The 142,174-nt window shown below is 37.4% G+C and overlaps 3 protein-coding genes across 4 annotated transcripts in view; 1 reads left to right on the top strand and 2 right to left on the bottom strand.

The window, feature by feature from the left end:
* CCDC146 (coiled-coil domain containing 146) overlaps positions 1-1,612 on the bottom strand; it is a 102,123-nt gene extending 100,511 nt beyond the window's left edge. The window contains exon 1 of the mRNA XM_021689711.1: positions 1,454-1,612. Coding sequence (XP_021545386.1) covers positions 1,454-1,612 — 159 coding nt within the window. The remainder of the gene's footprint in view (positions 1-1,453) is intronic.
* A 19,984-nt stretch (positions 1,613-21,596) lies between these two features.
* FAM185A (family with sequence similarity 185 member A) lies at positions 21,597-91,818 on the top strand. Of its 2 annotated transcripts, XM_021689667.1 has the most exons (8): positions 21,597-22,063; positions 24,706-24,815; positions 32,780-32,872; positions 38,314-38,452; positions 49,945-49,986; positions 71,390-71,485; positions 76,469-76,603; positions 91,479-91,818. In XM_021689667.1, exons 1-8 carry the CDS (start codon positions 21,628-21,630, stop codon positions 91,589-91,591), a joined length of 1,164 nt encoding a protein of 387 aa, XP_021545342.1. In that variant the 5' UTR covers positions 21,597-21,627; the 3' UTR covers positions 91,592-91,818. The 2 variants fall into 2 exon arrangements, with proteins under 2 accessions (XP_021545342.1, XP_044776005.1); XM_044920070.1 differs by lacking the exon at positions 49,945-49,986.
* Positions 91,819-97,591: 5,773 nt separating this feature from the next.
* Positions 97,592-142,174, bottom strand: part of FBXL13 (F-box and leucine rich repeat protein 13) — a 230,063-nt gene continuing 185,480 nt past the window's right edge. The window contains exons 18-21 of the mRNA XM_021689519.2: positions 129,604-129,687; positions 112,262-112,396; positions 106,058-106,221; positions 97,592-97,778 (exon numbers count right to left, since the gene is read on the bottom strand). Of these exons, the coding sequence (XP_021545194.2) occupies positions 97,592-97,778; positions 106,058-106,221; positions 112,262-112,396; positions 129,604-129,687 (570 nt within the window). The remainder of the gene's footprint in view (positions 97,779-106,057; positions 106,222-112,261; positions 112,397-129,603; positions 129,688-142,174) is intronic.

Here is a 142,174-nt window from a genome sequence, read left to right as displayed (position 1 = left end):
GATAGATAGATAGATAGATAGATAGATAGATAGATAGATAGATAGATGATAGATAGGTAGATAGGAAAAAGGTAGATAGAAATAAAGAAAAGAAGGTTCTTCCTTACAGCAGGAAGCCAACTAATAAATGTAGAAGGAATAATGGAATTAGACAATCATCATTTGGCAACCATCATAATAAGAACTGATTTGGGCAAGTATCCTCAAGAATGTAAAACTAGTAGGTGAAAATTTTAGGAGGAATAGGATACTTAAATCTCAGTCTCAGAGTATCTCCCCATAGGTGTTTATTAATTTCAAACAGAAAAATAACAACCGTACAGAGGAGGAAACTGTGGAAGTCACTGCCTTGACCGAGTGATCAAAATTCACACCACCAGTAACAGGACAGGTTGATATCTTGTGTTCCTGACATGATGTTTGTATATATAAAATAAACACTCAACAGCAGTGGCAGCAACTGTTTCAAATATTTACACCAGTAAAATATTTGGGTGGGGATTTGGCTTTGCTTCTTGGTTTTGAATGAACTCTGATTTTGTTCTAAGACTTTTTAAGCTTATTCTAATTTTTATATTTTTAAAGATTTATTTATTTCAGAGACAGAGAGCAGGGGAGGGGCAGGGGGAGAGGCAGAGAATCCCAAGCAGACTCTCCACTGAGTGTGACCCAAGGCGGGGCTCGATCCCATGACCCTGGGATCATGACTAGAGCCAAAACCAAGAGTTGGACGCTCAGCTGAGTGAGCTAAGGCGCCGCTAAGCTTATTTTTATTATGACTATCAACTTACTTAGAGGTTTTATTCAGTTACATTCAGTTATATTTGCATAAAGTTAATAGTCCAGTAGAGTTCTCAAGCATGACAAGGTAACAGTTGCATTATGTAGTCAGTTATTATTTAAAAAAGAAACTCTCCTCATATATGGGCATTTCCTAAATGTTCATCTTGGTTTTTTTTTTTTTAATTAGACAATAAGACAAAAATCAGACAAAAATCATATTTCCTTTTTTTGCTTCTCTGCTAATACAATGTATTTCAAAGCTCTACTCCTCTAGAGACATTTAGTTAGGTAAATATTGATTTTTCTATCATTGTATATCAAGATCTTTTATCTTTGTTTTATGGAAGTAAATGTAGTATATTCAAGAATGAAAGAAATTTGCTCTTTTATTTCATTTAGGCACCTATGGAATGTACTTAAATGACCACATATATGCAAATATTTATGCTATGAAAGTGTCAGAACTTACAGTACTATGTTAGTGCAGGATTGTATGATAGGACTTTGGAAGAGAAGGTGGGGACTATTTTATTTTAAAGTGCTCCAAACTGTGTATATTGCCTACAGGTTACATGTGATAAGTCACTTTGATAATAATATTAGCTTCATCTGATTTTTCAGTTGATGATGATTCAGGTCTGAGTATAGTAATACGTAGAGAGAAACCTACCTCTTGCAGACAAATGAAAGCTGGAGTTGTAGATAAATCAACACATCGCTCATCTTGGATATATATTGTGGGCGCTACAGCATAAATGGGGTCTTCCTGATCTTTTTCGTCTTTCTCCTCTTCCTCTTCTTGTTCTGTGTCTGTGGTACTGTCTTCCATTTTTCACAGTTCTAAAATAAAATCATTCCAGATTCAGCTATTTAGGGATATCTTCACACATAAAGTAAAATTAGTGGAAAATAATGAAAGCAAGCAAAGGTCAACTGGGGTAAGCTATTCTCCAATGAAGTTATAGGTCAGTACACTTAGCTATAGATAAATTATAGATAAAGACTGCTTTGTTACAAAGATATTCTCCACCGCTACACTCAAATCAATAATTCTAATTTTAAAAAGTAGGCTATTGTGGCATTAATTGGGGAAAAAAGTTATCTAAGCTCCACGAGAGCAGAAACCCCATTTTGTTTATTGAGCATTATAGTTAACACTCAATTACTATTCATTGACTGGGTAAATAAACATAATATTCACCCTTAAAATATAACACAAAGATAATTCAAATCACCATTATGTGTCAAATAGAACACAAAATAATTCGAATTATTTTTGGGAAACTAAAAACCAACACCCTGCTATGGCCAACACCGCCCATGGCACACACCTGTGCACCAGTCCAACAGTTTACTTGCTCGATACCTGTATTTTTGCTGTGGCCACAGCTCAGGCTGATGCTTGTATGTTCTGCCTTGCCACCTCACCTGTATCTGCTGGCCACGTGCATGCTTAATTGTCCCGTCAGACCTCACTTACAAAACGTCAGCTCAAGAATAAAATCCAGGATACCAGGATGGTGACCCTAGAGCATTAAACCAAGCTCAGGCCTTTCTGAGAGTGGGTCCTTATATGACTACACAAGTCACGTAGCCAGCCTATGTGCTGCCCATTGATTTGCTCACATATTCAAGTGGACCCAGAGCAACTTCTAAAAGGACCTGTCTTGGCCTGCAAGGTCTCTCCTGGCCCATTTTGGTGGCATTGGGATCGTTGCTCTTCTAAGAGATCTGGTAAGAAGACTCAATTGCATTAAAAAAAAACAAAAAAAAGCCAATCTAATCTTTTGCTCTTTTGATCTCTGGCACATGTGAATCTGCACTTAACAGAAAGGTGAACATGCACTTTTCTCTTGCCAGAGAAGATAACTCCAACTGTCATAAATTAAAGGTCCGGATCTTCTGTTGAACATCTATCATCTCTCATGTCTATCTTATCAGATTAGCTGCTCCCTGATGATGGGATCCCCATTCTTTTAATATGGAAAGCATGTTCTGTAATATGAATCTGGAAGGCATGCTAGGCTCTGGCTCCTAAATTTATTCATCAAGTGGCCATAGGCATGCCATTTATTCATTAAGTTTCCTTTCCTCCTCTCTAAAATGGGAGTCACAGTAACTAATTTCTCTGTTTCATACAGACACAAGTTAAGTGGGATCACACCTGTGGACTTATAGCTTCCATTCTGCTATCTCTAATTTTCAACCACAGACATAAATTACACGTACGCTTGTTTTCCTCTTCCTGCTGCAAAAATACTTCATAGGTGGTAGCATGTACTTCCATCAGGAGGCACGAAATGTCTGGTTGTCTTTTGTTTTGTTTTTTGTTTTGGCTTCATTTGGTTGTCTTTCTTCATGTGATATTGATAGCCACTGATATCATTTGGACTCCCACTCCCTTAATACCCGCATATTTTGGGCGCCTGGGTGGCTCAGTTGGTTAAGCGTCTGCCTTCGGCTCAGGTCATGATCCTGGAGCCCCGGGATTGAGTCCCGCATCGGGCTCCCTGCTCAGCAGGGAGTCTGCTTCTCCCTCTGACCCTCTCCCCTCTCATGCTCTCTCTCTCTATCTCATTCTCTCTCTCAAATAAATAAATAAAATCTTTAAAAAAAAAATACCCGCACGTTTTTTTTCAGTGCCATAAAGCAGTGTTTTAAAAGAACCTGTTGTTATTAAGGCAGCACAACACTTCGATCTTGGCAATTGATCACAGTTTATCATTTAAATCTTCAAGGAGCTGAAAAGGTGTGATTACATATGTAGATTTGTTTGTGTTTATAAGCTAAAATATGTCGGTTCAACCATTTCATGGGTGAAAACCTGTTAATGACTATCCCAGAAAAACATTTCCCTCAGAACATTAGACCATACCTGTTAACGTTAGCGTTTCCTTAAAGAAATATTTCAAATATAAACAAAAATAACAGAATGGCATAATGAATCCTCAAGTATCCATTCACCGGTTTTAATAAATAACAATTCATGGACAATTCTGTTTTATCGGAACCCTTCCACCCACCCCTCCACTCTCCATATAATTTTGAAGAAAACCCACGCACGTAGACTTAATAATATACCCCGAGGAACTCCGTACAGGATAACCCTCACGCCGTTGCACACTTGCACGCCCCTCCTTTGCGTGGATGTGCCATAACTTAGTCAAACAACCCCCGAATTATAAACACATGGAATGTTGCCAGTTTTCTGCTATCACAGCCTTGCAAAGTATAGTACACATATTTATTTAAAAATATATTTTAAAGGCTCTTGGGATTTAGATAATGGAGATGGCATTAGCTTTCAAAACTTAATTTCAGGCCATCTTGCGAAAGCACTGCTTCGCTAGGCAACGAAAGAAGGGCACTGTGCTGAATTTGTACAGATTCCTCGATCTGCTGAGGTTTTTCAGTCTCTAGGACCTTGAAAACATTCCAAATATTTTCAATCGGGTAAAACATTATACACAGGGAAGCAACGAAAAGACACTATAACAGAGTTCTGATAGACATTACCAGACAAACTTTGACCTTCAGAAAAGAAAGGGAGAGTGAGTAGGAAAGTAAGAAAATACAATAGAGACAAATGCAAAAGTCTCATGTGAACTTAAACCTAAGACACTAATTAATCTAATTAAATAACAGTTTGGAAAGAGCTTCAGGAGATAGCAAAGTTTAACAGATTAAACAAATATTCAAGGGTTCATTAATGTAGGATTGCAAAGCCCATTATGTCAGGATCTCCGTGTTGCAGGCAATAGGATTGACAGCTATTAATAAAAAAATAGAATAAGATATATTGTCAGTCTACATGATATAAACAAGAGAATATTTATAAAATATCTAAATTTCTGGTATAGGAAGAACACAGCTATCAAGTATAGTAATTCTAGAGACGCGTATCTCCATAATACTAAGTCAGTTGTTTTACGAGGAGCAACAATTTACAAAGAGGCAAGCAATTTACAATATAAAGAGAAATGAAGACAGGGAATAACTAGCTCTATATCATACAAGGTAAGGTAAAATAAACCTAAATATAAAGCAGTGTTGTCATACCAACATTGAGATAAGCCTTTAAAAGCAGCCTGTAGCCTGGAATTTAGATTTTTTTTTTTTTGGCATTGAGTTATCTGAGCTTGTAAAGGTGTTGGTGATAATGAGAGGAATGTTTTGGAAGGGGTGTGAATTTGAAGGCAAGGAGACAATTTAGTGGCTGTGAGTCAGCTCCCTCTGCTATGGGCAGGAGATAGATTCATTGGTGAGCAAAACCAGACCAGGTGTCTGGCCTCAGGGGCGCTCACAGGCTGGTGCGCAAGATAGAAATTAATCAGAGAATCACAGAGATAAAATGTAAAAATAAATATAACTGGAACAGGTGCTATGAAAGTGTGGACCACAGAAGCAGGGTTACCATGCACGACACATTTCCAGCAGGCAGGATTCCCATAGCAAATGCCACAGTGAAGCAGCCCTATTGGAAGGTTAGATGCTAAGGACCTGCGCCAAGGCCACACCATGCTATGCTGTAGGGGTCCGAAGAAGAGAGGACACGCTTTTATGAGGCTTTCTAGAAGGGAGAGGACATGTACGGAGCTTTCACACAGAAAAGCAAAAGGCTAGTGAAGGAGAAAGGGAGGTAAATAAAAGCTTTAGTCCTATTCCATATGACCACTGAGCTTCTCTATTATTTACACTTTGTTTCAGGGTTAAAAGATAAAGCCAAAATAGGAAGCTTCACACAGAATAATTAAGCAATAAACATTGCAGGGTATGCCTTATGTTGTAAGACAAACCACCACTTCCTCTTCTCAAAAGCCAAAGAAGTGATCATCATTTTGTGTTTTGATTTTGAACTCTTAAGGAAATTTTTCTTGACAGTTACAAGGAGCGCATGCAAAAACTAAATGGTCCGTGCACCAGGGAATAGGACAGGATACACAAATGATGGTGACCTTTTGAAGATAAAGGGCAACGCTTGCTTCAAGAAAGATGTAGCAGGAAACCACACTTTCAATATTATTTGCCACTGAACCAGCACAAGTTTTGCTCATTTGAGAATAGCAGGGTATCATGTAAAGTCAAAAATGATATGGTCCCACACCATTCTTTTTCATAAGTTAGCTCTTCTATCTGCCCTGGACACATGACCACATGCTCCCTCCCCCAGCACCCCATTGCTATGGGTGAGTTACGGGACTATTTCTACAGTAACTCAGAGCTGGACCTGTTGGAGGAAGGGAGACGTCTGGGACAACTATTTTGTTTGTTTCAGTTTCCTATACTTATTTAAAAACATAGAAATGTCAAAATGAGTTTTCAGCAATTGTAGTATATTTAAAGTTATATGACAAGTGCCTCTCAGTCCTGTCAGTGTATCTCTGTGATTATATGCATATTCTCTTTTAAAGATAAGATTAAAAGTCAGCATTGAAGGCCTTTTCTGAAAGGCCTCTGGTCCACTTATCACAGGCTCAGAATGTTCGGTAGCAGATCCACTTAATCCAACAACAACATCATCACCAGATACTACTAGTTCGGGAGTCCTAAATGCAACAATCATTGCATTTATTCATGTGTAGATCTTTTATTCACATACAATTACATAATACCCATTATTATTATACAAAGACATGATTAGACTTGAAACATTTTTTTTTAAAGATATAGATACAGACTTCAGGTCCTGTTTTCAAGAAGGGGGGAAGAAAAGCTTTGTCATTCAAAACAAACCTAACAAATCAAACCACAACTTCTTTCTGTTCCTAAAAAAATGAAAAGAAAAAATAAAAAAACCTCCCTCTCTCAAAAAACCAAACCAAACCAAACAAAAAACCCTGTAAAAAAAAACTCCAATCTGGGACAGAAAATACTGCAGTTCAGTATGTACAGATAAAATTTGCCTCAAAACTGAAGGGTTAAAGTAACAATGTGAGTTAAAAACATACATACGTACATACATAGACATAAAAGAAAACTCTTGAGAGGAAGCTCCAAGTGCATATCTAGCCTTAAAGTAAATGTTCACAGTATTAGTTAAATCTTAAATTATGCGCATGCGTAACCAATGAGGAGCCTGTTCACTGCCCACGAGCGCAGAGAACCAAAGACTGTCGTAAGATAAGCTCCCTCCTTGGGAGGGAAGGAAGCTGAGAGAGCTCTAGGCCTTCTCCCAACTCATTTCACTGTCCTTTTGCCTCCTGCTGCATACTGCCCTCCAGCATCAAACACAGAGCCAAGAAAAGTTATTCTCTTTCTCTTTAAAACTTACTATTTTTTTGTTTTCTCAGAAACCCACACAGTCGAAATGAGCTCCATATTACTCACTTCTGAATGGGTATAACATATAGGGTCATGATGGGAAGACCACCCACGTGGAAGACTGTCCTAGAAACAGACGTGATTCTTGTCTCTAACATAGGCTCCTGGTTGCCCTCATCAGCAGGCGGGCACTCCTGCCCAGTGGTCGGTCGTTCACCCTCTGCACTTAGTAATAGCATTTATATAGCCCTTCACAGTTTAAATGAAGCTTTCCTTCATAATATTTCACTTTATTCTTACAACAACCATGTCCATAACTATTATTATCTCCATTTTACAGACAAGGAAATTGAAGGTCAGAGAATATAAGTGATGTGCCCAAGATCACACAGCAATAAGTGGCAGGATTTATTCAAACTCATGTCCACTGGCTCCAAATCCCTTACCCTTTATACCATATAGGACTCTTGCCGTGGCCTTGATAAAGCCCTTTCCTCTTAGCCTCCAATAATGGAAAGCAGGATCAAGGATACAGCAGGTTAAAGGAATTTGACTTCTGTCACTGCAAAGGTATAAAGCTAAGACCCCTTTAGCAAAGAGCAGGCCAATACGATGTAAGTCAATTAAAGACAATTCTATGTAGAACAGTGATAATTAGGCGGTCCGTGAGGTGGTAAGACTGAGCTGTGCAAAACAATGGGCTATAGAACTTGTTGCTATAGTTACAAACCAACGGAAACTTTCACAAACGCAAAGTGTGGCAAGAAGCACTGGTCTTATATCTGCAATAATTTACAATCATTCTACAAGTCCAGTCAGGCTTCAGAAATTCAAAGGATGCCTGAGAGGCCCTGTCTGTTCCCTTACTGGTTACCAAATAATTTGGTAGTGAGCAGAAACAGTTCCAAATCCTGTGGGAGGTTTGGAATGCTCAAGTAGGTCTGAAGCTGACAGTCTTCCAGAAGGTCTGCGAAGCAGAGATTCTATATGTTTGCGTGCAATCTAGAATCTTCACATTGCAGTCCATTCCTTACTTTTGCTACAAAAATGTGCATGTTTTTCAAATTCTTCTGTCACCTTTGCTTAAATTTTTAAAAACATACCTGAAAGCATATTCATAGCATTACTAGTCTGTGTGTCCTGTCTAATTAGGTCATTGCCTTGCAAACCTGCTCTTTAATTTACACCTTTCCTCTTCCCCATACGCTAGTCAGTAGGAATTGTGAGTCTAGATGCGTCTGTTTCCTTGGCAAGGAGCTTCATGTAGATGGGCTATCGCTGCTGCTTCCCAAATGCAACAGCCCTGGCTCCTCCCTTATTCATCATCGTGGTGGTCGTCCTCCTCCTCCTCTTCTTCCTGTTATTTCATCTAAGACTAGGATTAGTGGCTTTAACTTAGTCTCCCAGGATGACAGCATGGGGTAATGGAAATGAATGCTTTGAAGTTCATCAGTTCAGGCTTGAATCTCATTTCTCCCCTTCCTGTGTGACCTTGGGCAAGATATGCAACCTCTAAGTGGAGATTTCCTCAACTGCAAGATGATTTAAGGGTTGTTGGGAAGATTAAATGGAACAAAATCTCAGCCCAGACCCAGCATGTAGTCCTCAATAAATGTTAGCTCCTTCCCACCACTGTCTGTTTTTTTTTGTTTTCATGTGAAATACGCCTTAAATGATTTTGACAGGGATCAAATAAACAGAGGTCAGCCTGGGACTGGATCAAATGGTTTAGGAAACTATAGGTTGGGTCTCCTCTAGCATGAATTTGTCCCAGAATACATCCTTAGGATCTGGTGTGAGAGTCCTGGTAAGCCTAACCTTCTAATCCCACTATGAGATGTTTTCTTCTAGGGAAAGAAAGACTATGTAGGATATTGGGTACTGCGGAATATTTGTATTTGCAAAGTATTTGGGTCCTTGAAAGAATATGTGTCAACTCTTAGGGCAGGGCCAGCTTTAGACAATAAGTAGGCAGAGTTCCCTCTCCCATGTCTAGAAATTTCATAGCCTCCTCTTTTCATTGCCTAAGTACTTCCTGTTCTCAGGCTTCCCCTGACCCTAAGCAGATCTCCACTTCAGTCTTCCTTCCCTTGGGCAGCATCCCTTACTCAATTTCTTTCCTTCCTCTAAAAGCAAAGGTTCTTACATTCATTATAGGGTTAGAAGAATATTTACCAAGCCAATTTTTCCTACTTTACATCGGAAGAGGAAGTTAAAAATAAAAATAAACAACAACCAAAAAAAAAAAAAAAAACCCTCTCTGAGCTGGGGAGCCAGGAGAGTTGGCATGGGCCCCTGAGGCATCCTGTCTGCCCAGGACAAGACTCAGGAAATGAAATAGTGGAACTCGGACATTCAAGAACATCGGAGAGATAATGTGCCCCTTCTCACAGGTGAGAGGTGAGGGAAGTGGCAAGCCTCCCCACCATCACTGATCCTACCCCTGCATGTGCTGAAGCAGTAGGCAGAGAATGCCCAAGACAGTACACAAAGTGGCATGGGAGAGATACTGAGGGCTGGCTGAGTGTGCTACCTCCCATGCGCCCTTGACTTTGTGATGAAAGACACGGCTTCAGAAAGCTTTGTGGCCCATACAACTGAGAACCAGATGGGGATGCAGAATTCTCAGGAGATGCTAGCAAGGAGACCCAAGTGTGAGACCCAGGTGGATGCACATCTCAAGAGGAGTCAGCATGGTCAGACACAAACCACTGACCAGACAACCATCCTGAAGCCATAATGCTACCTAATAACACTGAACTTGGGTCTCACACCTAAGAGGAAGAGAGAAAAAAATGAATTAAGTGGGGTTCTTTTAGTCAGCTTTATGGAGATACGATTTATGTGCAATAAACCTCACAATTTTAAGAGTACAGTTTGATGAGTTTTTACAAATATTGACAGTTGGGTAGTTACTGCCACAAACATGCCCATTTGTAGAGAGCAAAGTGCAGTCTCTCCTGTCAAGCAGGAGACTGGGTCAGGCAATGACGCAAGCAGTTAAGGTACTACAACTAGGAGATATCGCCGGGACCAATGTCAGCTGACGACACCCCAGAACTGATAACACGCAGAGCCGGAGGAGGTGTGCAGAGACCCAAAACTGATGAAATCCCAGGAAGGATTTTGGCAGCAAACTGTCAGACTCTGCAGACACGACCCCTCTACGTCTGACCGCTTAAAAAAGGCAATTGCCGCGGACGGATTTCCAAACAGAACCGAGACCCTTCCCTGCTGGAACATCAGAAGCAGTGAGTGCCAAGAGCTGACCCGGACCAGACCAGACGGAGGCCTCAGCTCAGCTGCACCCCCCAGACTGACATCGTGTTTGGTTTGTTCACTTCCGGCCCTCTTCTGTTATCTTGTTTGTTGTGTGGCATGTCTTCTGTCCTGCTTTGTGTGCCGTGTTAAGGACCCAAGTTTAATCACGTGGGGAAATGTCATTGAGTTTGGAATCTTGAGCCTGCTTTATAATTGTGATTTAACTTTGCTTGATGATTGAATATAGCTGACATTGTGGAAAGACACAGCTCGTGTGTGCGCCTTCCTAGCGTGCCCATGACACCATTGCTCCAGAAGTTTCCTTTGTGTGCCTTTACAATCTGTGCCCCCTCCTATCCCCATGCCTGCCATCCCAGGCACCTTGTAACATCTAGTTTTGCCTTTTCCATATTTTAGGTAAATAGAATCATAGATTTTTCTGGCTTCTATAATTTAGCATAAGGTTTTTGAGGTTCATCTACATTGCTGTGGACATCAATATTTCATTCCTTTTACTGCCGAGTAGTATCACACTGTACAAATACACCACAATTTATTTGCCGATTCACCAGCTGATAGACATTTGACTTGTTACTCGTGTTTGGCTATTATGAATAAAGTTGCTATAAACATTTGAATGTAAGTATGTATGAATGTATGTTTTCATTTTTTGTGGGTAAATATCTAGGAATGGAATTACTGGGCCATATGGTAAGTATATGTTTAATTCTATACAAAACTGTCAAATTGTTTTCCAAAGTGGCTGTACCATTTTGTACTCACACCAGGAACAAGTGGACACCAAGTTTCCCACTGATCCATGTCCTTATACACTTGATACTGTCAGTATTTTTAGTTTTAGCCATTCTGCTAGCTGTGTAGTGGCATCTAATTTTAATTTTTAATATGTGGTTTTAATTTGCATTTCCATAATGACTTATTGATGTGGAACATCTTTTTATGGGCTTAAATGCCATTTGCATATATCTTCTTAGATGAAGTGTCTATTTACTATGTTTTTGCCCAGTAAAAAATCAGGTTCTTTTGTTCCCTATTAATGTTGTAAGCATTCTTTGTATCTTCAGGATACAAGCCCTTTATTAATATGTTTTGTAGATATTTTCTCTCAGTCTCTCCCAATCTCTTCATTTTCTTAGCATTGTCTTTTTGAAGAGCGAAATTTTTTAATTTTGAGGAAATCCGATGTATCATTTTTTTCTTTTATGGTTCACGTTCTGTATCTTAAGAAATCTTTGCCAAATTCAAGGTCACAAGATTTTCCCCTATATTTTCTTTTGGAACTTTGAGAATTTTAGCTTTCCTACTTACATCTTTTATCGTTTTCAAGTTTTTGTGTATGGTGTGAAGTAAGGGTTGATATTCTTTGGGGGGGAGGGGCATATGGATATCTTGTTGTTCAGCATGATTTGTTAGGAAAAATATCCTCTTCCCATTGAATTATCATGGCACCTTTTTCAAAAATCAATTAGCCAAATTTGTCTATTTCTATGTTCTCTATTCTGTTCCATTGATTTATGTCTATTTTTATACCAATACAACATTATATTGATTATTGTAGCCCTGCAGTTAAGTCTTAAAATGAGGTAGTATAAACCCTCACACTTAGTTCTTTTCTCAAAATTGTTTTGGCTCAACTATGTACTTTTATTTCCATATATATTTTAGAAGCAACTTGTCAATTTCTATTTTTAAAAAAGCCTGTTGCCATTTTGCCTGAGCAATGAATCAATACGTTAGTGTGGGGTGATACGCCACTTAATGCTGAGTCTTATTTTCCTTGAATATGGTTTTGTAAATGATATTATTTTTAAATTTCAATTTCCAAATGCCATTGTTAGTCCTTAGAAATAAAATTGTTTTTTGTCATTGACCTTGTATCCTGTAACCTTGTGAAACATTTTTATTACTTCAGTAGCTTTGTACAATATTCCTTAGAATTTTCTATTTACATGATCATGCTGTCTACAAATGAACACAATTTTACTTCTTTCTTTCCAATGTAAATTCCTCTTATTTCTTTTTATCGTCTTGTTACACTATATAGGACCTCCAGTACAATGCAGAACAAAAGTAGTGAGAGTGAACATTCTCACGTTGTTCCACATCTTAATAGGGAAAGCATTCAGTCTTTTATAGTTAAGTATGGTATCACGTGTAGTTTCCATAGATGCCTGTACCAGGTGGAGGAAGTTTCCTTCTATTCCAAGTTTATGGAGAATTTATAATAGGAATGGGTATTGAATTTTGCTACTTTTTTTTAATCTATTGAGATGATCATGTTTTTCAACAAATGATGCTGGACAACTGGACATCTTTATGTAAAAGAATGCACCTCAAACCATACCTTGCATCATTTACAAAAAGTAACTTGAAATGAGGGATATACCTGAATGTAAAATTTAAAAGTAAAAGATGTTCAGAAGAAAACATAGGAGAAAATATTCACAACCTTGGTTTGGAGAAAGTTTTTTTGTTTTTGTTTTTGTTTTGTTTTGTTTTAGATTGGACACAAAACCACAAATCATAAAAGAAGAAAAATAGATAAACTGGACTTTTTCAGAATCTACAAGATCTGCTCTTTGGAAGACAGTATTGGAAAACTGAAAACAAAAGTCACAGATGGGAAGAAAATACATGCAAACAATGTATCTGCCACAAGACTGGTATTGAGAATACATAAAGAAATCTTATAGCTTAATAATAGGAAATCAAAGAGACCAATTTAAAAAATGGGCAAAAGGGACACATGGGTGGCTCAGTTGGTTAAGTGTCTGCCTTCGGCTCAGGTCATGATCCCAGGGTCCTGGGATCGAGCCCCGCATCAGGCTCCCTGCTTCGCGGGAAGCCTGCTTCTCCCTCTCCCACTCCCCCTGCTTGTGTTCCTTCTCTCACTATGTCTCTCTCTGTCAAATAAATAAATAAAATCTAAAAAAAAAAAAAGTGACAATACCAAGTGTTGGTGAGGATGTGGAGTAACTGGAATTCTCACATATTGCTAGTGAGAATGCAAAAATTGTATATAACTCCTTTGGAAAACAGTTTACTTATATCTTCTAAAGTTAAACATACATTTGCCAAATGACCCAGCCATTCATTCATATGTATTTAGTCAAGGAAAATGAGGATATATATCTATTAAAAAACTGTACACAAATGTTTATATTGGTTTTATTAATATTCACCCCAAACTGGAAACAACCCAAATATCAACGTAAGGATGTAAAAACAGATTGTGGTACATTCATATAATGGAATGCAACTCAGAAATAAAAACAAATAAACTACTGACACATACAACAATGTGGGTGAATCTCAAATACATTATATTAAGTCAAAAGGCTATGTACTATATGATTCCATTTATAGGAGTTCCTGGAAAGGCAAAAGTGTTGGGACAGCTAACAGATCAATTATTTGCCAGGGGCTGGGTGCTGGGGGAGAAGGAGTGACTACAAAATGGTATGAGGGAACTTTTGTCAATGATGGAAAAGTTCTACATCTTGATTGTCATGATGGCTACATCACTGTATACATTTGCCAAAATTCATAGAACTGTCCACCCAAAAAGGGTGAATTTGGGTGTAAAATATACCTCATAACTTTAAAACAAAGCAAAGCAAACAAAAAGAACTAACCTTACACCAAGTGTGAAAACTGTAGACTATCAAAACAAAGAAAAAAAAATTCTAAAAAAAAACAGAAAGAAAAGGCAGTTTCTCTACAAAGGCACTAAATTAGACAGATAGAAGACTTAGACTTCTCATTAGCAAAAACTGTACTCCTTTAAAGTACTGAGAGACAGTAACTGTCAACTAGTTATTTAAGGGTAAGGACAAAATACAGACGTGTACCTCTGAAACAAATAATACATTATATGTTTAAAAAAAAGATAGTAGGAAGGGAGAAATGAAGGGGGAAAAATCGAAGGGGGAGATGAACCATGAGAGACTATGGACTCTGAGAAACAAACTGAGGGTTCTAGAGGGGAGGGGAATGGGGGGGATGAGTGAGCCTGGTGATGGGTATTAAAGAGGGCACGTACTGAATGGAGCACTGGGTGTTATATGCAAACAATGAATCATGGAACACTACATCAAAAACTAATGATGTAATGTATGGTGATTAACATAATAAAATAAAAAAATTTTTAAAAAAGAGTAAGGGCAAAATAAAGACATTTACAGACAAAGTCTGAAGAAATAACTCAGAGACTCATTGAATATATATAAAGATATACTTCAGTAAAAACAAAACCAAATCTAGAAGGAAAGAGGTGAGCAAATAAGTTGGTAAATTTGCTAAATCTAAATGAGCACAAAATATAAAAAACAATAATAGGGGCGCAAGCGTGGCTTAGATGGTTAAGTGATTGACTCTTGATTTTGGCTCAGGTCATGATCTCAAGGTTATGAGATCAAGCCCCATGCCAGGCTCTGTGCTGAGCATGGAGCCTGCTTATGATTCTCTCTCTCCCTCTGCCCCTGTCCCCCACTCACACTCTCTCTCTCTCTAAAAAAATAAAATAAAATAATAATAATAATAATAACAACTACTTGTGTGGCTTCAAAAACAAGGTGGAACTAAAATATACAAGACAATAAATGACATGGAAGACTGAAGGGAGAAGACTGATGTTAAAGAATTTCATTGTTCAAGAGGAGGAGGAAGATACTGATTGATTAGGCTTCGGCTAAGTCAAGTGAGTATGCCAAAAATTCAAGGATAATGATTAGAAGAAAAGAAATAGCCTTCCAAATTATATTGAGGAAAAGGTGAATAAAGAAAAACATATAGACTAAATTAATGGAGAAAAAAGAGAACCCCTCCCCAAAAAAGCAAAAAGGCAAGATTAATAGAAAACACAAAATAGAATACATATAAATGTAAAAGTAATTACAAAAAATGTAAGTGGATTAATTTACCTGTTGAGACAGATTCTCAAATTGGTTTTAAAGTATCCTGCTGTATTCTCAGACACGTGGGTGGCTCAGTCATTAAGTGTCTGCCTTTGGCTCAGGTCATGATCCCAGGGTTCTGGGATCGAGCCCTGCATTGGGCTCCCTGCTCAGCGGGGAGCCTGCTTCTCCCTCTCCCTCTCCCCCTGCTTGTGTTCCCTCTCTCGCTGTGTCTCTATCAAATAAATAAAATCTTAAAAAAAAAGTGATCCTTTAAAAAATAAATAAATAAAAATAAAGTATCCTACTGTATTCTGTTTATAAGACACAAGTCCCAAATATGTCACAGGCTTGAAGTAAAAGGATGAAAATATTATTATATAAAAATATATATCAAGTCAGAAAGCAATACTAGAGATAAAGAGGGTCATTATTTAACGACAAAAAGGAAATTTATCAGGAAGCAATATTAATCTTGAACCTATACATAACTAACAGCATAGCCTCAAAATATATAAATGTAAATGGAATTTCCATTCAATGCTACTACTGTGTGAATGGTTGAAACACAATTGCTACCTTGTAGAAATGGAATTAAGCATTAGCATATATAAGAACGCTTGTCTAAAGTTAGCTTTTAAAATTTTTCTATCATGGGGCGCCTGGGTGGCTCAGTTGGTTAAGCAACTGCCTTCGGCTCAGGTCATGATCCTGGAGTCCCGGGATCGAGTCCCACATCGGGCTCCCTGCTTGGTGGGGAGTCTACTTCTGCCTCTGACCCTCCCTACTCTCATGTGATCTCTCTCATTCTCTCTCTCTCAAATAAATAAATAAAATCTTAAAAAAAATAAAAAATAAATAAAATTTTTCTATCATGAATAAACTCTGGTTGCTCTGTGTATCTAAACACTCAAATACATATTGCTTTAACATACAAAGTACTCGAGAATATGTGTAACATAGGCAACTTCTCAAAGTGCTTAGAATGGAGAAATTTGACTGCATTAAGTCACAAATACTTTCCTGTACATCATGGGCATGGAAACAAATAATCAAATCTGTCCACATGTCGATGATTTCAAAGGAAGCTACCTACATATTCATTAAATACTACTTAGTACTGCCAGTTATTAGATTATTGAGTTTATTAACATTTCATAACAAGAATAAAAGTCATAAGATATATTTATTGTAAAAGTTTATAATTGAGAAAGTTGGCAAATTCCTTGGGCTTCCCTCACCTAAGTTGAATTTCAGAATTCTGTTTGTTACATTTTGCTGAAAACTCTCTCATGCCCTCTGCTGTCCATTTATTGAATATCAATTATTAAATAAAGTAAAATCTTCATGGGTATTTACATTTAGATAGTAAGAAATCCTCCACCTGTTTCATTATTTGAGTTAGTTTTAGGAAACAGTATATTTTAAGAAGTGCTTTTAAAACTTTTAAATTATAAATATGTGTTTATTATTGAAAACACACAAAAAATGAAATAATTCATTATCTCACTACTTGGAGATAACCATTGTTACCAAGTAGGAATTGTTTCTATGGAATATACTTTAAAATACAATTTTAGGGCGCCTGGGTGGCTCAGTTGGTTAAGCGTCTGCCTTCAGCTCAGGTCATGATCCCAGGGTCCTGGGATCAAGTCCTGCATCGGGCTCCCTGCTCAGCCCGTTCCCCCTCTACCCTTTCCCCCCAGCTTGTGCTCTCTCTCTCTCAAATAAATAAATAAAATCTTAAATACAATTTTATTTTAAAATTATTATTGTTATTACTATTATTATAGAATTGGGATCATACTAAACATACAATTTGGCATTCTACTCTTTTCACTTCATATTACTGTGAGATAATAGAGAAAAAAAAATATTGATCTCTCCTTGGCTCCTGGCACAGGGCTCCTGAAACACTTGTGATTTCTGGGTGTGATAGGAATGTCTTTTGTTCTAATGAGGTGACTTTGGGCGGGCTCTTAGATGGTTCCTGGATGAGGGCTGGTCACTGGAGAGTACAAACCGTGATAAGAAGGTTGGAATTTTCAGCCCTGCCCCCATTGTCCTAAGAAGAAAGAAGGGCTGAAAATGGAATTAATGATCCATCATGCCTACATGATGAAGCCTCCATAAAAATCCCAATAGTATGGGGTTTGTAGAGCTTCCACGTAGGCAAATAAATCCACACAAGGAGGGAGACACACCCCAACTCCAGGGAGACTCCTGTTCTCAGGACTCTCCCAGACCTCACCCTGTATCTCTCTTCATTTGGCTATTCATCTGTATCCTTCAACTTATCTTTTAATAAACTGGTAAACATGTTTCCCTGAGTTCTGAGAACCACTTTGGCAAGTTCATCAAAACTGTGAAGGGGGTTGTGGGAACCTCTGATTTGTAGCCAAACCAGAAAGAAGTTGTGGGTAACCTAGGGACCTATTACTTGTAATTGGCATCTCAAGTGGGTGGGAGAAGTCTTGTGGAGCTGAGCTCTTAAGCTGTGGGATCTGACACTATTTGCAGGTATGTAGTGTCAGAATTGAGTTAAACTGTAGAACACCCTGCTGGTGTCTTGGAAAATTGCTTGTTGTGGGGAAAACCCCCAGACATGTGGTAGCCAGAAGTGTCAGAAGAAGTGTTGTGAGTGTGGTAATAGTGTGAGAGTAAAGGAAAAACACACAGAAGGAGAATTGGACGATTTTCCTTTACAATTATATTATGGAAGTGCTCCCACATCACTGAATAGTCTTCAAAATATAATTTTTGAATTGCTGCATAATATTCCAGATGTATACTGATTTATGTAACATCCTACTCTTTTGAACATTTAAGTTGCTTCATTACTTTAGTATCATAAGTAACTCTATAAAACAAAATTCCTTGAAGTTTTTTTGAATGTCCCTAATTTATGCTTACATTAAATCCCCCAAAATACAATTTCCAAGTCATGGATACACATATTTTTAAAGTGCTGTATGCATACTGCTGAAATGAACTCTGGAAAGTTTGTAATAACCTACACTCCCACTAGCAGTATATGTTCATGACCATAGGAATGTTGTCGTTTTTTTTTTCAACTGAAGATGTAAAAATACCTTACAAGTAAACTCTAAGGGGGAAAAGTTGTATATGATTCTCCATTCATTTGATGAATAATTATTTTTCTTCAAAGGTTATCAGGAGGATAGAGGACCTTTTAGTAGAGTGGGAAGAGGGCCAGACCCTCTAATTGTTTAATTTTAATCTTTCTGAATTTGTTTCCTCATCTATAATGTGAGGATAATACTTGCTCTGCTAAATTGAGTGTTTTATGAGGATACTATAAGATGACACATGTGAACATGCTTTGAAAACTAATGTCATACAGATGGGAGGCAGTATTTTTATTAGTCATCATTGACATGTGGACAGATTTGATACATAAGTCGTATCAATAAAAGAGTATTTTTAAAGTATCAATAACTTTTTAATATCCTATATTAATCTTATATCAATCATTTCCTCCATTTTCAAATTCATGTAATCAGAAAAGTAGTATTTTAGTCAATTTTTTTTAGTTTTGTTTGAAAATAATCAAACAATGATTTTGCCACAGAGATAATTATGGTTCACTTGCCAATTCCATGAACTTGGTTTGTCTCAAAAAAGGAAATATTACCACAGAAACAAAATAATCTGCTAGGTATTCCTATTTAATCTAAAAATATTTGGCATGTGTACAACAAATGTGAGTGCATTCTCAACTTGCATAAACCAATGTCTTTTTCAGATTTTTTCAACATTATCCTTGTGGGTTTTCATTAAAAAGACACTTTCAAGATCAGTCTGAATAATTATGACCAAATGAAACACAAAGTCAAGGACAGAGCTAATGTTCAGTGGGAATTTGGTGAACCTAAAAGCTAGCACTTACCATGAGCCTTCACTAGGAGGGAGAATAAGGAGAGAGAAAGAACTAGGAGGACAGAAAAGAGGAAAGGATAACTTATGAAAACACTGAATTTTAAAAAAGATAATGGCTAGGGGAGAACCCTGTGGCTTGGGCCCACGAGGACTTTAGCCCAGTTCATTAGGATTTTAGTCCATCTCTCTATCACTATACCTCCCAGTAATTCCAGTTATTGCACTTTTGCCAAAGGCTTCAGTTTTTTTCCCCAAGATTTATATATTTGTATGAGAGAGAGAGAGAGCAGGGGGGGGAGCAGAGGGAGAGAATCTTTAAGCAGACTCCCTGCTGATCAGGGAGCCCAAGGCGGGCTGGATCCCAAGGCCCAGGAGATCATGACCTAAGCAAAACCATCAGACACTCAACCGACTGACCGCCCCCCTGGGCACACCAACAAGGGCTTCAGTTTTTTAAGACACTCAGTTTCAGCACTTGCATTTTATTTAATGCCATTGTTTGCAGTCTCTACTAAAGAACTTAGGGAGTAATGGGTAGGAAGAGGAAGGGGCACAGAAAGGGAGAGATATACAGGGAAGCAGGAAATAATTTTTAAATTGCCTGCAGAATAATAAAAGGTAAAAAAGACCTTAAAGAGTCAGTGCAATCCTTCTTCATCTTAAAGCTGAAGAAACAGATTCAGGTGACCCAAAGAGCCAGGAAAATAATCAGCCTCATGCTCTTCTCATTGCACTGTGTTGACTCTTTTTTCCTTATTTTAGCCCTAAAACTGGGGATCATTTGTAGTCAAAGAGGTCAATGCTGCTGTCAACACAAGTCCTGATTTCTCAGATATTTCTTGGTGACTAAGAATCAGGGCTATCCCTAAAATAAAAATACAGTAATTTACACTACAATTTTGTAGCCTCTGCATCATGTTCACATCCATTACCTCATTTGATCCTTGCAAACTCTTTAAGGCAAAAGAAGGAAAGTATTATTGACCTCATTTTAAGGGAAAGCAATTAAAACCCTGAGTCGTTCAATGACTGGCTTAAGATCACTTAGGATCAGGAGTGAGGCAGGACTCTAATGCTATTCCTATACTTGGTATCAAAGAGGGAGTTCCACCAAAAAACACCAGCCTGGGTGGCTCAGTTGGTTAAGCGTCTGCCTTGGGCTCAGGTAATGATCCCAGAGTGCTGGAATCGAGCCCCACTTAGGGAATCTCTGCTCAGAAGGGAGCCTGCTTCTCCTTCTCCCTCTGCCTGCTGCTCCCCCTGCTTGTGCTCCCTCCCTCTCTCTCAAACAAATAAATAAAATCTTTTTAAAAAGAATTAAACCCCCCCCCCCACCCACCCACCCAATCTGGCTCTTTATTTTCTTGCTGAGGGATTTTCCATACCAGGGTACCTGCACTAGTTTAATGAAGTTTGTATCTAACCACCCACTTTAATTTGGATCTAACCACAAACTCTAGTTTGCATCTAGTTCTCACCTTTTTTTAAATAAAGATTTTATTTAGGGCGCCTGGGTGGCTCAGATGGTTAAGCGTCTGCCTTCGGCTCAGGTCATGATCCCAGGGTCCTGGGACCGAGTCCCGCATCGGGCTCCCTGCTCCTTGGGAGCCTGCTTCTCTCTCTCTCTCTCTGTCTCTCATGAATAAATAAATAAAATCTTTTTAAAAAGATTTTATTTATTTATTTAGAGAGAGAGAGAGCAGAAGCCGGAGCAGGAGCAGAAGGAGAAGCAGATTCCCCTCTGAGCAGGGAGCCCGAGGTAGGACTCGATTCCAGGACCCTGGGATCATGACCTAAGTCGAAGGCATACGCTTAACCTACTGAGCCACCCAGGCACCCCTAGTTCTCACCTTTTTAAAAGCCCAGTTTCTTACCCCTTAACTTGGTCCTGATCCTTATTTAGGTTCGTATTTTTCTCGGTAGATTAGGACCTCCAGGGTCTCACTCCAAAGCTCCACCTTCTCCAAAGAAGTCGCGTCCTCAGTATCCAAGGAAACCACGCAGTCCTGCCCACCTTACTCCTTCCGCGCTCTCCATTGGCCAGTTGGATTCCCAAGTAGGTTCCACCCCCCCTCCCCAATTCCTCCAATGGCTAATGGGTTTCAGGCAACGAGCGCGCGTCTTCTGAGTTCGGGTAACACTTGTTCTTACTACCCTTTCTACCCTGCGCATTGCCTCTTGGGATATGTAGTTTCCAAACTTCCCGGAGCCCCACGACCTCTCGTCCCCGTTAGAACTACCTATCCCATGCGCCTTTGCGAAAGGGGGCGGGCACGGACGAGGAGTCCAGGTCGGAGTGGATACTTACAGCTGTGAAATTCCAACTTGCCGCGGAGGCGTGTGCGGCTGAGGCTTAAATTGCCGAAGAAAGTGAGCGGTTTGGGTTCAGCAAATCTTTGCAAACGTCTCCCCTTTGACTTGAGCCTGTGCAGTGGTCAAATAGACTGGCCGTGGCGAGACTGGCCTACGGCTGAGGTGATTTGTGGGAGCGCGAGAGGGGCGCGCCATGTTCGCCCCCCGCTCGGGCTGGGGGTTCGGCTGCCTCCGCCTCAGCCAGCTCCGAGCTGCCCGGCCCTGGGCGTGTCGGGCTGGCCCGGCCCGGCGGTACCGCTCTGGTGGGGGCGAGCGCCAGCCGGGATCCGAGCCCGCGGTCTCTCCGCCAGGCCTCGCGCACCAGACTCTGAAGGAGTGGGCGCTGCTGGTGAGCCCCTTCGGTCGGCTGCGGGCGCGGCTTCCGTGTCATTTGGCCGTAAGGCCCCTGGACCCCCTCATCTACCGAGATGGCGACCGCGTGCTGGTCACGGTGAGAGCAGCGGAGGGCGGGGCGCGGGACCTGGCGGGCCTGCAGGTGAAGTACGACGAGGCGCTGGAGGAGGTAGCCATCGTGTCTGACACCATCGACCCCCAGGCATCCGTGGAGGTGAACGCGCCCCTGAAGTTTGGCAAGTGAAGTGAAAACGGGTTTGGGTCCCAGGGCACAGCCAGACAACTTCTGAGATTAAGCTGATGTGCACTTTTAATTGGTCCCTTTGGATCTGACTTTCTAACCTAATTTAGTTGCCCCCCGCCTCGGAACCTGCCTCTTTTTTTTTTTTTCTGTTCTACTTTGAGCTTCCTAATGAAAGTTAGACATCAGGTTCCCAATGATAGAAATTTTATAAATCCAGTGGAACATCATTTGGAATAATCTAAGTCAACTATTACTTGTGGAACCCTTATGTTCTCCTTTGGCACGTAGTTCCTATTTTTCTGTCACTGCACTTTGTCAATAGAAAAGTGGTTTGTTTTTCAGGGTTGAAGCTTCTTGATAATCCATTCAGTGGTATGGCAGTCTATTCACATTTCCCCTTGCCTATACACAGCTTGGGGTCTGTTCCAAAACAGTTCTGTCTGTAGGATGTACCATATCTAACCTGGACCAAGTGTTCGGTTTCAGATAGGCACCCGGCTTCTTACTTATATATCTCCCTTGTAAATTTTCCGTGAGTAGCAGTCTTTGAAAAAACACAAACACAAACACATAATAAAACTGCCCCGGGGGGACCAGTTGACAACGCCTGCAGTGTTCTAGGTATTTGGGTTCCATAATAATTATCAAATGCAAGCCAGTGTGTACACAGCAGTCTCCCCAGGAAAGTCTCCCCAGGCTCTCCTTCCTGGGACTGAAGGATGATACTAATGATGATCGTCATAGCAGCTAACACTTCTTTTCTTTTTTTTTTTTTTAAAGGTTTTATTTATTTGTCAGAGAGACAGAACACAAGCAGGGGAAGCGGCAGGCAGAGGGAGAGCAAAGAGCCCTATCCGGGGCTGGATGCTAGGAGCCTGATGGTCTGAGCTGGCTTAAACCAGTGAGCCACCTAGGCATCCCAGCAGCTAATACTTATAATCTTTTCGAATCCTTACAATCTACCATCAAGTAGATATTGTTATTGGCACTGTTTCACATAAGGAAATTGAGATACAGCAAGTTTCATGAAATAAGTATTTATTGTGGGTGAACAAATCCATGCCTTCATGAAACTTACATTCTAATGGGGAGTAGATCAAAAAATAGGCCTATTCTCTCTCAGATATAAAGCGGTGGAGCTGAAATTTGAACTGACTGGAGTCTGCTCAGCCACTATGGTTTACTGCTTCTCAACTTCTTTAAACTAGCCTAGATGAATAAGAGACCCTGACCTCAAAATGTAACAGTCTGGGGTGGGGAGGAAGATTTGCCAATATATTATCATAATAAAAAAATGGACTGAGTATTGAAATAGAGTAAGCAAAATTTTATGGTAACACAGATGAAAATGGAACTATCTGTGCTGGTGATCTCAAACCTCATTTGTAGATTCCTCTTCTTAGAGCCAGAATCCCATTTCCAATTTACCATTTCTAGGTGTCTATTCCATGAGCTCCTCAAATCAACATAATTCAGTTTTCTTCATATCTACTTGTTCCTCCAGTTCTGTGAGTGGGTAAGAGTAGCATACTGCCACTCAGTGCTGGGCTTTTCTACCTGTCTAGTGGGGGTAGAGGATATTTATAATATATTTCCTTCTCTACATGTCTATCACTGCTGCCTTAGATCAAGGCTATGTTGTAACACTACTCAGCTCGGGTAAAAATTGATTAATTACATTTGCATCCATGTAATTCTGGGATAAAATTATTGGTTTATATATTTTAGATTATTATGACCAAAGTATTGCTGTTTTTATTTTATTTTTATTTTTATTTTTTTTTAAAGATTTTTTATTTATTTATTTGAGACAGAGAGAATGAGATACAGAGAGCATGAGAGGGAGGAGGGTCAGAGGGAGAAGCAGACTCCCCGCCGAGCAGGGAGCCCGATGCGGGACTCGATCCCGGGACTCCAGGATCATGACCTGAGCCGAAGGCAGTCGCTTAACCAACTGAGCCACCCAGGCGCCCAGTATTGCTGTTTTTAAAACCTTTATAGAGACTGCCATATACAAAACTGTAGAAATTTATTTTTATGCCGTAACTATTAAATTGTTGTGTTAAGGCCCAGTAGTTTGTGTGGGGTCAACAAACACAGATCTACTACTCCTACAATATGCTTTTAATTTATACGAGGTTTGGAAACCTTTAAATCTTCGTGAATATAAGGGAGAAGAGGCTAACTGGCTTATTCAGTTTACCATAATGACTTTTTAACTTCCTGTAGTCTTACTTGAACCTGTGTGTATGTGTGTGTGGTGTGGTGTGTGGGGGGTGTGTGTGTGTTTGTGTGTTTGTTTTCTCAGTGGGGAAGATGCTTCTATGATCTTTCCCAGGAATGTGTATTAATTGGAGTCTCTGCCCTCTTTTACTTTTCTCCTATATTACTTTCTCTCTTTAGATGATATAGGTCAATAGAAATAACTGCTTTATTTCTAAAAGCTAGCAGAAGAGGGCACTACATTTGTCCTGTTGCTGTGGTGGAGACCCCTTAGATGCTGACAACTATGCTCTCTCCGGAGTTCAGTAATATTATGAATGTAACTGAGGAGCTGGATTTCTGGGGGGTACTAAAATGCTTTGGAGCTCATTAGCCATAGTACTAATTTGCTTTTTCTTTTTTCATTTCTAGATTTGAATATCAAGTCATCAGGTTCTGGCTGTGTAAAAATCCAAAATATTGAGTGTGATAATTGTAAAATTGAAACTGAGCAGGGGACTGTCATCTTACAGTCTGTTAAGGTATAAACATTTTCCTAATTGTGTTTAAATCTTGTTGTTTGAAAAAACTGTAAACTTTGAGGTGCAGTGTCAAACTAACACTATTATTCTGAGTATCACATGTTGAGAATATTGAGTATTATTTATTCATCTCTCAGACATTTCTGGCAAAAATTTTGTCTTGAAATCAGTTCCGTTTTTAAAGTATAGAGGTTTGTAGCAACTTTGAAGGTTTTCCTCATTTTTATTTTTCCTTAAGATTTCATTTCAAAGTGTACAGTGAAACTAATAATACATTCTTAGTATTCTAAGATCTTAAGTTAAATTTTAGTGGTTTTTTTTTTTTAAGATTTTATTTATTTGACAGAGAGCGCACAAGGAGGCAGAGCAGCAGGCAGCGGGAGGGGGAGGCAGAGGGAGAAGGAGGCAGAGGGAGAGGGAGAAGCAGGCTCCCCGCTGAGGAGTCCGATTTGATTCGGGGCTTGATCCCAGGACCCCGGGATCATGACCTGGGCTGAAAACAGATGCTTAACTGACTAAGCCACCCAGGTACTCCAAAGAAATTTTAGGTTTAACAAATGGCTTTCTTCCATTTATTAGAGTAAGGAAAAGTCTTTAAGCACTACAAATATGCTTAAAATATTCGTCACATTTTTAACGTACTAGGTAGCTCATTACTTAAGGATTAAGTAGGTATTTGTGCTAAACAACAAATGATTCATCTTGTTTTGTAATAACACTTTTATATTCAATTTTCTTAAAATTAGATTGATCTCAGCTCTAAATGATTTCAAATACATCTCTGATAACAGCTGGTTTGTCATTACTATTGGTACTTCTTACATTTGCATATTCAAAACGCTTCTTATATTTGCATATTCAAAACACAAAGCTTGTGAACTTTGATGGCATATAACTTTGTTGAAGAGAAGTCAGTCACCTATGCTTCATAATTTTAAAACATTTTCATTTTTATCATAAGCACTAATTAGAATGATTTATGCATTTAAAAATTTTTATGTCATTTGTTTCAGTCACTTTTATTTGCACCCTGTCTTTAGTATCTGTTCACATGTGAACCATTTCAAATAAATGTAATTGCACAAATATCACAAAAGCTTAAAGAATACTATTATATGCCCTTTTAGAAAAATAAGATGGTTCAGGTTCTTGTAAAAGATACACAATGAAGCCTTCATGTTGAATGACTAACTGGATAAGAATATTCATAGTTCCTTTTTGCCTTTAGAAATATATTGTTCACTCATCTATGCTTGACCTTCAGAAAATTCATCTAGAATATTGTCTTCTGAAAACTCAGTATCTTATATTTTTAGTTTCATAATCAAAATTAGAAGCTAGATGATACAAACAAATGGAAAGATATATTTGGGATTGGAAGAATTAATATTGTTAAAATATCCTTATTACCCAAAGCAATCTACAGATTCAGTGCAATCCCTATCAAAATGCCAATAGCATTTGTCACAGAACCAGAACAAATAATCCTAAAATTTGTATGGAACCACAAAAGATCTTGAATAGCCAAAGTAATTTTGAGAAAGAAGAACAAAGCTAGAGGTGTCACAATCCCAGATTTCAAGATATACTGCAAAGCTATAATAATCAAAACAGGCACAAAACTGGCACAAAAATAAACACATAGATCAATGGAACAGGATAGAGAACCCAGAAATAAACCCACATCTATATGGTCAATTAATCTATGACAAAGGAGGCAAGAATATACAATGGAGAAAAGATAATTTTGTCAATAAGTGGTGCTGGGAAAATTGGACAGCTACTTGTAAAAATAAAACTGGAGTACTTTCTCTCATCATACACAAAAATAAACTCAAAATGGATTAAAGACCTAAATGTGAGACCTGAAACCATAAAACTCCTAGAAGAAAACATAGGAAGTAATCTCTTGGACATCAGCATTAGCAACATATTTATGGATATGTCTCCTCAGACAAGGGAGACAAAAGCAAAAACAAAACAAAGAAAAACAAAAAACTATTGGGACTACACAAAATAAAAAGGTTTTGCACAGCAAAGGAAACCATGAATAAAACACCTTTTTTTTTAGAATGCAAAGTATATTATTTTTAAACTTCTAAATTTGAAAACAAAACAGCCTAGGTTAAATAAAGCTGAATGTGCTCATTTGGAGCTCAGTTTTCCTGCTTACAGTGCAAAAACAACTTTCTAAAACTCAGGCAGGAACACTACTGTTGTCATGGTCTCTGATTGGATGAAGTGATCAATCTCAGTTGGTAACATCCCTTTTTTCTTTCTTGGTAAGAGTTTAAAAAAATTTTAGAATAGATGCATTTTTCTAGTCTTACAGAGACAATTTCATTCCAGATGTCTCCTGAGAGGCATATACCATATACAGGAATCCATTTTCATCCTTCTCACTTTCATACACTTCAGAAATCGGCGTGGACACACTCTCCATGCTGTCTGTTCACTAACAGGAAGAAGGCTTGATTAGTATTGAAATGTAAGCACCTTCTAATTATCTTAATGAGCTCACTCATGTTGACATGATCAGGTACAAGGAACTTGGTTTTGTCCAGGACTGGAAGTTGCTTCTCATCCTTGTACTGTTCTAGTGAATGGGAGAAGATATTTGTGAATGATATATTTGCTAAGGGGTTAATATCCAAAATATATAAAGAACTTACACAACTCAACACCTAAAAACCAAAAAATCCAATGGAAAAATGGACAGAGGACCCGAAAGGACATTTTTCCAAAGAAAACACACTGCTGACAGATACATGAAAAGATGCTCAACATCACTAACTATCAGGGAAATGCAAATCAAAACCATAATGAGATATCACTGGACACTAGTCAGAATGGCTAATATCAAAAAGACAAGAAATAGTAAGTGTTGGTGAGGATATGGAAAATAGGAAACCCTTGGGCACTAGGGAATGTGAATTGGTGCAACCACTGTGAAAAACAGTATGGACATTCCTCAGAAGATTAAGAATAGAAATACCATATGGTCCAGTAATTGCTTTACTAGGTATTTACCCAAAGAAAGCAAAAACACTAATTCAGAAAGATATATAGACCACTATGTTTATTGCAGCATTATTTACAATAGCCAAGCTATGGAAGCAACCCAATGGATAAATAAGATGTGGTATGTATACACACACACACTGGAATATTACTCAGACATAAAAAAGAATGAGATCCTGCCATTTGTGATAACATGGATGGACCTAGACTCGAGGGTATTCTAAGCAAAATAAGTCAGAGAAAGACAGATACCATATGATTTCACTCATGTGGAATTTAAGAAACAAAACAAACGAGCAAAGGGAAACAAAAAGAAATCAAGAAACAGACACTTAACTAAAGAGAACAAACTGATGGTTACCAGTGGGGAGGTAGGTGGGGTGGGGGGTTGGGTGGAATAGGTGATGGGGATTAGAGTACATTTACCCTAATGAGCACTGAGTAATGCACAGAATTGTTGACTCACTGCACTATACACCTGAAACTAATACACTATATGTTAACTATACTGGAATTAAAATTAAAAATTTAATAAAAAATATATTACCATTAAAAAATTGATAGTTCAATGGGTACTGTTCAAATATAAATGTACTCAAAATCACAAAAGAGTCTGCAGATTAAAAAATTTTTTTTAAATCAGAAGCTACTATCCTACTGTTCATCTCTTTGCTTTTTTCTTTTGATTCATGTGATAATTCTGAGAGATCTTTTTTGGTCATTTTTTTTCCTCCTGCCATTATAGGCATAAAAGAAAAAATGGTTTCTCAACTTTGGTACTATTGATATTTTCAACCAGATAATTCTTTGTTGTCACAGGTTTTTTAGAAGCATCTGTGGCCTCTACCTACTAAATTCAAGTAGCACACTCCTTGGTTATGACAATGAAAAACACCTTCACATTGCCAAATGTTCTCTGGGGGGCAAAATCACCTTTAGTTGAGAACTACCATTCTAGGCAAGTCCTTCAATTCTTCTGTTGTCTTACCATTTTTTTTAAGCATGGTTGACAGTAACTGATGAATTATGATGAAATAATTCCTAGGATAATGAAATAGCAGAATATTATAAGATGTGAAAAGTAAGAACACTAAGAGCCAATAATGTATTTTAGATTTACAGAAGAGTCCAGTAGATGGATATAGTAATTTTAAGATAGAATGTGTTTTATTCTATTTTTTAAAAGTGAGTAAATTTTCTATATGTTCTTTGGAAGACCTCTAAGAAAATAAAAATCATGAAATATCAGTCCTTACAAATAGAATAGTTTAAAAAAAATTCAAGAGCTAAAATTGGGTCCAATGGATCCTAATGGTATACCAGATCAAGAGAATTATTCTTAAGATCTTAGGATATAACTTAAATTCATAAATAGGAGCACTTGGTGAAAGATCTTGTTTAATTTTTAAATGTACAATATTATTATCTTGAATTAATGATTGTCTATTAATATAAGTTTCTTTTCCACTCATTTTAAGGGCATAAATATATTTGATCTGTTTGATAAAATGTTTATAGCAATAATAATAGCTATTGTTTACTGGGTCTTTTTTGTACCAGGAAACTTGGCTAAGCCTTCATTTAATCTTTGAGTTATAATATCTCCCCTTAACCAAGGATGAAACTCAGGCACCAAGAGATTGAGGAGCTCATTTAGGTTCAAATAGCTAATAAATTAAGCTGAGATTTGAACTTGGGTCTTTCTTAATTTCCAAGCTCATGTTCTTTCCACCTTTCTTTTCTTTCTTTCTTCCTTTTTTTTTTAAAAACACTCATAAGTGGCTTTATTTACTACACACCAGAGACCTTGCTAAGAGTTTTGCATATATCATCTCATTTAATCAGCAGAGCAGCCCTGGGAGCTACGTGCTTCCTTATTTTTTTATTTTAAAGATTTTATTTATTTATCTGAGAGAGAGAATGAGAGAGAGAACACGAGAGGAGAGAGGTTCAGAGGCAGAAGCAGACTCCCCGCTGAGCGGGGAGCCTGATGCGGAACTCGATCCTGGGACTTCAGGATCATGACCTGAGCCGAAGGCAGTCGCTTAACCAACTGAGCCACCCAGGTGCCCCTCGTGCTTCCTTATTTGACAGATGAGGAAGGTGAGGCCAGGAGATGTTTCTTGCTGAGGTCACATAGTTGATGAATGACAGAGCCAAGACTTGAACCTAAGTCTGTCTAGAGCTCATGTGCTAAAACCACAAGGCTGCGTTGCTTGAGTGACCTGCCGACCATCTGGAAACACAGCCTCTGTTCATATTTTTATAATCATTTATGTATGTACTTGTTCATATGTAAAATATATGTATCTTTTTATTTTATTTTTTTCGTGGATAATTTTTAAATTTTAATTCAATTAATATAATGTATTACTGGTTTCAGAGGTATAGGTCTTTGATTCATCAGTCTTATATAATACCCAGTGCTCATTACATCACATAACCTCCTTAATGTCCATCACCCAGTTATCTCATGTCTCCACCCCGCCCCCCATTCCCACATCCACCTCCCCTCCAGCTACCCTCAGTTTGTTTCCCATGATGGAGTCTCTTATGATTTGTCTCCCTCTCTGGTTTCGTCTTGTTTTGTTTTTTTCTCTCTTCCCCTCTGATCCTCTGTTTTGATTCTTAAATTCCATATCAGTGAGATCATATGATAATTGTCTTTCTCTGATTGACTTATTTCACTTAACATAATACCCTCTAGTTCTATCCATGTCATTTCTTTACTGTTGAGCAAAATATATGGCAATACTACATTTATTCTGCACTCTTAGAGAATAAGTAAAGAAATTTTTTAGGCAACATACATAACTCATGGAAGGCCACACATTTGCATTTTTAAAAAATGCAATACAGTAGTTTATACTGTATTGGTTCTGATTTATTTATTTTGTTTTATATATTTTTTAAAAACCTTATAATCTAATTTTTTGGAATTAGTTTTAAGTTATAATAGTAACTCTTGATATCTTTGAGCCTTAGCCCTCTTTGAAAATGATGATTGTCTCCTTAGAAAAAAAATTCACACATATGTGAAATTTTGTTTTCAATTTCATTAAGTTTCATAGACTCTCTAGAAATTCATGTAAGCTTGATTTAAAGTAACATTTGTTTTGGAGGTACTCTTTTCAAAAGTTTATCAATTGCTTGATAAATACTATGTTTAAAATGCAGTTTGACTTCAGACTCATGTCTCTGTGGGCATAAAGTAGTCTACCACTGTAATATAGGTAAACTTTTTAAGAATGATTCATTTTGTCCCTTTCACTAAATTTTTTGCAATTCCTTCCTGGGCTTTTTTTGCCTAAGGTTTTTCTATTTTTTCCCTTGAGTAAAGCAACCAGAAGGTATATGGTTGTTTTGAATTTAATTTTTCCCTACGATTTAGACACTTCTATGCTGTTGCTGGTTATGATGTTTGTGACTGTGTTTTTGCTATTTTTCTTCCTTTGCTATTTTCCTTTTTTTTTTTTTTTAATGATTATGGCAAAACTGAAGATGTATGTAATGGTTAAGGTAAAGCGAGCTACTCTAAAAAATAGATCAAACATCTAATGGCTCATGTACAACTATAATGTATTTCTCTCTTTTGTTCAAGTGTGTGGGTGGCTCTTCTATTTAGTGATTCTAGGTTCTTTCCATCTTCCGGCTTTGCCATCTCTTAAAATCTTACTGTAATCTGCACTCATCTGGTGGAAGGGGCAGAGCATAAAGAAGGCACACCAACTCTTCTTTTTTTTTTTTAAAGATTTTATTTATTTTTTAGAGAGCGAGCAAGAGAGAAACAGCATGAGAGGGGAGAGGGTCAGAGGGAGAAGCAGGCTCCCCGCCGAGCCGGGAGCCCGATGTGGGACTCAATCCCAGGACTCCGGGACCATGACCTGAGCCGAAGGCAGACGCTTAATCATCTGAGCCACCCAGGCGCCCGGCACACCAACTCTTCTTAAAAGCAATAGCCTTGAAATTGCACAGAGCATTTCCATTTAAATTCTGTTGGCAAGAACTTAGCAACCCCTCAGAGGTAACAGAAGCTGGAAAATATCATCTCTTCATGGTTCCAGCTATATTGCTATTACTTTGGGGGAAAAAACTGATTTTTTATAGACCTATGGTAGTTTTTCCACAGTTGCCAAGTGTGAAATCAAATCTTTCTCTCCCCTCACCCCCCCAGGACCCCTCACCACTCCACACACTTTTTTTTTGAACAGAGGAGGATAACGGTGACTGCTGTTTTATTTGTGCTTGAGACATTTTCACCCAAGTTCCATTTTCTGGGGTGTGATATGCTAGAAAGTTTAATATAATCAGTGGGCTGTACCTTAAGTATGACTATATCCTTCAGAAGACTCCAGCCACAGATGTGGATTTTGAAATCATATAGACCTTGATTTTGTTAGTTTATATTTTGTTGTTTTCTGTCATCTGATAAAGTTATTTTACTTTTCTGATTCTTGAATTTCTTCCTCTAAAAATTGGAAAAATATAACACTTATTTCTGAGTTGTTGTGAAGATTAAGTAAGTCATGTAATGTAGCGAACACTGTATTTGGTACAAAGAAAATGTCAAGTAATGGTGACTATTATTGTTATTAATAATGATAATTATTAATAACGATGAACGGTAATAGTAATTATTATCATATTCCTCAACATTTATGTTTAGTTAGCCAGTCACAGTGATCTTATATTCCCAGACCCTTCTTCAGTGAAGCTACTCTTTTTCTCTAATGAGTACGGATGGCTTATTTAATCCCTTTAACAGCAGTTGATGTTCTTTCCCAGTTGATGTTATTATCCAAAGAGTGCATTTCTGTTTTATTCCTGGCTCCTTTTGCTGCTTTATTATTATTTAAAAAGAAATTTATAAAATGTTGGAATTTTTTTTATTACTCTACATCAAATTTATTCTTTTTCTCTATATTTTTGTATTTGTCTTTCAGAGTCAAAAATTACATGTTCAAACAAAAGGAGGCAAAGTGATCTGTCTGGGAACAGTTTATGGAAATATAGATATTCATGCATCAGATAAAAGTGTAAGATTGAAACTTTTTTTTTTATTAGCAATTATAATTTTGCTTCAAGGTGGCTCACATAGTTTGTAGGTAGGTTCTACAAAATTTGTAGCATAACATTCTCACCTTTTTAAGGCACTTTAGTTCATTAGTAAATTCAGATTTGAAATTGAAGTGATTAAGTATTACACAACTTAAATTTTACTTTGTGATTTAATACTTTTGACAGGTATTGATTTATTTGGAATTGATAACATCTTTAAATATTAAATATTTAATTCAAGTTCAGAAGGGATGTTTATGATCATGGATTAAACCTGATCATTGAGTATTACTGCCACGGTTAGGATTAAATTTTTTTTATGTGTTAGATTTATTTGAGCATCTTTCCAAGACCTGTTTACTTTTCCTTTCGACAGTTGAAGGTTGAGTTTCAAAACTCAACTTTCTTCAGTATTTTCCACAAGGTGGCACCATTAGATAGCATCGCTACTCTCCAAAAGCTTTTATTATCCATAGAGATTTTGGTTGCTATGAGATAGTTTGTATTTTTTATTTTATTTATTTTATTTTATTTTATTTTTTAAAGATTTTATTTATTTATTTCACAGAGAGAGACAGCGAGAGAGGGAACACAAGCAGGGGGAGTGGGAGAGGGAGAAGCAGGCTTCCCGCCGAGCAGGGAGCCCGATGTGGGGCTCGATCCCAGGACCCTGGGATCATGACCTGAGCCTAAGGCAGATGCCTAATGACTGAGCCACCCAGACGCCCCAAGATAGTTTGTATTTTTTAATTAACTTTTGTTGCTTTCTGTGATTTAGCATAGTATTAGGAATATAGTTATAATTTTGAAGTATAAATTGTCAGTTTTTTTTAACATTATGGATAATGTTTTAAATCTTTGAGAAAGATCTAGTTCACCTTTTATTTTACACTTACACAATTTGCAAGAATCTTTCATTATAAATTTAGATTCTCTACTGAGCTTTATTCTCAGGTAATTGGTGAGGATGAGTTATATCTTGTAGGTAGATTATTATTATTACTATTTTTTAAGATTTTAATTATTTATTTGAGAGAGAGAATGAGAGAGAGAGAGCACAAGAAGGGGGAGGGTCAGAGGGAGAAGCAGACTCCCCGCTGAGCAGGGAGCCCGTGCGGGACTCCAGGATCATGACCTGAGCCGCAGGCAGTCGCTCAACCAACTGAGCCACCCAGGCGCCCTTGTAGGTAGATTATTGTTGGCATAATTAAACAAGGTAGATTATAACAGTAATTGTTTCTACTATTGTCACTTCTATTTTCCATCACCTTTGTCTTAGAACCTGTGGGAGATTTTTAAGCCCAAACATTTAAATTCATCCTTTACATTAGACTAGGAAAGTATTGAAAGATACTGCATGGCCTAACTGGCAGCTCTTTTAAGATGGCATTTAGTTTCACCCCTTGGATTGCTGTGGGCTTAGAAGTGCAAAAGGGAAATTGGATAACTTTGCAGCTCCTTCAAACTGTCCTTTAAATGATGGCTTATGTTAATTGAAATGATCTAAGTTATCAGAATATTACATATTGACATTCAAATAAACATTTCAAAGGAAAATTTAAATCATCTCTTCATTATTTGCTATTTTGAACATTTTGGCCACCTTTTCCACTCATTAAGTTATTTATTTGTTCCAACTTACATGGTTTATTGAATATTCATTTATTCCTGCTTTCTATTATACTATTTTGTTTCTTTCCTGATTGAGTTTTGTGTTTTATTAAAGAATTAATCTGGATATTTATTTCTATTTATATTATATGTAGTGTTAATATTTAAAATTTATTTCTAAGCTTTTGGGGTTTTATATAAAATAAATGCTTATGATATGTTAACTCTAAATATACAGCTTTCACAGAGGTGTGCTATGGATACTTGAGAGGTAGTGTAATGAATTGGTAAAGAGCACAGAACTGAGAAGCAGACTACCTGGGTTCAAATCGGGCTCAGCCACTTAAGCTTTTTATTTATTTATTCACTCATTCATTCATTCATTTATTATTTTAATCTTTTAATTTTTTTTAAAGATTTTATTTATTATTTCTTTGAGAGAGAGAGAGCACACAAGCAGGGAGAAGGTGAAGCAGGCTCTCCACTGAGCAGGGAGCCCGAAGCTGGGCTCCATCCCAGGGTCCTGGGATCATGATCTGAGCCAAAGGCAAAGGCAGATGCTTAACCAGATGAGCCACCCAGGCACCCCTCACTTAAGCTTTTTAACTTCAGACAAGTTACTTAACCTCTGTGTGCCTTGGTTTTCTGGGAAATGGAATAATAGTAATGGACTTAACTCAGAGGGTTATGAGGATTAAATCACTTAATACAGATTAAGTACTTAAAACAATGTCTGGCACATAGTTAACTCTAATACAGTGTTTACTATAATGATGATGATAAAGGTAAATGAAACACAGGAAAGATGACTAGTCCTAGATCTGCCAGTTAACTTTACTGAGATTCGTTCCATTATTCATAAAATAAAGTTGATATTGTTTCTTTTTCCTACTCAGCAAGATTGTGAGAAACAAATGAGTACTGTAAACATTTAACAGCATTTTTAATATGTCATTTTAAATGGAGTGGCTGTTTTAAATAGTATCATTAATTTTAGTATCCTAAGTTTGGTACAGAGAAGATAGAAATCCATTTCCTTTGATGTTTGGATGAAGTGGTGACATAGTTGTCAGTTGATCTCTCTTAGTTTGGGCTACAAAGCCACAGTGCTTCCTTAAAGTGTGATTTTCATTAGATATAATGTTGATTTATAATAACTAACCTTATGAAAAATTTTCCTTCTTGTGTAGAAAGGAAAATTAATTTATAGTAATATCTCTATCAAAAACGTATTAATTTTTGGATCTACTTTTTGATCTTTCTTTAAATAGCTACTTCTGTTAATAAGCAAGCTATACAGTTTAATCCAAAGAGTCTGTTTATGACTATTTGCTCCATTAGCATTAGTAACTATAAGCAAGAGCCTCAGCATTTTGCTATAAACTATGGTGTCCTAGCTTTAATTTTTCTAGTTAGTATCTGATATAGTGCATTATATGTGGTACTCAGTGAATTTTGAATTTCTTTGAAATTAATTTTATGGAATGATTGGCTAAAATAACTATATTATTGTAGTGGGGAAGGTGTACTTTCACTTGCTTTTATTTGCTTTGGTGCAGCGGGGGAGGATATTTTTCTAGTTTTCTACAAGGTAAAATATTTAGTATTTAATGAAAAAAAGTAAATCCTTGACCGTTTCCAGATACTCATACAAAGTCTCTTAAAGGCTTTATTTGGTTTTGGGGAGAATCTAATCAAAAGTGCCCCTTTGCCAATTTAATCAACTTTCAAATATTTTTTCAATATGTATCTTTTTTTATCCCCTAAACCAGCCTCGTTATCTGTAAAAACCTAGAGTTGTTGTCTGCTTAATGGAAGTGCTTGGTGAAACCATGCATAAAGCAACTTTTCATGAAGAAACTTTGTAGGTAAAGGACAAAGTTTTTCAGGAATTTTACATCTGTACTATAACACCGAGGAATGCAGAACATTTGTATTCTCACAAATCTGAATGAATGTAGGTAAAATATCTTTTTTTGACTGATTTATTGAAACTAAATTTAAAGTAAAAATTCCTATGAATCCATAATCAGCTTAAACGAAACTAGATAAGAAGCAACTAGGTGTATATTATGTGCTTAATAAAAGTTAAAAAAGTTACATACTTCAAATCTGGAGGGTGAAGTCATTCTGATTTGCTCCCCAGTGGGACCTGTGCGTGCTTTTCTTTCTCTTTTTTTGTACTTCTAAATTTTAGTATTCTTGAAATTCAGTTCTTATTAAATAGTATTTTGAATTTTTAACAGTTTTTGAAGCACATATTAGGAATGAATGACACTGGTGTTGTGCTGATGATGTGTTGAAAAACAATGATCTTTCTTTAAACCTGGGCAATGATCTTTCTTTATCCTGGGCAAAACTGTAACATGCCTTCCTGGTGATTCAGTTTTTGTCAACAATTTTATATAAACACTCACTTGATGCTTATAAAACACGTTTAAAATTTGATAGAGATGATTTGGAATCCTTAAGTAGGTATCTTCATTTTACATTGTGCTCAATATTTGAAACAAATTCATGCTAAATTATGATAGGGAAGCTTAGGAATAAATACAAAATTCTTTTCGTTTTGTTCAATAGAAACCTATTTTATTATTAGATTTAATGTGGAAAAATTGTAGAAATAATAGTGCATTCACTATATTAACAGATGACAGGAGAAAATCTGATAATCCAAAAAAAAAAAAAAACCCAGATAAAATTAAAAACCTATTTGTAATTTTAGTTGTAAAAACAAAACAAATTTGAAATAGAAGGGATATGATACAAAGGATCTAAAGAATATCTATAGCAAACATCTTAATGATGATGTTATACTGTAAGTTTTCCCTCTGAGAACAGGAATAAGATTAGGTTGCTTACTATCTCATTGCTTTTGTTCACTGTTGAATTGGAGGCCTGAGTCAGATAGTTAGGCGGGACAGAGCAGGAAAAACAGTATTAATATAAGGATTGGGAAGGAAATAATAAAACTATCACTTGCAGGCAATACAAGTTATGCATGTAGAAAAGCTTCCTTAAATTCAGGTAAATTATTAGAGTTAGTAAGTGAGTTTAGTGAAGTTGTTGGATTTAAGAGCAAATACAAAAGCCAATTAAGATAAAATTAAGTTTAAAAAAAAGAGTTCTTTTATAATAGCATTTAGAAAATACCAAATAGGAATAAATGTAACAAAAGCTGAAGAATTCTATATAGAAAATATAAAACATTATTAAGAGAAATTAAAGAAGCTCTAAATAAACGAAGGAATTTAATGGGTCTATTCCATATTCCACAGACAATACACTGTTGCTCACAGGGAGCCAGGGAATTAAAGTCAGTAAAGTGATTGTGTACTGGGTAGTAACTTTTTAGGTAGTTGCCCACTAAATCTGTAGGTACCAGTTTGGCTTTTTACCAGTCTTTGTTTTATAATGAACTGATTTTTTTTTTATTATGTTAATCACCATACATTACATCATTAGTTTTTGATGTAGTGTTGCATGATTCATTGTTTGCGTATAACACCCAGTGCTCCATTCAGTACGTGCCCTCTTTAATACCCATCACCGGGCTAACCCATCCCCCCACCCCCATCCCCTCTAGAACCCTGTTTGTTTCTCAGAGTCCATAGTCTGTCATGGTTCGTCTCCCCTTCCGATTTCCCCCCCTTCATTTTTCCCTTCCTGCTATCTTCTTTTTTTTTTTTTAACATATAATGTATTATGTGTTTCAGAGGTACAGGTCTGTGATTCAACAGTCTTACACAATTCACAGCGCTCACCATAGCACATATAATGAACTGATTTTGAGTTTTTCTCTTAATAGACTGTGACCATAGATAAACTGCAAGGAAGTACTGTTAATATATCTGCTGAACATGGTTTGCTGGAAGCCAAGTATCTTTATACAGAATTGTCATTTCTATCTTCTGCTGCTGGAGATATTACATTAGGAAGTGTTCATGGTAAGATGACAGAAGCCTAATACATCTCCATTCCATATAACATAAATTTCTAATTTCTCTGTAGTCGAAGAAGGATCTGCCCTCTAAATAATTAATGGCAGACTAATCATCTTTTTAAAAAAACATAAAGTGACTCATAAGCTATTTAATTTTACTTTGGCGAGAAATTAAATATGCTGTTATATTTGAAGGTAGTAGTAATTGTGATTTTTAATGCATTTCCTTTTGTTATTTATTTATTTATTTATTGCTCAGCTAGGCCTTGAATAGTTCTGGTAATTTGTAACTCTTCATATTTTAATAATGACTTTTATTTAGCATTGCATTTCTGTTAATGACAGTGAAAAGTACTGTACTTAATATATTGAGTAGCTTTTAGTAGAAAAGCAATTCCTTACCAAGTCAGATGTTGATTAACACCTATGATAAGAATAGCACTATTCTTGGGCTCCTGGGTGGCTGAGTTGGTTGGGCGACTGCCTGAGGCTCAGGTCATGATCCTGGAGTCCCGGGATCGAGTCCTGCATTGGGCTCCCTGCTCAGCAGGGAATCTGCTTCTCCCTCTCCTGCTCCCCGCTCTTGTGCTCTCTCTCTCTCTCTCTCTCTCTCAAATAAATAAATAAAATCTTAAAAAAAAAAAAGAATAGCACTGTTCTTTGCAGTGTTTTATACCATATTTACACTAAATCCATTAATGTTTAATTTCTTTTGCTTTCTTTTAAGTTAGATAAGAATTGAATTTGGTACAGTTTTCCATTAATAGCTTACATGATAGTAAACAGATGCACCTTTTTGAAGTATCCTTAACAAAACTCTAGGTCTCTTGATTTTGATTACTTAAAGTGCTGAAATGGAAAACAAATTGCTAGGGATAAAAGAATTCATTCCTTAGCCTTTGTAAAGCCTTTTGTATTTACTGACCTTTAATATGAAGTCAGATACCTTTCCTTGGGCGGTTTAAATTTGGGTCAGACCTAGATCCTCTTTGGGCTGTAGTCTCAGGTTGGGTTTCTTGAAAGCAGACTCTAAAATGGAAACTAGAGTGCAGCACATTTACTAAGGAGGTGTCTTGGGACCAACGCCATGCAAAGGAAGGAGGCCCAACTTCCACTGGAGAAGTTGGACTGTGATGCAGCCTCAGTAACCCCAAGGGGAGAGTTCTGAAGCTGGGATCATCCTTAGAATTGTCTCGAGTCAAGGTGAGGAAAGCTGGACCTTTATATCCCCAATCATTAGATGCAGGATGCCCCAGAAAGGAGTATGATCTTAGGCCAAGATGACTCTTTTCAGCTGAGGCAATTCCCTAAGAGGGCTGACAGCTGAGGGCTGTCTGCAGGCAGTACTCCCATGAGCTAGGAAAATAAGCCCTGAGGTATGGAGAAGTTCTAGATGATGAATTACAGAACTCACTGCAGTTATAGTTATTGATTCATTCAACACATATATTGACCACCTACTGTGTGCCAGATTTTCAGACACCAAGGATACATAGTTGGGCAGGAGTTGATCCCTATCCTTAAAGAACTCATGGTCTTCATTATTTGTAATACTGGTACAGCAATGAAAAGAAGTAAGGGAAGGGAAAATTTGATCCAGTTGCCACTGTTGAAAAGCTTCCCTGTTGTTCAACCCTGCTTTCCCCATCTGGTCTTTGGCCCACACTCTGCTTTAATTTTTCAGTAGTAGTAAGTTTGTAAAAGAGAGGTACATAAGAAACCCTCCTCATTTCTTAGTCACACCAGTGCCTGCCTACTTTTTAATAACCCTTCAGACAAGCCTAAGTTTCTTGCCTCTACCATGCACCCCTATTTCCATCCTTGTCCTAAGGGTGTCCTGATGGCATCCTTATCATTATATGAACATGCTACTGGAGTTTGGAGGTGGGATGGGTACAGAAGAATAGGTAATGTTCTAGCCCTACAGCCTAGTAGGTGAGAAGATCAGAGTCAGGGCTGGTGAAAGAAAGGAAGTCCCTATGTTCTAGCTATAGGGATTTTAGTAAGGAGAGGTATCTTCCAGGGATCATCCCAAGCTGGAACTTTATATATATATTGCAGTGAATTCTTTGTTCTAAATGGTGATGGTCATCTAACATAAATTATATTTTGGCTATATTTAAACAAGCTGGCTTGGGAATCTTAAAACTTGTTTTACGGGGAAATATGTCACTATCTCTAAACATCTGACTTATAGAAAACAGATTTGGGAAATATATGCATTCTAAGACCTGCCTGTTCAGGATTTATTTAGTTTGGCTTCCTTTTTCTTAAGCAAGGCTTAAGCTGATTTTTTTTTCAAGTAGATTTTTTTTAACCCAACATACAGATGTTGTAAAAAGCCTTTTTTTTTTTTTAACCACAAATATGATGGCAATACCTGTCTTTTGATAGATTTCCCAAGTATATGAGTTTGGGGGTTTTGGTACTGGTAGGTGGATGGTTTGAAAGCAAGTTGAAAGCAGACATGTATTGAGGGCCTCAGTGGGCTAGCCCCTTTCACTTAATGGACAATTAGCTGTTTACAAAAGAAGAAAACAAAACTTAAAAATGTCTAATTGTTTGCTCTCAATTACAAGCTAATTAGTGGAAGAGCAAGGATTTGGTCCAGATTTCTTGACCTTCCAGGAGATGTTTAATGTGTTCAAACAAATCTGTGTAATGGCCAGGGTGAACCCAAATACCATCATTGCTTTGAGGGCTTCCTGGCATGCTCTAGAGATGTTTTCTCTAGGCAGACAGTGCTACAGCACAGATGGACTACTTCAGCAATGTTCTATATTGTAAACTCCAGTTTCAGTAATACTTGTTATGCCTTATGACATCTGGCAAAAAATGTGGATGTTCTGTATAGTGGTCAGGTTCAGCTTAGCTCCATGGAGATATTTAGACATTCCATAAAAGTGCTGCTGCTATCTTCAGTGTATGGTTTCTAAGGTTTCTATGAAAGGAAGAGAGAGCATGAAGTTTATATCTTGTTTATATTTTCTCTTTGTTTATATACCCTGATGGCAAACCAATACCCAACATAATGCTAAGTACTTAGAGGATGCCCAGTAAAAGGGATAATGAAAGCGGTAGTATGTCTTTTCTGACCTTCCAAATTGACCGTATGTGTAGAAAGGAAAAAATCTATCATAAATGTTTTTCCAAATGGAATTTTTAAGCATAGTTAACTATATTTTCTAGGTAAGAAAATGTGTAAAGCTAATTGACTGGTAATAAGGTTGGTTGAATCATACCTATTAAGTATGTGTGCCTTCTAATGTAAAAGAAACTAGTTTATTCATGATCCAACAAATGCTCTCTACTGTTCTGGCACTGGCAATCTAATAGGAGAATAGGTGGTTGGATAGTTTGTGTTTAGGTATAAAATTTTGTAACAGTTTATTCTCTTGATTTTTTTCTAAATTATCAAAAATTAGATTCTATGTGAATTACATTTTATTATATTCTATTTGAATATTTATTTTAAAAGAATTCTATACATGTATATGTAAGATATACATATACATATATGTATTCTACTAAATATGTTTTTAAAATATAAATATATGTAGTCTCCTAACTCTTTAGAGAGAAACAGAAGCTTCCTTGAAATGGTTTGCTGGGGTTGGTTTTTATTTATAATATAATTAAACAATTAATGAGTTTTTAGTATGTAGGCATACTCATGACCATTGTTTCAGCATTTTATATTTAACTTATGTTATTATTTGGAATAAGTGATTAATAAAAGTGCACTTTATTGCTTTTTTTTTTTTTAAAGATTTTATTTATTTGACAGAGAGAGACACAGTGAGAGAGGGAATATAATCAGGAGGGGTGGGAGAGGGAGAAGCAGGCTTCCCGCCGAGCAGGGAGCCTGATGTGGGACTCGATCCCAGGACTCTGAGATCATGACCTGAGCCAAAGGCAGACGCTTAACGACTGAGCCACCCAGGCGCCCAAAAGTGCACTTTAAATGTTTAGATTCCCCATGTAACTTAGGGTCTTATGCTAGGTTCTTTGGGAATATACGTTGATAAATAAATTGCTGAGTATTCTCTCATTTTCTCTGTGCTTAACTACTTTGGATTTAGAAACTCACAGAAATAAAAGTTCCATTAGCTATACAAGCACAGTTGATAACTTTGATATCAGAATTTCATAAATAAATTCCCATTTTGCTTTAAGAAATGACATGTAGTCACTGGTGAATTTGTACATCTGCCATGTGAATTTAGGAAGTCAGAAATAATATAAAATTTCAAAAGAAAAGCTTTTATTGGATTAAATAGAACTTTTCATGAAGTTCTTGAAAATGCTTTGTTTAAATTCTAGGATTTATTGTTAAGTCTGTTGTAAAGTTTTGCTTTGATTATCATTTTGACATATGATGTTATGTTAATGTTGACTCTGGACACTCCAAACTTTTTTATATAAATACTAGAAAGGAATTACTGCTTGCTTTGTGGTACAGACAGCATAAATTTTTTTTTCAGGATTTAGACATGTGATACATGCAGTATTTGGACTCAGCTCCTTAGATGGACTTGGCTCTCTCTGTAAAGGTGATGGTGCCATTTTCATTGTGTGGCTTCCAAGCTTCCACCAAAGGAAGAGAGATCAGAGGTTGATGGGAAAAATTTCAGAAACTAAGCTGATTCTGCCATATATTTTTAGCCAGAATATTTTATTTTATTTTATTTTAGATTTATTTATTCAAGAGAGAGAGAAAGCATGTGTGTACGCACAGGGTTGAGGGGCGAGGGGCAGAGGGAGAGGGAAAGAGAGTCTCAAGCAGACACCCCACTGAGCACGGAGCCTGAGGCAGGGTCAGTCTCACAACCCTGAGATCACCACCTGAGCCGAAACCAAGAGTTGGATGCCCAACCACCTGTGCCACCCAGGTGTCCCTAGCCAGAATATTTTAAATGACTCTATCAAATTGCAAGAGGCTGAGATTGAGAATTTAGCAGTATTCTAAGGCAGGAAAAAAGCACACAAATATTAGTGGGCACTGGCAGTATTTTTCATGTTTTATATTTGTAATTGATCTTTCTCAAATTTCTATGAGTTCCTCCTTTTTTCCACCCCTTGGGGTATTCTCCAGGATTTCATCCTGTTTTGTTGTTCCTTTGCTTCTTTCTTTTTCTTGGGCAGCTTATATACTTTTGAATCTTAACTACTGTTACATTCTGATAATTCAAATTTATATCTCTAGCTCTGACTTCTGACTTACACATCCATCTGCTTGATAGATGTAGCTAATTGGATCTTTACAGGCATTTCAAACCCAACATTTCCAACTTCTTTTCTCTTACTTTTCCCCCTCCCTCAAACCTCATCCCTAATGTGTTTCTCCTCCTTTATTTACATTTGCAGTTCTGATATTACCATGTAACAAACTCCCCAAGCTAGAAATCTCGAAGTAATCCTAGATTCCTCTCTCTCTCACCTCCCACTCATCTAATTAATCACCAAGTTTAAGTAGGTTTTATCACCTAAATATTTCTTCAATCTATCCCATCTTTTTCTTTCTAATTTCTACTATTCTATTTCAGATTCTTGTCATCTCTTGCTTCAACTCTGACAATAACTTTACTTCCAGTCTTGCTTTCTTCAAATCCATCCTCCTTACTGTAGCCTGTGGTGGTTTATGAGAAACGCACATTGAACATGGCATTCTCTTATTCAAACCTTTCCGATTGCCTGAATGATGTACCTAACTTTCCATTTCCCTCTTTGGACCCTATGCTTTCCCTTCCAGAATTACATAATCTCTTACTTTCCCATATATATCCTTACCTGTTTTATACTTTGGAGTCCTTGATCAGAGCCTTTGACTATACTGATCATTCTGTTGATAGTTTTCTTAAAATGCTTTTCCCACCTTTCTTTACCTCATTGACTTTTAGTAATTTTTCAATACTCAACTAAAGCATATTCTCCTCATCTCTGGCCTTCCATTGACCCATACATTTTTGCCTAATTATAAACTCCTCAAGAGCAAGGATCATGTTTTATTCATCTTTATATTAGCATTTAGCATGTGGCTTACAAATAGCAAGTGCCTCCCTTCCTGCTCCCTGCCACCCCCCCCAAATACAAAAAGAATTTAACCTTTAAGGATATTTGATTGCTCTGTTTGGATTGTTAGAGTATATGTGCTTTTAAAACCATAATCAGATTTCTTTTAGTGAAGAAAAATAAATTAATGTTCATCTGTAATTGATAGCTTATTTTTTCTTCTGACCATACTAGAATGAAGAATTACTAGCTAAGAAAAGGAGTATATTTTCTCAAACACTAGGGTTTCTGGAGAAGTTGCATAACTTGAGAGTAGAGTAAGCACACATAGTTATTACAGACCACATGGCATGTGCTTTATTACCGAGAAGGCTTTTACGAAGATCCACTCCTCTCAAAGAGTTGATTTGCTTATTGTTTTTAGTGATTGGAGATGAAATAGGTAGAACCAAAATGTAGAAAACTGTGTCAGTAATGCCTATTTGGTTGAGTTGAGTCCTTTTAAATATTCTGCCTTATTCCACAAAGTATTTAAAGTAAGAGGTCCATTTTGTATATTCTAACAACTTCGGAATATTTCTGTTTAGAGTAGAGTTTTCTAAATATTTTGATATCAGTTGAAACTATATTTTTTGTATATTCCTTTAAAAGTTTAGCACTGGGGTGCCTGGGTGGCTCAGTCAGTTAGGCGTCTGCCTTCAGCTCAGGTCATGATCCTGGGGTCCTGGGATCGAGCCCCGCATCAGGCTCCCTGCTCAGCGGGAAGCCTGCTTCTCCCTCTCCCATTCCCCCCACTTGTGTTCCCTCTCTCGCTGTGTCTCTCTCTGTCAAATAAATAAATAAAATCTTTGAAAAAATAAAATAAAATGGAAGTTTAGCATTGACAAAAATCTTTTGAAATATTTTTTATAAATATTCCTCATTTTCATAGTTTTTCTTGTTCCACTCTGCTTTTACTATATAGAATTCTTAACATTCAAAAGAGATGTAGTCTGAGACTGTAGGTGCCACTATAATATGAACTAGTCCTCATTCTTTAATAGATCTAAAACTTCTATCTTACGGCTGTAGGAACCGTAACTTTCTTTGAGATCACTTTACTTTCATGATGAGCACTAATGAATGGCTTTTGAGAAAGACCATGTTTTCATTTAAAAAAATAGCAAATTTTTAGAGAATTCATTGAGACGAGTATAAGATAATAAAGCTCTTTTGCCTTGCTAGTGAGTGACTGGACTCACTAGCTAAATGACTGACTATAAAACTGTCATAGTTCTTTACTAATAGTTAAAAATCATAAAAATCAGTGGTCTACTTCATCTTATTTTTGAAATGTTCAGGAGGTAGAAGCAATAAAGAGAATTCTGAGTGGAAGTCCTGTTTTACACTAAACTCCCTAAAGCATGGTTTTCTTTCTTTCTTTCTTTCTTTTTTAAGATTTTATTTATTTATTTGTCAGAGAGAGAGAGAGGGAGAGAGAGCACAAGCAGGGAGAGTGGCAGGCAGAGGGAGAAGCAGGCTCCCCGCTGAGCAAGGAGCTCGATGCAGGACTCGATCCCAGGACCCCGGGATCATGACCTGAGCCGAAGGCAGATGCTTAACTCACTGAGCCACCCAGGTGCTCCTGAAGCATGGTTTTCTTATTGTTATCCATCTTAAAATTCTTCACTGACTCTTTCAATTTAGGATGATAAAGTCAGTAGACTAGCACCCCATGGTTCTTCTACAGGTTGCTCTTCACTTGTTTTTCCAAACTCAATTTGAACATTTAAAAATCATTCAAATCAATAAAAAAAAAATCATTTAAAAAATAATGTTGACTATGTACTGGGTACTGTACTACACTTTTAGGATATAATGCTAAATAAGAAACCATGATCCCCATCCTCATAGACTTGTCTAATTGCTTCAGTTTAACTGATTTGTATGATTTAAACCTAGCATGTGTAGTTCTGCCTTTTTACCTTTGTTTATGTAATTCTTTTTCCCAGAAAATCCTTCCCCCTCAACATATTCAAATTTTATCCATATTTCAAATCTCAGCTCTGGTGATATCTCTACTATGACTATTCTCCTTGTTCATATCAGGTCATTTTAGTCTCTTCTGAATGGCCGTGGTGACTAATACATATTGTTTGCTTATGACTTTCACTTATAATTATTTACAAATACTAAATTTTAACTTTTCATGTGTGTATTTCCCCAGATATCCTATAAGGCTTTGGATGGCCAGGCTGTCTTCTGGCCCCTCCCCCAAATGATTCATGTCCCTCCCACATGCAGAATACACTCCCTTCCTTCCAAGTTTCCTAAAAGTCTCATCCCATTATGCACCACATCACAGTCCAGAATCTCTTCATCAAAATCAGATCAAGGTGTATGTGAGGCTCTTCAAGTATAGTTGCTTAAGTACAGTTCCTCAAGAACAATTTCTCTGAATTTGAAGACCTGTGACCTAAAGAGACAAGTTATCTAGCCCCCCTCCCACCCCCATGCATACCACCTATACACCCAACATACACTGATGGGACAGGTATAGGGCAATTGCTATAGACTTTCCTGTTCAAAAGTGGGAAAATGAGAGGCACAAAGGGGTCACCGGTCCATAGTGATTTTGAAATTTGGGTGGGCAAACATTGGAGTTTCCTTGATTATATCAAAAGGCCTGGGAATAATTCTTTAGGGTTTCAGGCTTTGCCCTCTGAGTTTTTGTCCTCCCTTTGAGTCATTCTTCCTTTTTCATGAAATATATCATGTGTTTGCATCTGAGTGGTTTTCTCAGTCTGCTTCCTGACAGTAGAATTTTGGAAGCCCAGTGGTCTCTTTACTTTGTACTGTAACTGTTCCTTTCAGTTCAGTTTAGCAGTGTTTGCTGTTGTTATTCTCTCAAAAATTTTGTCCGCCTCCTCTGAATCATGTTGGGGTTTATTCCATAAGATAAAAGCCACATCTAAGAATCTCTTTAAAAAATGTGGACTTCTACAGAGAAATTGAGGTAAAATGTACTCAAGCTTTCTAGAGTGTCTATTGTTTGAGAGGATCTATGAAAGACACCTTTAATCTTTTTAAAGGACTTTTTGTATAATTGATTAGTGCTGTGAAGTACCACTCTTGATCTTTCTGGGGTCTTAAAAAGAGGTTTTGCAGTCACCCCTCAGCTTCATTTTTAGACCATGTACTGCCAATGCCCTGGATTCAAACTTTGTTGGGAAGCTAGTCCTGACTTTAACATCTTTTGCCATCTTGAGAAGCTGAGAATTTTCAAAACTATGTGTGTCTTGGTTTTGTTTGTTTGTTTGTTTAACAGTCCTTTCTTTAGTTTATCTCTCTTCTTTTGCATTTTGCAGTAAGTGGCAAAAAAAAAAAAATAGGTAGCACTCACAACACTTTAACTTTGCTTAGAAATCTTAGTTAAATCACTTAAATGTTCGTTAAGGTACATTTCCTAGTTTCCACATTATTGAAGATAATGGCATTGTTAAGTTTCTACAACTACTTAACAAGAATCCTCCTTTCTCCAATTTCCAAAAACATTTTCCTCACTTCCTCTTGAGCCCTTGTGGGAAGAATACTCAAAGTCCAGCTTTCTCCTAACAGTCTTTTCAAGGCAATTTAAGCTTTCCGTAACATGTTCCTCAAAATCTCTCTAACCTCTACCCACTGCCAAGTTCCAAAGCTACTCCTACATTTTTAGGTATTTATTATGGCAGTACCCCACTTTCATCTTTCAACATCTATACTAGTTACTTCTTCCTGTGTAACAAATTACCTCAAAACTTAGCAGCTGAAAGCAACAAACATTTATTGTCTTATAGTTCGAATGGGTCAGGAATCTTGGTGTGGCTTAACTGGCTCCTCTGCCTCAAGACCTCTTATGAGGTTGTTATGAAAGTGTCAGCTGAGGCTGTGGGGTCCATTTGAAGGTTCCACCAAAGGACAGTCGGCTTCCTAGCTCATTCCTGTGGTTATTGGCAGAATTCATGTCAGATCCTGTTGGCTAGAGGCCTTTTTTAGTTCCTTCCTAGTGGGCTTCTTTCATAGGGCAGTTGACAACATGGCTGGCTGGCTTCCCTCAGAGCAGAAGAGGGCTAGCAAGACAGAAACCAGAATCTTTTTGTAACCTAATTTTGGAAGCAACATCCCATCACTTTTGCCTTATTTTCTGTGTTAAAAGCAAATTATTAGGTACAGCCTATACATAATGGGAGGAAATTATACAAGACATGAATACCAGGAGGCAGGGATCATTGAAAGCCATCTTAGAAGCTATGTGATCTTTGGCCACTAATTGCATGTGATGGTGAATCTGCATTTACTGGATTTGAAAATTGGAAGAGAGTGTCTAGAGCACACCAGTGAAATAATATTTACATAACACATTTAAAAGAATCTTTACAACCTTGTAACTTACTGAGACTTGAAAATAATTTTAGGAGCTTAATTTCTCCATACAAACCAAGTTTTATTCCTACACAAATGTACCCCTTGTTCATATCCTCAAATGAAGTATGATGGAATATAAGACTTTTAGAGGGATTTTTGCAATCAAAGTACATCTAACTGTTGAACAAATGAATCAAGTGTTTTGTTTGCTTTTGCTCAGGTACTTATACATGTCAGTATTTATAGGGATGCAAGAAATTAAGTAAATGAGTCCACTTACCCTAGATTATTTCTGAGATAAAAGCTATTCCTTTACTTTTTAATGTAGTTTTGGAATGATGGTAGAAGAGGCAACATTGCTTACATTTTCAGTGCAGTAAACATAGGTAGTATGGGTCTAGGAGTAATTCTACAAACAAATACACATATGAAGAAAAATCCTACTAATTTTGGTATTAGAGGAAACGGGGCTGGGGAGAATGGTTGCAATATCCTATTCTTGTCCTGGAAAAGTATATTTTCATCAAAAGGCAGGAACCTCTGAAGCCTTTTTCTTTGCTAGTCATACTTCAATGTGTTCATTATTCCTGCCCCAAACTCTGTAACTCTTGGCACAGAAACTACTTTAATAGACATGACAGAGTGACCTGAAAAACAACAGTAATAACTTTTTTCCATAGATTATTTTAGTGTTAGTTGGTTCAAAATTTGGTTTTGAGTGATCTGATAAATACAGTGATGTTTATGTTGAAAATACATTTAAGTAAGTACATTTAAGTAACTTTTTCATTTATGGGTTATAGAAGTATCATTTTTCTTTCATGTTTCACAGAAAGTATGGTGGTTTGTTTTGTAGTTATGCTAGAGAAGCTTAAGGTGGAATAGAGGAAGAGAGTTTGTATAGATGACTAAAGCTAGTTATTTCAGAGTTGCAGCTAAATCTCTTACTAGATTTGTAATACTGAGAAAATTTGCCAACAACAATAACAATGTTATTAAATAATATTATTATCCAACCGTGTTTTAGAATACTATATAACAGTTTCTTTCTAAATTATCCCTAATATATAAAACTGTCTTTTTTTTTTTTTTCTTTTACAGGTAATATAACATTACAAAGCAAGATGGGTAATATCACAGTAGGTATGTACTAAGCTGCTGGTTGGTAAATTTTGCATCCTTTAAAAAATAGCTATATTTGTGATATTTTATTAGGGTAAATAAAATCTGAAGTTTAGCTGATGAACCTGATAGGATTCTGATATGCAAGTCAAATATAGGTAGACCCAATGTATGAATGCATAAAATTATTTCTGGAAATTCATTGACTCATCATCCTATAAATGTCTAATTATAGATTTGGTATCAATAAAGTTTGAATTCTGATTTCATCACTTTCTATACATGGGCTAATTACATAACTTCCCTGTGCTTCAATTTCCACATCTGAAAGAAATAGTAGTTAAGTACCTATCATATAGGGTTATTGGAAGAAGTGAGATCATATATATAAAATACTTTAGCACAGTGTCTGACATACGGTAAAGATTCAATAAATAATAGTCATTTTTATTATTGTTCTAATCCTAAGCCAGAACTAATAGTGGCTAATGGTACCTTAGACCTCATCACTACGTGTGATGCTGTGCCTGTGGGAGAAAAAGTTCAGATTTCCAAATAGTTTAGATAGAGTTTTTCTCTGTCCCAAGTAGCACCTGCTTACCTATTAGGCAAAGGCGCACTCTAAACCTAAGAGTGGTGGTGGTTTTTAGGCCTTAGAGGGTTGGGGGTGGAGATGGGAAACTAAGATCTTTGTGGGGAAGCTGTGGCTTATTGCCAGTACAAATGCCCAGGGCCTCCTTGCTTTGTCCTTTTGACGTTTTACATTTTTCCTTTCTTTGTACTGATTGAAACAGTGAACATGTTCAATAGTCCTTTTCACCATCACTCCTGAATTTTCTGGCTTAAAGTAATATCTTTTTAAAAATTTTCAAGAGATTGAAACTTTTTTGTTCAGTGAGAGATTAAGTTGAAAATAAAGGCTTCTTAAGTGATAGTTTTAAATCATATTAACTAAGACATGACAGAAGGATTTACCTGTTTCTGGTGGAAAATCAAGCTTACTGTTGACTGTTCAGGCCATTTCATCAGAGGACACATCTAGGGATGGTAAGGGAAATTTCTAGTGTGAACAAAAAGGTACAGTGGTGAGAAGCTGAGCTCTCTGGGGAGAGAAAATGCTAGACATGGGCAGAGTTTGTAGCAATAAGGCAAGGGAGGAAAAGGAGGAGAATGTTGCAAATTGGGAGGCACAGGGAATTTCACTACCAACTAGAAGGCCCTTTAGGCAGATATGAATTTGAGGAATACTTGTAATATGATATAATACAATAATGCTAGTGTTATTCTTGGATGTAAATATGGGAACATAAATGGAAAACCATTCTCTCTAAAATTGGAAATAAATGGTTATTTATCCATACTGGAAAAGAATCGTAATAGCAGTAGTGTATATATTTGAAGATGGTTTCAAATTCTGTATGAATGATTAACATTATGAATTCTTTTTAATTTTCTATATGAACTTTTTCTTTTTCCCACTATTAAGTACTAGAGGGATTTTCAGACAAAATGTTTTTTTTTTCTTAGATAAATCTCTGTCCACTCAAAGAAAATGACCTGAGTCCACTGTTAAGAAAATTATAAGGGTGCCTGGGTGGCTCAGTCGATTGAACGTCCAACTCTTGGTTTTGGCTCGGGTGGTGATCCTTAGGGTCGTAGGATAGAGCCCTGTGTTGGGCTCCGTGGTTGGCAGGGAGTCTGCTTGGAGAGTCTTTCCCTCTGCCTCTCCCCTCACTTACATGTGTGCATGCTCTCTCTCTCTCTTGCTCGCTCTCTCTCAAATGAATAAATAAATCTTAAAAAAAAAAGAAAGAAATATAATTGACCACAATTATAGAAGTAGTTAATGATCTTTATAATTTTCTTTAGCAAAACATAAATTGTGTCAGTAGTTTTAGGTTCTTAAAAATCCACAAATATGTGAAGGTAAATAAAGGTTGAATTCTTATTTTATAAACATGGTTGATAAATTTGGGGTATTATTTTGGAAGAATCTCTTAAAATAAGAGAAAATGTATACATTTGTTAAGTTACCATATTTTGATCTGTTGTAGTATGGAAAAACATGGACTTTAGAAGTAGATTTGATTGTGAATTTTGGTCCTACCACCTATTAGCTGTGTGACTCTGATCAAATTAGCCTCTCTGAGTTTGCATTTTACACATAAAATGGATGCCACTTATATACACAAGGTTGTGAAGATATTAAATAACGTAGTACTAATAGCCTACTGTTGACCAGAGGCCTTAACCAATAATACAAGCTGTCAATTAACACATATTTTCTATGTTATATATATTAAATACTGTATTATTATAATAAAGTAAGCAAGAGAAAAGAAATGTTAAGAAAATCATAAGAGAAAATAGATGTATAGTACGGTACTGTATATTTGTGCAAAAAAATCCACTTATGAGTGGACTCAACAGTTCAAACCTGTGTTGTTCAAGGGTCAGCGGTCTAAAGTACAGCCCAATGAATGATAGTTATTCAATAAACTATCCTTCTCTTTCCTCTTCCGGTTTATTATCTATAATATAAAACTAGTAAGCCACTATGTTTTAACCTTAATTGTGAAGGAAATATTCATTTCATATATTCCTTTATTTCTTTCAATATCTCTATTAAGACTTTGGAAGAAAGATAGAAATTACATCTCTACTGCTCTCAACATTGTGTTAATGTTTGAAAACAATCTTGAGTATAGCAGTAACTAGTCAACATCTGTTTATTGAGTACCTACTCTCTATCAGGAACTCTTTTAGGTACTAGGGAATATTATGATCAACAAGACATAGTCTCCATGCTCACCTTTGGCCTGAGAGGAAAGACAATAAGCATGTAAATAACCAAAGATAACTTCAGATTGTGCAATGAATAAGTAAGAGAGGGAAATGGGATAGAGAGTAGGGAAAAGAAAGCTACTGCATTTAGCAATCAGGGAGGGTCTGAAGAAGGGATATTTGAACTAAAGCCAGAATAATGGGAAAGAGGCTCATAAAATTCTGGATGCAAAGCTCCCCAGATAGAGGAAAAGCCAGTGTAAGCCCTGAAAATGGAATGAATCTACATTTTCAAGGTATAGAAGGAGAACTTGGGGAGAGTCGTGGGAGATGAGCTAAGTGAGGGCTAGATCATAGGACTTTATAGACATTGTAAGAATAGGGACTTAATTCCAACTACAACAGGTGTTAGCAGGGGAGTAATATATAATTTACATTTTAAAAGAGCAACCAAGATGTTGTTCTGTAATGTACCAAAGGGTGTAGAAGTTGAAGCAGGCAAATAGAAAGCTTAATTTGTTTATTCTGTTGATGGATACCTGGGCTGTGTCTAGTTTTTGGCAATTGTAAACAAATTTTCTATGAACGTTCTTAGACAAATCATTTTATGGAGAGCTATATGGATTATATATATATGTATATAAAATATACATATGTATATATAAAAATACATACACATTTATATGTATGTATTTTTCTCCTCTAGGGTAAATGTCTAGGAATAGAATTGCTGATTTGAGTATGCATGATAAACTACCAGTCTTTTCCCCAAAGTTATATTTCACACTTCATTCTATAGTGTATGAGAATTCTAATTGTTCCACATCCTCACCAACATTTTTATTATCAGTCTTTTAATTTTACCCATTCTGGTGTGTGTACAGTGGTTTTCCTATGGTATAATTTACATTTCCCTGGTGACTAATGATGTTCAGTACTTTTTCATGTGCTTATTGATTATTAGTATATCTTTCTTTTTGAAGTTTTGTTCAGATCTTTTGCCCATTTATTTTTCAATTGGATTATTTGTCTTTTTATTATTGAATTGGAGGAGTTGTTTATATATTCTGGGAACAACCCTTTGTCAGATATTGTGTTTCCATATTTCTGCTCAGTCTGTGGCTTGCCTGTTCATTTTCTTAATAGTGTATTTTGATGGGAAGATTTCTATTTTGATGAAGTCTGATTCTATTTTGATGAAGTCTGATTTACCGATTATTTTTATGGTTATTGATTTCTGTGTCCTGAGAAATCTTTGTTCTGCCTTCAATCGTAAAGCTGTTCTCTTGTTTTCCTCTAGCACCTTTACAATTTTTGCTTTCACCTTTGATCTGTCTCTAATTTTTTGTGTTTAGTGTGAGTTAGGAATCAAGATTTTTTTCCCCATATGGATGTTCTAGTTATTACATCACCATTTGTTGAAAAATCTTTCATTCTCCAATGTATTATTTCAGCATCTTTGTCTAGAATCAAGTGACTATATAAGTTAATAGATATTTTATTATTGTATTAATACTTTCTGTTTTATCTGGTTTTACATTTGGTAAGTAGTATTTTCAAGAAATTTGTCTATTTTATCAAATTGTCAAATTTGTTCACATAATGTTGTGCAAAGTATTCCTTTATACTCCTTTTTATGCCTATAGGTTGTATAGGGATTTCTTTTTTTTTTTTTAAGGTTTTATTTATTTATTTGACAGAGAGAGACACAGCGAGAGAGGGAACACAAGCAGAGGGAGTGGGAGAGGGAGAAGCAGGTTTCCCGCCGAGCAGGGAGCCCGATGCGGGGCTCGATCCCAGGACCCTGGGACCATGACCTGAGCTGAAGGCAGACGCTTAACGACTGAGCCACCCAGGCGCCCTGTATAGGGATACTTCTTTCCTCTTCATTCCTGATACTGATACTTGTATTCTCTTTTTCTTGATTAATACAGCTAGACTTTATAATTTTGCTAATCGTTTCAAAGAACCAACTTTTCACTTAGTATCTCTATTGTTCTAATGTATTGATTGATTTCTTCTCTTTATTATGTTCTTTTATTTACTTTGAGTTTCCTTGCTCTTCTTTTTCTAGCTTCTTCAGGTAAAACATTAGGTCATTGATTGTAGACTTTTTTTTGGGGGGGGGGATTTTCTTTGTTAATATTAGCATTTAAATTACAAGTCTGTTAAATATTAGCATTTAAATTACAAGTCTGTTAAAAAACAGACTTGTAATACACTGTAAAGCAGTGTATTCCCCACATTTTGAAATGTTGCAATTTTTTTTTCTTCTATAATTTGGCTATTGTAAATAATGCTTCAGTAAACATAGGGGTGCATATATACCTTTTAATTAGTGTTTTTTAATTAAGTTTTTATTCTAATTCCAGTGTAGTTAACATGTAGTGTTAAATTAGTTTCACCTGTACAATATAGTGATTTAACAATTTCACATCACCCAGTACTCATCATGACAAGGGCCCTCCTTAATTTCCATGACCTATTTCACCCATTTCTCCACAGACCTCCCCTCTGGTAACCATCAGTTTGTTCTCTATAATGAAGAGTCTATTTCTTGGTTTGTCTCTTTTTTTTTTTTTTTTCTTTACATAGGTCCATGTATGGATCCAACATAGATCCATCCTTGTTGCAAGTGGCAAGATTTCTTTAATAAGTTTTATGTGTACAATATAGTGATTCAGTAATTCCATATATTACTAAGTGCTCATCATGGCAAGTGTACTCTTAATTACCTTCACCTATTTCACCCATCCCTCCACCTATCTCCCCTCTTGTTAGCATCAGTTTGTTCTGTATAGTTAAGAGTCTGTTTTTACATGTCTTTTTTCTTTGTTTCATTTTTTTTTTTGTCTAAATTCCACATATGAGTGAAATCATCTGCTATTTGTCTCTCTGACTGACTTATCTCACTTAGCATAATACTCTCTAGCTCCAACCATGTTGTTGCAAATGGTAAGATTTCATTCTTTTTTATGGTTGGATAATATTCTATTGTATACCATATCTTCTTTATCCATCCGTCGATGGACATTTGGGTTGCTTCCATAATTTAGCTACTGTAAATAATGCTGCACTAAACACGGGGATGTGTAGTGTGTATATATCCCTTAGAATTAGTGTTTTCATATTCTTTGGGTAAATACCTACTAGTGTGATTGATGGATCATATAGTAGCTCTATTTTTAATTTTTTGAGGAACCTCTGCACTGTCTTCCACAGTGCCTGCACACGTTTGCATTCCCACTGACAGTGCAAGAGAGTTCCTTTTTCTCTATATCCTCACCATTACTTGTTGTTTCTTGTGTTTTTTATTTTAGCCATTCTGACAGGTATGAGGTGATCATCTCATTGTGCTTTTGATTTGCATTTTCCTGATAATGATGTTGAGCGTCTTTTCATGTGTCCGGTGGCCATCTGGATGTCTTGTTTGAAGAAGTGTCTGTTCATGTCTTCTGCCCATTTTTAATGGACAGAAGAATGGATTATTTGTGTTTTTGGTGTTGAATTGTAGAAGTTCTCTATATATTTTGGATACTAACTCTTTATTGGGTAAGTCATTTGCAATTATCTTCTCCCATTCAGTAGGTTGCCATTTAGTTTTATTGGTTGTTTCCTTTGCTGTGCAGAAGCTTTTTATTTTGATGTAGTCCCAATAGTTTAATTTTTTATTATTTCCCTTGCCTCAGGAGACATATCTACAAAAATGTTGCTACAGCTGACGTGAGAGAAATTACTGCCTGTGCTCCCTTCTAGGATTTTCATGGTTTCAGGTCTTATATTTAGGTCTTTCATTCATTTGGAATTTGTTTTTGTGTTTGGTGTAAGAAAGTGGTCCGATTTCATTCTTTTGCATGTAGCTGTCCTGTTTTCTCAACACCATTTACTGAAGAGACTGTATTTTTCCCGTCGGATATTCTTTCTAGTTTTGTTGAAGATTAATTGGCCGTATAATTGTGGGTTTATTTCTGGGCTTTCTATTCTGTTCCATTGATCTATGTGTCTGTTTTTGTGCCAGTACCATACTATTTGATTACTGCTGATTTGTAATATAACTTAAAGTCTAGAATTGTGATACCTGAAGTTTTGCTTTTCTTTTTAAAGACTGTTTGGCTTTACTAGGGGTCTTTTGTGGTTCCATACATATTTTAGGATTGTTTGTTCTAGTTCTATGAAATGTTGCGTTTTTAAAAATCATCCTTTAGAGGATTTTTTAATTTTACTTTTCATTTCTTCTTTGATCCATAGAAGTCTGTTATTGAATTTTCATATATTTAAGATTTTTATAGATCTCTTATTTTATTGATTTCTAATTAAATTCCATTCTGGTCAGAGAAAATACTTTGTGTGATTTCAGGGTTGTTGTTGTTGTTTTTACATTTATTGCAATTTATTTTATCACCCAGCATATGGTTTTATCTTGTAAATTTTCATATCACATGCCTTTGAAATGAGTGTATAATATAATAAATTATTTTTGTTGTTTAGTTCTATCAGTTGCTGAGAGAGAAGTGTCAAATTTTTCAATGAATTCTGTCAGCTTTCATTTAGCTTTTGAATCCCTGTTATTTATGATATTCATATTCATGATTGTTATGGTTTCCTGATGAATTAGCCCTTTTGTCATTATAAAATGCCCTGCTTTATCTCAAGTAATACTCTCTGTCCTGAATTAACTTCATCTAATGATAAAAACACTCTTCCCTTCTTATGCCTAATATTAGTAATAATAAAAGCACTCTTGCCTTCTTATGCTTAATGTTAGCATGGTATATTTTTCTATTCTATTCTATTTACTCTCAATCTATCTTTATGTTTAAAAAGCATCTTTTGTAAACAACATGGTTGGCACTTACTTTTTAAAGTTCATTTTGCAAAATCTTTGTCTTTTAATTGGAGGGTGTAGTCCATTAACATTTAATATAATTATTGATATGGTTGGATATGGATATACCACTTTATTTTATTTTGTCTCTTCTATTTTTTGTTTTTTTTTCTTTTTGCATTAATTCAATGTATTTCAGAATTCATTTTAATTTTCCTTTTGACTTTTTAGCTATACCTTTTTGCATTACTTTTTAGCAGTTTCTAGTGATTTCAGTATAGAAACTTAACTTTTCATAGTCTATTTAGAATTAATATTATGCCACTTCATATTATGTCAAATAGATTCATTTACCTACTCCTGTCCTTTGTAGTATAGGTTGTCTTAACACCAACATAAATTATAAATCCTTTAATATACTGATATGATTTTTGCTTTATATTATCACGTATAATATCATGTATTTTTTTTAAAGATTTTATTTATCTATTTGTCAGAGAGACAGCACAGCAGGGGGAGCAGCAGGCAGAGGAAGAAGGAGACTCCCTGTTGAGCAAGGAGCCCAATGCAGGACTTTTTTTTTTTTTTAAGATTTTATTTATTTGACAGACAGAGGCACAGTGAGAGGGGGACACAAGCAGGGGGAGTGGTAAAGGGAGAAGCAGGCTTCCCTCTGAGCAGAGAGCCCAATGTGGGGCTCGATCCCAGGACCCTGGGATCATGACCTGAGCCAAAGGCAGACACTTAATGACTGAGCCTCCCAGGCGTGGCCCCCCCCCCCCCGCCCAATGCAGGACTTTATTCCAGGACCCTGAGATCATGACCTGAGTTGAAGGCAGATACTTAACCAACTGAGCCACCCAGGCGTCCCTATCACATGTATCTTAAAGAATTTAAGAGGGAAAATAATTTTTTTCCTAGTATTCTATTTCCTAGATATATTTACCATTTCCAGTATTCTTCATTTCTTCCTGAAGATAAGAGTTTACTACTGGTATCATTTCCTTAGCATTTGTTATAGTCTAGGTCTGCTAACAATGAATTCTCTTAGTTTTCTTTAATCTAAAAATGTCTTTATTTTTGCCTTCTTGGGTTTGTTTGTTTGTTGTTTGTTTTTCTTAGAGAGGGAGGGGCTGAAGGAGAAGGAGAGAGAGAATCTTAAGAGGCTCCATGGCTAGCATGGAGCTCAACGCAGAGCTTGATCTCACAACGCTGAGATCATGACCTGATTCAAAGTCAAGAGTCAGGGGGCACCCAGGTGGCTCAGTCGGTTAAGCGTCTGCCTTCAGCTGGAATCATGATCCCAGGGTCCTGGGATCGAGCCCCGCGTCGGGCTCCCTGCTCAGCGGGAAGCCTGCTTCTCCCTCTCCTGCTCCCCCTGCTTGTGTTCCCTCTCTCGCTGTGTCTCTCTGTCAAATAAATAAATAAATAAAAATTAAAAAAAAAAAACAACAAAGTCAAGAGTCAGAGGCTTAACCAACTGAGCCACCCAAGTGCCCTATTTTGTCTTCTTTTTGAAGGATATTATCACTGGGTACATAATTCTCAGTTGGCTGATTTTTTTTTTTAAGTATAAATAAAATATAAATCCAGATAAAAGACAAGTAACAAACTAGAAAGTTATCTGATATATATCCATACACACACATAGGGGTGTGTGTGTATGCGTTTATGACAAATGAAAATAAAAGGAACACTCAGTGACAACATGGACAAACATGAACAAGCAGTTCGCAAGAGAAATAACCAGTACACATATATAATATTGTTCCTTTTTTTTTTTTTTAAGATTTTATTTATTTATTTGACAGCAGCAGAGGGAGAGGGAGAGGAAGAAGCAGACTCCCTGCTGAGCAGGGAGCCCAATGCGGGGCTCAATCCCAGGGTCCTGGGATCATGACCTGAGCCAAAGACAGACACTTGACCGACGGAGCCACCTAGGCACCCCTTGACATTTTATTAAACGAAAAAAACAAAATAAAACATTGTACTGTTATTTCATATGTGTACACTTATAGTGAGTATTAAATCAGAAAAGGTAAGGAGGGAAAAGAGGAGAGGGCAGAGCACAGCAAAAATTATCCAAAACTTAAATTGAATTCAAAGTTGTTTGGGTCCTGTTATAGGTTTTTAACTTTGAATATATCTGGACCTAAAAGTTACTGATATGTGGAAATACATCCCATTTCTGCTGACACCCGGAGCAGGAGATATCATACAATTTTTCAAGAACCCACTTGTGCTCCTTTATAAGCAAACAAACACTGCTAATTTTTTGTTTAATAGGAACATACAGCTTAGGAGGTTAAACAAACAAAAATGTGGTGACATAATCTAAGCAAGTCCGCAAAGTCCTAGTTATATACTTGATAATGTGCTATTTCTCACTTTAATAAATGTGGTGGAAGCATCTCCATTACCCCTAGAAAATAGTGAGCAGTCAGGGTCAGTGAAAAGTTAGAACTGCCCTAAGACAACTTTTTTCATTTCTATAAGCAAGAATTTAATATCTATCTGTATACTACTAAGGCCTTAGGAAAAGAACTAATTTCAGTAAATTGGTAAATCTCTTTGTCTTAAACAGAATTAAATTTTACTTTTTGGAGAGGGGAGAGCTTATTTCCTCAAAACAAGATGTTTTGCTCTAGGAGTCTGCAGACTTTGTCTGTAAAGAGCCAGATATTAAGTATTTTTGTCTCTGGGCCACACAGTCTGTCTCTACTATGCAACTCTCTCATTTTAACACTAAGCAGTCATTGACAGTACACAAACAAATGGATGTGTCTATGTTTCAGTAAAACTTCATTAATAAAAATAGGAGGGTGGCTGTAGTTTGCCATCCCTGCTATAGAGCCTAAAAACCATTGTTGTCATGAGTCTGGTGAAATTTTGGATATGATGCCTTAATCCCAAAGGCGATAAGCATAATGTTTATTTGAAGTTTCTTAATGCTTGGCTTGTGTTTTTCATAAAAGGTTTGCCGGAGAAAGTTGAAGGCTACTCTGCCATGATAACCTAATTAAAGTCTACTGAGTAACTTGGATTTTGAGGAATTGAGATTAGCAAAAGCAAATTAGTTATAAAGAAATAAAAAGTGATTTGTAGGAATTTGAGAGGAAATTTATTAGAATAGCAGAGGCTTCAAAATATTGGAATGGGTGTTGAGAAAAAGTTATATAATATTATCAAGTTTAGAATATTAGAATCATCACTTGAGATGATTTAGGTATTATTCTATCTGATTTCAAGAAAATTTTTCCCATGATTCTTTTATTAAGAAGAATATTTATAATTCAGGTAAAAGGAGTTTAGATAATATAATTGATCAGGTTCTTAAGTAATCTCATCAGTCATTTGGATGTTGTATACACATTATAATCTACCTCCCCAAACCCTGTTCTTCCTAATTTCCATAACACTCTCTCTCAGAAGCTGAGTGCTATAAAAAATTTGATTGTGTATATCAAAACCATGATTTTCCTTGGACTCATATTTTAAAAAATAATGTCTTTTTTCTGGAATTACCAGATCATCCATTTAAAATGAGTCAACAGGGGCACCTGGGTAGCTCAGTCAGTTGGGCACCTGACTCTTGGTTCTGGCTCAGGTCATGATCTCATGGGTCATGCAATAGAGGCCCCCATTGGATCTGACCTCAGTGTGGAGTCTGCTTGAAGATTCTCAACCTCTGCCTCTCCCACTGCTCATGAGTGTGCTCTCTCTCTCTCTCTCAAATAAAATAAATCTTTAAAAATAAAATCAAATGAGACAACAGTAGAAAGCAAAGCTTGGTAATAGATAACAGTAGGATTGGATTACTAATAGAGTTGCTTACCTAGCTTTACTTTCTCTGCCCTATGTTGCCTCTTCTGGAAGGCACTGCCAGAAGCTATGTACTGCTAATTTTATCTTTAAAAAAAGAATATCTTCATGTTTGGAGCAGAAGGTGGGGTGGCTTGCCTTGTGTGTCCCTCGTAAGCCCAGCCTCCTAATATTCCCTCCCTAATACAGAATACCTAGGCAGGATACTTAGAAAACTTTACTTAAAATGACCTTACAGTTCTGCATTTGCAAATCCTTTATGTCCTGTTTGTGAAATCGGTTCCTTGTTCTTGTAATTAGTGTAGTTTTGGAAGTGTAGGAACTAAGTTGCAGAAATGAAGAAATATCTTTCGTGTTGCTGTTCCTTACTATCTACATGTTGAAACGAAGTAAAATGGTAAAAATTCAGAAGAACTTTCTGAACATGTTTGACTGATTTAAAAGAATTCTCCCTTTATCTGAAAGTTTAGAATTCTAACCTTTCAAGTAGTTGTTATTCTCTGCTGTTAGCTAAATGTATATTACAAATATCTCAGTTTTTCATTGTATGTAGTGATTAGCTAGTAGTTAACATCAGTTTTTTCTCTATTGTATGTATGATTTTCGAGGATAACTCAGTGGTCTCTATGAGACCAACCAGATCCTTGTCCAAAATTGATTTTTTTTTATTTTATTATGTTAATCACCATACATTACATCATTAGTTTTTGATGTAGTATTCCATGATTCACTGTTTGCGTATAACACCCAGTGCTCCATTCAGTACGTGCCCTCTTTAATACCCATCACCAGGCTAACCCATCCCCCCACCCCCTTCCCCTCTAGAACCCTCAGTTTGTTTTTCAGAGTCCATAGTCTCTCATGGTTCGTCTCCCTCTCCAATTTCCCCCCTTCATGTTTCCCTTCCTACTGTCTTCTTTTTTTTTAAAATATAATATATTATTTGTTTCAGAGGTACAGGTCTGTGATTCAACAGTCTTACACAATTAACAGCACTCACCATAGCACATACCCTCCCCAATGTGCATCACCCAGCCACCCCATCCCTCCCACCCCCCACCACTCCAGCAACCCTGTTTGTTTCCTGAGATTAAGAATTCCTCATATCAGTAAGATCATATGATACACATATTTCTCTGATTGACTTATTTTGCTCAGCATAATACCCTCCAGTTCCATCCACGTCGTTGCAAATGGCAAGATTTCATTCCTTTTGATGGCTGCATAATATTCCATTGTATATAGATATACCACTTCTTCTTTATCCATTCATCTGTAGATGGACGTCTTGGCTCTTTCTATAGTTTGGCTATTGTGGACATTGCTGCTATAAACATTGGGGTGCACGTACCCCTTTAGGTCCCTACATTTGTATCTTTGGGGTAAATACCCAGTAGTGCTGGTTCGTACGGTAGCTCTATTTTCAACTTTTTGAGGAACCTCCATACTGTTTTCCAGAGTGGCTGCAACAGCTTGCATTCCCACCAACGGTGTAGGAGGGTTCCCCTTTCTCTGCATCCCTGCCAACATCTGTCGTTTCCTGACTTGTTAATTTTAGCCATTCTGACTGGTGTGAGGTGGTATCTCGTTGAGGTTTTGATTTGGATTTCCCTGATGCTGAGCGATGTTGAGCACTTTTTCATGTGTCTTTTGGCCATTTGGATGTCTTCTTTGGAAAAATGTCTGTTCATGTCTTCTGCCCATTTCTTGATTGGATTATTTGTTCTTTGGGTGTTGAGTTTGATGAGTTCTTTATAGATTTTGGATACTAGCCCTTTATCTGATATGTCATTTGCAAATATCTTCTCCCATTCTGTAGGTTGTCTTTTGGTTTTGTCAACTGTATCTTTTGCTATGCAAAAGCTTTTTATCTTGATGAAGTCCCAATAGTTCATTTTTGCCCTTGCTTCCCTTGCCTTTGGCAATGTTTCTAGGAAGAAGTTGCTGCAGCTGAGGTCGAAGAGGTTGCTGCCTGTGTTCTCCTCTAGGATTTTGATGGACTTCTGTCTCACATTGAGGTCTTTCAACCATTTTGAGTCTATTTTTGTGTGTGGTGTAAGGAAATGGTCCAGTTTCATTCTTCTGCATGTGGCTGTCCAATTTTCCCAATACCATTTGTTGAAGAGACTGTCTTTTTTCCATTGGACATTCTTTCCTGCTGTGTCGAAGATTAGTTGACCATAGAGTTGAGGGTCCATTTCTGGGCTCTCTATTCTGTTCCATTGATCTATGTGTCTGTTTTTGTGCCAGTACCATACTGTCTTGATGATGACAGCTTTCTAATAGAGCTGGAAGTCCGGAATTGTGATGCCGCCGGCTTTGCTTTTCTTTTTCAACATTCCTCTGGCTATTTGGGGTCTTTTCTGGTTCCATACAAATTTTAGGATTATTTGTTCCATTTCTTTGAAAAAAGTGGATGGTATTTTGATAGGGATTGCATTAAATGTGTAGATTGCTCTAGGTAGCTTTGACATGTTCACAATATTTGTTCTTCCAATCCATGAGCATGGAACGTTTTTCCATTTCTTTGTGTCTTCCTCAGTTTCTTTCATGAGTATTTTATAGTTTTCTGAGTACAGATTCTTTGCCTCTTTGGTTAGATTTATTCTTAGGTATCTTATGGTTTTGAGTGCAATTGTAAATGGGATCGACTGCTTAATTTCTCGTTCTTCTGTCTTGTTGTTGGTGTATAGAAATGCCACTGATGTCTGTGCATTGATTTTATATCCTGCCACTTTACTGAATTCCTGTATGAGTTCTAGCAGTTTTGGGGTGGAGTCTTTTGGGTTTTCCACATGAAGTATCATATCATCTGCAAAGAGTGAAAGTTTGACGACTTCTTTACCGATTTGGATGCCTTTATTTATTTAGTTATTTATTTTTAAGATTTTATTTATTTATTTGACAGAGAGGGACACAGTGAGAGAAGGAACACAAGCAGGGGGAGTGGGAGAGGGAGAAGCAGGCCTCCTGTGGAGCAGGGAGCCCGATGCAGGGCTCAATCCCAGGACCCTGGGATCATGACCTGAGCTGAAGACAGACGCTTAACGACTGAGCCACCCAGGCGCCCCTGCCTTTATTTCTTTTTGTTGTCTGATTGCTGTGGCTAGGACTTCTAGTCTCATGTTGAATAGCAATGGTGATAGTGGACATCCCTGCCGTGTTCCTGACCTTAGGAGGAAAGCTCTCAGGTTTTCCCCATTGCGAATGATATTCTCTGTGGGTTTTTCATAGATGGCTTTTGTGATATTGAGGTATGTACCCTCTATCCCTATACTCTGAAGAGTTTTAATCAAGAGAGGATGCTGTACTTTGTCAAATGTTTTTTCTGCATCTATTGAGAGGATCATATGGGTCTTGTTCTTTCTTTTGTTAATGTATTGTATTACATTGATTGATTTGCGGATGTTGAACCAACCTTGCAGCCCAGGAATAAATCCCACTTCGTCCTGGTGAATAATCCTTTTAATGTACTGTTGGATCCTATTGCCTAGTATTTTGGTGAGAATTTTTGCATCCATCTTCATCAGGGATATTGGTCTGTAATTCTCCTTTTTGATGGGGTCTTTGTCTGGTTTTGGGATCAAGGTAATGGTGGCCTCATAAAACGAGTTTGGAAGTTTTCCTTCCATTTCTATTTTTTGGAACAGTTTCAGAAGAATAGGTATTAATTCTTCTTGAAATGTTTGGTAGAATTCCCCTGGGAAGCCATCTGGCCCTGGACTTTTGTTTGTTGGGAGATTTTTGATGACTGCTTCAATTTCCTTAGTGGTTACAGGTCTGTTCAGGTTTTCTATTTCTTCCTGGTTCAGTTTGTGTAGTTACACATCTCTAGGAATGCATCCATTTCTTCCAGATTATCTAATTTGCTGGCATATAGTTGCTCGTAATATGTTCTTATAATTGTTTGTATTTCTTTGGTGTTGGTTGTGATCTCTCCTCTTTCATTCATGATTTTATTTATTTGGGTCATTTCTCTTTTCTTTTTGATAAGTCTGGCCAGGGGTTTGTCAATCTTATTAATTCTTTCAAAGAACCAGCTCCTAGTTTCGTTGATCTGTTCTACTGTTCTTTTAGTTTCTATTTCATTGATTTCTGCTCTGATCTTTACTATTTCTCTTCTCCTGCTGGGTTTAGGCTTTATTTGCTGTTCTCTCCCCAGCTCCTTTAGGTGTAGGGTTAGGTTGTGTATTTGAGACCTTTCTTGTTTCTTGAGAAAGACTTATATTGCTCTGTACTTTCCTCTTAGGACTGCCTTTGCTTCATCCCAAAGATTTTGAACAGTTGTGTTTTCATTTTCATTTGTTTCCATGAATTCTTTAAATTATTCTTTAATTTCCTGGTTGACCCATTCATTCTTTAGTAGGATGCTCTGTAGCCTCCATGTATTTGAGTTCTTTCCGACTTTCCTCTTGTGATTGAGTTCTAGTTTCAAAGCATTGTGGTCTGAAAATAGGCAGGGAATGATCCCATTCTTTTGGTACCGGTTGAAACCTGATTTGTGACCTAGGATGTGATCTATTCTGGAGAATGTTCCATGGGCACTAGAGAAGAATGTGTATTCCGTTGCTTTGGGATGGAATGTTCTGAATATATCTGTGAAGTCCATTTGGTCCAGTGTGTCATTTAGAGTCTTTATTTCCTTGTTGATCTTTTGCTTAGATGATCTGTCCATTTCAGTGAGGGGGGTGTTAAAGTCCCCTCCTATTATTGTATTGTTGTCAATGTGTTTCTTTGCTTTTGTTATTAATTGACTTATATAATTGGCTGCTCCCACGTTAGGGGCATACATATTTACAATTGTTAGATCTTCTTGTTGGATAGACCCTTTAGTATGATATAGTATCCTTCCTCATCTCTTATTATAGCCTTTGGTTTAAAATCTAATTTGTCTGATATAAGGATTGACACCCCAGCTATCTTTTGGTGTCCATTAGCATGGTAAATGGTTTTCCACCCCCTCACTTTCAATCTGGTGGTGTCTTTGCGTCTAAAATGAGTCTCTTGCAGAGCGCATATCGATGGGTATTGTTTTTTTATCCAATCTGATACCCTGTGTCTTTTGATTGGGGCATTTAACCCATTTGCATTCAGGGTAACTATTGAAAGAGATTAATTTAGTGCCATTGTATTGCCTGTAAGATGACTGTTAGTGTATATTGTCTCTGTTCCTTTCTGGTCTATGTTGCTTTTAGGCTCTCTCTTTGCTTAGAGGACCCCGTTCAAGATTTCTTGTAGGGCTGGTTTCGTGTTTGCAAATTCCTTTAGTTTTTGTTTGTCCTGGAAGCTTTTTCTCTCTCCTTCTATTTTCGATGACAGCCTAGCTGGATAGAGTATTCTTGGCTGCATATTTTTCTCATTTAGTGCTCTGAATATATTCTGCCAGTCCTTTCTGGCCTGCCAGGTCTCTGTGGATAGGTCTGTTGCCAAACTAATGTTTCTACCATTGTAGATTACAGACCTCTTCTCCCGAGCTGCTTTCAGGATTTTCTCTTTGTTTCTGAGACTCGTAAGTTTTACTATTAGATGTCAGGGTGTTGACCTATTTTTATTGATTTTTGAGGGGCGTTCTCTGTGCCTCCTGGATTTTGATGCCTGTTTCCTTCCCCAAATTAGGGAAGTTCTCTGCTGTAATTTGCTCCAATATACCTTCTGCCCGTCTCTCTCTTTCTTCTTCTTCTGGGATCCCAATTATTCTAATATTGTTTCATCTTATGGTATCACTTATCTCTCAAATTCTGCCCTCGTGATCCAGTAGTTTATCTCTCATTTTCTCAGCTTCTTTGTTCCCCGTCATTTGGTCTTCTGTATCACTGATTCTGTCTTCTGCCTCATTTTCCTAGCAGTTAAACCCTCCATTTTTTATTATACCTCATTAATAGCATTTTTTATTTCGACTTGGTTAGATTTTAGTTCTTTTATTTCTCCAGAAAGGGTTTCTCTAGTATCTTCCGTGCTTTTTTCAAGCCCAGCTAGTATCTGTATAATCGTCATTCTGAACTCTAGTTCCGACGTCTTACTAATGTCTGTATTGATTAGGTCCCTGGCAGTCGGTACTGCCTCTTGTTCTTTTTTTTGAGGTGATTTTTTCTGTCTTGTCATTTTGTCCAGAGGAGAATAGATGAATGAGAGAACAAAATGCTAACACGGTAAAAACGACCCCAGAAAAATATACACTAAACAAATCAGAAGAGACCCGAAACCAGGGGGGAAGAAAGGGAAAGAAAGAAAAAAGAAAAAGAAAGAGATTTAAAAAAAAAAGAATATGATCAAATATGATCAGGCTGGTGCATAGATCAGTGCCACACACTAGATTTTGGGTGTATTTTGGTCTGTTAGAAGAAAGTGCCTCCCAAAATTTTAAAGAAAGAAAAGCTTTTATATGTGCAAAAATAAGGGTAAATACAATGAAGGGATGGAATATGACTGTAAAGATGAAAATTATAAAAGATTTTATAAAAGGAATTGATAAGTTGGTTGAAAAAAGAAAGAAGAGAAATTAAAAAAAAAAAGGGAGAAAATGTGATCAGGCAGGAGACTAGAACAAAGCCATACACTAGAGATTTAGGGTATATTTTGGTCTGTTAGAAGAAACTGTATCTCAAAAGTTTAAAGAGAGAACAACTTATATATATACCAACAATAATGTTAACTACTATAAAGGGATAGAATATGACTCTAAAAATGAAAAATAAAAAAGATTTAAAGAAAAGGGATTGATAAGATGTTGGTTGAAAAGGGGGAAAAGAAAAATTCAAAAAAGAAAAAGGAAAAAAGAAAATTAAAAAAATTAACTTTGAAAGCCTAAAGAATCAGGGGGAAAAAAGCCATGAATTCTATGTGCTGTATTCCCCTAGTGCTGGAGTTCTGCCGTTCTCATTGATCGGTAAACTTGGTCTTGGCTGGCTGTTCTTGCTGATCTTCTGGGGGAGGGGCCTGTTGTCATGGTTCCCAAATGTCTTTGCCGGAGGCGGAATTACTCCGCCCTTGCCGGGTCTGGGCTAAGTAATCTCCTCAGGTTTGCTTTCGGGAGCTTTTGTTCCCTGCAAGCTTTCCATAGAGCTTTGGAGGACGAGAATGAAAATAGCGGCCTCCCAATCTCCCCCTGGAGGAGCCAAGGACTCAGGGCCCCACTCCTCAGTGAGCCCCCAGAGAAAAGCAGTCAATCACTCCCGTCTCCCGTGTCTACAGCAACACTCCGTGCTCACCCAGCCTGTGACCAAGTGTTTCTATCTCTGACACACGACCCTGGGTGGATTCTCCAAACCCAGCAGATTCCTGCGGTGTGCTCCCGTGCCACTCCTCCCGGGGGAGGAAGGGGTGTCTGCCACTTGTTGGGTCCCTGCTGGAAGAGCAGTGGCCTGACTGTGCCGTAGATCATGGTTTATGGCAACCCCGAGCTGAGAGCCCACTCCTCGGCTCCGTCTTTGTAGCTGGCTTCCCTACTCTGATACCTGGGAGCTCTGCCGCACTCAGGCAGCCCCGGTCTTTCTGTGACCCCGAGGGTCCTGAGACCACACTGTCACACCGAGGGTTCCACCCCCCCACCCCCCTCACCCAACCCCCGCTTAGCCACTGTGTGACGTCCCTCAGCGGAACAGACTTCTAAAAATTCCGATTTTGTTCTCCACTGCTCTATCTCTTGCCAGTAGCCGCTGACAGAGCCCTCCTCCCCCCACCGTCTGTCCTCCTGAATATCGCCTCGGATTCACTTCTCCGCACGTCCTACCTTCCAGAAAGTGGTTGCTCTTCTTTTCAGAGAGTTGTTGCTATTCTTTTCTTTGATCTCCTTTTGAGTTCGTAGGTGTTCAGAATGGTTTGATCCCTATCTAGCTGAATTCCTGGGACCAGACAAAATTTAGGTCTCTTCCTCCTCCGCCATCTTGCCAAAATTGTGATGTTAGAAAGCTCTCTGTGAGTCCACTTATTCCAAACACTAGCTGGACTGATAATTCCTGTTCACTTCTTAATCGCCCTCTAATGCATATTTCCCTTAAGGCTTTTTCTGAGAGCTATAGAATTTCTCCATTATGTGAATTTCCAAAAAATGAAATTTTGTAGAGGAAGTCTTAATTTGACTCTTGATAATTAATTTTTAGTTCCAGTCATTTGCTACATAGCTTTTCAAATATCACTTTTGCTTTCTCTTTTGAAAACATACTGAGTTTTATTTTATTTTATTTTTTTGACAGTCTCCAAGGGATGGGCCATTATCAGAGCTCAAGACTGATAACATGAGGATGTAATTACTCAGTGGCTTGTGATAAAATTATTTAGCTATTATTTCCCATTGGCTTGGGGGGGAGAAGTGAAAAGTAGTGTTTATTAGCCTCATGAAAATCTTGTGGTTTTTTTTCCCCCTAGAGAAAGCAAGAAATCAAACTAATGTTTCAAATATTTTACTTTGTTCGACCTGGGATAATATGCACATTGTGTAGTCCACATTTTTTTTAATCATAATATATTTTTACTTGGCTTCTTTTAGGTTGCATTAAGAGGTTATTTATGAGGAGTTTCTGTTGATAATTGAGGAGAGAGAGATTCATCTTTGCCCAACTATTCTATGTCATTTATCACTAATGGCTTAATTCCCCAGCATCAGTGTTTACTTTTGAACTTAAGAATTAAATAAAGTGGGTCCAATAAAGGCAATTTTCAGTATAGATTACAGATAAATATTATAAATTATCTTGGGGCCAGATTTTAATCAGTTTATTCAAGTTGCCTTGTTTAGGGTCATGTAAAAATTTGAAGAAAAATGTCTAGTATACAAATGTTTTCTCTTCACATTTTATTAAAAGTTTAATATAATTTTTGGCATTGTTTTCACCACACTCCCTAATTTGTTTCACTTTGAAGTAGTAAAGTTCCTGATAAAATATGCTTTTTAAGAGACCTTTCTAAAAAAATATGCTTTGGCCTTCCCAGGGCAGTCAGACAGAATATTAAATTAAATATTCAGTTGCCATGGTTGAGGAGGAAGAAGCTACTTAGTGCTGACTCTTCAACATCATTCTCTTCTTTATCTCTGACTTGGTCAGTTTTCCCTTGAACTTGAACTGTTGGCTTTTTGAAAACTGGGGTCAATGATGACAGAGATTTGAGTTTCAAATCAGCACCACTTTAATTAATTATGATTTTCTTCTCTTGACTGAAAGATATCTGTTCAATTCCAGAAATTTGAAAAGAAATATTTAGATACAGGGCGCCTGGGTGGCTCAGTTGGTTAGGCGACTGCCTTTGGCTCAGGTCATGATCCTGGAGTCCCGGGATCGAGTCCCACATCAGGCTCCCTGCTCAGAAGCAGGGAGTCTGCTTCTCCCTCTGACCCTCCTCCCTCTCATGCTCTCTGTCTCTCATTCTCTCTCTCGCAAATGGATAAAATCTTAAAAAAAAAAAAAAAGAAATATTTAGATATAAACAAGCTTCACCCACTCTTTAAGTGACTCCCTTTTTCTCCATTTCTGTTTGAGAAATGCAACAAAATCTTATCTGGAGTAAGTTTTCACTATTAGCAGTAATTTTTTAGTACTACCAAATATGCTAAAAGGAGAAAATATAAGAAGTTTTGATTTTTGTTAACTTTGCTACTACTTCTATGTGTCTGTACATGAGATAAAATTCTTTAGTAAATATTGAAATTTGATAATAAACTAAGTATATCAATGGTGCTTAATAGTCTTGGCTGTCAAAGGTCCACTGTTTGTGTACTGTCCTTCCTATATATTAGGTTGCAGAGTAAGCATGTTTATCAATAAGTTATGCATGTTACTGTAGACATAGGAATATTTCATTATCTAGGTATGGATTTGTAGATTTCTGATTCTGTTTTCATTTTAAAGTGAAAGATGGCATAACTATGGGGAAAATACAAAACCTTGCAAGACCCTTAGTGCTTTATTCTATTGCTGAAGTAGAGTCTTTTATTTCAAGTTTATCATTTCAGTTACTACAATAAGAATGATTATATTTATGGTTTTTCTTTTTTCCTAGATTCATCCTCTGGATGTCTAAAGGCCTCAACTCATCAGGGTGCAATAGATGTTTATGTCAGCCAACTAGGGAAAGTGGAGTTGAAATCCCATGCAGGTTAGCCACGTAGAATGTTTTATTTTGATATATGGTGTACGGAAGGTTTATGTAACATCCAGGAAAGAGATGGTCAGATTATTTTATCTATACTGACATCATGAGTCAAGAAAATTTCTTCTGATAGAATTTGATTTAAAGACTGATGGCGGGGAGGCACCTGGGTGGCTCAGTCGGTTAAGTAACTGCCTTTAGCTCAGGTCATGATCTCGGGGACAGAGCCCTGCTTTGGGCTCCCTGCTCAGTGGGGAATCTCTTTCTCCCTCTCCCTCTACCCCTCCCTCCCCACCTCATGTTCTCTCTCTCTCTCTCAAATGAATAAATAAAACCTTTTAAAAAATAAAATAAAGTAAAAAATAAAATAGACTGGCCAGAGGGGCACTTGCCTGGCTCAGTTGGTGGAGCATGCAACTCTTGATCTTGGGGTTGTGAGTTTGAGCCCCACACTGGGTATAGAGATTGCTTAAAAATAAATTCTTTAAAAAGAGAAAAAGAAAAGAATAATAAAGACTGACTGGAATACTGGCCTTCTAGACCAATGATTTTTGAAACTTTTGGAACAGATGGCCATAAAGACTCTTGTTCCCTTTGTAGTGCAAACAAAAATGTTAAAATATATTGACTGTTACTGTGGAATTATTTAGTGTTAGTGTTTGGGTTTTTCAGTTTGGTTTTATGTCTGAAATAGAATATTCTTTGGAGGGAAAATGCTCCCGTACATTCTTTTGGGAGCTTTTCTACAATCCTGTAATATGACCTTCTCGAGCCATCACTCTATGGTAATTCTTTGCAATGTGTGATCCTGAAATAAAGGTATCATCAGGAAGGCCCTCTAAAGTGATTGTTGACTTAATCTCTTGAAGTATTAAGTCTTATTATGACGTGTCTCTTTATATAATCTTATTTCTGTTACAAATAACTTATTCTAAGAATTCAAGTATTTCATTAAAACTAATACGCTTGGGTGCCTGGGTGGCTCAGTTGGTTAAGCGACTGCCTTCGGCTCAGGTCATGATCCTGGAGTCCCTGGATCGAGTCCCGCATCGGGCTCCCTGCTCGGCGGGGAGTCTCCTTCTCCCTCTGACCCTCCCCCCTCTCATGTGCTCTCTCATTCTCTCTCTCTCAAATAAATAAATAAAATCTTTAAAAATAAATAAATAAAAATAAAACTAATAGGCTTTTTAGTCATATGAAGACTGAATATATGTCTGTGTGTACATGGTGGCAAGTGGCTTGGACACTTGGAGTAGCTTGGCCATAGGGGCTGAAGTGACCTGGGTGCAGAAAGTTAAGAATACGTAGCTCTGTTTAAAAATTTTTTTGAATAAAATCTAGAAGATCTTGCATATTGGCCAGAACAGGGCTATATATGTATAACAAGGAAAATACTTCCTTACAGAAACCAGTTATTCCTGCTGTTAGCAATTTCTTGGTCATGTTGGCTTAATAGTTTTTGTTCAACAAGGGTCTCTTGTCAGAGTGTCAAAATAAAATTACAAACACAGAGACCTAAAACAGAAGTTTTTTTGTTGACACACAGATGTGATTTGATTTCTCAAGATTACATTTTTTTCTTTTAAAATAGGATAATGTTGTGTTCTCACTGAATTCCTGAGAGCTTCAGTAATGCCATTCAGGATATTTTATAAGTGCCATAAAAGTCATATAATGCATTCTCTTATTATGAAGGCCCTAAGAGAAAAAATGTAAACCATTACTAATTTACTATAACTAGTAACAGAGTACAAAGTTTTCAATAAGTAGCTCTTATATGAAAGTTATTTCCTGTTTTGTGTGGATGGACAAAAAAGTAAAATAAAACAAAAAACATTGTTAATTTTCATCCGCATAAAATATTTTTGAGCATTATTTGGGATGTTGTTCCAGTAACTTATTGAAATAGCATATGATGCAAGATTTGATTAAGTTTATAATTTTGTGGGTTTTCCTATTGGGACTGGCATAAAGCTTAAAAATAACTGGAAACAAAAATTTCTGTCTTACTTTAGGTCTTTTAATTCTAACTACACTTAGGAACAGTAACTTTTTAAAAAGAGTAATGGAGGGGCGCCTGGGTGGCTCAGTCGTTGGGTGTCTGCCTTCGGCTTAGGTCATGATCCCGGGGTGCTGGGATCGAGCCCCACATCAGGCTCCCTGCCCTGCCAGAAGCCTGCTTCCCCCTCTCCCACTCCCCCTGCTTGCGTTCCCTCTCTCAATGTGTCTCTCTCTCTCTGTCAAATAAATAAATGAAAATCTTTTAAAAAAAGAACAAGAATGACCCATTTAAAAAAAAGAGAGAGAGTAATGGAAAATTATTCAGGATTCTGTTGCTTAATGGTTAGTATAGACATGTAGAATCCTTTCCAGCTCTGCCCCTGTCTTGCTGTAGGATTTGGGAGCCAACCACTTGAGTCTCTTAGATGTTCTCCATTTTGCCATGTGAAAAAGAATGTTGCATGCTTGTTTTCTCTCTTCCTATGAGTTAACCTTATTAATTCTTTCAAAAAGGCTTTATTTAGGCTTAAGAGTCAGACCTGCATCTGAGTACTGACTCTTCCATTTAAAATTTGTCCTTGATGAAACCAATGATCTTAATATAGTATGTCTTCAGTAAATGGTATAGTTAGTATCAGTTCACATTTTAATGTAAAAAAATGGTATTGATGTCAGTAACCATGAAAACAGTTTATGAAGTGAAAGAGGTTGAAGATGTAGCAAGAGCCCTTCTTTCTAAAAAAGATAGTTAAGGATGGGACCTTTGGGAAAGTTTTCAAGTCATGAGAATTCTTTCACAGACAGTAATGGAGTTTCAGTAGTGACAACTTGTTTTTTAAGGATATGGAGAGAGATGAGGATAGAAGTAGTTGCATTGCTTAACATTTTTAAAGCTCTTACAGATTTAACATCTCTTTCTCATTTAAGAACTGAAAAAAAGGGGCGCCTGGGTGGCTCAGTTGGTTAAGCAACTGCCTTCGGCTCAGGTCATGATCCTGGAGTCCCAGGATCGAGTGCCGCATCAGGCTCCCTGCTCGGTGGGGAGTCTGCTTCTCCCTCTGACCCTCCCCCCCTCATGTGCGCTCTCTCTCTCATTCTCTCTCTCAAATAAATAAATAAAATCTTAAAAAAAAAAAAAGAACAGAAAAAAAGTATTCATAAAATTACCACATTTGATGTATTTGGAGATAAAACGTCCTACAGAAAAGTTTTAAAAATCTGTTTTTTTCTTCTTTTTAAAGTATGTTTGGTAGAGGGGCGCCTGGGTGGCTCAGTCGTTAAGCGTCTGCCTTCGGCTCAGGTAATGATCCCAGGGTCCTGGGATTGAGCCCTGCATCAGGCTCCCTGCTCCGTGGGAAGCCTGCTTCTCCCTCTTCCACTCCCCTGCTTGTGTTCCCTCTCTCACTGTCTCTGTCAAATAAATCTTTAAAAAAAGAAAAAAGAAAGTATGTTTGGTAGAAAAACATGCATCTTCTATTCATTCTGAAATTTTCCAGGTTTTTTTTTTCCCCCAGAATCCCTCATATCTGTTGTTATAGGGAATCTCCTGTCAGTAGTTTACATTTAAAACCTGAAAAGCAGTTTGTTTTATAAATAAAATAACCCAGTTGTAGTGATAAGCTTCGTTCTCCCCCACCCTTTTTGAGGGGTAATTATGAGAGTTTATCAGTTTTACCCAGACTTTCTAGCTCCAGGTAGGAAGGCGGAGAAGATAAGAAATTAGGGGAGCTTGGGCTGATGTTAACCAAACTAAAAGACAAACAATGACCCATAAATACGTGCATTTTAAAAGGAATCTTTACAACGTTCACAATGAAAGTCCTCCTGACCACCTTTCTCCACAGAGGAAATCCGCTTAACTTCTATGGCCAGGGCCTCTTACTTTATTTGATATATGAGAAACAAAGAAAGAAAAACTTCTGAAACAGGAGTGTGTTGGTGAGTTTGCACTGCAACCTACGTAGTTGTTTTGGAAAATTATTTGTTAGCTAACAGAGTACTTTTTCTTATTTCCTCCTTTAGAAGCTTAAATTACTATAAGATTGTAGTGGAAATAAACCTGAATGTCTTGTTTCAGGTACACAAAAGACTGTAATCCATTGAAATTAGTTACTTGAAATTCATATGTTCCCCTTTTTTAATTATTATTTCTCACAACCACCCCTCCCTCCCCAGCACACATGCACAAGGTACAACTAAAAGCCAAGAGCTTAGGATTCCAGTTGTGTCATAGTGATCAGTGAAATCACAAGTCCTATAATATGATGAGGGAGCAGTGTGTGAAATACCACAGTGGTTAAGAACATGGGCTCTGTTGTCATTGAAGTGAAGCTAGATTCCAACACTAGTGCTAGTGGGAACTTGAGCAAGTTCTCATTTTAAAATTGGGATTATAATAATACCTCATAAAGTCAATACATAGATTAAAAGAGATAATCTAATTAAGCTGTCCTACTCTCAGTAAATGCTCAATTAATGGTAAATATTATCTACAAGCCACATGTGTAGTAAACTTCTCACTTTTCTGATATTGGATAAGCTGACTAGGGCTACTGGCAAAAGATGTTCATAATATTCTAATGACTCATGCCTTGACAGAAGTTACTGTGAATGCCTTGGAAGTAAGGAGAAGACAGTGCCATTTATAAATATTTTTTTAAAGATTTTTTATTTATTCATTTGAGAGAGAGAGAGAAAGCGAGTACAGTCAGGGGGTTAGGGTTGGAGAGAGAGGGAGAAGCAGACTCCTGGCTGAGCAGGGAACCTGATGTGGGGCTCAATCCCAGGACCCCGGGATCATGACCTGAACTAAAGGCAGATGCTTAACCGACTGAGCCACCCAGGTGCCCTGCACCGCTGGGTAAATAAAGTGTGCTAAGGAGTAAAGACAGTGTTCTAGGAGCAATCCTACCCTTTCAATCATCTTTCAAGTAGCCCCTGGTACTTTTGATTTCCTTGCATTAATAAACTTTTTAAAATTTATTATAGGCTCTATTCTTGTCAAGGTCACATCTTCTCTTCAAGCTCATTTACAGCTATCAGGGAAAGAGGTTGATGTGAACTCAGAAGTCCATGTTCAAGAAATGACTGAAGTTCACAAAGATGATGGTGTAATAATTACTGGTAAGGGTGCTGCATTTTGCTATGTAAGATAAATAGTCATCATCCATATGTAAGTAGAAATATGGTATACTTAACTGCAGTTTTACTCTTTTATTCTTTTCCATTGTCACATTTTGGTGTTTGACACTCTTTTCTTCTGACTGCTTAGCACAATGCAGACATTTCGTTTGAAACACTCACCAAGATGGCATTGGATAAAATCAATTTAAAAATTTTTCTATCTCTAGGAGATGTTTGCACACCCATGTTCACAACAGCATTCCTCACAGTAGCTAAAAGGTAAAAGCAACCCAGATGTCTATTGATGGATGACTGGATAAGTGAAATGTGGTATAGACATACAGTGGAATATTATTTAGCCTTAAAAAGGAAGGAAATCTTGTCACATGATGCAACATGGATGAACCTTGAGGACATCATGCTAAGTAAAATAAGCCAGTCACAAAAAGACAAATACTGTATGATTCCTCTTATATGTGATATCTAAAGTAGTCAGATTCATAGAAACAAAAGTAGGGGAAGGGGAAAATGGGGAGTTGATCAATGAGTATAGCGTTTCAGTTTTGCAAGATGAAAGAGTTCTGGAGATCGGTTGTACAACGATGTGAGTATACTTCACACTATTGAACTGTAAACTTAAAAATGATTGGGATGGTAAGTTTTATGCATTTTTTACCGTAATTAAAAATTTTTTAAGACCATGATTTTTTTTTTTCTGGTACACCTGCTTTCTAACTCTTGGCCTTAAAAATCATATATATATAGTACAAGACTCAAAGTTAACTTTCTATGATTGGAATAAACACAAATGTGGTTTGGTATTATGCACATTGTAAACTTACTCTTTTAAAACAACAAATTCTCAGTCCCAGAAATGTGAATGGCTTTTGCACATTTTTTCTGATTACCTCTGGCTGCACTGATGGTTGATACTATTTTCTAAAATATTTATTGTATACATACAGTAAATACATGTACACAGTAGAAAAAAAGGGGGAATTAATGCTGGTGAAGTTTTCTTTCAAATCTTACCAGAATGGCATTGAAAAGGACATTGAAAAAGTGTGTGGTGGTGGTGGTGGTAGCAGTGGAGTGTCTTCAGGAGATCAGTTTCAGTTTTAAATACAGGCATACCTCAGAGATCTTGTGTGTTCAGTTCCACACCACTGCATATTTTCAGTTTCCCAGTGCATATAAAAGCTATGTTTATACTATACTGTAGTCTGTTAAAGTGTACATTAGCACTGTGTCTAAAAAAACAATGCAAATACCTTAATTAAAAATGCTTTATTGCTAAAAAAAAGAAATGCTAACCATCATCTGAGCCTTCAGTGAGTCATAATCTTTTTGCCTTGATGTTGGTGGCTGGTGACTGATAAGGGTAGTGGCTGCTGAAGGTTGAAGGTTGGGGTGGCTGCGGCAATTTCTTAAAACAGTAGTGAAGGGGCTCCTGGGTGGCTCAGTTGATTAAGCGACTGCCTTCGGCTCAGGTCATGATCCTGGAGTCCCGGGATCGAGTCCCGCATCGGGCTCCCTGCTCGGCAGGGAGTCTGCTTCTCCCTCCGACCTTACCCCCTCTCATGTGCTCTCTCTCTCTCTCTCTCTCATTCTCTCTCTCAAATAAATAAATAAAATCTTTAAAAAAAAAAAACAGTAGTGAATTTTGCAGCATTGGTTCTTTTACAAATGATTTCTCTGTAACGCATGATGCTGTTTGATAGTATTTTACACATAGGAGAACTTTCAGAATTAGAATGATTCCTCTCAGATTCTGCTGCTGCTTTATCAAGTAAGTTTATGTAATATTCTAAATTCTTTGTTGTCATTCCAACAGTCTTCACAGCATCTTCACCAGGAATGGATTCCATCTCGAGAAACCACTTTATTTATTTATCCATAAAAAGCAACTCTTCATCCATTAAAATTTTATCTTGAGATTGCAGCAATTCAGTCACAGCTTCAGACTCTACTTCTGCTTCTAGTTCTTTTCCTCTTTCCACCACATTTGCATTTACTTCCTCCACTGAAGTCTTGAACCCCTCAAAGTCATCCACGAATCAACTTCTTCCTGCTAATGTTGATATTTTAATTCTTTCCATGAATTGTGAATGTTCTTAATGGCCGCTAGGATGATTAATCCTTTTCAGAAGGTTTTTAATTTACTTTGCCCAGATCCATCAGAGAAATCACTTTCTATGGCAGCTATAGCTTTATGAAATGTATTTCTTAAACAATAAGACTAGAAAGTTGAAGTGACTCCTTGATCCATATGCTGCAGAATGGATGTTGTATTAGCAGGCATGAGAACATTAATCTCATTGTACATTTCCATCAAAGCTCTTGGGTGACCAGTGCATTGTCAGTGAGCGGTCATATTTTGAAAGGAATCTTTTTTTTTTTTGAACAATAGGTCTCAACAGTGGACTTAATATTTAGTAAACCATGTGGTAAACAGATGGGCTGTCATCCAAGTTTTGTTGTTCCATGATTGAGCACAGACAGAGTAGATTTAGCATAATTTTTAAGAGCCCTAGGATTTTCAGAATGGTAAATGAGCATTGGCTTCAACTTCAAATCACCAGCTGCATTGGCCTCTACCAGGAGAGTCAGCCTGTCCTTTGAAGTTTTGAAGCCAAGCATTGACTTCTCCCTTCTAGCTATGAAATTCATAGGTGGCATCTTCCTTCAATATAAGGCTGTTTGTATACATTGAAAATCGGTTGTTTAGTGTAATCGGTTGTTTAGTGTAGCTACTTTCATTAATGATCTTAGCTAGATATTCTGGATAATTTGCTGCAGCTTCTGCATTAGCCCCTTGTGCTTCACCCTGCACTCTTATGTTACAGAGACAGCTTCTTTCCTTAAACCTCATGAACCAGCCTCTGCTAGCTTCAAACCTTTTTCTTTCAGCTTTCTCACATCAGCCTTCATAGAATTGAAGAGTTTTAGGGCCTTGCTCTGGATTAGGCTTTGGCTTAAGGGAATGTTGTGGCTGGTTTGATCTTCTATCCAGACCTTTAAAACTTTCTCCATGTCAGTAATAAGGCTGTTTCACTTTCTTATCATTCATGTATTCACTGGAGTCATAACTTTCAATTTTCCTTCAAGAAGTTTTCTTTTGCATTCACAACTTAGCTAACCATTTGGCACAAGACGCCTAGCTTTCATCCTGTCTTGACTTGGGACAAGGCTTCCTCACTAAACTTAATCATCTTTAGCTTTTGATTTAAAGTGAGAGATGTGTGGCTCTTCCTTTCACTTACACACTTAGAGTCTATTGTAGGATTATTAACTGGCCTAATGTTGGCGCAAGATTGTTGTGTCTCAGGAAATAGGGAGGCCTAAGAGGAGAGAGAGATGGGGGACTGGCCAGTCCATGGGGCAGTCAGAACACACACATTTATCAGTTAAGTTTGCAATCTTGTATGGGAGCCATTTGTGGTGCTTCAAAACCGTCACATTAGTAACATCAAAGACCACTGATCACAGATCTCCATAACGTGTAATAATAATGAAAAAGTTTAAAATATTGTGAGAATTACCAAAATATGACACATAGACACAAAGTGAGCAAATGCTATTGGAAAGAAGGTACCAATAGACTTGCTTCGTGCAGGGTTGCCACAGACCTTCAATTTGTGAAAAATGCAATGTCTACAAAGCACAATAAAGCAAAGTGCAATAAAGCAAGGTATGCCTTTATTCATTTTATATGTCATAAAAGTTTAAAAAGTAATTTGTTGAAAATCATAGAATCTTAACAAAAAGCATAACAGGTAATAAAAATAAGACCTGTACACCCACCCTCATCTAGCTCAGTGCCCCATGGGCAGACTCTTAGTGACATAGTGAAAAAAAATTTATTTTATTTTTTTAAATTTTATTTTTTATTTTATTTATTTATTTATTTTTAAAGGTTTTCATTTATTTGACAGAGAGAGACACAGCGAGAGAGGGAACACAAGCAGGGGGAGTGGGAGAGGGAGAAGCAGGCTTCCTGCGGAGCAGGGAGCCCGATGCGGGGCTCGATCCCGGGACCCTGGGATCATGACCCAAGCTGAAGGCAGATGCTTAATGACTGAGCCACCCAGGCGCCCCGACATAGTGAAAATTTGATGAAAATTAACTGTATTAAATATAGTAAGAATCGGGCGCCTGGGTGGCTCAGTTGGTTAAGCGACTGCCTTCAGCTCAGGTCATGATCCTGGAGTCCCGGGATCGAGTTCCGCATTGGGCTCCCTGCTCGGCGGGGAGTCTGCTTCTCCCTCTGACCCTCCTCCCTCTCATGCTGTCTCTCATTCTCGCTCTCAAATAAATAAAATCTTTAAAAAAAAAAAATTGTTTAAAAAAAATATAGTAAGAATCAACTTCTTGTGATCTAATCTCCTGATTTTAATAAGGGGACAGTAGAGTTACCTTTTTTAGTCCCAGTAATCTAAAGCAATAATATAAATTTGTTTAATAATGTTCTGAATGATAGCATAATCAAATTATTTTACATATATTAAGAATTTTTGAATTAGAAGTTAAAGTTACTTTGTCATTTTTTAATGTTACTCACAGAATCATGTGCCTTCCTGTAAATTTAGATTTAGTTTTAATTCAGTTTTAAAACCCTATTTTCACCACTTCAGCCATTAAAAAAAAACACCTCATTAAATCATTTAAGAACACTTACTAGTCTGTCACTGGATAATATCAGTATCTGCAGACCTGATCTCTTTTCTCTTGCCCATTCTTATTCCACTAAACCAGTACCACCTCAAGCATAATATATTTAAAAACAAACATCAGGGCGCCTGGGTGGCTCAGTCGTTAAGTGTCTGCCTTCAGCTCAGGTCATGATCCCAGGGTCCTGGGATCGAGTCCCTGGTCGGGCTCCCTGCTTAGCGGGAAGCCTGCTTCTCCCTCTTCTACTCCTCCTGCTTGTGTTCCTGCTCTTGCTGTCTCTCTCTCTCTCTGTCAAATAAATAAATAAAATCCTTAAAAAAATAAAATAAAAACAAACATCATCTTTCCTTTGCCTAGCTCCTCCTCCTGTCTTCTGTATTTTCCTTTATTTGGTCAGTCAGGCACTCAACAAACTTTTATTGATTATTGAGCCAGACACTGCTAGAAACTAGGAACGAAAGGTCTCTCTGTCATCTGAGAAGCTTACATCCTAGTAAAGCAAGAGAAATCAGTGAACATAATAAAGTGGAATAAATGTATTAAATGTTTGTATGGGATAATGAAAGCATGTATGTGACACATTTAAATTAGACTAGCATTGTGAGTTTGAAGAAGTGAGAGAAGTGCAGTATAGCTAGACTACAGAGAGTAGGGGAAAGTGGCATAAAGGAAGGCTGGAGACTTTGGGAGGGGTCAGATCATATAGGGCTGATTTGAATTTTATACTAAGTGCATTGCAAAGGCACCAAAAGGTTTTCATCAGGGTTTACACAACCAAATCTATGCATTACAAATATCACTGAATGTTGAGTGGAGAAAGATTGGAAAGGACAATGGTGAGTGAAGGAAAAGCTAATTAGCATGTTACTGCAGTAATTCACAAGAAAGAGGTCAGTGGCCTGGACTCCACAGTAATCTATCTTAAACTCAACAGACACATAAGCCTTCAACAAATTTTGGTTGAAGAAATAGATAAATGGATGCTATGAGGAAGATAAATGCTTACTTCATTTGTTATTATGAGGTTCCTCAAGAGTATTTGTTTTTGTGTGTTATATGTTATTATGTCTTATACTCTAGCCCCTCCCTCCTTCCTAAACCAGGAAGGCCCAAGTTGCAGAATGAAGTTTATTTCCTGCCCACAGCATAAGAATCTAGGTACTGATCAGCAGAACTTTTTTTGTAGAGTACTATTAGCCCCAGATGTATCTATAGATTGTCTCTCATATTAGGTTAAATCCATTAGAGTAATTGTGCAGAGGAAACTCAGATAAAAACAGAGCAGTTTTTCTCTTTGGAGAGAGCTGTATGAGCAAGTGGCTGAGTTTATAGAAACTTTCATATTTCATTTTAATTCTAAAACTGTTTGGTGCCCAGATCAAATGGATGGGATAATTTAAGAGGCCTAGAAAATCAGGGCAGATTGCTTTTTCTGTGGAGATTTCCAACATGAAACCCAGTTGTGGAAATAATGAGCAGCTTTATTTGTGAGTTGTTATTATAGGCAGCTGAGCTCAGCTCATCTGGGCCTTCCTTACAGAGCCTATGAGGCATAGAAACAGAAATACCCTCACTGCTAAGAAGTCTGGATTGTATCTGTACTGCATGATTTCTGCAAAAAAACCATGCCAGTAAAAATTAGTCCCTAGGGCTCAGGCTTCCCACAGGGTTTGATGTGCCAGCCTTGTAATTTTATTTGATTTCCTGCTTCATGGTTTCCTTCGCTGTTGCTGTCACTAATAACTGTATATAGTACAATTCTTAGAGTGATTCACAAGTATTATATGCTATTCTGAGGTCAAAAGAAAGCCCAGGACTCTGAGGCTGAAACATTTATGTACTTTAAAAGCTCTGCATAGCGTGTATTCTTTGGAGAGCATTTTTTAATCTTTATAAGATCCTTGATTCCAAGTTTCGTGCTCTACCCATTTATGGCGAATTTAATGAGTGATGAGTGGCTTAGGTAACGTATTTCTTGGAAGAAATTGACTTCTCTATTAGGTTTTTTAGTCTTGATTCATCAACTTAGATATGAAACCTCACTGTGGTATATCAAGACATTATGTGAGCCCAAAACTGCATGCAGTACAAAATCCTTTTGTCTTAAAGCCCCCAGTTTAAATGTTTAGAGCGTATTAGAGATAAAGCTTGTTGCCAGCCAAATGATGTTTGTCCTTGTCTGCTTAGTAGAGAATGTGATACTACTAGGTTCTCTTTATTTTAGTCAAACTGGAAATGTAAAGCATATAAAAAATTAATTTATTTGGGATTAGACCACCAAGTCAAAAGAGAGTTCTCAGCGTGTTTTTAGGCCAGAGAGTTATACATTTAATGGTGTTGTGATTTATAATGGAAAACTGGTGCATGGGTTGGAAAAGAGATTCAAATGGGACTAAGCCCACAGAATGCCACTTTTAAGATCTAGTGACAGTGTTTTCCCTCCAAATGGGTAAAAAACCTGATTTTTGATATGACTCATAGAAATAATTCTTTTTTTAGAGCACACTGAAGTTTGAGTTTTCTCCAAGCTTATAGCACATGGATCTGTCGGTTTTGTAAATGTGCTTTAAGATGACATGGAAAAAATTCAGTAAGAGAATGAAGAATACTATAGGTTTATGGCTGTCTGCTTAAAAATACTTTGACAGGGAGCTAATGTGGAAAAACTGCTTTCAGATTGTGCTTTTAATGTGTTTTTGTTTCCCCATAATTTTTTAAAGTATAAGATACTGGGAATGTCATAGAAATTAGACATCAACTTCATTTGTTAATGTTTACCAAAAAAGACCAGGTTTTGGGGCACCTGCGTGGCTCAGTTGGTTAAGGACTGCCTTCAGCTCAGGTCATGATCCTAGAGTCCCTGGATCGAGTCCCGCATCGGGCTCCCTGCTCGGCAGGGAGTCTGCTTCTCCCTCTGACCCTCCCCCCTCTCATGTGCTCTCTCTCTCATTCTCTCTCTCTCAAATAAATAAATAAAATCTTTAAAAAAAAAAAAAAGACCAGGTTTTGTTTCTTTTCATCTGCAATCATTCTCTAAGGCTAAATAGTAAATATGTTAGATTTTGCAGGCTACATTTTGTTTCTGTTGCATATTCTTTTTTGGTTTTGTTTTTTTTTATAACCCTTTAAAAATGTAAAAGTCATTCTTAGCTCTTAGGCCATAAAAGCAGGCCTCAGGCCAGATTTGGCCAGCGGGCTATAATTTGCTGACTCCCTGGACTGGAGATCAAAGTGCAGGCCCTAATCTTAGAGCATATGAATTCTGTTTGTAATGCCTGGGGATTTTGTTTGTTTTTGTTTTTGTATTTATTTTGGTCACTTAAGAAATACTGAACCACAGCCAAATCTTACCCTGAATGACCTCTTCCCAGTAATGAGGAAAAAATGATTTGTGCCCATAAAAGTGTGATTATGTAAGATTTAAGAAACAATGCAGCCATAGAAGATATATACAGTGGCAAATAAAAACACAAAAATGTTCAACATCACTAGCCATTAGTGAAGTGTAAATTAAAACCAGAATGAAATACTACCTATTAGAATGGATAAAATAAAAAATACTGATAATGAGAGATTGGATCTCTCCTACATTGCTTTTAGAATGTAAAGTGATACAGCCACTCTAAACTTCAGTCTGGCAGTTTGTTAAAAAATTAAACATAAAACTACTATATGGCCCAGCAGTTATACTCCTGGGCATTTATCCTGGAGAAATGAAACTTTAAGTTCACATAAAAACCTATACACAAATATTTATAGCTTTATTTGTAATTCCCAAAGCTGGAAATGATGAAAATACCCTTCTATCAGTAAATGGTTACACAGACTATAGTATGTCTATATAATGGAATACTATTCAGCAATAAAAAGGAATGATCTGGGTGTGCCTGGGTGGCTCAGTCAGTTAAGCGTCTGCCTTTGGCTCAGGTCATGATCACAGGGTCCTGGGATGGAGCCCCATGTCGAGCCCTCCGCTCTGTGGGGAGCCTGCTTCTCCCTATCCCTCTGCCTGGCACTCCCCCTGCTTGTGCTCTCTCTCTGTGTCAAATAAATAAATAAGATCTTAAAAAAAAAAAAAAGGAATGATCTATTGATATATACAACTTGGATGGAACTAAAGGGCAGCATGCTGAGTGAAAAAAAGCCAGTCTCAAAATGATATACACTGTATGATTCCACTTATATAACATTTTTGGAGTGACAGTATTATAGAAATTGAGAATAGACAAGTGGTTGCCAAAGGTTAGGGAAGGAGAGGGAGGATGAGACTCTTTATAAAGAGACGTCACAAAGGACTTGCTTTGTGGTGATAGAACAGTTCTATATCTTGATTATAATGTTATAAATGTGATAAAATGTCATGACAGTATACACAAAAAAGTGAGTGTATGCAAAAAATGATGAAATGTGAGTAAGGTCTGTAGTCTAATTAATTGTACTTTGCCAGTCAATTACCTGGTTTTGATAATGCACTATGATTATGTGACCATTGAGAGAACTGGGTTCATGGGTACACAGGACCTCTGTGTACTATTTTTGCAACTTATTATGAGTCTTTATTATTTCAAAATAAGTTAGCATAATAGAGGGAATGAGAGGGGGAAAATAAAGGGGAGAGGGAGAAAGAGAAAGAAACAATGGAAGCTTCCAGTCAAGAAGTGGAATAAAACAGACTGATAAACCCTTTTATCTAAATTAACAACAACAAAATTTTGTAAACAGAAAAAATACATGAATAAACAGCTTCTAAGACATTATACATCAGACAGTGGGAGAAAGTGATCACTGAGAGATGGTAAATAAACAAAATGAGCCCCTACTTACTGCCTGGAGAGAGTCTCCAGGCTGTAGTACACAGGGAGAAGGAACCATTGTGGAACCCAGCAGACTCCTGGAGTTGAGGAGACCATGATGAGGGTCCAGACAGACCAAGACAGAGTTTATAGGACAAAGTACCAGAGGGAAAAGAACCTTGTGTTCACACCAGTGTAAGAACAATGTCTGTGCCACCTGCCAGACTGGAAAAAACTAACTTATGGGGCATTGGGTAGAACACTTAGTTGTTGGAAACAATTATCCCTAGACTGAACATTCCTCTAGAACTGCCTAACAAATCACAAAAGCAAAGAGATAAAAGGCGTTAGCTGTTTCCAAGTAACTTAACTGCATCCCTGAACCAGGTCCTGGGATTGAACCCCACGCAGAGCCCTCTGCTCTGCGGGGAGACTGCTTCTCCCTCTCCCTCTGCCTGCTGCTCAAGATTTACAAAATTATCCAGCACCCAGGGCGCCTGGGTGGCTCAGTTGGTTAAGCGACTGCCTTCGGCTCAGGTCATGATCCTGGAGTCCTGGGATCGAGTCCCGCATCGGGCTCCCGGCTCGGCGGGGAGCCTGCTTCTCCCTCTGACCCTATCCCCTCTCATGCTGTTTCTCTCTCTCTCTCTCAAATAAATAAATAAATAAAATCTTAAAAAAAAAAAAATTATCCAGCACCCAAAAAAATAAAATTTACAATGTCTGGCATCCAAAGATTATCAGACATGCAAAAAGGCAAGAAAATATAACCCATAATAAAGGGAATATCAGGTGAAACCCACCCAGAACAGATACAGATGTCCAAATGAGCAGAGAAAGAAAATAAAAGAGTTATTATAACTGTATTCCACCTGTTAGAATATAGAATAAAGTTAACTAAGACAAAGACATGAAAGCTCTAAAAAATACCAAAATTGGATTTCTAGAAATGGAAACTACAATGTCTGAGATGAAAAATACAGTGGATGGGATTAAACAAAAGATTTGAGGAACAGTCTTTCTGAGAATATTTCTTGGGCAAAACGGGTTGGCTGCTTGTTCAAAACCTAGAGTACTGTTGATTTTGTTATTATTCCAGGTAATTGAGAGAAAATATAAATGATGGGAACCATTAAAACTAGCTCAAAAATATTTTCTTGTCGGTAATAACTTGTTAAGATGCCTGGGGTTGCATTTTTTTGTCAAGGGCAGACTGTAAACAGTTATTGGATGTTGACAACATTAAAATATTTGGTTATAGAATTGTGTGTGGTTAGAGGTTTTATTTGTGAAATAAGCATTACAAATAACAAAATTTCAGAGTGATTATTTTCATGTTTTATAAGTGTATGATTTACTTTCCTAGCCAGTTGGTAAACTTTTTGAGGATATTGGCGTGTCTTTATACATCTTTTGAATGTAAAGATATAAACTACTTTAGCGTAGTGCTTCCCATAGTGGGTGGTCAGTAGTGTTTATAATGTAAAAGAGGGAATCCTCCAACTATGAATCATTGAAATTAAATCTGCTGCCAATTAGGCAGCACCAGAATTATCTTTCTTTTTTTTTTTTAAGGGTATGAGGTTGTTTTTTTTTAAGATTTTATTTATTTATTTGACAGAGAGAGACACAGCGAGAGAGGGAACACAAGCAGGGGGAGTGGGAGGGGGAGAAGCAGGCTTCCCGCCGAGCAGGGAGCCCGATGTGGGGCTCAATCCCAGGACCCTGGGATCATGACCTGAGCCGAAGGCAGACGCTGAACAGACGCTTAACGACTGAGCCACCCAGGCACCCCAGAATTATCTTTCTGAACCAAATGTTAAAGTCTGTTATAAGGGTTGGGAGAGGGAGGTGGAGGCTCAGAACAAGGGGCGGGGGAAGGGAGAAGCTCACCTTAGCCAAGAAGCTTTTTAAGCCTATTTTTAAACCAGAGAATTAAATTCTGCAGATTACTACTTAGAGCCTTATCTAATAGTCCACAACTAGTGCTGATTAGATCAGGTATATTTGGGGTTAAATAATGATTAATGCTTCTCAACTAGGTATTTGGGGGAAAATAAATAAAAGAACCTGGTGATTCATATATTTGGTTAGATTTGTACAGGGCAGATTTAGAGAGCAAACACTGGAGTTTAAAAACATGTTCTGAGGGGCACCTGGATGGCACAGTCGATTAAGCATCCAACTCTTGGTTTCAGCTCAGTTTGTGACCTCAGATCCTGAGATCAAACCCCACATCAGCCTCTGCGCTCAGCACAGTCTGCTTCAGATTCTCTCCCTCTTCCTCTGCCCGTCCCGCTTGTTCTCTTTCTCTCTCAAATAAATAAATAAATAAATATTTTTATAAACCACCCAAAACCATGTCCTGAAAAGAAACTTTTCCTCCTCCTTAATGGAAGCCAAACTACATAGGGGTAGGGTAGTCATTTCCCATTTGGCCAATAAAACATTGATTATCATTGGCAAAGGGAATTAAATAAGGAACATGTTTTCTGCAACTGCAAGTTCCAATATGTGTTGCAAGATTTTTGTAGGAAGGAATTTATAAATTTTACACATTAGAGTCTCTACAGATTCAGGCCAACCAAAGTGTGAAGAGCTTTCAGTAAATTACTTATAGGCAAGATAGGGAAAGCTATTTTCAAGTAACCTAAGTGGAATTGTATAAACTGCCTTGCTTTTTGAGTATTGTCTCCAGGCTAAAATTGCTGTCTGTTCATTTTGTTAGTAGCATTAAGTGCAGTATGAGGGCCAAGGGCGGGCTGCCCCAAGATGGACCACTTTGGGATAAAGATTATTTCAAGTTAAAAGTAATCGAAACCCAGCAGATGCAGGAAAAGCTGTCTGCCTGCCCCTCAGTTGCCTAAATTTACATTGGAAAGGAGAGCCTTTGTCACCCCGAGAGCTAGTAACAGAGACTCCCCTTTACCTAAGAAACTTACCTGCATAATAGGGCAACTTTTGTTTTTCAGAACATCTCCTTTCACTTTCTTGCTAATGGTCTTCTCCCCTTTGTAGCCTCAGGCCCTACCCCTCTTCTTAGCTTATATAAACTTCATGTTGCATCATTGTCTTTGGGATTTCATGTCTGTGTGGATTCCTCATATGTACACCTATTAAATTTTCTCCTGTAAATCTGTCTCATGTCAGTTTGATTCTAAGTCCAGCTAGAAGAACCCTGGGCAGGGGAAGGTCTTCCTCCCCTACGGTAGCCTCTGCTGCTGCAAAAGGAAATGAGTAGATTGGCTTCTCTCTCCGTAAGCAAGAAAAGCATGACTGGGGAGGCGATGAATTAAATATATTAAGGAAAAAATCTTAGATAGTTGGGAAGACCTTACTGTTGTTGATGCTTTGCTGTTGATGCCAAATAGCGTGAAAAAATAATAAAGTTAGAGCAACCAATGTTCAGGATTTCCGGTTCTTTCCTCTACATTTATTTGAATTACTAGAAAAAAAATTCTGTGTTATAGAAAAACTGTTGGGTGCAGGTACCTCGAAATTGTGACCTACCAAATGCAGCACAGGCCAAAAAGAAGAACATTTAAATTGACAGAACTGAACCCCTTAATAATGAAGAGTTGGAGGAAAAAAAGAAGCTCCCATGAAATAACAAAATTCAACCAGGTAAATTTGAAGATCTAATTGGCTTTATTAAACGATTCATGAATTGGGCGGCACCTCACCTAGCAAGTAGAGAGGCACACCAAGGAGTTGTACAAAATGGAAGGTTTTTCTAGAGGCGGAAAGGAGCAAGAAAGTTATCAGCAAAAGAAAAGGATTGTTCCAGGCTAGGCCCTTTCTAGGGGGGCGAAAAACAAAGGGGTCTTATCATTCAAATGACCTCATCTTCCTCTGGGATGGAGAGGGCCCTTGTGGCAGACCCATTGGCAGTGACTGAAAAATTCCTGAATGACCATCCAAGACTACATTTTTGGGGAGTTTGAAACTGCAGTTAGATTTTATATTAAGCACCTGTTTGGAACTCGGTCTAAGTGACACCATTTGGGCCTGGGGTGGTTTTTTGGGTTTTGGGGGTTTTAGTTTTTTTTTTTTTTTTAATTTTTCTAACACAGGGATTTACCAATAGGAATGATATTTTAACCAGTTTACTGAGAAGTAATGATGGAATTGAAATATAGCAAGAGAAGTAGAAGGAAAAACTCCAGAGGAAGTCATTGGATACTTGAAAGATGCAATGAACTCTAAAACATAGACAAGATTATGGCTCAGATGAAAGGGGCAAGGCAAGAACTCACAGAAGAATTTGTATCAAAGAGGCACTTGGCACGAAGATTGGATGGTACAAAGCACCTTTTCATCAGCTAGGAACATCACATGGTACTAACAAAGGAAAAAACTATACTAAAGAAAAGAATTGTTTCCTGATTTGCGTGCTTGGATTCAGCAAAGAAAATGTATATAAGGAAGTGAGACGGTGTATTCACAAGTCTCTTCAGTTCAGATTTGACTGATCTCTTAAATCCAGAATGGCAATGGAACTTTAGAGGAGGTGTAACACCCTAATTATCTTGATCGAAAGAAAAAAACAGAACTAGATGAGAGATGGGAAATAAACCAGTCGAGCTCTATGCCTGCTACAGCATATTACCTGGAGGGAGTTTCCAGGCTGCAGGGCAGGAAGGGGTGATACAGAGCCCAACAGACTCCTGACAGGGAAGAGACTAAGCATCTGGGGAGACCAGGACTGCTAGATTTCACAAGAGAGAATTCCGGAGAGGAGGGAGCTGCACAGGGTGCCCGTGAGCATTCAGCAAAGTACTGATCATCATGTGTGTCAGGAAACTACCTGATACCTGCTATGCTGTGAATGAATCTCGATGATTATGCTGAGTGAAACACCTAGATTTAAAAAAAATTAAAATATATATTGTTTGATTCAATTCATTAAAATTGTAGAAAATGCAACTAATCTGTAGTGACACAAAGCAGACCAGTAATTGGGGTGTTGGGGGGACTGTCTGGAGGTGACAGGCAGGGAAAGGGCAGGAGGAAGAGATGACAAAGGTGTATGGAGGCATCTTGTAGAAGTGATGGATATATTCATTATTTTGATTGAAGAGATGGTTTCACAGAGTTTTACATGTCAAAACTTACTGTATTGCATATGTGAAGCACTTACAGTTTGTCAGTTGTGCTTAAATAAACCTCTTTAAAACCTGCATACAAAACAACAAAAAAAGAGTAGCTTCCCTTTCAGTTGTTCTGAGAAAATGAAAGGAGGGAATAAGCCCAGGTAACCTCTTTGCAACTCTCCCAACTCAGACTATCTTTTCTAAGATTTTTGCTGTTCCAAAGTATTTTTCAGTTTCAGAGATGTGTTGTTCAGATCTATGTAGTCAAATATTGCTCTTGTCAATGAAGATATAACTGTATGCAATTTTATGTTTCAGGGCTCATGAATCAAGCAAGCAAACATGAAAAATGGATTAAGGCTGATGCCCCAGAAGGCACTGTAAAATTTAGAAGTCAAAGCTGGTTTCAGTCCTTGAAACTGCAGGACTAAGAATGGTTTGAGTTGTATTTATAATTTTTAACAATGATTAGCAGATCTGTGACTACAAAAATGCAAATACCACAGTTGATACAAATGTTGAAAACAACAAATTGGAATGAATACTGGTGAATTGTCTTGTGGGGGCCTTTTGAAAATTTGTACTTAGCTATTCATTTTCTATTGCCCTGTAATGAAATTACCACAAACTTGCTGACTTAAAATCACACTTATTTTTAGCTCACAGTTCTGTACGTCAGGAGATCTGCATGGCTATGTTCTCTGCTCAGGGTGGACAAGGCCTGACTCGGCATTAACCAGGCTGTGTTCTCATCTAGATGCTCTGGGGGGGGAAAATCTACTTTCAAGCTTGTCCATATTGTTGGCAAAATCCAGTTGCCTGTGATTACTACTGAGGTCTCTGTTTTCTTGCTGTCCGTCAGCGATCACTCTAAGCTTCTACAGGCCACTCACATTCCTTCTCGGTTGGCCCTCTCCATCTTTAAGCCAGCAATGTTGCATTTGATGCTTCTATATCTGATCTCTTCTGCAACCAGCTGGAGAAACTGCTCTTAAAGGGCTCACTTGATGTGATCAGGCCTGCCCAGAATAATCTTTGTTTTGCCATATAATGTAACATAACCATGGGAGTGCTGTCTCATCATATTTATAATTTCCATTTACACTCAAGAGGAGGCGATTATACAAAGGCATAAGTAATGGGGTGGCAGTTATCTTAGAATTTCTTGCACCATAGCTCTCTCATAACACATTTGCTACTTAGAACTTCTTACGACATCAGTGTAAATTTAAGCTGTGAATAAAACACATCTAAAATGTGATGCATTTTCTACTGATTCTTAATTTTTTTTTTTGTATAATTTAAGATATAATGCTTTGGGAAGAGGAGAGACATTCAGTGATTTTATAGCCTGCTGTATGAAGATTGATTTTCACTTTTACAATAGTGTACTGTATAAAGTTATTTCCTGAATTCTCTTTCAAACCTTACTTGTCTACTTCTGGGGCACTTAATTTATACAAGACTGAATAGACCTATCCTTTGGATTATGTTTTTTATGATTAGGATAAATCAGTTCTTAATGCTTTCTAATAAGTCTTCTCAAATACTATGATTTATAATAATACCTTTGTTAGTATTTTATTTATTTAGAGTTCTACTTCTAACTTCATATTTATGAAACAAAAAGTAAACTTCGTGGAATATCTCAAAGTCTCCTTGGGCGCCTGGGTGGCTCAGTCGTTAAGTATCTGCCTTCAGCTCAGGTCATGGTCCCAGGGTCCTGGGATCGAGCCCCGCATCGGGCTCCCTGCTTGGCGAGAAGCCTGCTTCTCCCTCTCCCACTCCCCCTGCTTGTGTTCCCTCTCTCGCTGTATCTCTCTCTGTCAAATAAATAAATTTTTAAAAATCTTAAAAAAAACCGTCTCCTTTTGTTCAATCTTCATGAAATCAAAATTTATAGAAGTTGGGGAAATATTCATGTTAGTATGTTTGATGTGTTTATACTGTATGTGTGCTGAATTATTAAATAGAGGAAACTGTGAGGCAATGAGGCAATTTTTATAATCTTTTTCACCCTCATACAATTATATAAATATTTTCATGACTAAAAATAAAGTTTATGAAATTAGTCAACAACAGCCAGAAAGATCATGAGCATAACAGCTGTAAACTGTATTTAAAATTTTTAAAAGAACTGTACATATTTGAATCACATAGTCAAGTCCAAACAGAAAGGACAAGCTGCCGTATTTTGCTCTCTTGAACACTCACCCATATATAGCAAATGCTTAAGAGCTGAAGACCTAAGTAATATTTTGGATATTTTGAGTACTTTGCACTGAGAACTTGAAGATTTCACTACCTGTTCATTCTGCTTCTTGGTAGCCTTTTACAGCCCACTTTTTCTAACATCTACTCCTTTTCTTCCATTTGTGTAGTTATAAAATTTGTCTTTCCATAAGGAACAAATGTGTCTCCTGTTTTTTTTTGTTTGTTTTTTTTTTTTTAAAGATTCTATTTATTTATTCATGAGAGACAGAGAGAGAGAGAGGCAAAGGGAGAAGCAGGCTCCCAAGGAGCAGGGAGCCCGATGCGGGACCCCATCCCAGGACCCTGAGATCACGACCCGAGCCGAAGGCAGACGCTCAACCATCTGAGCCACCCAGGCGCCCCTCCTGTTTTTGTTTAAAAGAGGATCTTACTCAGAGAGTTTTGGAGCAAGCTTTGGCAGTTAAATACCAAACACCCTGCTTGATTTCTAGAGAACATAACATAACAGGGTGTCTTCCTCCTTACCCTTCATCTTCCCCATTTAGGTTTTATTTTTATTTTTATTTTTTTCCTTTAGAAAGCAGTTGCCTCTTTTATAGGTCTCTCCAGTTGTGTGCTTGAAATACTTAGGGATCAGAAGCCAATTTTTCTGCAGCTGCCAGAAATCTCTAGATTTAGTTAAAAATTACCCTCTTAAATCTCTTAGCTCAGGTCTGAAAACTTCCTACTCAGCTGATTCCCCTGCTGTCCACTTCTAGGAACCATTCTACAGGTAAGTAATATTACCTTATTTCAAAAACTCTCAAAATCAACCTTAAAAGGGGGAGAATTATTAAAAGCATTTAGCTAATACAGAGTACCTTATAATAATACCTTATGCAGCCCATTTTATGCAGCCCATTTTAAACTTTTCAAAATAACTCATATTCTTTACCTTAAGTTTTATCGTTACTTCAGATTTGTGGGATACAAAGAGACAGTGATTAACTTTACTTAAGAGATAAGGAACCAACAGCATTTTTCACAGAATAAACAATACTAAAATTATTTTTTCATAGAACAAACAATCCTAAAATTTGTATGGAACCTCAATAGACCCCAAATAGCCAAAGCAGTGAGGTATCAGAATTCCAGGTTTCAAATTATTTTACAAAGCTGTAGTAATCAAAACAGTATGGTACTGGCACAAAAATAAACAGATTAATGGAACAGGATAGAAAGACCAGAAATAAACCCACAATTATGTGGTCAATATTCAACAAAGGAGGCAAAAGTATGTAATGGGAAAAAGTCTCTTCAATAAATGGTGTTGAGAAAACTGGACCACTTTCCTACGCCATGCACAAAAATAAATTCAGAATGGATTAAGGACCTAAATGTGAGACCTGAAACCATGAAAATCCTAGAAGGGAGCACAGGCAGTAATTTCTCTGCCGCCAGCTGTAACAACAACTTTTTAGATCTGTCTCCTGAGGCAAGGGAAACAAAAGCAAAAATATTGGAATACATCAAAATAAAAAGTTGCTGCACAGCAAAGAAAACAACCAATAAAACTAAATGGCAACCTACTGAATAGGAGAAGATATTTGCAAATGACTTACCCAATAAAGGGTTAGTATCCAAACTATATAGAGAACTTCTACAGTTCAACACCAAAAAAAATCCAATTTAAAATGGGCAGAAGACATGAACAGACACTTCTTCAAACAAGACATCCAGATGGCCAACAGACACATGAAAAGACGCTCAACATCAATCATTATCAGGGAAATGCAAATCAAAACCACAATGGGGGGGCGCCTGGGTGGCTCAGTTGGTTAAGCGACTGCCTTCGGCTCAGGTCATGATCCTGGAGTCCCGGGATCGAGTCCCGCATCGGGCTCCCTGCTCGGCAGGGAGTCTGCTTCTCCCTCTGACCCTCCTCCCTCTCATGTTCTCTGTCTCTCATTCTCTCTGTCTCAAATAAATAAATAAAATCTTAAAAAAAAAAAAAAACCACAATGGGATATCACCTCATACCTGTTGGAATGGCTACAATAAAAAACAAGCAGTGGTGAGGATATAGAGAAAAAGGAACTCTCTTGCACTGTCAGTGGGGATGCAAACTGGTGCAGGCACTGTGGAAGACAGTGCAAAGGTTCCTCAAAAAATTACAAGTAGGGACACCTGGGTGGCTCAGTCAGTTAAGCGACTGCCTTCGGGTCAGGTCATTTTCCCAGGGTCCTGATTGAGTCCCATGTTGGGCTCCTGGCACAATGGGGAGCCTGCTTCTCCCTCTGCCTGTGCTCTCTTTCTCTGACAAAATCTTAAAAAAAAAAAATTTAAATAGAGCTACCATATGGTCCAGCAATTGCAGTAGTAGGTATTTACCCAAAGAATATGAAAACACCAATTCTAAGGGATGTATACACCCCTATGTTAAGTGCAGCATTATTTACAATAGCTAGATTATGGAAGCAACCCAAATGTCCATCGATGGATGGATAAAGAAGATGTGGTATAGCTATACAATGGAATATTATTCAGCCATTAAAAAGAAAGAAATCTTAACATTTGCAACCACATGGTTGTAGCTAGAGAATTTTTTTTTAAAGGGTGCAGTGTTTGTTTTTTAAGATTTTATTTGAGAGAGAGCATGAACAGGGGGAGAGGCAGAGGGAGAGGGAAAAGCAGACATCCTGCTGAGCAGGGAGCCACACAGGGCTCCATCCCAGGACCCTGGGATCATGACCTGAGCCAAAGGCAGACACTTAACCAACTGAGCCACCCAGGCGCTCCTGGACCTAGAGAGTATTATGCTAAGTGAAATAAGTCAGAGAAAGACAAATACCATATAATTTCATTCATATGTGGAATTTAAGAAACAGAAAAAAGACAAATGTAAAAACAGACTCTTAACTATACAGAACAAACTGATGGTTACCAGAGGGCGGTGTGTGGGGTGATGGGTGAAATAGATGAAGGGAATTAAGAGTACACTTGCCATGATGAGCACTTAGTAATATATGGAATTATTGAATCACTATATTGTATACATAAAACTAAGATAACACTGTATGTTAACTACACAGGAATTAAAACTTAAAAAAAAAAGATAAAGGGGGTGCCTGGGTGGCTCAGTCGGTTAAGCGTCTGCCTTCAGCTCAGGTCATGATCTCAGGGTCCTGGGATAGAGTCCCGCATCGGGCTCTCTGTGGAGAGCCTGTTTCTCCCTCTCCCCCTGCTCTTCTCTCTCTCTCTGTCAAATAAATAAAATCTTAAAAAAAAAAAAAAGGTAATGAAGGAAATAGGTTAAAAGACTGATCCAATATTACCAACACAGCTTGTTCCCGTGGCAGTCAGAACAGAGTTGGGCTTTTTCCTGGACTCTGTCAACAGGAGTATCACATAATATCAAATAATGATAATACCAGCATGTGATCATTCGAATTCTGTAGTATTATCTTTTCCCAGAGTGGTAAAAATCCACAGATGAAAGCTCTTTAAAAATAATAAGTACACGATAACCCATACCTCTTAGCATAAAATAGGGACAGCATCTTTTTTGACATAGCATAGTTTTTAAAATTACTCCATAGTTCCAATGTGATTAAAAAGAGACCTTTCTGAAACATTGCAGGGACAGGCTATCAATTCATAGGTAGTTCATGTTTCATTTAATTTATCCCTGACTGTGAAGTCAAATGTGGAGTTGAGTCCAGGGTTAAGTGGCATTTAGTTCTTATTGTTAAATATCTGGAAATAACAAGAAAGCCTTGTTTCCTTTAATAAATGTATGTCTATACTTTTTATATTGTCAGATTCTTAAAATCATTGCCCTGGCTCAAACTCTTATGCTGACTCATATGACCATCTCTGCTTTCTTTTGTAAAGAAAAGCTTCTAAATTCCTTGTTAAGAACATCACATCTCTCAGGGTGGTTTTATATAACTATAACCTTAGATTTGATAATCTCATCAGAACTATTTGTTTGATTAAGGTAAATTTAAGTGGAAAAATTACATAGTAGCAATACTTGATTTGGCTTTTAAAAAAAAATCATGATTAAATCAATTAGAAGAACTAATAATGTATTTAGAAATATTTTGTAGTTGGAATAAAAATCAGGAGATGATTTGCTGCTTGTTTACACTGTTGAGATCCAGCTGGTAAAAATACTTGCATCAGATGAAGTTACCAAGTTCTAGATTTTTTGTTCTTCCTGTTGAGGCTGAAGGTCATACTACTTCTTCACTACTGTGTGTTGACTCTGTCACTATGACTTCTTCGTCTCCTTTAAGTGGTGTTATCTCATGTTGTCTTTTAAGGGGCTTGCCTTCATAATCATAGCCAAACCAAAGTGGAGGGTCATTAGGGTTATATTCCTGCTGCTGAACGACAGATGACATTCTCTTCGCTGCCTCCCTGCAATAACAGTGATTTGCATTAGCCAGAGCAGAAGTAATTACTAATGCAGAATATTCAAACTAGAGCAAATTTGGAGTAAAAGAACTGTCACAAGTCAATGAATTTCACAGCTCTCTTGCAATCCTGAGAAGGAGGGTAAGGATAATTATGCAAATATTCAGGGTCCCAAAGCTTAAGTAGCTCAGTAGCTCTCTGGTATAGCCAGTTCAGAGATTAACAGACTCTGAATGGGTAAGGAAACTACACATGGCAGTGGAGTGGGAACACTGAGGGCACTCTGTAGTGCCCTTGAATGAGCCTTCTGCCTGGTATTTCCAGTTTCTTTGATGAGGGAGTACCCTAACCAGCCAACCTGTGAAGTCTCACCATGCAGGAGCTCTTAACCCAGAGTCCACAGATCCCTATTGGATAGATGGATGAACTTCAGGGAGGTCCATGAATTCCCTGAAAATTCATGCAGTTTTGTATCTAATACACATTTTTCTGAGGAGAGGGTTTGTGACTTTCATCAAACTCTCAAAGGTGTCAGTGACCAAAATGATTAAAAATACTATTGTCTTTCTTAGGAAGAAGTAAGGAAGAAAGCAAAAAAAAGCATCTAAAAGTCATTCTGGACCCCAGTTTTAAAAAGGGGGCAGGGGGTCTCCACCCCCAAGCAATTCTTAGCAGCTGATGTCCTACAATTCAGCTCAATTCCAGAGACAGCATGAAAGATTCCACAGGTTAAAGGCTCAGTCTCAGTAGACTGCCCTCCACTTTAGATACCAATTACATCCAGGTTGTCACTCAGGCTTCTGACTGACCAGCTATAGAGCAGAAGTTCCAACAATTCCTTGCCCCCCACAACCCTTCTTGGGTTCAATTAATTTGCTAGAGTTGCTCACAGAACTCAGAGAAACATTTTGCTTACTGGATCACTGGTGTATTATAAAAGGGTATAACTCAGGAATAGCCAGATGGAAGAGATATATAGGACAGGGTGTGGGGAAAGGGTATGGAGCTTCCATGCCCTCTCTAGGTGCACCACTCCCCAAATCTATGCACATTAACCACCCGGAAGCTGTCCAAACCCTGTCCCGTTAGGATTTTATGAAGGCTTCATTATGTAGACATGTTTCATGAAATCATTGGCCATTGGTGATTGATTTAATCTCCCCTCCCAGGAAATCAGACCAAATATTATGACAAAAGATGCTCTCATTGCTCTTACTGCCCAGGAAATTCCAAGAGGGTTGGTAGCTGTGAGCTAAGAACTATGAAGGAAGACCAAACATATATTGGTCATCTAAATGACCAAAATATATTTCTCATAAAATCACAATATCACAGCATCAGAAAAAAACAGTATATCTAACTTGAAAATGCCTTTTCAAGGGTAGAACAATGCCACTTTTCTAGGAAGTTGGTTTGAATGTTGAGATCAGTACTCAAAAAAATGAGTAATTGACAACTTCTGTAGGATCAGAAATGAGTAATGATGTTTGCCCATGAAGGGGCTACTTTGCCCACTATTACCATATATTACATTGAGTTATTGATTGCAAAGTTCTGGAAATAGTCATTGATAAAGAAGCTGGTATTACCACATGGTTTGCGTTAAATTTGTGCTCGATGGCTATATGAGTTCAGGCAGCACAATGAAATTGGAAAAGGCTGAGATGCACCAGTTGTGTAAAATGCTATTTCATTTGAACCAAATTTTAGATGTATTAAAATAATTATAACCAAACTCAACAGGGAGACAACCATAGCATTGCTAATTCCATCTCTTACCACATTGCTTTTGGCATATATAATTGCACTCACATAAACAAAACAAAACAAAACAAAAAAACCACACAAGTTTAAAGAAAAATATGAGTAAAAGCAAATATACAAATTTCTAGTTCTGAGCCACCAATCCTATGGACTAAAACTTGGCAAACAAGTGTCTTCTCTTTAGAGAAGTACTTATTCTCAAATTTGAAAATGTTTATTGTCAAAGATGAAGTTTGGCATTCTGTTAATGTTTTAATTTTTTTAAAGTGTGGTCCTACATTTGAAACTTCTTATATGACCTTTGTATGTCCTCTAAGTAGGACATCATTATGCAGTAATAATAGTGTTGTATCTTTAGCTTTCCCCCATTTTCTTCTGAAGATTATTCTCCCTTTCCAATTCTGTGGAGTTGAGATTGCCATGTCTTTGAGGGTGTTTTCCATGAGATTGTTTTCCCTTGAGTACTTACTGCAACATAATACCAAATGCTGAGGGAATCCGAAGCATAAAATACTGGCACCATCAGTTTCAAATATAAAACACTACCCTAGGCAACGGAGCTTCATTGTTACTTACCCTTCACCCCATGTCTGCCTATTTAAACTCGATCCATCTTTCAAAACCTTAAACCAATCCAGCCTCCTGTAAAGACCTAAACCCAGTCCCTTTTTCCTCTGAACTCTATAGGAAGTTGATCATGGAGTTAATTAGTTTCCAATTCATAGCTTCATGGCATTAATTGTTTATAATTTTAAACTTTATTATTTTCCTTTTGTTTAAGAAGGTAGTAAGTTATTTAAGGGTGTATTCCATTTCTTTGTATCTTCAGTGACAACCAAAACAAGACATTTTCAGCAGTTTACACCAACAAGGGAAGCCCTTTTTGCTCTCTTCTGAAGGTCTGAGGCATTCGCAGGTTGCTATTCCCAGCCCCCTCTTGCCCTCTGCCTCCCAAACAGCAGAGCTTTGGACGTGCATACTGTAGTTCACAGTTGTTGATCATGATTCAGTGTCACCGATGATAAGACCAGTACAATTATAGGCAACAATGGCCTTAACCTTTAGGAAAAGGATGAATTTGGGGAGTAAAAGATTTGTAAGCAATTGACCAAAGTATATGTAGCTTTGGCCTCAGAAGAGCAACAGTTTTTGAGTGGTCTGGTAGGAGGATAAGTGCTCTTAATGCTGATTTGGTAACATTTAAATAATAGGTCATACAGTTCCTCAGTCAGCTACAAGCCAGGGTAAATTAGATGATAACAGGGCAAATAATGGGAGTTTGAGAAAAAAACAAGAAAGTTGGGGATACTGAATCCTCAATATAGACAAAAATAGGGAATGAATAGGGAAGAGTACTCGTTAAATGCAATGCGATGAGACAGAATCAAAATAAGTTTGAGCACTACCCATGGAGGAAGTACCCAATGGTATATGCTGTTAACTTTAAGCAGAACAAAGAGCAATTGTGTTTAAGATAAAAAAATAAGTTTATTTGGGAATAACAGAGGAATTGCAATTCAGGACCAGCAAACTATGGTAAACCATAGGCAAGTCCAAAAAGAAGAAGGGAAGGTCAGCTTTTATTATGTTTTCGGAGGAAATTGGGGAGCGTTGTTTTCAACAAAGTTTATTGGAGAAGAACAAGAGTTTGAGGTTGTGACAGTTTCTCATTGACTGCAAGTGGTAGTCAGTGCATTGTTGCTGGGGCAGGAATGGATCTTCCTTCCTTTTTGGGAAAGCAGGAGATAAAATTCCTGTGAAAAATGTCCTCCCTTGTTGAAATACAGTTGACCCTTGAACAACATAAGGGTTAGGGGAGCTGACCCCTATTTCTTGGCTCCTTGCCACCCTTAACTTAGCTCTTAGTGGTAAGCACTGCTCTTTGTTCTACCCATAGTCAGCTTCAGTGAAACTAAACATCCGAGGGTCCCCTGACCATTGGAGGTAATGCTTACAGACCAGAGAGGAGCAAAGGATCAGGTCTCAGACCCTTCTTCCCTTCCCTTCCTCCCCCAGTCTCAAAAGCCAGGAGGTTAAGGCTTTCTGTAGTCTATAGAGTGTTTCTAAGGCATATCTTAAAGCATGTAGGCTTTCACAGCAAGGGTAGTGGGGGAAAAAACTGAAAAATGTGAATCTGGACTGGGGCAAATCTGGGATTATTAGAATTTGAATGTCAGTGTAGACTATTCCCTAATCAATTTCCTCTCCACCTTTTAGAAAATCCTTAGCCCATGAACTAGCTGTCCTCACCACCTTACTCGGATCTTTGGCATCCATCCTCTTAGGACTGACTCCTAAGACTCAGGACCTGACCAAGAGAACAGACCAGCGGGGGTCACTGCCAGCAAATATCTCTGAGTTCTTTTTCACACATCCTGTTTTGCTGGGTGTTGGCACACATGCACTTTTGAACAGTATCCAGAAACTTGAAAATGTAGAAACTGAATGTTCCGGCCAAAAAGAACACACACTCTCTCTCTTTCCTTTAAAGTAGTTTGGTGTCCTGGTATGGTCAATATATAGGAGCTAGGAAATACTGAAAAGAAAATGTATGGTTAGGAATTACTATGTGTTCTAAATTTCTTAGAGTACATATGGAAGGAATCCTTTGACTCCCTTCCACTCTGGCTTGACCTAAGTGACTCTAAGGTCCTTGGACCTTGTAGGAGATGTTTTGGGAACCAGACCAGTGTGCTGCAGTGGTTAGTCATCATTACTCATTTAACTTGGTGAGACAGGTTTCTCTGGATCAATAAAAAACATGATTTTCAAAATGATATGTCACAAACAGTTGTGAAGTATCACATTAAATGTTTAATTATAATGAGGTACTGAATTTTGTGATTTTGGGGTTTTATAAATTAAAGGAGATTCAAGGTTATTCCTATAATAACATTACTTGCCCTCACACACATTTCCTCCTAGTTTCTTGAGTAGGCAAAAAAGGGTGGGGGGTGTTGAAGCCAACACAAAGACTGCTGGTAATCACCAGCTTCTCAGATTTATGCATCAACAAGTAAACTAGGCACAACAGAACTCATGTGCCCCCTTATTGATCAAGTCCTTTGAGTGTTAGAGCTTTCAAAAAGCTTGAAAATCACTAATCTAAAGGCGAAAGAGCAACATAGTAATGATTAAGACATAGGTACAAAGTATGACTCTGCCTTTTATTTGTTTGACCTTGGGACTTATTTAAGCTGCTTAAACCAGTTTCCTTATTCATTTTTATGGTAATGGGGGTAATTATGAGGATTAGATGAGATAGTAAACATAAAATAGGATTAACACAATACATAGCAAATAATAATTGTTAATATTATTTGTTCATACTAATAACATTCAGTAGCTCCAGATCACAAAGGTTTTCCCCAAAGATTTTTCCATGAGCTGGAGAAGAGAACTCTGATAATCAGAGTTTTATTTCCTAGCAACAGACCTCTCAGGGTGCCTGGCTAGTAATTCATGCTGCCAGCAACTGCTACAGAAGGCCTTTAAGAAATCTCTGTACTGCTGTTTGGGGCTCTAAAGGCCACCAAGACTCTACTCATCTCTTTAAAGTTGAAAGTTTTGGACTCCGGACACAAAAATGTCAGAAAGGGCCCTTTATTCTTTGCTAATTATAGACTTAATGTCTCTTTTACCTCCCTGTGGTTCAGACCCTCCTGGGTTGTGGGGACCATTGTTTAGGTCTTTTTTCCTCTCTCCCATTATGCTTTTCTTCCTTTCCGTTGCCTTTCTTGTTTTTCCCATGGAGGGCCATATGTTGAAAGGCTGGTTGTACACAATTGCTTCAAATCTAAACAGATATTCTTGTCATGTTTATGATCATAGTTGCTACTTATTCCTCCTTGAATTAAAGGAGCCTAGATTGTGTCTCCACATGATGCTTCTAGAACCACTTCTTGTGATCTCTTTAGGCTCTGGAGTTGGTAGAATGACAGCATATCTCATGCTGAAAGCGCTCTTGGAAAAGATCTGTAGCCAATTTTCTCATTGACCAAAAGTTTGCTACTCCCCCGGTTCAGCTGGACAGGCATCTTTGATTTGCAAAGCTGGTACAATATTTTTATAGTCCATTGAGTATGGGGGAATTTATACATAAAAAAGTTTCTTCTGATGGCTGTAATTGGATTTTAGGGCCTCATCATGCAATGTTTTCATGTTCAAATGGAATCAAATGTGCGGGAGTCCAACACTTTGTGATTCAAAGCCACTGAACGTCTTCCCACGCAAGAAAAATTTCCTCTATCTCAATTACCAAATGTTCCATTCCACCCAGACAAAACAGCCACTGCAGTTGAGGGAGCCACATTAGCCCTGGTAAGAGCAAACGACTCTGCTTTTTTAGAGTGAACATAAATAGGTAAGCAATTCGACATCATCATGAACTGGAGTCTCGAAAGGCCCACCTAAGGATTTAAGTGGAGAAGGAAGCTGCTTTATAGTCCTTAGAGCTGACCCCAAACAAACGTGACCCTGGCCAGGCCTTAACACTTCTCCAATCAAAGTTTTCAGGACCAGGTATTTTGGCAGCTTCTTGGCTAAAAAACAGTGCCCTGTCCTAGAAGCTGGAAGTCAACACAAGTACTTGGAGCCTTACTAGTCCAAATGCTGAGACTCTCCAAGCCACTCTACTGAGGGGACTGCTCTTCTTTATTGCTAGACAAAGATAGAATCAGAGGATTGTAGGCCCCGTTCCTACTGGAGCTTAGCAGGGGTGGGCCTATGAGGAAGACTGAGGTGGTTTGGCCATTTTAGACAATGAGATGGACAAAAGCCAGTTCCCCTCTAAGCACTAGGACCATGTCTCTGCTTCTTGCTGGTAGGGACAGCCAGGCTTGGTGGTAGAAAACAAGGAAGACTTTGGCTGTCCTAGCTTAGGCAAAGGAATTTTTCATAGATCCAACTAGTTAACTAGAGTTTTGCATCAGGGTTTTGTTGGCCAAGCCTAGCTAGTAGTAAAGTCTTACTTTGCCTTGTTTTCTTCACGTATTTTTTATCTAGTAACCTTGAAGAGGAGCAAGCAGTCAAAGGCAGGATTAGGATATTACCAGATAGTTTGGGTCTTCTTAACCAAATACCATTATTTATCACACTTTAATATCCCATACCATAATTAGGTTCACAGAGGCCCATGCCAGAAAGTCTCCATTCATTCTTAAAATCCCACTTATGAGAAGTTCAGTGATACTACCTCCCCAAAATAGTGATTGTCAAAATACAACCAGAAGATTAGAAGCCAAACTCCTCTGTGTAATATGTTATTCATCCATTGTCATCTGACCCGAAGTTGTGTGTTTAATGATATGACAAGGTTGGCAGGGACTCCCAGGACCTTGTTTCATGGTATCATTTTTCAATTAAGCTAATAATATCTGTATCAGTCATCTCCAGACCTATTAAGAAGGGTTGAGTCTCCGCTCTTCTTCAAAAATTTTCAGACCTGCTTCTTTTTTTCTGATCCAGCTTCAGTTGGCTGCCCTCCCCCAAACAGGCCTCGGCCAGTGGGAATGCCTATTTTACAAGTAATAATTTTTGTATGCTTTTTTTTTCATTTCATTTTAACACATACAGCCTTGGATCAGAAACCATTTTCTTCCTCAGTCTTCAAGTGAGCAGATCTCATAGTTCAGTTCATGCCAGGATTGCTTACTTAATAAGAAAATTCCTCTGTGAATATATGTGCTTAGAACACAATATACTTTGATAATGATAATTCTTAGTATTCATTTTTCCAGCCTGCAGAAAAGAACCGGACCTTCAGGGATTGGTCAAGAATTCTCATTTTGAACACTCCACAGGTTACTTCATCAGGTCAGTTAAAACTACTTGCACATTTTTACTCTCCGTCAATAGGAAAAAAACTAAACAATGAAGCAAATAACTGCTTTATATTTAAAAACTCACTGTGTAGACACCTGAGACCTTCTACTTGTATAGATTGCTTATTTGCCCAACTTTTGCTTCAACGTAAACATCTTGCCAGTTGCAGGAACCAGCACGGGCCTGTAGCGGTCAAGCCAGAATGCTTTACCCTGAGCTCTAGCTTTTACAGGAAATCCCTAAATGAGTAACAACTATCAAGCAAATAGCTTTGAGAGAGATGGGGCTTAGGGTAACTGTTAGTAATTTATACTCAATAGTTCACTGGTTTAATTGAATTATTTTTTAGCGCCTAGGGGAAATGAACTGAATGGAAATATTTTGAGAGGTGAGTAGAGGAAGAGGTGATGATAGTCCTACAAGGAGCAGAGTGAAGGCTTTGAACACCTGCATGGTCAAGGAAAGGGAAGTGCTTGGAGTGGAAGGGCTGCTGGGAAAGAGATCGGAAACCACAGAGACCATTTTAGAAGAGAGTTTCATAATGTTCAGCTCAAAATGTTGGCTTCCATCAGGCAAAAAATAGAATGACACTTCATAACTCTGAAAGCCACTCTGTATTACACATGTCAGAATCACGTATTCTGTTTTCTCAGAAAGCGGTTCTCAAAGCTTTTCATATTCAGGTTCATACTTACTTGGAAATACATCTGCAGTATTGCATCTTAAGGATTCGAAGTTGTCTGCAGCCTCTCTGAAGGTCCTCAAGCATTTGGTCAGTAAGCAGGATACAACCAGAAATATCCAAAATGTGCAAGTAATGGCATTTTGCCGATAACATCTCCATTGCCGAGTCTGTAATCTGAACACACAGCCAAAGTTAAGTACTGATTATTCCAATGAACTCCATCCCAGGGAAGAATGGTGTACTAATTGACTTGGGCTGCTGTAACAAAATGCCATAGACTGGATAGTTTAAACAACAGACATTTGTTTCTCACAGTTCTAGAAGCTGAGAAGTCCAAGATTAGGTTACCCACAGACTGTCTGGTGAGGACCCTCTTCCTGGTTTGCAGATGGCTACTTTCTTGCTATATCTTCACAGGGCAGAGTGAGAGCTCTAGTTTCTTCCTATTCTTATAAGGACAGTAATTCCATCATGGTGGCTCTACACTCATGACCTCAATCTACACCTAATTACCTCCCAAAAGCCTTACCTCCCAATCCTATCACATTGAGAATGAGGGTGTCAACATATGAATGGGTGGGGGGCAAAAATTCAGTCAGTCCATAACAAACAGAATCAAAACTCTTGCCAGCTTGTCATGTGATGGGCCTATAACTCACATTAGTGATTTAACTGTTTCCAGAACAGTAAATTATGGTATCCTGCTTTATGGCCAGGGTAATTCCCAGGGAGTTCTCTATTTTGGGTGGGTAACTTCATCAAAATTTCCTTAGTAATACCTGTCACACCAATGTGAACAACTTACGAAATACTGCCATGGTGGGATTTGGCTTTACACTCAAATCCACTCTAAGGCATCATCAATTTAGAAACATAGGTTTAATAACATAACATGTTACAAGACTATAAAAAATATGTATAGCCTGAAGTTAACCTGCAGACAAGGTCAGATTGCTCTGAGAAGGAATGTGGACATCTCTGATGGTTTGTGTGGAGAGTAACACGGTTCTGGAAAGGGACAAGTAGGTGAGATAGATGTTTGTAGGTGGGGGAAGAGAGAGAAGAAGCCACAGAGACTACATGAATCATGAATCTTACTCTGAGAAATTCTGCTGAGGGTTCCAGTGTCTTGAGAGTTTGCCCAGATGCTCTGCAGAGATAATTCAACTTCACTTCTTAGATTATTTTACTTACTCAGGGTCTAGCTTTTGAATTCAGAGCTGAACTGAGACTTGCTGTAGAATCAATGAGATCACTTTCCTCAAAGGAATTTTTTTCCAACTGGATTTAATTTCTCATTTTAAATGTTTGAACATTCTAAAAAACATGCCATGAGGCTTGGCTCTTGGTTTTAATATAAAGTTGAGAGAATTATGCAGAAAACCCTTCAGTTTGAAATGTACACTTTCTAAGTTTGGAAAAATAGATGTTGTCATTGTCTAAGCATGGCCTGTTTTCAGAACATGCTCCGGACCAAGGTTTAACATTGTGCCTGATTCTCATAAAAATGCCCTCAGATGGGATGCCTGGGTGGCTCAGATGGTTAAGCATCTGCCTTCGGCTCAGGTCACGATCCCAGGGTCCCGGGATCGAGTCCCGCATCGGGCTCCCTGCCAGGTGGGGAGCCTGCTTCTCCCTCTGCCGCTGCCTCTCTCTATCTCTCTCTCTGACTCTCATGAATAAATAAAACAAACAAACAAACAAACAAACAAAAAAGAAAATGCCCTCAGACATTCCTGCCATACTATGTTGGTCTCTGAGGATCTGATGTAATTGAAAAGAAACAGGAAAAAAAAAAGCCCTCGGAATTGTAGAGAAAAAGAAAGACCGTGAGAGGATAGAAAAGTCCAGGACAGGTAGAGTTCAGAGAGCTAGGATTTATTGATTCTGAAGGAGTGAAAAAGGAGCCTGACATTTCCCACAGATCAGAAGCTCAAGATGTTCAATGACTGAACTGACGTTGTTGGGACTTAATGGGGCTGGGAACTCGAGGTGCAGGTGACTGGCTAAATTCTTAACGCCCAGATACAAGGTCCTAATAGTCCTACGGAGCAGAGATTGTTATTCCCATTTTAGTGCTGGGTAAGATGGGGTCCTAGTACTACATACTGAACTTGGAGGTGAGCTGGTTGCAAGAAGAGCTGGCCTTCCAGGAGATGGATAAGGTGACCATTCAAGATGGACTCGTGGGCTTTGAGAAACCTAGCCTAGGATGATGAGCCAGAAACTAATGTGTTTTATAGCTCATCAAAACCAATGTAGGTGGAAATATAACACTATGTGTCAACTATACTGGAATTTAAAGTAAAATAAGATTTAATTAAAAAAAAAATGTAAGTGGACTATATTAAACTGGACCCATAGCCTTATGATTCCTCAACGAAGAGTATTCCAATTGGCCCAAATTATGGTCACCACATCTTCTGAGTCAGGATACCTACTTGACTCACAGAGATAGTAAAATTAAACCTTCTTCTCTCTTACATTGAGGTTCTGGAATAATCTACTCCCCTTCCCTTTTTTCACCCTAGATCTTTGATATAGGGTGATTCATTTTATAATATCTTATTTGTGTAAAATCCTCCTTAGTTTCTAGGCTGCAAGACAGTATCCACTGCTCAGTTTATAGAAGGAACTTCTCCTTACCAAAAAGCAAAAACAACAATAACAACAATAAAAAAAAAAAACCCCAAATCAAACAAACAAAAAATCCTCTGTCCCAATTCCTATTCTCACTGGAGTCTTTACTTCTCTCATTCTCCTACTTTTCCCCCTAATTAGTCGAGCCACTAAAAAGCCCATTCCCCATCTGTGCCTGCTTTATGGCCAGGGTAATTCCCAGGGAGCAATGTGTTGTCCATGTGTCTATGTGTCTGTGTGCAATGAAAACAAGAACTCTGCAGAGTGTCCACGGTCAGTGCTGCTAAGTGTGCTTAGTTCCTTGACCCACTTCTAGAACCATATGGTGGTGACCAGAAAGACATTTCATTTCTCTAGTTTTTTGGGGCTTTTTTAAAGATTTTATTTATTTGACAGAGAGCACAAGCAGGGGGAGTGGCAGGCAGAGGGAGAGGGAGAAGCAGGCTCCCCGCTGAGCAGGGAGCCTGACGTGGGGCTGGATCCCAGGACCACAAGATCATGACCTGAGCCGAAGGCAGACGCTTAACTGACTGAGCCACCCAGGCGCCCCAGTTTCTCTTGTTCTAAGCAAGTACATTATTAAGGGGCGCTGGGGTGGCTCAGTCGGTTAAGCTACTGCCTCCAGCTCAGGTCAGGATCCCGGAGTCCTGGGATCGAGCCCCGCATCGCGCTCTCCGCTCAGTGGCGAGTCTGTTTCTCCCTCTCCAGAGCGCTGTGATCTCTCTCACTTTCACTCTCTCTCAAATAAATAAATAAAATCTTAAAACAAAAAACAAAAACAAGTACATTATTACACAATTTTGCTGTGAACTTTCTAGGTTAATTTTGTCACAGTTTACCACATCTTTCCCCCCACTGCCTCCTCTTCCTTACTACAGTACAAATAACTGTGGAGGAATTAGGCTGTTCTAGCTTCACTCTCTTAATCCACTCACCACACTGAATTTTTAGACTAGCTAGAACGTAGGGCATCTTGAGAGTTTGACGCTTTACTAGAAAGAAGCCCATCAGTGTGCACAACAGAAGGCAAAACAGTTGTTCATGGTCTTGTAACTTCTGAGGATCTTTTTAAAAAGACTGTTTCAGGGGCACCTGGGTGGCTCAGGTCATGATCCCACGGTCCTGGGATCGAGCCCCGCATCGGGCTCCCTGCTCCTCGGGAAGCCTGCTTCTCCCTCTCCCACTCCCCCTGCTTGTGTTCCCTCTCTCGCTGTGTCTCTCTCTGTCAAATAAATAAATAAAATCTTAAAAAAAAAAAAGAAAGATTTTTTCATTTTCTTCCCTCTGCATATTTTTCTTCCTCCAAGTTTTTTCTATTAATTTGTTTTGGTCTTTATCTTCCACTTCAGAGGCTTTTCTGTTATGTCTGGTAATCCTTGACTGTCGGCCATTTATCAACAGCAAAAGGGCTAAACACTGAGCAGAAGGTCTGAGTGCATGATGTGGGTCGTCTCTACCTAAAGTTTCAATGGTTAGATGGGTTATTGGTTGATAAACCCCCAAACGTCAATATTTTTCTGTCTTTCATCCTGTGCTAGTTACAGTCTCCAGAAAAGAGGCTTTCAGTCTCCTGCCTGGAGGGAAAGATCTGGAAGCCACATTCTGGATGGGCTGTGTTGGAAGAGTGCTTGAATGTCTCTGCATTCGGCATTCAGTCACTTAATTCCTGCTTTCACTTTTGCGCTCAAACTCTCAATTATACATTGTATCTCCTAGCCCAGCAACCTTCTGCTTTTTAGGGTCTTTTTTTAAGATTTATTCATTCATTTTAGAGAGAGAGAGAGCATGCGCATATACATGAGTGGGGGTAGGAGCGGAGGGAGAGAATCCTCAAGCAGACTCCCCACTGAGTGCTGAGCCTGATACCTCAACCCATGAGTTCATGACCTGAGCCAAAACCAAGACCTGAACACTTAATCAGCTGAGCCACCCAGGTGCACCCCAGCAACCCTCTGTTTTTACTATCTGTAGAACAAGTAGTAGAACGATTTTTTCCCCCCAGAGGACATTTGGCAATATCTGGAGTCACTTTTCATTATCATGATAAGGGGGTATGGGGGACCAGGTGCTATGGACACATACTGGGAGAGGGCAAGGATGCTGTTAAGCATTCTACAGGGCACAGAATAACCCCCACTACAAAATATTATCTCATCTAAAATATCAATAATGCCAGGGTTGAGAAATCTGGGAAATCTAGGAAATAAATATCCAACCTTTATGTGAAGGTGGGGAAGGGCAGGTGCCCAGGAGTGTGAAGTAGGGGAGGAAATCTAGGGATCTGTCTGTACTTCTCAATAACTTTTAACCCAGTCTTCTTCATTTTAACCACCCTCTTAACTGAGTTCCAGGGGTAAACAGTGCTACCAAATTTGAAGATCATGATACAAATCAATTTCCGCCCCCCCCCCCCCCCCCCTTTCTCTACTGTTGGCTTAGGATTCAAAGTTATCTCTGGTTTGCTAAATTAGTTGATCTATTTTCAAGCTTCCAAAATTTTCTTGCTCTTGTCTCCTCTCCTGTTTTCCCTATCAACATGGGCCCTCACCCTTCTTCTGCGGTTCTGTAGGGTTTCAAGAGGGAGCAAAATTATATGTGTATATTCAATCTGCCATATTAATCCAGAATCAGAGATCTCTATTTCTTGACATGGAGATATGTCCATAGTGTATTAAGAGAAAAGAAAGTAGGCTACGATGTATTTTGGAAAGTGTGATTCTATCCTTAAAAAAAAAAAGACAAAGCACAAATCTTCTATAACTATTTCTAATCTGTGTACATAGAAAAATATTCTAGAAGATTAAATATAAAATGCCAACAATGGTTATGTCTGGATGGTAGTATGACTACAGATTTTTACTTTCTTCTTTTTGTTTTTATATGTAGTCCAAAGATTTTACAATAAGTACGTATTTCTTTTATAAACAGCTGTCAGAAAAATTATCAAACACTGGAAATAAGACAAAAGATGACTACGTGTCTTTTCAATGTCATACTGGAACATTGTTTAACAGGCCAGTCAGAGGAATTTTATAAGGAATTATGCCATACTAATTACTCTTGACTAGGGCCCAAACTCAGTGAAGTTACATGTTGTAACTTGTTATATTTTTGTCCAGGAGAAATGTAAATTATTTCTCTATGGTAGAAACTGTAACTCCAAGGTTATGGACTTAGTACCTTAGAGGACATTAGCCAATTTTGGATCTAACCTAACAATCATATTCCAACATTCTTTTTCTTCAGTTCCTATAAATACTCAGTTTGATCAAATGCTCTATGAGCTGGTTTTACCATTTTGCTGATTCTCGCATTAATGAATTAAATAAACCTTTGACACATTTTCGTATTTGAATAAGAATTTTTTTAACTTTTTGAAAATTCTGCTTTGAAACAAATGAAATCATAAAGCTATTTCCAGTTTGGGGAGAGGAAAAAAATGTAATGAATACCTCAGACATAATGAAGAAAATGCGTTCTATGATGCGTCTAACCCCTGACTGCTACCCTACCTGGGTTCTTTGTCTGTCTGTGCTTCAGCTGGAGACATCTAAACTCTGACTCCTGCACGTACCTTTGGACAGCCAGCAATGCTGAGAGATGTGAGGTGAATGCAATAAATGGCCAGTGCTTTAATAATCTCATCTGTCAGCTGGGGGCAATAAGAGACATCCAAATGTTCTAAGATCAGTGAGCCTTTGCAGAATGCCTGCAAGAAATTCCAAAGTCAGAGGGTTTTTTTTCTCTTTGCTACCTTACCCATAGCTGTTTACTTAGTATGCATTTCAGTCCCTGAAATAGAGATGTGTTACATCTTGCTGGGGGGAGAAAAAGCATTACATCCAATTTTTTTTTTTTTAAACAAAAGACATTCACACACCAGCTTCAGAGCTTAGTAATATTCAAATTCCTGTTAACAGAATTTGGTTTTCCTGAATTTAGTGCTAATAAGATTTTACCCAGGTGGTTATTAGAGGTATTATTAGAGTTACATTCAGCCAAATGACTGGAGGGAAAAGAATCTGGAGGGGAGAATTAGATGTGAGACACTCTGGGGTTGATGGTGTTCATGTAACGGAAAGACCATGGTCTTTGGAATCAGGTAGACCTGAGTTTTAATTTCATTTCCACCACTGATTAGCTCTGAAATCTTAGCAAATCGCTTCATCTTTCTGAGGCTCAGTTTCTTCTTTTTTAAATCAGGGAAAATAATATCTAACCTCGAGCATTGTTCTGAAATACCAAAATGTTCATCCGAAATTTCTAGGGCTAGCAAAGGCCTGGAAATCATTGGAAATTCTTCCCTTTACCTTAGTAGTTCTTAATTTTCATTCCCACTTTCCAGTTAAAAAACAAGAACTTTGTGAGAAGAATCCATGAGGAAATAACATTCAAGACTTTACAACCCAGCAATTATACAAAAACAAAATGATCCACAAAAGTAAACCTAATAGTAGTTGTAAAAATATTCTAAGTCAAGATGAGTAGGAATTGGAAACCATGACCAATTCAAGATATACTAATACTGTACTCATAAAAGTCCCTCCCCCAAATTATAAAAATTAGAAATTATCAACATGTGCTCAGTCACTCCAGAGGTTTTGCCTCATTGAGAAGCAGCTCAAATTCTTAGAATACTAAATTAGAGAACTCAGTAAATGAAAGTTTACCATTAATTTTAGTTATAAAGATTAGATTTTAGTAACTAATGAGTTACTAGTAAGGCATTGCTTATTTATATGTAAAAATGGATGTCAATTGGACTACACGTCATTTTCCTCTCAGAATTGAGGGAAGGACCTGGGCTGTTGGATCACTTGATGGCCATCAGGATGACTCCAGAGGTAAGACTACCAGTGGGCTTCCCTCCCACTGAGTATGCTAATTTCCCATTGTTTTTTAGCCCTAAGGACGACTGGAAAGAATGAGTCAGCCCACTATTTTCTTTAGCAAGTTAGTAAAAGTGGGAAAATTTCCAGGAGAGGCAGTTTAGCATAGGAGGCAAAAGAGAGTACTAAAAGATATTGGTGATTTAACCCTCAATCACGGTCTTTTCCTGACCACAATAATCAACAGCGATTCCTCTTTCCTCTGACCTCATGAGGAATCTGTCTTTTTCAATTGATTGAGCAGTTACAGTACTTGACTTATTCCTGTATTGTGGCTAACTTTGCACAAAGATCTATCTTCTCTAGCAACTAAGTGGTGTCAAAAATTGGAGGGGGCAGCTTGTCAGGAGATAGTGAGGTCCCTGTCATTGGAGATAACCAAGTATAGAGGGCACACCCAGTGGTGGTACAGAGGTGAGTCTGGCTTTGAAGAATTGGAATTATTGGTCTTGAATCTCAGCTTGGAGATTCAACAAGTTTTCAATGCAAATGCAGGAAGTTTCTCAGAGGTATTGTGTGGAAGTCTACTAGCTTTTTTTGTTTGTTTGTTTCAGAGGTAGAATTTAGTGATTCATCAGTTGCATGTAACACCCAGTGCTCATTACATCAAGTGTCCTCCTTAATGCCCATCACCCAATTATCCCACCCCCCTCCCCCCATACCCCTCCAGCAATCCTCAGTTTGTTTGCTAGAGTTCAGCCTCTCTTATGGTTTGCCTCCCTCTCAGTTTTCATCTTATTTTATTTTTCCTTCCCTTCCCCTATGTTCATCTGTTTTGTTTCTTAAATTCCACATATGAGTGAAATCATATGGTATTTGTCTTTCTTTGAGTGACTTATTTCACTTAGCATAACCTCTAGTTCCATCCACGTCATTGCAAATGGCAAGATTTCATTCCTTTTGATGGCTGAGTAATATTCCATCTTCTCTATCCATTCATCTGTCAATGGACATCTGGGCTCTTTCCATATTTTGGCTATTGTGGACATTGCTGCTATAAACATCAGGGTGCATGTGCCCCTTCAAATCACTGTGTTTGTATCCTTTGGATAAATACCTAGTAGTGAAATTGCTGGGTCGTAGGGTAGTTCTATTATTAACTTTTTGAGGAAACTCCTCTGTTTTCCAGAGTGGCTGCACCAGTTTGCATTCCCACCAACAGTATAAGAGGGTTCCCCTTTCTCCATATCCTCACCAGCATCTGTTGTTTCTTGCATTATTAGTTTTTCTGCTAGCTTTTTATACCCCCTTTACAAGCATCATATTTGTAATTCGGTAGGTTCTCAATATATATTAGTTGGTTGGTCCATCCCTTATAAGTGTCTTCAAGAATACAAAGAATTCATTTTTTTTTTTTTAAGAATTCTGTTATAATAATATAGGAATTCTTATGTCACAAGGAGTAGGATAACATTGCTTTCTACTTAGAGAATGGACAGAGTCCAGGGAGCCAGAGAAAATTTAAAGCAAGGAGGAATATTTAAACTAAGAATAATTTATTAAAAGATGAAGTGAGCTTTAAAGGGAGATTCAAGGTACTTAGTGTCTGAAAACCCTTAGAGTTACATGTTACATCTGTCAATGTTTTGGACTGCTTGAATCACTTCTGCTTTAAGCCTTTAAAAACAAAACAAAACAAAACAAAACCTCTAATATTCTTTGAAGTTGAACTTTCTCAGAGGTTTTAAAATTAAAGAATAACTTATAAAAACGCATTAGAAGGTCTATGATACATTCATGGTAGCATTCTCATCCATGGAAAATCTGAGGCACAAAGATTTGTCTCAGTCTTTATGCTTGGCATAAGTCAGTGCAGATCCGAGAAGTAAGTAAGAACTTTTCTTTATAATTCATATTTTCCTTTAGAGACATGTAAGTCATAAGTAACTTAAGTCTGCAGGCATGTTTCAATATAATCACTCATGAAATTCCATTTCTCCCCTACAGATAAGATTATTTTATGCTTTTCTGGTTCCAGTGATGCAGATTCTTACATATATGAGTGCTATTGATTTTCTTGTCTTGGAAATGTCAGACTAAGCTTCTTCCAAGACAAAATCTTTTGTAGTGAAGGTGGGGAGAAAACACAAACATTATCAGGTTTGGCTCCCAATGCACATATCACCCAGTTTTGCTGTGGTTAACAATTTTGAAGTAAACTTCCAAATGACTTAGTGAGTTAAATCATTTATTTTCGGGATCTCCTGAGCTGAGTCACAGTGTGGGAAGGCTGAATGACCACATTCCTAAATTGGGTATGTAGAGGAAACAGAGTCTCACTGACATTTACTGACTGTCACAACGACGGCTTCCGCCAAAATCCTGATTTAAGCCCCCTCAATAGGTGGCAGCTCTCAGCCTCAAAAACGCGCCCCTCATGGTGCATACCCATCTTTTGACTATTTACCTCATTAGGTTCTGATTCATTCTACTACTAAGTTTTGTGGGGTTTTGTTTTGTTTTGTTTTTTGTTGGTTGCTTTTTTGTTTTTGTTTTTTGTGGGGTTTTTTTTGCCTATTGATAATCTTGGGAAAATCTTGTACTGTCAACCATTTTCAGTAATGAAGATGATTTTTGGCTGTTTCAAAGGCTAAAATGCAACTTCCACAATTTTAAGTTATAAACTGGATTTAAAACTACAGTCTCTTGGGCATCATGTATCCCACTGAAGGTAGCCTTGCTCCCACTAGGCATCAGAGCAGGTTGGGTAGCTGTGGCCTGAGCATACCGGGCTGGGAAATCTGGGCATTGCCACCAAAACCAAACTCTATGAAGCCTCACCTCCTAGTGAGATGCCTCTCCTGTTCCCACCCTCCCTGCCAGGGAAACCAGACTGAGCAAGGCTTAGCTAAGGCATACTTCTTTTAAATATGGAGGGGATTCATAAAGGGGAAAGGCCAAAGCCCCAAACAGGCATTTCCAAAGATACTTTCATGATGCAATTTTTTACCTAATTACATGGTGATCTGGGAGATAAGCTTTAACTTCAAGCCAGCTCAAATGTGGCTTACTCCACAAACTTTTCCCCAATTCCTTCCTCTGGAGGAAATGCCTCTTCCAAATCCCTATAGTATTTAATTTTTTTGTGTTTCTCACTTTCCACTTGTATTATATAGCTATTCATATAATTGTTTTATCTTCTGCATTGACTATAGCTTCTTGAGGGCAGAATCCATGTCTGGCTTATTTTTGTGGCCTCAACATCTAGGTGCAAAAGAGGTTCAAGATGAGAGAATGTCCAAAGGGAATGGATAATGCCTCTTAGCATAGGAAACAGGAAAATGAGCTCCCATAGATTGCTCTCAGGACGCTAAGTCCAGTCCTTCCTTACACTCTGCTTGATAACTGCAGTTACGAAGATGGTTAAGAGCACAGAGTCTGGGGCCCACCGGCCTGAGTTCATATCCTGACATTTAGAAGTTCTGTGTCTCTGGATAAATTACCCAACCTCTCAATTCTTCAATGATCTCATTTGCAACAGAGGAATAACATGGTACCTTAATATGGCACCTACTTCAGAGATTTGTTGGGAGGATAAAGTGAGTTAATATGAATAAAGCAACTGAAGAGTAGATGGCACATGGTAAGCAGTCAGTAAATAGTAACTAGTACTATTATTTGTATTCTGCTTCTCTTGTACTCTTCTGCTCTATGGTATGATTGCCAAATTTTTTAAAGCATACACATCATAGTAAAAATATTTTAAGCATGCACTTTCAATAAATGTATATTAATATACTTATAAATTATATAGACATACAACTATTCAAATATATATTATATTTAAAAACAAATATATATTACCTTATAAATGTATAGCATATGGATCTTATATAAGATATATCATATCATATAAAAATAAAATAAGACAAAAATAAATCTAAATAGAAGTTCTAATATTTTCTTGTCACACTGAAATAGATTGTCTTGTTCATTCACCAAAGTAAATGTTTTCTCTGGAGACACCTACTCAGAGGTACACCTTTGGTTGTCAGTAGACCTTGATTACTTACTAGCTTCATAGACCCCAGGGTATTTGGTAAAAGCAAGGGTATTACTTTTAAAATGTAAAATGTGATAAGTACATAAAGAGAGGTCAAATGTGGGGGAAATTAAAGAACAGAAAGGGTAAGCAATCACAGAGAATGTATATTGGAAAGAAGACCTGGAAAAGAACAAAACAAAATATCTTTGAATTAGAATTTGTAATTAGAATTTGTGGGGAAAAAATTCCAGAACAGTTTCAGGTTTTAGACTTTATCTCCAAAATAAAAATAAGCCAGGTTTGGACTAACCAAAGGTCAATCAGGTATTTCTCTTGTGGCCTGTAGGAGAACCTACACTTTCTCTATTTTTCTAAGATAAGTAAAATAAAATGGGTGCTCAGTGGCCTCCTCCAGGGGCTTCTATGGGACAAGAAGGGCATAGAAAAATTACTTAAGCTATAATAATCAGCCTGAAAGAGTTGATAGGTTCCTTTTGCACAGCCAGCCACTCCAATTGTTCTCTTTCTCATTCTTTCCCAAGAAAATGGCAATTCAGAACTTTTACTCCAAGGACAAAGTCATGCTGTCGTCTTGTGAATTCTTCCATTTAAAGATCTCTAGGAAATAATGAGTTCATGAGCCATCAGTGCTGCTTTGATCTTCCATTTGGGAGCATAATGGAATAACAGATGATGTAATCAAGGGAGGTTACTGGTTTAGCAGAAAACTTAGAGGGCCTGAAGTTGTGTCTGTGACCTTGAGAAAGTTACTCAACCTCAAGTTTCCTCACCTATAAGAGAATGAAAACAACTGTCTCACAGGCTTATCGGAAGATGGAAAGAAATTGTGTACTCCAAAAGCACTTGACAGACATAACAGCGTTGACAAATGATGGCTTTTGTCTCTCAGGAGTGGAACCAGAGAGGTCTTGGAATGGGACCTTGTCTGCCATTTAAGACCTGAGGATACACCCTCACCATCTTCCACATGTTGAAGGCTTTGGGATGAGGAAATATCATGTGCAAAATTTAACTGAAGTTAATAGAGAGGGCAATTAGAAGTCATAACATGGAAAAATCATAACTCCTGTGAGAAATGCCACAGGTACTCAGTTCATGTCAGGTAAGGCATGATAAGCAAAGCCCAGGCACATTGCATGAAAGAGAGATCAAAAACAGATTGGCCACTTAGATTTAAGAAACAAAAGGAGCATAAACTCATACTCTTGTGGGAAAGTGGGATTTTGATGTTTATTTTTCCTGTCTTTTTTGTTTGCCTTTAGACAATCTGACAGGTTTTATTTAACTTTTGTCAAGTTTCATCTTACACAGGATAAATTAATATTCTAGGGGCAGCTTAAAGGTTGGGAGAGGCCTCCAAAGGATTATCTTCCTTTTGACACATTCTCGTATAGTTCTTTTCTATGGATGCTCAACATGAAAATAACAGATGTGTGCATTCGTTTAGCAAGTCTGTTTGCTTCAATTGTCCAAAAATAGTTCTCCCCGGTGGGATTGGGCAAGAAGCCAGGACGGGTGTTGGGTGTTCTCAGTTCAGCTATTTATCAGCCAAGGAAACATGTCACCCATGACTCCAGTATCCCTTGGAACCTTACAGACTGTGGGAAAATGACAAGCTGTCAAATCCCACATCCTTTGAAGTCTGGCAAATTTCTAATTCTATTGAATTGGGAACATACTAAGGTGAGGAGCAACAGGAAATACTGAGCTTATTTCTTTTGCTTACAGCCTTTGAAGAGAGAATAATGCCTAGGTATCTTGGTAAGAGTTTGTCTGTGACTCTCAGTAATTCTAAGTGCCTTAGGTCTCTTAAAGGTATGCTGTTCTATTATAAGTTCTAGGAGACCATTCTTGGCATGGATAGCCATGAAGCACAGATTTCTGTAACAAAGCCCTTCCTTATTCTAGATTTTGTGGGAGTTTCGTTTTCCACAAGGTACCAGATACTTTCTTCTTAATTTTACCATAGGAATTCCTTGGTTTCTTCTCCCCAAACCCTGTAAAATGATTCTGAACCTGGCACCTTCTGGGATGTTTATCACCAAGAGTTTAGTCAATTATTTCCTAACAGTAACCTGGAATATTGGATGAGGTAAAGAATTCTCCTGAGCACTATGGCCAAGAGATAGTGTCCAAATGTCTGGATGCCCCATCTCCCATACAGAAGATTTCAGCACATCCACTGCATCAAAGGCCAAAGATTAAGGCCATTTTGGAAAGGGATCCTCTGTTTGTTGCTTCCCTCGCAACCAAGAACATAACTGTATCCCTGGAGAAGAGGTGGAGTTATTGAAATCTCATACTTTGACAATTTTTGAATGATTTAATCTTAGAAACCAAATAGAAATCAATGTTGGTTTTTTAAAAAATTGTTGCTATGTGGAGCCAACACATCTAATCCATCTTTGGCATTGTAAGTCAGTATGTGTCAAAGGCCACTGGAACCACTCAACTACCAAGGGGGTGGAGTCAATCAACTGATGAGAATGATTGATGAAAATCTTGCACAAACAACATTTTGTAGCTAGTCAAAAAGCTTAGTGATTCAAAGAGTTTGAAATAAGAAAAGAGTCTCTGGAGAGTAATCCACTTCTTGTTCCTTGGGCAAGAATGAATCAAACATGAATGTTAGGTCAAGACATGAATCCAGTTCTTCTTACAGTTTAGAAAGACATGTCCAGAAAAGGCTGCCAATGGGCCGTTCTTGAGGAGGAGGACTCAGAAATGTTGCTGAATGAGGTGGGTACTCATAGGCCGTTCTGACTTGAGTATCCATGTTGGCTACTTGGTAGCAAACTGAGGGTTTCAGTTCTCTCGCACAGGTAGTACAGGGCACAGGACTGAGAACCCTGAGCCCCCACTTGGACTCAGCCTGGAGCAGCCTCACATCTACAGAACCACTTGACTTACTGAGAAGTCCTGGATCGGGCTGAAAGCCAAATGAACAGTAACGGATCTCGGTCTGCTGTTCTCCCCGCTGTAAAGTAGCTCATGATTTAACCCGTACAGCTCCCCTTCCCAGTCCCTTATTCCTTGATCCCTCTTCTCTTACTTCTCTATTTATAAATCAAGATAAATCTGTTATTAAAGTAAAGGTCAAATAAAAAGCAAAAGTTTGTAACACAAGAGAACAAATGAAAGAGGTTAAAGGTTAAAACAGAAAAGATTAAAGGAGAAAAGGAACTTGTTATCTCTAGTGTCCACACTGTTAGGTCAAGATTAGAGATCTCAGAAAAGAAGGGATTATAAGAGAAGAATGAGGGAAGCGTTTGTTCTAGCATCTCTCCTGCTGCTTATGCCCCATAAACAAAAATTGTCAAATACTTTTGTGATCATCAGGGAACGTGATGGCTCTTCAGATTCATCAGTGGGGCCATTTGGGAGATGTCAGTGAAGAATATATGCAACAATTAGGCAGAGAAGACACAGGAGAGTCAATAAAGCTGAACCCCTACCACATGCCTCTTATTTTTCTTATGTAGTTATAAATACCATCTGCTGCATTCTGGTCACAGGGCTTTAAAACACAAATATCGGGCGCCTGGGTGGCTCAGTTGGTTAAGCGACTGCCTTCGGCTCAGGTCATGATCCTGGAGTCCCGGGATCGAGTCCCACGTCGGGCTCCCTGCTCAGCGGGGAGTCTGCTTCTCTCTCTGACCCTCCCCCCTCTCATGCTCTCTCTCTCTATCTCATTCTCTCTCTCAAATAAATAAATAAAATCTTAAAAAAAAAATAAAACACAAATATCTATCTCTATCAGAGATACTTTTTTTATATATATAATAAAAGATAAGAGGAGGCCATATCTGGGTTTGAAGAAGAGTGATAATATCTAAATCTGAATCTTTCCTTCCTCTCAAAACCATAAAATCTGTAGAGGGAACAAACAAAACTACACAGTATTCATACATTCATCCTTATGAGGAGACAGAGAACACTACAACCTTCAAATTACTAAGTAGAGTAGAAACAGAAAGAAATTCCCACAGAGCTCCCTTAGCCTGTCTGTAGCCACCACAAGCCTCTGGAATGAGAGAGTAGGAAAGGGCACTCTATTATAAGAGTAAGACGGGCAAAGAGAGCTTAAAGGAACCACCGACAGAAGCACTCACAAGAAGAGAAAGTGTAACAATGAATGCCAAAATACTGAATAGGACGTGGTTGTTCATAGCCCTGGTTACATGACTGAGCTATGGGAAAGAGCTTGAAAATGAGGGTACCACAAATCTCCCAGGCAGCCAGATGCGTGTATGTCATCCTTAACCATGTCTTCACCCTCTTCCCTGTCCAAACTATCAACACTCCATGGATTTTACTACTTCAGTGGTCTCCAACCCATTCCTTTCTCTCTAGCCTCACTGATACTGTTCTTGTCAGGCTGCTTCTCTCTCTTCCCTGGACTATAATAAAAACCTCTTCACTTACATTCCTTGTATAAATCTTTTTTTTTTAAAGATTTTATTTTTATTTCTTTGACAGAGAGAGAGATAGCCAGAGAGGGAACACAAGCAGGGGGAGTGGGAGAGGGAGAAGCAGGCTTCCCGCTGAGCAGGGAGCCCGATGCGGGGCTCGATCCCAGGACCTCAGGATCATGACCTGAGCCGAAGACAGACCCTTAACGACTGAGCCACCCAGGTGCCCCCCTTGTATAAATCTTGATAGCTATCCTCTCTCTCCACTGTCCTTCAGTCTAACTCCTACATTTCTTCTTAAAGTGATTTTCCAATAGATAAGATTTCTCTGGTATTCCCATGCTGGATTAAGTACCTCAACTGAACCCTCCCATAGATTTATTTATCACAGTATAATAGCCAGAATTCTCACTCTGGAATTAGACTTTATACCCTAGCTCATGTGTTTACTCATTTCATGACTTAGGGCAAGATTCTTAACTTCTTTGAACCTCAATTTCCTTATCTGTAAAATGGAATTAAGAGTATTCCCTACCTCATAAGGTACCTAATTAATACACGGGAAATACTTAGAACAGTGCCTGGCCTGTAGCAGGTGCTAAATTAATGTTAGCTAATAATCACCACATGGCATTGGATTTTTCTGTTTATAAGTCTGCCTATTTGACTAGACCTAGTCCCATCATTTAAAAAAATTTCAGAATGATTTTTGCTTTCAAAAAAATGAACAGATTATCTCAGTGTCCTCTACATTGAAAGTCCAGCCCAGATGTTTTTAGTTCAACCATTGAACAAAAATTTTACAAAATAAATCTGAATGGGATAGCTTGAGTATTGTCTTACATGAAGGCATGGGGTTATTCATCTAAGTTGAACTTAATCATTTAAGTTTTCACCAACTCGGTGATTGCAAGTAATATCCTAGTGGTTGTACTACGGAAGCTTAAGAATCTTTATGAATGGACACAATCAAAGTACCGGAACTTTGGCACAGCCACAGGACCCATCTGTATGAGCACAGCCAGCTCACCAGGCTGCACATTGCAGGGAGCTCAAAGAGAGCAAGCTCATGACAACCAAGGTGCAGTGCTCACTAGCGATGGCTGCCTACCTGCCCAGCTCACAGATAGCTCCCTGATCTTGGCTCTGGAGCCCTCCAGTTCCTGACTTCATTCCTGGGTTCTCAAGATCTGATTCAAGCCTAAGTTAACATTTATCATCCCTTTTGGATGCTACTGATTCAGCCAACATCCATGGATCCAGAAGTCATGTTCTGGACTTACATTTTCCAGTCTGTATGAGAGTTTGGAACTTATCACTTCTATTCTCAAAACAAGAAAAAAAGGTGAGCGAACTGAAAATGAACAACTCTTCTTAGATCTATCAGATAATTGAGGTCACAAAGCAAACCACCATTCTGAAAACTGGAGAGACAGGTGAATGCAGAGAATCAGGGCTTACTAGGAGCAGAAGCCTGTGGCTGGAGCCAGTATCAACTGGAACATTTAAAGGGTAATTGACTAACTGCCAGAGACTGAAACTGAATTAGTTTGAGAGAAAAATTCCTGGGGCCTTACCTTAGCTGAGATCCCATACTTTGATGAATTTTACCTCCAGAGACCCACTAAGTTATCAGGGTAAGGATCAGAAAAAAATCCCCTCATGCTTCCTGCCAGGAAAAGGGGAAAATAATCATTCTGAAATACCTCCAGAGTATCTGTTCTCACTAACAAAAGCCTGATCTCAAGGGAAACTGTTCCACCAGAACCTAACCAACATGGGTTTTATGAAAGTCAGTCCAACAAGGGGTGAGGGAAATACCCAACTCCAGCCCCTCTAACCTTCTTGTCTTACCTAAGTGTAGCAGAGGCAGGGAGAGGGGTTGGAAGCACTTGTAAAGACCACAGTCCTGGGATACAGGCCCATTAAAAGACTGAGACCTGGTCATGTGACTATAGAATGAGTCTCCCCCGACAACACACCTAACTACCACACAAATAGGGTTCCTGTATAATAACACCTTAACAAAAAGATTAGAAATCATACAAAATATGCTCTCAGGTTACAGTGGAATTAAACTAGAAATCACAAAGACAGCTAGAAAATCCTAAAATATTTAGAGATTGAACAACACACTTCTAAATAAATATGGGTCAAAGAAGTCTCAAAAGAAATTTTATGCATGTTGGAAAATATGTTTAGTATCATAATCCCAGTGAAAAACAAGGATCCATTTTCTTTTAACTGGTTTGTTCTCTTGTACTATTTTCAAGAAAATAGCATTTTTATCTATGTAGTGTTCTTGATTTTTTAGATGCTTTTACATAAATAAATTTATTTAGTCAATTATATTTAAGTGCTTCTGAAAAATGCATTGATTCATTCATAGGGGTAAAAATTAATAAACTATTTCTTCCAAGAGCATATTCTAAACTATCTCCTTAGCATTAGAGCAGTTTGGCCATCGAGATTACCTGTTTTCTATGTTTAACTAAGGTAAATAAATTATCAAACCATTATACTAAATATGTTCATTTTTTATTTACTAGTATATATTAGTTTCTTCTTCATTAAATAGAATAATAATCATAAAATAGGTAATACTGATCAAGCACTCTGTGTCAGGAACCATGCTAAGTATTTAGATGTTTTATATCATTCAATCCTCACAAAAGGAAGACTGTTTTCTTATTATACCCATTTTTATAAGTGAAGAATCCAAGGCCCAGAGAAGGAAACTAACTTGCCCAAAGTCATACATCTTCACAGACTAAAATTGTAAAATTCTGACTCTAGAGCAGACCTTGGCAAACTGCTAAATTTTTACTTGCAGGCCAAATCTCATCAGTCACCTGTTTATGTATGGCCTTCACTCTAAGAATGGTTTTTACGTTTTTAAATGTTGAAATAGTCAAAGAATAATATCTCATGATATGTGAAAATTATATGAAATTCAAGTTTTATTGTCCCTAAAGTTTTATTGGGACACAACCACTGTCACTTATTTATGTACCTTCTATGGCTGTTTTTCACTCCACACCAGCACAGTTGAGCAGTTGTGACAGAAACTGTATGGCCTACAAAGCGTACAATGGAAGCCCTTAGATCTGTCACATAATTGAGGGCCATCTGGCCCTTACAGGAGAATGTTACAGAAAAGTAACAAGAAAAGATGACTCCTAGTTTAGAGCGCTAGTTCCTGCCTGCCTTACAATTATAGCCACTATAGGAGCAATGAATTGTTATGATGCTAAGTGAATTGCATAAGATTATGTGGCCAGGGGCACCTGGTGGCTCAGTCGTTAAGCGTCTGCCTTCGGCTCAGGTCATGATCCCAGGGTCCTGGGATCGAGTCCCGCATCGGGCTCCCTGCTCGGCGGGAAGCCTGCTTCTCTCTCTCCCACTCCCTCTGCTTGTGTTCCCTCTCTCGCTGTGTCTCTCTGTCAAATAAATAAATAAAATCTTTAAAAAAAAAAAAAAGATTATGTGGCCATGTAAGAGGCAGAATCAGGATAAAAATTAGGACTTTGGATTGCTAGGCCAACATTCCCAATATTATATCATTGCCTTTGTTACCAAAGAGCTAATCTCTATACTTTTGTAAAAAAAAAGAAAAATCCTTTTAATTTATATGGATATTTAATTTTAAAAATAAAAATATAAACAAAAAGATCATTCTTTAACAGACTAATTTTTAAGATTTGCTTTGAATACTGATCACTGTTTATTTAGTCTTAGCCTAAAAATATTTATAATCTTGTAGCATCTCTATATACAATTTGGGTATAATAAATATACAGAGACATTGACATATGTGTATAATCTAACATACACTAAAATCACATTTAATGTACGCATATATACTAGACACATAGATGTACACATATTTACATGTAAACATGCAATCTAATATATGCTAAAACTTATACACATTTAATTTGCACACATATACTATACACACATATACATTGACATATATTTACATGTAAATACATACAAACACACACTTTTCACTGCATACACACATGTAAGTCCTTGTGGTAAGTCATAACTAAACTTGATTTTCCCCTCTCCAATGCCCTTTTTTTTTTTTTAAGATTTTATTTATTTATTCATGAGAGACAGAGAGAGAGAGAGAAGCAGGCTCCCAAGGAGCAGGGAGCCCGATGCGGGACTCGATCCCAGGACCCTGGGATCATGACCTGAGCCGAAGGCAGACGCTTAACCATCTGAGCCACCCAGGCACCCTCCAATGCCCTTTCTTAATCAACTACCTCAACCTACCAACACCGAAATAATAAAACAATTTTTGTCCAGCTGCAAATGACCTATATAAAGAAAAATACGTACATTCGTTTGTATGACTATTACAGTAATGTATTTATAGCATACTTAATTCCCAAAAAAGGGAATGAGAAATATAAACTAGATAAAGGTGTGCAAAAAGCAACTAAATAATTGCATTTATTCCATTGGCTTTACCCAAACAAGACAGAACTTCCATTTTATCTGTATTGCAACATCCCAACTAAACCAATTCTTTTGCCAAACTTGACAGTTTGTTATTTAAGTGCATAAAATGATCAAGGAAAAGGTTTCTTGAGAAATGCTCCGTTATGACTGTATCAAACATCTTTTCCAAAATGTGTGTGCCTTTCAAGAGTACCAAATAATTTTAGTTTAACATGATCATTGAATGTCTAATGTTCTCAGAAAAAAATACCAACGTTGGAAGAAGTAATTAAAACCAGATCCTAAGTCAGTACATCTGAGACTCCAGACACTTAATCTGCATGTGCTGTGGTTTCCAGTAAAACACTAAAATGAGGTAATTTTTTATTCTTATTATGGTCATGACTCTTGCAAAACCTAACCAGGGTAAAAATGTTTATCTCATTTTTTTCTTAAATCATCATGCTGAATATAAGTTTCAATGTCTTGTGCTAAAAACAGAATCTCCTATATTTACCTTTGAGAAATAACAAGAAAGTGAAATCCTGATAAATTATAGATAATCTAAATATCTCAGTGCAGTCACCTTATTTGACTCCCTTCTCTTTTGTAAGTCAAAGTAAGAAATTGTGGAAATGGTTTATGTGTCATTTTCTCCTCTCACCTTCCTTGTCTCATCTCTTTTTGGACTTAATAATTGGGCTGGAAGAGGCACAGAGGAGAAAGATTATCATATGCCCAGAAGTGTGAACCTGGGAATCTTAGAAAGGTAAAACTGGTTAACAGCCACAACATACACACACACACACACACACACACACACACACACACACACACACCACAAAAGCAGGGAGGAGAAAATGAGATGATGAGAAAGAAAAATTTTTTTCATGAACTTGAATAGAATAGCTGATCTTGTGTAACTAATAATTAAATAATATTATAATTCCCATGCTCCTGTATTCCCTCTTTTTATTTTCTCTTTTAAATCACTGAAAAAAAATATCAGTTTTTAAAAGATTACATTTTTTTCACTCATCTGTATGAATGTGTAATTAGCATATGGAAAAATGCTTTTATCTAAAATCTAAGAGCGCCTGGAACCCACGGAGTCAAAGAGAAATGACAGAAACCACTCCTAATACTTAACCTCATATTTTGATCAGTACTTTCTCATCCCAAGAAACGTTTTAAAAATTAGTAAGTGGTGTATATTAAGAGGCCATGTCATCACTGTGGTAGGTTTCACTCCTTCTTAATGATTTGTGGTTAGTGGTCAAATGTAATTGATCACCATATAAGAAATATAACCCAATATTAGAATTATTAACATTTAACTGTTTATTTTAATAACTTTTGTTCTATCACCTTGTCAAAGACCTTTTGAAAGCCTGACTAGATCATATTCATGGATAAAGTTTTATGTAAATGTATGTTTAACTTTTAAATGAACTGCAGTAGGGTAAATAATTGTTTAACCTTAGAAGAACATTTTAGCTTTTCTCCTAGTAGATTTCAGGCATCTAGATGTTTTATAACCCCTTTTGGTATTGTAGAGTTAAAATCTTGTCCTATATGGAAGTTGTTAGTCCTCTCTGGAATTTTTGCTTTGAAGGATACTATTTCTTCTTTTTAACTCTTTATACAGTTGAATACACTACTAGACAGATTCCTTGGGAATTTGTTAGAACCTTAGTACCCAGAGTCTATAGGTGGGAGAAAATGACATTGCTTTACACCAGTGCCTCTTAAAGGAGATTTCTTAATGGTGTTACATTTTTTTTCCTTACATACCACTAATTGCCCAGATATAATGAAGTACAGCAAAAGTAATTTGAAAACAATTTTTTTCCACTAAGCCATGTTGTCAATCAATGATTTAGAATAGCAATTCTCCATTTCCACTCTTTATTTCCATAAAACTGTAGTTAGATTGGCTTATTGAGAAAGGTACAGGACTTTGGACAGTCATTAAACTCTCTCGGCCTTAATTTCCTCCCCTGTAATATTAGGGGGTTGGTTTAGATGGTTCTAGGATTCCATCAGCTGCAAAACCCTAGAATTCTGTGCTAAAGTCTAGAGCACCATTTGACCCAGCATCCTCTATAGTCCACCATTTATATAATATTTTAACACTCTCCTATGAGTCATGTTTGAACTTCCTGTAATGTCCATTTCAAATGCACAGAAGAGAGCTTCAAGTTTGTGGTGCTCTGTAGAATTCTCAGCTATCAACTTGCGTTATCTTTCCACTTGTGGAATAAATTCTTTTATCTCAGTAAGAGTTTCTGTAAAAAGATTTTTTTTTTCCTAGGTTAGCCCTGAGTTTTTATAAGTGGTTGGGGTTTTTAACTCTCAGGACACATTAAATGGAGCTTCCAGTGTATTTAATAGTTTGCACATTCCTAGGTTACTGGTTCTCCTTAAAAATGTTACTTTCTATGATTTACTAATAGGTTAGCAGATGTTGTCCTGGTTCAATACATGTACGGACCTATGATTGTGGTTTTTCTTCTTTTAACAGCACATTCAGATGCTTAATGTTATAATAAACATTACATTGAGGCTTGCTCACAATAGCTATTTTATGGCTTCTAGCACATCCCTCAAGACTTGATCTAGGAAATTTACCTTTCTCCTGAGCTCTTAAAGTACCAGTTGAGCACATAATCATTTATCCTATCCAATTACTTAGCTCATGCTTTCTGTTATGGTAAAATATACTACCCACTGTGTTTGAGTATCTGAAGTTCGTAACTGTTAAGTACCTGGTATAATTTTTCAAACTCTCCCAATTTTCATGGTTAGATTATATAACATTTTTATCTACAGAATATTTTCTTTATATGAGAAGACTTTTACCACATTGCATTTCATTATTCTCCAAGTAAAATGTCTACCTACCTTACTTATGCCATGAGTCTAACATTGGGAAGGGAGAGTAGATAGGAAAAATGAGAAAACAAATTCTCTTAGCCACCTTAAGCTATGGAGGCCTGTCTTAAGTCCAGGCATTTATTTTGTCTTAACCAAAATCACATACGAGTTATTACATTTCCAATCCACTTATTTTTTTCTACTGTGACCTACAAAGTTTATTCAGTTTGTGCTTAATTTTTAATCATAATTCTTTAGTAGAAGACCTTAATTATCTTACCTGAATTCCGACATCAGTGATTTTATAACACTCAGATAGAGAAAGTTCCTTTAATTTTTTATGTCTGGAAAGTATCATCAAACCCTAAAAATATGTAATATAAAGATCACTTTGTGATTATAATTTAGTACAGACAATATATTTCTAATAAAATAACAACCATTTATGTAAACTAAAAAAATAGCTTCTATCTTATATTTCTTTACACTTAAATTATAAAATCACTTTGGTTAGGCAACATTATTAAATAAAATTTCAGGTTTTCTCTAATGTTTTGTAAAAAGTATGACAGAATCCTCCTGAGGCAAGGGAAAGGAGAGCAAAAATAAACTATCAGGAATACATCAAAATAAACAGCTTCTTCACAGCAAAGAAAACAATCAACAAAACTAAAAGGCAACCTACTGAATGGGAGAAGATATTTGTAAATGACTTAGCCAATAAAGGGTTAATATCCAAAATATATAAAGAACTTATACAACTCAACACCAAAAGATGAATAATCCAATTTAAAAATGGGCAAAAGACATGAACAATATTTCTCCAAAGAAGACATCCAGATGGCCAACAGACACATGGGAAGATGCTCATCATCACTCATCATCAGGGAAATGCAAATCAACACTACAATGAGATATCACCTCACACCTGTCAAAATGGCTACAATCAAAAACATAAGAAACAACAAGTGTTGGTGAGGATGTGGAGAAAAAGGAATCCTCTTGCCCTGTTGATGGGAATACAAACTGGTGCAGTCACTGTGGAAAACAGCATGGAGGTTCCTCAAAAAGTTAAAAATAGGACTACCCTATGATCCAGCAATTGCAGTACTGGGTATCTACCCAAAGAATACAGAAACACTAATTAGGGATACATGCATTCGTATATATATAGTGGCATTATTTACAATAGCCAAATAATGGAAGCAGCCTGTCCATCGATAGATGGACGGATAAAGAAGATATATATAGATATAGATATATAGATATATATACACATATATATAAATAAATATTATTATATATAATATATATATAATAAAAAAGAATGGAATCTTGCTATTTGCAACACCATGAATGGATCTAGAGAGTATAATGCTAAGCAAAATAAGTCAGTCAGAGAAAGACAAATACTATATGATATCACTCATATGTAGAATTTAAGAAACAAACAAGCAGGGGTGCCTGAGTGGCTCAGTCAGTTAAGCAGCTGCCTTTGGCTGGGGTCATGATCCTGGGGTCCTGGGATGGAGCCCCATGTTGGGCTCCCTGCTCAGCGGGGAGTCTGCTTCTCTCCCTTCCTCAGCCTCTCCTCCCCGCTTGTATTCTCCCTCTCTCTCTCTCAAATAAATAAATAAAATCTTAAATAAAAAAAGAAAGAAAGAAAGAAACAAGCAAAGGAAAAAGAAGAGAGAGAAACCAAGAAACAGACTTTAACTATAGAAAACACACTGATTACCAGAGGGTAGGTGGGGGGATGGGTAAAATAGGTGATGGGATTTAGAAGTGCACTTGTGATGAGCACTGGTGATGTATTGGAATTGTTGAATCACTATTCTGTACACCTGAAACTAATATAACACTGTATGTTAACTATACTGGAATTCAAATTTTTAAAAACAGAAATACAAAAAAAGAAGAAAAAAAGAGGGCATTGGCTACTTTTTCATTTCTCCTCCTCCTACCTCAGTATTTAGGATAGGAAGAAGAAAAAAAAAAGTGTGACAGAATCCCAGAGCCAGAAAATTCCTTATCTTGTTTCCTGTGCCCAGGTACATATAATCTGAATCAATATAAACAAATCTTAAAGACCTCTAAACTTAACACTTTATTTTGAAGACGGTTTGTGTGGCTAATTAATCTATTTGTTGTAAATTTTTATTTATGCCTAACCTAAAAATCTGAAATCTTTAGCTCATTTTATTATGTTTAAGTGCTTAGAAAGGGAACAAATCTTTCTATAATAGCCTACAGACATATAATCATTCATTAATAGCCCACTTTTTCTGTTTAAAAGCTTTGTTTCTTTTTATTTTAAAAAAATGCACTTTTTAGTTCTTAAATTTTTTTTTTTTAAAGATTTTATTTATTTATTTGAGACAGAGAGAATGAGAGAGAGAGAGCACATGAGAGGGGGGAGGGTCAGAGGCAGAAGCAGGCTCCCTGCTGAGCAGGGAGCCCGATGCGGGACTCGATCCCGGGACTCCAGGATCATGACCTGAGCCGAAGGCAGTCGCTTAACCAACTGAGCCACCCAGGCGCCCTAGTTCTTAAATTTTTTAATATGTGGTTCTGCTGTTCCATTTCTCAGTACTTTCCCCACTAAACTGGGGGAACTGACTAATATGCCTTATAGATGTCATTCTCCTGTCTTTGCATTCAGGATCACTTTTATTACACTTCCTATGAGGTGGACAAGAGCACTTGTCTCTCTTCTATGGTCCCAGAGCTGCCAGGCAGGGAAAATATCAGAAACGGTACATTGGTTTGTCCTTTTAAAGTTTTATTTGTAGGACTGGTTTACATTTATTGATCTTAAATACAGCATTTGGACAATTGAAAATGGATTATGAAAATATTATATCCTGTTTTTTTCACTGATGCATTTATTAGGCCTTTTCATTAAGAAAAAAAAAATCCAGGTCAAGGAAAGAAGTGCTTGACAATCTACTTAATTGAAGCCACTGTTTAAATTGCAATTTCTAATTTCATTTAACGGTTTTGTACACCATCCAAAAATAAAATCACTCCATTCATTTTAAAAATTTTATTGCAAATGTGGATTCTTTTGTTAGGAACACATTATGTTTTCTGCCTCCTTGTTTCAAAACAAAAAATTACTAAGCCCTCTGGAGCCAGCTCATGTGGTCTAGGTTCCAGATGTGGATGCTATTTTATTCATGTAGAAGAATTGGAGTTTAGATATTCCCCCAACAGAAACCAAATTGTTTAAACAAAAATAATAAGAGATGCAAGGCTTGTCTCATTGCCCTATACCTGATAATAGCTAAGTGTGTTTTATTAGCCTATGGGGAATTTGTCCTATGAAACTATCTCTGGAGTTTTCACCTCTTTTTTTTTTTTTACTTTTATGTAGTCAAGTTAGAATTTTTAAAGATGAACTGGAAATGAGGTACACTTGCTAAGTATGACATTTGTCTATGTTCTACTTTATTCAAGATTACTAAAAGTTAATATTAAAATAGAATTTTATATTTCATCACTACATTGTTCATTAAAACATATGGCCCCAAAGTTAATTAACTAACATAATTAGACATTGGGTAAATGCAAATCAAAACCACAATGAGATATCACTGCCTAGCTACGATGATGGTTATACTTAAAAAAGACAGATAATAAAAAGTGTTGGTGAGGATATGAAGAAATTAAAATTCTCATTCATTGCTGATGGGAATGTAAAATCGTCCAGTCACCCTGGAAAATCCAGTCTGGCAGTTCTTCAAAAAATTAAACATAAAGTTACCATATGACCCAGCAATTCCACTCCTAGATATATACCCAAGAGAAATGAAAAAAATATGTCAACACAAAAAAACTTGTACTCAAATGTTCCATAGCAGCATTATTCATAATAGAAAAAAATGAAACAAGCCAAATGTCCATCACTGTGAGATATTATTTAGCAATAATAAAGCATGATGCATACTACTATGTAGATAAACATTTAAAACATTATGCTGAGTAAAAGAAACCAAACCCAAAAGGCCACAAATTGTATGATTCACTTATTTGAAAAGTCCAGAATAGGCAAGTATATAGAACCAGAAATCAGATTAGTGGTTGCCTAGGCTGGGCTGAACAGTGGGTCAGGGCTAGGGAATGACTGCTTATGGGGAGGGAGCTTCATTGTGAAGTGATGAAAATGTTCTGGAATTTGATTGTGGTGATGATTGCATAACGCGATCATCAATATACTAAAAACCGCTAAATTGTACCCTTTGAATTGTTGAGTTTTATAGTGTGTAAATCATATCTCAATAAAGATGTTTGTAAAAAATGACTGATGTAATAATTGTATAGCTAAATGCAAATCAGAAATATTCCTATAGCATCCTTCAGTCCAAGATGAACACAGAAGTTTCTCAGACCTGGATGGCCAATGGATTAGCAAAACAGGGAGCAAGAGATGTCATTATGCTAATGTGCTGGACAAGTTATCACAGGGCCTTGCTGCTGTAAGTAGACACAACTCTAACTGAGCAGCAGCAAATCTAAGCCAGCTGGAGGAGGCAAGGCCTCCACGGAAGCCTGCATGGTGCTAGTACGGGATGCCAGCTTCTCAGGACAAGTGAAATACACCATTCCAGTCAACAGGATTCATTTTTCAATGGTTTTTTGCCTCAGAAGCTTTTCAGATTCATGACCTAAAGAATATCAAGGCCAGCTAGGTAAGATGTTCTGCTTGGCACCGTGAGATTCATAAATGCCCCAAATTAGGTGTTCTCTGAAACATTTGTTAAGTGCTTGGGATCAAAGTCCTAGGGGTGCCAAACTTTTACTTCTAGGAGGGATGGAAAGAGGAGAGTGGGAAGATAAGACCAAAATAAGGAGGGATGAGGAACCCACAAAAGGGAGTGACTGGGCCTCAGTGGGGCAAAGGGCAGGTGGATGCTTACTTTTTAGGGAAGTTGTAACCAAGAAAATGTCAATCCTCCTTAAGCTCCTTCAAAAGTTGGCCAAACTCGTGAATGTTTTGCTGGAAAGGTTTTGGTTTATTTTCCCAAAGTATAGGAAGGGAATAAGTTGTTACCAGGTGAAGCACAGAGGAAAGCAACTGGTGTGGTCAGCAGGATTGCAGGTTGTATGAGAATGCAAGGCCCCAGGAGCTCACGAGAATCCTAAAGAGCAGTTTACTCCTTCGTGGGCCGTGGAACTGAGGGATCTGGACCTGAGGGGCTTAGAAATTCCTAGTAATTGGCTTATATTACAGCTCTAGTATCAGGTCCACTGAAGGGAGTGTCAAGACCTAAGACTCAAAAGAAAGTAGGCACTAAGTCCCAAGAGCCTTGTACATTATTCTAAGGAATTTGAACTTCATTCTATGCAACAGTGTTAAACAAAGCTTTTCCCCCTTTAAGGAATATGAGTTGATACATAAGTGAGCATAATGCAAAAAAGAAGGAGCATGTGTTTTAAGAGAGGTATGGGGACCACAGAGCAGGGCCTGGCAGTCTAGAAAAGACTTCCATGGAAGAAGGGGAATTTGAATTAAGCCTCAAAGACTGAGTAAGATTTTGACAAGCAAAATAATAAAAATAGTGTTTCAGGCTGAGAAAATGGCACGAACAAAGACTTCATTAGGAATGTGTGAATTGTTTGGGAAGTTGTTCAGTTTGGGGTCACCTGAAGGAGTGAGAGGGAACACTGTACCCTGCCAGGAACAGCTCCACGTACACAAGACAAATCCTTGAAAATAATTCCCCCCCCCACCCCAATTCTACATCTGGAATGATTTAGGTGATGTAGTTAGACTCGAGCAATGAACTAGTTACCAAATGTTGGAATGGTGTGTGTGTGTGTACTTAGCATATAACTGAGTCATACACCTATATACCCTTTACCTAAACTCACCAATTGTAATCATTTGCTGCATTTGCTTAATTAATGTGTGTATGAATATGCATCATTTTATTAATATATCTGTGAATACAGTTTTATATGTATACATATCATATACATAGTATATATATTTTAAGTATATATGTATATATAAATTTTCTTGAAACTTTTTTTTTTTAAACTGGAATTTTGTACCTCTAAGTTCCCTTCACCTAATTTGTCCATCCCCCCCCACCTTCCTCCCCTCTGAACAAACCACTGGGTTTGTTCTCTGTATTCGTGTTTGTGTTTTTGTTTGTTAATTTGTTTTATTTTTAAGACTCTACATATAAGTGAAATTGCATGGTATTTGTCTTTCTTTATCTGACTTATTTCACTTAGTATAATACCGTCTGGTCCATCCATGTTGTCGCAAATGGCAAGAGCTCATTTTTTTTTTATAGCTGAATAATATTCCAGTGTGTGTGTGTGTGTGTGTGTGTGTGTGTGTATTCCACTGTGTGTGGAACATTCTTTATCCATTCATCTATTGATGAATACTTGGGTTGCTTCCATATCTTGGCTATTGTAAATAATGCTGAAGTAAATATAGGGGTACATATGTTTTCAAATAATGTTTTCATTTTCTCTGAGTAAATATCCAATTGTGAAATTGCTGGATTGTATGGTATTTCTCTTTTTAATTTTTTGAGGAAACTCCACGGTATTTTCCACAGTGGCTGTACCAATTTACATTCCCACCAACAGTGCAGAAGAGTTCTCTTTTTTCCACATCCTTGCCAATACTTATTATTTCTTTTCTTTTTGATACTAGCCATTCTGACAGGAGTGAGGTGATATCTCATTGTGGTTTTTGTTTGCATTTCCCTGGTGATTAGTGATGTTGATCATCTTTTCATATATCTATTAGCCATCTGTATGTTTCTTTGGAAAAATGTCTATTCAAGTCCTCTGCCCATTTTAAAATTGGGTTCATTAGGTTTTTTTGGTGTTGAGTTGTATAAGTTCTTTATATATTTTGGATATTAACCCCTTATCAGATATATCATTTGCAAATATCTTCTCTCGTTCTCTAGGTGGACATTTGTTTTGTTCATGGTTTCCTTGGCTCCCCAAAGCTTTTTATTTTGGTGTAGTCCCAACAGTTTATTTTTGCTTTTGTTTCTCTAACCTGAGGAAACATATTCATAAATATGTTTCTAAGGCTGATGTCCAAGAGATTACTGCCAATGTTTTCTTTCAGAAGTTTTATGGTTTCAGGTCTCACATTTAAGTCTTTAATCCATTTTGAGTTTATTTTTATACATGGTATAAGAAAGTGATCCAGTTTCATTCTTTTGCCTTTGTGTAGCTGCTCAGTTTTCCCAACTTCCCCATAGCATAGTCTTGCCTCCTTTGTCATGAATTAATTACCATATAAGTGTAAGTTTACTTCTGGGCTCTCTATCCTGTTCCATTGATCACTGTGTCTATTTTTGTGCAAGAACCATACTCTTTTGCTTACTATAACTTTGTAGTATATCTTGAAACCTGGGATTGTGATAACTCCAGCTTTGTTCTTTCTCAAGATTGGCTTTGGCGATTCAGGGTCTTTTGTTGTTCCAAATTGTAGGATTATTTGTTCTATTCTTTGAAAAATACTATTGGTACCTTGATAGGGATTGCATTGAATCTATAGATTGCTTTGGATAATATGGATATTTTGACAATATTAATTCTTCTAATCCATGAGCATGGCATACCTTTCCATTTGTTTGTGTTGTCTTCAGTTTCTTTTATCATTGTCTTATAGTTTCCAGAGTACAGGTCTTTCACTTCCTTGGTTGAATTTATTCCCAGGTATTTCATTCTTTTTGGTGCAATTGTAAACAGGATTGCTTTCTTAATTTCTCTTTCTGCTACTTCATTAGTAGTATATAGAAGCACAATAGCTTTCTGTATATTAATTTTGTATCCTGCAACTTTACTCAATTCATTTATTACTTCTAATAATTTTTGAGTGGAATCTTTAGGGTTTTATATATATATAATATAATATTATAATATATATATATATATTCCTTACTAATTTGGATACCTTCTATTTCTTTTTCTTGTCTGATGGCTATGGCTAGGTCTTCCAGTACTCTGTTGAATAAAAGTGGTGGGAGTGGACATCCTTGTCTTGTTCCTCATCTTAGAGGAAAAGATTGCAGTTTTTCATCATGGAATATGATGGCTGCTGTAGGTTTGTCATATATGGCCTTTATTATGTTGGGATATGTTCCCTCTAAACTCACATTGTTGAAAATTTTTATCATGAACAGATGTATTTTGTCAAAGGCTTTTCTGCATTTATTGAGATGATCATATGGATTTTATCCTTCCTCTTGTAAATGTGATGTATCTCATTGATTGATTTGCAAATATTTGCAAATATTTGCAAATATTAAACCATCCTTGCATCCCTGGTATAAATGTATCTTTGAACCTAGGTTGCTAATATTTTGTTGAGGATTTTTACATCTATGTTCATCAGTGATATTAGCCAGTAGTTTTCTTTTCTTTTCTTTCTTTCTTTTTCTTTCTTTTTTTTTTTTCTTGTAGTGTCTTTGTCTGGTTTTGGTATCAGGATAATAGTGGCGTCATAGAATGAATTTGGAAGTTTTCCTTCCCCTTCTATTTTTGGAATAGTTTGAGAAGAATAGGTGTTTTTTTGTTTGGTAGAATTCATCTGTGATGCCATCTTTTCTTGGACTTTTGTTTGTTGGGAGTTTTTTGATTACCAAATCAATTTTATTAGTCATAATCAGTCTGTTCAAAGTTTCTGTTTCATCCTCATTCTGTTTTGGAAGATTGTAACTTTCTAGGAATTTATCCATTTCTTCTAAGTTGTCCAATATGTTGACATATAATTTTTCATAATATTCTCTTATATCTATGTTGTTGGTTGCTCTTTCTTCTCTTTCATTTCTGAAAATATTTTACTCCTCTTTCTCTCTTGATGTGCCTAGCTAAAAGTTCATCAATTTTGGTTATCTTTTCAAAGAACCAGTTCTTGGTTTCATTCATCTTTTCTTTCTTTTTTTTTTTTTTTGGTCTCTATTTCATTTATTTCCACTCTATTCTTTATTATGTCTTTCCTTTAACTAACTTTGGGCTTTGTTCTTCTTGGTCTCATTCCTTTAGGTGTAAGTGTAGATTGTTTATTTGAGATTTTTCTTGTTTTTACATAGACCTGTATCACTATAAACTTCCCTCTTAGAACTACTTTTGCTGCATCCCAAAGATTGTGGACTGTTGTGTTTGCATTCTCATTTGTCTCCATGTATTTTAAAATTTTCTCTTCTTCATTGACCCACTGGTTGTTTAGTAGCATGTTGTTTAGTCTCCATGCATTGTGGGGTTTTTTTTAGTTTTTTTTTCTTGTAGTTGATTTTTTCTTGTAATTTTTTTCTTATAATTTTCTTGTAATTGTATTCAGAAAAGATGCTTGATATGAATTCAATCTTCTTAAATTTATTGAGACTTGTTTTGTGGCCTAACATGTGATCTATCCTAGAGAATGTTCTATGTGCATTTGAAAAGAACATGTATTCTGCTGTTTGGGGATGGAATGTTCTATATATATATCTGTTAAGTCCATCTAGTCTTACTCACAGCCATTGTTTCCTTGTTGATTTTCTGTCTGGATGATCTATCCACTGATGTGATGTTAAAGTCTCCTACTATTATTGTACTGTGTTATTGTATTATTGTCAATTTCTCCCTTTATGTCTTTTTAGCTTTATATATTTAGGTGCCCCTATGTTGAATGCATAGATATTTGCAATTGTTATATATTTCATATATATGTATAAATATGAAATATAATATATATGTTATAAATTTCCCTGAACCATTTGAAAATAAGTTTCAGATATCATGATGCTTTACCCCTAAATATTCTCTTTGTATCTCTTTAGGAATAAGGGCATTTTCCTGTCTATATAGTATAATATATATAGTATTATAATACTTAAAATTAACAGTAACACTATACTATCTAATATAAAGCCAGTATTTTTTTTTTAATCCCAGGACCCAGTCAGAGTTCATTCTCTGCATTTAGTTGTCATGTGTCTTTAGCCTTTTTTCTTTTCTTTAAATTTTGTCTTTTAAGACATTGACTTTTAAAGATCCCAGGTCAGTCATTACATAGAATGTCTCACATTCTGGGTTTGTCTGATTGTTCCTTATGATTAGAATGTAGGTAAAAAAATTCTGCAAGAATACTACCTAGGTGCTATTGCATCCCTTTAGGAGGCACATATGTGAGGTGTCCCATTATTGGTGATGCTCTTACTCACTTGATTCAGGTAGTAACTATAGATCTTTCATTAGAGTATATTTTTACTTTTTATTTAGTAAATAATCTGTGGTGTGATTCTTTGAAACCACAAGAATACTGTTTCCCAAAAACCTTTCAGTCAATGGTTTTAGCATTAATTGGTGATCCTTGCCTAAATCAGTTATTTCATTGGGAGTTGCAAAATACTGATTTTTCTCATTCTACCCTTCCTTCTGTATTTATTAGCTCTTTTCTATCTTTTCTACCATCATTTCTCTTCAGTTTTGGTGAATATTTTGGGAGGTATCTTGAATAAAATATGATTATTTTAGACATAACAATTATTGCAGTTAATTTTTTGTGTTACCTTAACTATCTTTAAATTTCCTCAAATTCCTGCTGAGCACATATACAAGAGAAAGTTATTGTTTTGGTTGGTGCGATTATGTTACTTGTTGGCAAAAGACAACACACCGAGGAAAACAAAAACACCAATATTTTGCCTTATTATAAGACTGGACATTTGCTCATAATTTAAAAATAAACGAAACATGTTTTATAAATGAAACTGACGTGGATGAAACCTTATGAAACAAAGCTTAACATTCTGAAAGTAATTTATTCTTTAAAACTTGCAGGTGGCTTTTTTTCTGAGACACTGCTTTTAGAAAAAGTTTGGAAAGATGGTCTAGGAATATTGGCATTTAGAATAAAATACAATGTAATTTGTCTGACAGCCACATTGCTACAAATCATCCTTATTTATAGTATGTTTCATTTTGAAACTGTCAGCACTTTAATACAGGCACACCAGAAGAGTAAATAGCATAAATAAGCTTTATAATCTGTCCTGCATATGGTTAAAGAAACAATTTCTTGGAAAAAACCTACATAAAATTACATAAGATTTCATAGTTTGTTCAACTTTTATTTATTTTTTTAAAGATTTTATTTATTTGACAGAGAGAGACACAGCGAGAGAGGGAACACAAGCAGGGGGAGTGGGAGAGGGAGAAGCAGGCTTCCTGCAGAGCAGGGAGCCTGATGCGGGGCTCGATCCCAGGACCCTGGGATCATGACCGAGCCAAAAGCAGACGCTTAACGACTGAGCCACCCAGGCACCCCAGTTTGTTCAACTTTTAATTCATTTTTCTTGAATAGACTTTATAAGCAGTAGCTTATAGGCTTTCAAATTAAAATACTAAAATAAATCTCTCTTCCACAATAGTGAGATAAACCACTGTAAAGATATGGAGAAAATATGAAAATATGACAAATGATTAATAACTACATTATTATAAGCAACTCATACAAATTGGCGGAAGTATTGAGATCCCAATGTATAAGTGAGTAAAGAATCTCAACAGAAAATAATATAAGATGAAATATAATTGCAATGATAAGCAGCATACATAGGACAAAATTATTAATATTATTAGAATTTTTTTTAATGCAAATTCAAATAACAATAAAATTTTAATTCCTAGTTATTTTTGTGAAGTTAAAACAGACACTATTGGTAAAGGAGTGTAAGGCTACCATATTTATTTTAATGCCGATAGCAATAAAAATTGCTACAACCCATAAGGAAAGCAAGTGGCCAAAATAACTAAATGTCCTGTTCAAAAGAAGAGAAAAATTGATGGGAGATAAAGCTTATAACAACGTCCAGGCAGGCTGCTTGTCTTATTCCTGTTTTTACACTCAAACTTAGAATTTCTGCTTCAAATATAATAGGACTTAGCTAATTATGTATCAAAAGAAAGAAGAAAAGGACAAAGAAAAGAATGAATGAATAAATGCATGAAATTTCTCAATGTTTGTGAAAAATAATTTAGGATAATTTGGAAAAGACAATACATGTGTCCATTATTACGTCTTTTTGTATATCTACCAAGAATTATATAAAACATTAACACCATGCGGGTGCCTGGGTGGCTCAGATGGTTAAGCATCTGCCTCCGGCTCAGGTCATGATCTCCAGGTCCTGGGATCGAGTCCCGCATCGGGCTCCCAGCTCAGCGGGGAGTCTGCTTCTCCCTCTCCCTCTGCCCGGCCTCTCCCCCTGCTTGTATTCTCTCTGTCTCTCTCTCGCTCTCAAATAAATAAATAAATATTTTTTTAAAAAGAAAAAAAACCACATTAACACCATGCTTAATTCCTTTACACAGACCCACAACAGTTCTGGGCAGTTTACTGTCTGTTCCAAACAAACTATAATAGCACAAAGCACCAATATTCAAGCAAAATACTGAGCTATGAATGTTGCCATGTACAACTATATACATGGATGAGCAATTTTGTTTTACAAAAATTGATACTTTCTTATCTTCATATTACTAGAGCCACCTGTGAAGTTTGACCTTGCTGACAATCTGCTTTTTGAAACACCACCTCCCTTGATTCCCTTGGTAAGTCTGAACTCCTTCCTCACCTACTCGTCTGGATGTTCATTTCTAGTTTCCTTTGTAGGTTCATCTTTCAAATCCACCCAATAAGTACTGATGTTTCCCAGAGGCTTGAACTTGACCTCTTTTCTCCTATCTCATCTGTAGCTTCAACCACGTCAACCATCTCTACATCTGTCCCAGATCTCTTTCCTGAGCTCTGGATCTTTCCTAATTGATAATTAGACGGTTGAATGTGCCATAAGCACCTCAAACTCAGTATCATTACTTTC

The sequence above is a fragment of the Neomonachus schauinslandi genome, chromosome 12, assembly GCF_002201575.2.
Source record: "Neomonachus schauinslandi chromosome 12, ASM220157v2, whole genome shotgun sequence".
NCBI lineage: Eukaryota > Metazoa > Chordata > Mammalia > Carnivora > Phocidae > Neomonachus > Neomonachus schauinslandi.
Note: the sequence above shows the minus strand (reverse complement) of the source record. Positions and strands in the feature narration are given on the sequence as shown.

Bases quoted from the DNA above. Each gene is read 5' to 3' on its own strand.
- FAM185A (XM_021689667.1), top strand. From the start codon at position 21,628: ATGTTCGCCCCCCGCTCGGGCTGGGGGTTCGGCTGCCTCCGCCTCAGC. The intron at 38,453-49,944 runs GTAAGATGACAG...TTTCTTTTACAG, and splicing joins TACATTAGGAAGTGTTCATG to GTAATATAACATTACAAAGC. The intron at 76,604-91,478 runs GTAAGGGTGCTG...TTTATGTTTCAG, and splicing joins TGATGGTGTAATAATTACTG to GGCTCATGAATCAAGCAAGC.